The 126,676-nt window shown below is 37.0% G+C and overlaps 2 protein-coding genes across 5 annotated transcripts; one reads left to right on the forward strand and one right to left on the reverse strand.

Moving 5' to 3' along the window:
- Positions 1 to 10,152: 10,152 nt before the first annotated feature.
- rtkna (rhotekin a) lies at positions 10,153 to 85,143 on the forward strand. Of its 4 annotated transcripts, XM_051893989.1 has the most exons (13): positions 10,153 to 10,538; positions 68,119 to 68,318; positions 69,506 to 69,567; positions 72,229 to 72,282; positions 72,962 to 73,079; positions 74,635 to 74,859; positions 75,223 to 75,317; positions 76,053 to 76,159; positions 76,244 to 76,372; positions 77,171 to 77,336; positions 78,829 to 78,933; positions 79,530 to 79,620; positions 81,460 to 81,608. In XM_051893989.1, exons 1-13 carry the CDS (start codon positions 10,428 to 10,430, stop codon positions 81,464 to 81,466), a joined length of 1,470 nt encoding a protein of 489 aa, XP_051749949.1. In that variant the 5' UTR covers positions 10,153 to 10,427; the 3' UTR covers positions 81,467 to 81,608. The 4 variants fall into 4 exon arrangements, with proteins under 4 accessions (XP_051749949.1, XP_051749945.1, XP_051749946.1 ...); XM_051893985.1 differs by lacking the exon at positions 79,530 to 79,620 and having other exon boundaries at positions 10,154 to 10,538; positions 81,460 to 85,143; XM_051893986.1 differs by lacking the exons at positions 10,153 to 10,538; positions 79,530 to 79,620 and adding an exon at positions 31,392 to 32,039 and having other exon boundaries at positions 81,460 to 85,143.
- Positions 85,144 to 85,239: 96 nt separating this feature from the next.
- si:dkey-40c11.2 (drebrin-like protein B) lies at positions 85,240 to 120,273 on the reverse strand. Its single transcript, XM_051893984.1, has 16 exons — positions 119,969 to 120,273; positions 99,319 to 99,374; positions 97,883 to 97,995; positions 96,847 to 96,921; positions 92,148 to 92,285; positions 91,881 to 91,958; positions 91,386 to 91,537; positions 91,239 to 91,293; positions 91,012 to 91,086; positions 89,782 to 89,887; positions 89,212 to 89,673; positions 88,739 to 89,137; positions 88,551 to 88,649; positions 87,535 to 87,650; positions 87,389 to 87,440; positions 85,240 to 87,307 (listed from the first exon to the last, which is right to left on the reverse strand). Exons 1-16 carry the CDS (start codon positions 120,052 to 120,054, stop codon positions 87,171 to 87,173), a joined length of 2,199 nt encoding a protein of 732 aa, XP_051749944.1. The 5' UTR covers positions 120,055 to 120,273; the 3' UTR covers positions 85,240 to 87,170.
- Positions 120,274 to 126,676: the final 6,403 nt, after the last annotated feature.

Consider the following 126,676-nt stretch of genomic DNA (forward strand, 5'->3'; position numbering starts at 1 on the left):
TGAATGAGGTCCATTGTGTAACAAATTTAAAGTATACAGGCCCTATGCTTGACCTCTTAAATGTGTAATGGCACCATAGAATTAAACCAGATTGTTTGTATTTTATGCATTCAGCATCATGACAAATTCAGATCATATGAACAAAGACCACAAGGTTAGTGAAAATGTAATTTTCAAGGATCAGAAATACAAAAATGTATGGGACGAAAACTGACAGTCTTCTTGCTGCTGCATTTTTCTATAAAATCATGTGATTAGGCAAGCTTATCTTGTTTACAGGCAGGAATAGCATTCTTGGTAGATGGCACTAGATGATTATACAACTAATGGCAGGGTTTGGGCTACCAATGGATAATTGCAACTGATATGTTATGAAACATGATGGCAAAGAGATAAAAAATTTAACTCTGCATACAAACTATTTTACAGTCTAAATATTGTATAAAATAAAATGTATATAATTGATGCATGAAATGCTTTTGCTTCTAATAATAATCCTGCATCATAATGAAGTACCTCATTATGAGTAATATCCTACTTCCTTATTATTGCTGAACCATTTCTACCTGGTATGTTGTTAAATAATAATCAAACTGCGCATGTCACACTATATTTTCACAGTGGGGGAATTCCTGTTTTTGCACATTGAAGCTTCTGAAAACAACATATATTTTTCCTTTCCTCTCTTTTTACGAGAATAATCTCCTGGTGTCAGGATTAACACATTAGGAACTGAGGAACAATGAGTTTTAACTAAAATAATAAAAGTATAAATGATAAATGTCTTTTTACTTTATATTATTCACAAGAATGTTGAAGTGGTCATTTAATTGTTTTCATTCTAAGTAAAGCCTCACTGTTTCATCTCTATGATATTAGCTTGCCTGTTAAACTCTTTTCAGATATTTTTCATACAACCTGTACACCTGTACTCATTTTGTCCACTCTTAAGAAAAACGGTTCTAAACTCTTCAGCTTGTAACAATAGCAGAACCCTTTTGGTGCTAAATAACCCTTTTAATCAGGTTCCATAAAGAACCATGCTTTGAAAGTGATAGAAACTTAATGGTGTTATATAGAACCTTTTTAATAGGATTATTAGTTTAATTTCATTAATATTTGTTTTTATTAATAATAATAATAATAATAATTGGAGCTTTAATTTTTTGTTTGTTTGTTTTGTTTTTGTGTGTGTGTATGTACAGGTTTGTACAAGTTTATATTACATTAGTAAAACCTGCGATCACCTACATTGTGGGGACCAGCCAGCAGTCCCCATGGGGGAAATGGATTAATAAACATACTAAATTGTGATTTTTTGAAAATGTAAAAATGCTGAAAGTTTTCTGTGATGGGTAGGTTTAGGGGAAGGGTTAGTGTAAGGGGATAGAATATACAGTTTGTACAGTATAAAAACCATTACGTCTATGGAGAGTCCCTACAAGGATAGTGAACCAGACGTGTGTGTGTGTATGAGAGAGAGAGAGAGAGTAATTAGTATTAATAATTGAAAACTCTGTCACTTTCTTGCTTAGTGGAAAAGAGAGAAGTATCCTCAACTGAACAGAGCTTCTCACAATTACATTATCTATTAAAAAACTGAAGAAAAAAAAGACATGATTGGTTACAATTTGAAAAGTTAAAATTTATAGACATTTTAAGAATGGTATCACGTACCTGTTGAGTGCGTTGACAGTCTGTGTAGTTGGAAGGTTGAGCTCCAGATAATCAGTAAAGAGGTGGCTTTGAAAGAATGTTTTGACAGGTACAGATTTAAAAAGCAAAAAGGCAGGTATAAAGAGCCCTAAACTCCAACACAAAAAACATTTTAGCATAAAACAGTTCTTGAGGGTGATATGGTTGTAAATAAACTGTTACAAAGAGTAAAGAACCTTTAAAGAACCATCTCTTTTAGTGTACAATATCAGTTTATAGAGTTAAAATTGTGACGTTTTACACTCCCTTTCCCTCCAAAAAAAAGTGGATTGTATTCATAGACACAATTAATATTTCAATCTTTTATCCTGAATTCATCATTACCTGATTGCTAATATTCCATCTTAATAAGTCTGATAAGTTGATAGTAGAGTATATCAGCCACTATGTGGCAACATTATATGTAGAGATATTTAACAAAGGTTGAAATAAAGCATACATACATTTGTAAAAAACAAAAAAAAACAAAAAAAAAAAAAACAAATGTAAAAAAAATTGGTCACAGATTTAATTTTTGCACATCTTAATGCAAACTACTGGAGCCTGAACAGTCGGCAGGCAAAGCAAGTAGAACTTGTTAATGCTTTAAAGTTCAAACCAGTCGATGGCCTAGTTACTAACAAGGAAATCACAAACCAGAACTTGTTTATTTTCCACCTTCTAGTAAAATATAAAAGAGAAAATGAATGCTATGATTGAATAATAGAACCAAAACATCAGCATTCCTTCATCATGTGTCAACACAATGTCTGTTACATAAAAGTATCAGTTTGATTTTAGGGTTTCAGCACTTAAGGCTGTTGTGCCAGTACTTGCCAAACTGAATCCTTTAGCTATAACCACATAACTAAATAAAGATTGTGAACACATGGTGTGAGGTGAGAATACAGAAATACATAGGCTACAGGTCGATATGTAAGCAAGATTAATCATTAAAATATCTTATATTTACATTGTGTATACAGTGCAGCGCTTCCAGGTTGTATGTCAGAACGACGACTCATTATTGGCTGGCTCTTGTGTCAGCATCACATGCATGCATCATGGTGTTTATGTGAGCAGCGTCGGCCAATACTGAGCCCTGCACTGTGATGTAGAACCTGGAAGCCTGCAATTTCTATACCAGTGGTTCCCAACCACGTTCCTGGAGGCCCCCCCAACACTGCATATTTTGTATCTCTCCTTGTCTGACGCACCCATTTCAGGTCTTGGAGTCTCTTCTAATGAGCTGATGATCAGAATCAGGTGTGTTTGATAAAGGAGACATGGAAAACATGCAGTGTTTGGGGGCCTCCAGGAATGTGGTTGGGAACCACTGTTCTATACAACGTAAACAGCGTAGGAGAATAACAGGGTAGAGAAGAAATTGATGAATAAAGTCATTATTTTTTGTTTGTTTTTGAGCACAAATAGTATTCTCGCCACTTCCTAATATTAAGGTTGAACCACTGTAGTCACATGGACTATATTAACAATGTCTTTACTACTTTTCAGGACCTTGAATGTGTTATTTTCATTGCTTTCTAAGGGGGATGAAAAAAACCTCTTGGATTTCATCAAAAATATCTTAATTTGTGTTCTGAAGATGAACGAAGGTCTTACAGGTGTAGAACGACATGAGGGTGAGTAATTAATGACAGAAATTTCATTTTTGGGTGAACTAACCCTTTAAACCTACTTTCGCGCTGCCGCTGAAATAGATTCACAAACAGTGTTTTCAGCTTACAGTATTGCTATTCCTTTGTTGCAAACATATGAAAATATTGGGCTAAACGTTGGATAAAAACTCAGATGTTGCGGCAACCGCAATCAAAATGAATAAATGACCTTTGAAAACTAATGTTACGCTTGATAAAGATTGTATATATCACACTGTTAAGCCTGTAGGTGGCGACCAGTGACTGTTAAAATGTACTCTGAACGAAATGAGTCTTCATTCATAAATTTCAAATGTTTTTTTTACATAACGAATTCGTTTAAATTAGTAAATATTTTTTAATAGACTCATAACATTTAGACATTTATAAATTGACTCATTTATATCATTAAATAGAACAGTTTGTCAGTAAATTACATATTATTTTGTTTGGTTGTCAAATGTTTTGTTTTCAGAATCACCGTGATCTCTATACTGTATTTGTCTCTAAAAAAATACAGATTATCCTGAGTCATAAATTAAGCTGAAAAGAAAATATATTATATCTGCCATCTAATTTATAGGCTATTAGCACTAATATTAAAATGTAGGCCTACAGTCTACAATTAATATTTCAATCTTTCAGGCTAAGATGAAGTCTTTATGTAGCCTACATTAACAAGGATTTGGGGCAATTATAATGAATTATAATTAATGGAGGATTCTGAAATGTTTTCCTGTTTATAACGTGGCGCTTCGGTATATATTCTGCGATCCATGCTTTGTATTACAGTTTTAAGGTCTTCCAAATTTGTGGATAATAAAGAAATGTACTTAATTATTGGCATCTGCTCTTTAATTTTCTCTTTAGTGGTGTTCATCTTTGCCATTGAACTTCCTTCTCTTTTCACAATGACTCTCCTGATGATCTGAATCACCTGATGATTCATCTCTCTTGGTTCCTTTCTGTTGTAATATATCACCTATTCACCTAAAAATAAACAGTAACATTAGGTAAAGGTAACATTTTTTTTTTTTTTTGTCATGAGGTCTATTATTTGTTAAACTACAAGAGAACACCAGCTGAAATTTTCACAGTAGCCAATATATTTCATAAATCATAACATTTTGAAACTGGATATATTTCCTTAAAAAACAAATTACAGACATTGGCTTCAGTTGATTCATCACATTCTCAAATTTCTTCATGTTCAGAATCGGAATTCAGAAGAATTGTCAGTTCAGAGCAGATCGCGATGCAGAATCAGCAGGGAAATCGTGAGGCAGTGGGACATGTTTCTACATCAATGAAAGGTGGTGTACAGATGTAACAGTGTTGGGGAAGATGTGCTGTCCCAATCTAGAAGCACTCTTCGTCAACTGTAAGGCTTTCTACTCGCCGCAGGAGTTTTCCTTGTTCATTCTCGTAAGTGTACATTCTTCCGCAAGCATGTGTGAACACAGTGCTACAACAGCTGGCTGATCAGATCACAGTAGAGCAACAACACACAACACCCGGCCTCTGTTATAATCATTTTTTGGGGACTTAAATAAAGCAAATCTCTCCCATGAACAGCCAAAATACAGACAGCACATCATGTCCTACCAGAGACATATACTGGACCACTGCTACACTACAATAAAGGATGCATATCACTCTGTTCCACATGCAGCTTTGGGGCTCTCTGATCACTGTAACATCATATATCAGTTTCTGTCATTATATGTGCAATCCTAACAGAACTCTTTTAACATACAACAATGACAAACCACAGCAAAACCCAGCTTTGTCAAGCCAAAGAAGATGCCTACAGAGCTAGAGACAGAGTCCGGTATAATCAGGCAAAAAACACACAGATCAGAGTAGCTAAGAGAAACTACTCCAAAAAGCTGAAAAGGCTTTCCCTTGCAAGCCAACGACCCTGCATCAGTGTGGAAAGGCCTGAAAGACATAACCAATTACAAGACACCATCCCCCAGCACTGTTGAATCAACAACTGGCTGATGACCTGAATGAGTTTTATTGCAGGTTTGAAAAATCCGGTGTCATATCCCACACCCCTTCTGACCTTCTCTCCATGCATTCATTAACACCTCCAGCAACTCCCCTCTCCCTCCCTCCTGCACTTCCACCATCTGTAAAGAGGATGTGTCTGGAAACAGAAGACAAGGAAAGCACCAGGCCCAGACGGCGTTTCACCAGCCTGTCTGAAATCCTGTATTGACCAACTGGCCCCTATCTTCACAAAGATCTTCAACAGATCACTGGCGCTATGCAAAGTCCCTTCCTGTTTCAAACGCTCCACCATCGTCTCCATCCCAAAGAAACCCCAAATCACAGTAGACTGAATGACTACAGACCTGTCGCTTTTTCGTTTGTGGTCATGAAGTGATTTTAAAGACTGGTGTTGGCCCACTTGAGAGACAACACTGTACCCTTGCTGAACCCCCTGCAGTTTGATTATCGGGCAAACAGGTCTGGACCTGGGACTAATTTGAGGATCATGCTGATTCATAACACTCCGAAGCTTCATGAAGCAGTGTTTTGAAATCGGCCATCATAAGTCCTTATTTTGTTTTTTTGGCGCACCAAAAGTATTCTAGTCGCTTTATAATATTAATATTGAGCCACTGTACTCACATGAACTGATTTAAATATGTTTTTAGTACATTAATGGATCTTGAGAGAGGAAATGTCATTGCTGGCTATGGAGGCCTCACTGAGCCATCGGATTTCAACCAAAATATCTTAATTAGCGTTCCGAAGATAATTAATGACAGAATTTTCATTTTTGGGTGAACTAACCCTTTAAAGAGCTGGCTGTCTGGTGCAGTCACAACAACCTGGAGCTGAACATGCTCAAAACAGCGAGATGATTGTGGACTTTAGGAGAAACCCCAGTCACCATAATGAATAGCACTGTGGCAACAGTGGAGTTATTCAGGTTCCTGGGCACTACCATCCCTCAGGACTTGAAATAGGACACTCGCATAGGCTCTATTGTGAAAAAAAGACTAAGCAGAGGTTGTATTTCCTTTGCCAGCTAAAGAAGTTCAACCTGCCACAGGAGCTGCTTCTGCAGTTCTACTCTGCAGTCAGAGTCTGTCCTCTGCACTTCTGTCTAGTTTTGGCTACCAAATCAGACCTCAGAAGATTATAGCGGATAGTCCGGACTGCTGGGGGAATCATCAGTACACACCTACACTCTCCAAGAACTGTACTCATCCAGAGTGAGAAAAAGGGCTGGCAAAATTACCCTGGACCCCTCACATCCAGGCCACTTCCTCTTTGAACTGTTGCCGTCTGGTCAGTGATACAGAACACTAAGCACCAGAACAGCCCGGTACAATAAACATGTTTCTTTTCTCAGGCCATCTACCTCATGAACAGTTAAATGCCCCCACTAGGTAATAAGCATGTGCAATACACAACACTATTCATATTTATTTATTTAGCATTATTCACAATCCTATTGCATTGTATATAACATACCTGTACATATATATTGTCTATTTTGTATATTGTGTAATTTTTATATATTTATTTTTATTCACTTATTTTATTTGTATTATCTGTCTTGTCGCTGTGATTCTGTCTGTGCATTGGAAGCTTCTGTCACCAAGACAAAATCCTTGTATAAGTAGGCCTATACTTGGCAATAATGCTCATTCTGATTCTGATTTCTCCATGTTAAACACCAGGTGGCAGTGTTGCATAAATTGGCGTAATATTGACTGTTCTCACCTCGCCTTTCTGTTTAAAATGGTCTTCCTTTTAATACAGTTTCATAATACACCTTACCAAATCAACAATGAGTCTGACTAACTGAAATGGAACCGGGGCCCGTTCTTTTCTGGATTTTACTGCTGACGATTTGACATGATCCAGGTTTGTTAGATACTTAGAAGCTCATCCCGGAGTTGCTGTCATAGCAACAGGTCCAGCTCAACCTGCTCGGGAGAAGGCTTATTTCATGCAAACAAGATTCAGTTGCATCTTTTTAAGCGGAGGTGATAGGCCTATTTAAAGTCTGTCCCAGCCACTGCTACTTTATTGAACTTTTAGCCACTGTAAGCTACCCTATTGAACCAGGGACAATAATCAAATTTTGAGAGATGTAGCACAAAATAACCACTGAGTTACCGATGCTCAAACAAAAGTTGTTACTTTCACCCCCGGTGTCCCCTACATGTTATTTAAGGAAAATAATTATATTTTCTGAATCACATAATTTTTTCAAACCTAGTCTGTGGTGAAAACGCGTCCCATAATTACTGTAGTTTGAACATAACATCCTTTTTTCCCATCAAATGTAATCTAACTAGGTGCTACCTCAAATTAGCATTAGCTAGCCAGTTAGCATCAGCTGGCAATATTTTTCAAATAGGCTGGTATTCAGCATGGTTCATTAATAAATATCTACTGTTATTTTGGCTTGTCTTTTTTATTTTAAGCTAAAACTGCTTGTACTCTGATTTTGCTGAAACTGTAAAGCAAATTGCGTTGTCAGAATGTGGACATTTTACCCCACCTGTGGGGCAAATGGTACAAATTTAATTTTTGTTAAAATTCTAATAACATGAAAAGTATTTTCATACGCTGTTTATATGTATGTCACTAAAAACTAGGATAACTATTCTAGACACATTTAACTTTTGTTTCACAGAAAAAATTACACAGACCTTAAGAGGGGCGTTTTCCCCCACTCTACCCTACAACATTGAAATAAAAATGTAAAGCCTGTATAAATATTCGAAATGGTGAAATAATGGAAATATTTGGGAATTATGTAGCCTAACAAAGAGCACACATTTCATTTATCTATTATAACTTTAGATAAGTTTGAGAAATTAAGTCAGAATTGAGAGATATAAACTTGCAATTGTGAGATAAAAAGTTTATAGAAGAGTTTATATCTCACAGTTCTAACATTATCTGACAAACATGGACTAGGCTTAAGCCTTGTCTGTGAAACTGGGGGCATAAATCACAATTGCGAGTTTATATCTTGCAATTGTGAGAAAAGTCAGAATTGTGAGATAAAAAGTCAAAATTATCTTTTAAATTGTTCTTCCATAAGAATGTACAGTAATCTCAGACAATTTCATCTAGATTTTAATCAAATCCTCAAATTTGTTTGAAGAACCAAATTAGCCAGAGACAACTTATCACGATTAGAAGATCTGGCATCTGTCAAATCATCTCAGATGTAGCCTAGGCTATTAAGCGAGGTACGAAGAATGGACTCCAGGCCTCCAGTTTCACATACAGGGCTTAGATTAAGCCAGCAGACCTTAGTTAAATTAGGACATTCAAGAATCTTTTATAAACGTGACTTAGGAAAAGCATTAGGTATAGGATTAGGATCAGTGCAAGTTGCTTTCAGTTAAAGGGTTAGTTCACCCAAAAATGAAAATTCTGCCATTAATTACTCACCCTCATATTCTCAAAAAATATCTAGTGCACTCTAAAAATGCTGGGTAAAAAACAACCCAAGTTGGGTTGGAAATGGATAAACCCAGCGGCTGGGTTAAAAGTTTGCCCAACATGCTGGGTAGTTTTATTTAACTCAACTATTGTTTAAAAATTACTAAATGACTGGCTTAAAATTAACCCAAAATATGTTGGAAAATCAGGCACATAATTACTGGAGGCAACAATAATAATCAAAAGGTGAACATTTATTAATAAGCACAATTTAATAAATGTTAATTGTTTAATTATTATTCATTAAACTTATTAATTCAGTTAATTTATTAAACATATTAATAAATGCTAATTTTCAACATATTTTGGGTTCATTTTAAGCAAGCAATACAGTAATTTTTTAACAATAGTTGAATTAACTAAAACAACCCAGTAGGCTGGGCAAACATTTAACCCAACCGCTGGGTTTGTCCATGTTAAACCCAACTTGGGTTGTTTTTAACCCAGCATTTTTTAGAGTGTGATGGGCGATTTCAAAACACTGCTTCATGAAGCTTCGAAGCTTTATGAATATTTTGTTTTGAATCAGTGATTCGGAGCTTGTATCAAACTGCCAAAGTCACAGGAACCATAGAAATTTCGAAACACTTATGATGTAACGAAGCCTCGTTTAATGAAATCATGTGACTTTGGCAGTTTTATACACGCTCCGAACCACTGATTCAAAACAAAAGATTCGTAAAGCTTCGAAGCTTCATGAAGCAGTGTTTTGAAATTGCCCATCACTAGATATTGTTGAATAAAAGTCGTTTTTTTTTTTTTTTTTTGGTGCACAACATTAAGGTTGAACCACTGTAGTCACATGAACTGTTTTAAATATGTCTTTAGTAGCTTTCTGGGCATCTGAAAGTGTTAATAATATTGCTAGCAATGGAGGCCTCACTGAGCCATCGGATTTCATCAAAAATATCTTAATTTGTGTTCCGAAGATGAATGAAGGTCTTACGGGTGTGGAACAACATGAGGGTAAGTATGACAGAATTTTCATTTTTGGGTGAACTAACCCTTTAAGACAGCTCAAACATGCATGCCTGGAATAGGCTTAAGCCTTGAGTGAAACCGGCGTGTGTTCCAATCCCCATTTTAGCATGTGACTTTTCTGACACTGAATCGTGTTTACGTGATTCCCATTTTCTTATGTATGCTCCATTTTGTCGAGTCAAGCAGGTATCAACGTATTACGTTTCATATCCCCATAAACCTTTCAGGAAGAGCATCAGTGTTGTTTTGTTAATATACCGCTTATTCGCCGACAGAGGACGCTGTTTTACCTGGCTCACAATCTCGGAAAGTAACTCAGATCCCATCAGCTCTGGGAATTCTATCACACGCTTTCTAGATGCAAGATTACAGTACTGTAGTAAGAGCAGCAGAGTTGTGTGCTGCTTGCGATCGTCCGTTTTCCTTTTGTAGTTTTTTTTTTTAACAGAAAATAGAGAGAGGGACGCCATCTGATTTACATGAACGTGACTGTGACAGTTATCCGCTGCAACGTGGAGCGTCTCCAAACCAAACTGCGGCTTGGTCTCAGGTCTGTGAGAATAAACTGCGTTGTTTGGGAGTGAAGGATCAACTTAAAAGTCGGGAATGTTTTGCCGAAATCAGACAGTGAGAGCGACTATCGCTCGCGGCTCCGCGCTGGAGATGGAGATCCGCCGTGGAAAGTTCAGGCAAAGTGTTTTCATGGAGACCCCGCAGGTAAATGAAGCTCCGGTGATCACTGTCCAGAGGCTCAGCTGGACTCTAGTAAACGTGTTGGGAGTATAGTCTGCTGTGTAACGTTACTCTTCGTAAATATTAACATTTACGAACACCAATAAATAAAGGTGCCTTATAAAGGAGTAGTTTATAAGTAACGGTATTTACAAGCAGAATAAATGACGTAGTGGCTGAGTGATACTCTGTATTGTCCGGGTTAAGGGCTTATTGTGGGGCTTGAAGTCAAAAGTGTTTAGGTGGTGTAACTGTCCTGTCACTGTAAAAAAAAGTTCCATTAGGCTGAAATTCTTTTGCCATAAGTAGTTTGGCATAGTAGTCTCTAGTTATTAAAACAACAACAACAACAACAACAAAAACAGTGAAGAGATTTAGTTTTAAATTATTATTAATATTTAAAGACATTTTTCATATCAAGTCAGTGTGGCATAACCAACACAGGAGGCTATTTTATACATTTTAAACTCCTATAGACCCTCATGACAGAATATTAAGAACATTACATTCAAGTCATTAATAAAAAATTTTACTTTTTTTTTTTTTTTTAAATAGAGGAAATAAATTATTTTAGTACTTGATAGTTACATTTTCTAGAGCCATTAAAGTCACCAAGTAATCAAAATTGACTATTCTTATTTATTCATTTATTTATTTATTTTCTTTTTGGATTATTGCAGTATTTATTACAAATATTTTAACTGTGCACATTATTATTTTTTTTTTTTAATTTATGTTCCCTCATAATTTGTGATCAAAATAATTTACTTTTTCAACAACATCTCTTCTCTGATGACATGTTCAGTGGCGTGAGGGCGGGATCAACCTGTCACTCACATGAGATCACAGCAATAGCAAACCACAATGATCCAGCAATCCAATGAATTCCTAAAGGAAAAAATCAAGTCCAGCCCTAAATTTTTTCTTGTTCGAAAAGCTGTTTCACTTAGATAGACGTAACAATAGGGAAGAAAAGACGATCGCAACTTCCGTTTCATGCCGACTTTAAACTTTTTCTTTAAAATGCACTTTTTTTTCTTTCAAGAATGTGTGAAACAAACATGAATACAGATTGCATTTCCAAAAGCTTGACACACATGTTTTATTCTAGATATTTCTCCTCTTATAATTTCTGACGTGCTCATTTGTCATTGACCGCCGGTACACATGATCTTATCAAACGCTGCAGTAGATCCTTTGCATTCTTCTAAGGGGAAAGGGCTGCATGGCATCTGTATATGATTATCCCAGAGTAGGTTGAGTTAAAAGAGAACTCTGTCTAACCCCTAATTATTTTTATACGTAGCCTGCTGTGGTGAGATGGAAAGAAGCATGGTTGGTTCAGAATGTGGCTGTTGGATGTGTAGAGTCCCAGTGGCAGCTCTGGGCTGCTGTGCTTGAATTCCTTGTTTGGCTTGGGAGTTGGGACCTTAGTCTTCATTCTGCTGCGGTGACTATATGTTTACATTTTAGTTGTGCGGGAGGATTTAAATCCAAGTTGATATGACATTAAGAGATCTTAAATCATAGGCGAATCTTGTCCTGATTGAACAGGAAAAGTCACATGGACTGTCACAGCTTTTGGTTCATTGGTTGTTTATAGCAATGATTCTCAACCAGGGGACCTCAGCAAACTTCAAGGGGGCTTCAAGATGACTTAAAATGTTTTAAAATAATCAAAAACAACTAAAAATGAAGATATTCCTTATTTTAATTTACCCCCTCGACACCTGTTTGTTTCCTTTGAAGAACCAGGATCCCCACTGTCTTGGAAAACCTGGATATAAGAGGTAAATGAGTGTGATACCTGGAAAATTAGGTAAATTAATAAATTCTAAAAATGCTAAGGACATTTTTATAAAAAAAAAAATATACATTCTGTTTATGCCCAACTCTACATTTTTTTATAGTGTAAAAATTGATTGAAAACTTTTTTAAAAAATCCTTATGCAGTAAATTACAAATTAATTGAAGAGTCATGTAAATACATTAAAAAGAGTGGGAAACCTGAAGAACATTCAGCTCCTAAAAAATTGTGGAATCTTGAAATTTAATTTAATTTTGATTACTTTTTCATTTAAAGAAACTATTTGTGCCTGAAGATTAGAATTGAAAAAAAATAAAAAAATAAAAAAATTAGCCCTATGGCTAGGGGGCCTTCGAATATTGTTGTGGACGATGGGGGGCCTTAGAGTTAAAGGGGACCTATAATGCTCCTTTCACAAGATGTAATATTAGTCTCTGGTGTCCCCAGAATGTGTCTGTGAAGTTTCAGCTCAAACTAATCCCACAGAAAACTTATTTATAGCAGGTCAAATTTGTTTTTGTTTTTGTGTGTGTCCCTTTAAATGCAAATGAGCTGCTGTTCCCAGCCCCCTTTCCAGTAGAGGGCGGAGCTTTAACAGCTTCGATTGCTCAACAACAACAAAGCTGGAGAATCTCACACAGCCAAAATGATGATTGTCAGTAACAATTGACCCTCGTTTGTGAAACAGTCTGGCGTAAAATGACGGTATGACAACAACACTTTACTACAACAGCACTTCCTTATCTCTAAAACAGCCCAACATGGCCTCACCCCCTTTGTTGCGTGCTCTCGGGGGCAGGGCTTATGTAAATTTTGGGGTTTGTGATGTCACCAACCCAGGAAGAAGCTTGTTGTAGTCTCTACCAGCCGTTTGTTCTGAATTCTGTAAAAGAAAATATCTTCCTTTGCATTGAACTTTGAGTGTCATAACTTTGCAGATGTTGTTATGCTCAAACAGCAACATTACACACTAACTAAAGTTAAAAAGTGAAAACATAATAAACCACCCCTTTAAAAAGGTTGAGAACCACTGGTTCTCAGTCCATTTTCAAGATTTTTTCCTCATTCAAGTTCATTCAAGTATTAGGCCTATAAAATTACTGTCAGACTTAGAAGCTCAGTTAATAACAGTTAAAGGCATGGTTCACAGAAAAATGAAAATTCTGTCATTTACTCTCACTCGTGTGTGTTAAATAGTTCTTATTTTTTAATCACTAAAGTGGAGGTTCTGTTTGATTCTTTAACTGCTGTAATCAGAGTTTGCATATCTTCTCCATTGATAAGACTTGCCTACTAGCCCCTATTTAGGCACTAAATGCATGTTACTAATCGAGTCCTTCATTCAAGATGCATGTGATTTCACTCAAGTCATTGTGTGCTTTGTTGAAAAGCTTTTAAAACGTCCCAGGTCCCGACTGACATCACATTACCCCCTCTAGATGAGTTACATTCTACTGTTTGATGTCTTCACCGTGGCTGCTGATTGGAAATCAATATGGCCTAATGAAAATCTTTTTAATGAGATCTTTTTACCTTTGCATACACACACAGAGATGCCTGACCTGATAGAACTTTACAATATCGTGCCCCAGTTTGCATTAATACTATAGTACTGCAGCAGACTGTGAGTGAAAGCTCAGGTGAAGCAATTATACTGAGCGGTAGAGGGAAGGAAGAGTGCTGGATCAGTTAAGTGACTTAAAGCAGTAATGGAAAAATTGGCTCACAGATCTTGTGTAATGCCTTTGATTACTGGCAAGTCAGCAACAAACATTAAACCTTTGCAGTGCACTTTTTTTAATTGAAAACTGCAACAGCTGATGGAAAAATGCATTTGTTTGGAGGTTATGTTGTGTCATGCCTGTTCTCAGTTAAATCTTACTGTCATTTTTATATTTGTCTAGTTAGCATACATTTTTTTGGTTTGCTTACAACACAGTTCATTAAAACCACAGTGTTTGCCCGCTGAGGGACTCTGCCACATATAGATTTCCCTGAAGGAAGTTAAAAGTGATGTAGGCTACATACCACCAGACCAGACACACCCTTCCACCCACACCATTGCTCCTTTCCTGACGGAATTCTGCTTAATTCACTCTGTACTGGATTGACCAAGATGATTGCTGACGATTATTGATGCTGACAAGAAAACATGTACCTACACTGGTTTCCTTATGTATTATGTTTGTTTCTCTCATCAGGCAAAGTTGCTTGTTTTACACAGTCCGAGTTGCTGTTTTTTCCAGACTGTATGTATTTTTTTATGGTGATGTTTTCTCCATTTCTCCATTGGCTCTCTTGTGTATTTGCTTTGAGCACTTGACCATATACTCTGTACTTCCTTAGGGAAGGGAAGATATGCATAGACACACTACAGTTTGGAGTCAGTACAATTATATAATGGGAATATATAGTAGTGTAGTGTACCAGCTATCTTAAAATATTTCTTGCTGTGGTTCATCTTAGATGTGTAATATAATATAGATGAATGCACACTTGTATCTTTAGCTGAAGATTTTAATAGTAATTCCACTCATATATTTGGCTTTCTTGGACTTGTAAGGTCACACGTTGCACTTAAGCGGCGCCTTTCGTCATGTTCAGAATAAGGCAGTACCTGCGATAAACTAAGCAGGAGTTGATATCTTAAAAGAAATGCAAAAACTTCCCCTTCAGCATGTTAGCAGAGCTGCCAGGCCCCAAAGAACAATGAGGAATCTTTCAGCACTGGGGCCCAAACAGGAGCACATGCTTTTGGATTTAAACGAAGGTCCATGGCAGAAAGCCCTGTTAAGAGGAACCGGAGAGGAGGATAATCGTCCACGCTCTGATGTCATAGAAGCCTCGCTCTTTTTAGTTAGTATGCCAGGCACTCTTGAACCGTGAGAGCTGAGAACAGGCATTTTGAGCGTTGTTTGTTGAACTCTGTATATAAAAGAGAGGGAATGTTTGAGTGTCAGTGACAACAGCTTTTTTCAATTGCATTTTTTTTTTTTAAATCTTTGTTTTGCTTTGCTTAGAATTGTTTTTTGAACCAAACCCAGAACCCAAGAAGCATATTGCCAAAAACCTCTATTTATGAGAACAACATCCTGTGATTGTGTAGTGGAAGAAAAAATGGTAGAGACCATGAAGGGGGAGTGTTAGAACCATTGCATACAAGACATTCCAATGAATAATTATTGACAAAAAGATGACAATCCCATTCCATAGTTTTGTTTTGGTGCATTCACATTTCTATAAACCATACAGGAGTTTATATCACTGTATTAAACACTTTTTAATTGTATTTCCTATATTTTATAGTTAAAGCAGCTTGACACATCTTACCCCAGTCTCCCGCATACAAGAATATTTCTATTTAATAGTATTTATAGTGACATAAGATATGAACAGGTGACAGAATACAGTGTGTAGCAGTTCATTATAAATGCCATAGACCAGGGCTGGGTTGAAAATATATATTATGATTCTCATTTTGTTGAACTGATAGAAGCAGGATTTGATTTTTTTTTTTTTTTTTCTTCAGAAACATTGATCAGTATACTGTGCCTTATATATCCAAATGAATTGATGTCGAATCAAATTGAATCGAGATCGGAATAGCGTTGAATCACTTGATTTGTGACACAAAAATTTGTGTCAATGGCCAGCCCTACCATGTACAGTAGCAGTGTTGTAGTAAGTTACTTTAAAAAAGTTATTAATTACTACTTATTAACTACATCTTAATTAGATTACTGTTCTAATTACTCTGTCTAAAAAGTATTGGATTACTTATTAATTACTTTCTAAATCCCATATCAACCATGACTAGGTGAACAATACAAGGACAGACACGAAACTGCTCTTTTAATTCTTTCATATAAAATACACAATTACTTTAATTACTCTTGAACTGTGTAACAGGAGAAGGTTACATTAAAAACATACATTTTAACATTAAAATTTGATGTTAAATCCACTATTGTTTTATATAGAATTGTTGTAGTCTATACAGTATTTAATGTAATTACATCAGAAGTAACTGTAATTAAATTACAAAAAACTTAAGAGTAATCCCTTACTTTACTTTTACAAGGGAAAAGTAATTAAATTATAGTAATTAGATTACACCAAATAAATGACTAATCAAGTAATTGCATACAAAATATTAAGAGCTGCTATAAAACGCTCTCAACTACACATTGTGGATATTGGAAACAGGCTCAGTATTTAGTTGACATTGACTTTGCTGACAGCACCCTTCAGTATTGGCATGTTTTTGTCCTAAAAATGAATGGAGGCTCAGATGTTCACAACAGCAGGATGTCAAAATGGTTCAGGCCTCAACCCAGGATCTTGTGCTCAAGGACATCAAGATCAAGTCCAGTCCAGTCTTATCTTGTTTGTGCAGAGCTGACATGGGCATTATTCATACAATTGGGCATGTCATATGATGTTTTTCCTTGTTAAGCAGATGAAGACAGGTTACTAGTATCTCCAAACTTGCATCATGTCCACAATAATCAATGTTTCATTTCATTTCAGAAATAATTCATTTCTGTTGGATGAATGCTCTTCTGTCAGTGGGATCTGTTTGTCTCTTGCTGTGGCATGTCTTTAGTTCAGTTTAATTTGTATAGTGCTTCCCAGAATGCATATTGTTCCAAAGCAAAGAGAACAATGGTATGAAAAAATGTTGGTTCTTTAGCTGTAATCATGCTGTAACATTCTAGAATAATCAAACTCTATCAATAAAGCGATTGGCTTTTTTTTTTTTAACCCAAATGTGGGACTTCCAGTCTTACGGCCGGCATAGTGAGAATTATTATTTCTCCTATTCACTTTTATAGAAGTGGTTCATCCTCTCACACATACTGACTCTCTGTGTTTAATGTTTCAAGACATTTGTAACTACTTGAATGTGCACTCATAAATGGTCTGATAATTTATAATGTTTGTTAATGTTAATAATAAAACATGTGTGTCATTTGTTAGCAAGACACATTTAATTCAGTTCTGTCATCATTTCCAAACATGCAATAACACCCAGACAGTTAAACTTGTATGCTGACTAATGCTGAAATCATTGCCATGTGTTGGTTTTTACTCTGCCTCCAGCAGCTTCTTGCCACCACAGTCAAAATACAAAAAACAAAACCTAATTCAGATATCTTGAATTCAGACATTCAGATAAATAATATAGATATCTTGGATTTGATTTTTTTAAAGTTTAAATTAAAATGTTATCTTTCCTTGCTTAAAGCCATGGTTTCATTATCTAAATGACTCTGGCATTCTAGAATCCTTAACCTTGTTCTTTTCAGAAGGCTGAGTGTTTGTCTTGTAGCTTGAAGGAACGTCTTCCAGACAGAGAGGGATGAGACAAAGTAGAGGCCTGGACTTTTGTTAACATCATTAACTGTTTCTAAATCAACTGGATTCAGCTTAAGGAGATTCATTTCATTCATGCGTACCTGTCTGCCTAGAAAAAAGGACGTGAGTCACACACTCTTTGGCAATGACATGCCCACACACAGTCCTGAAGTGATCACTGTTATAACAACAACCACTGTGATTATACAAGTTCTAGTTGCTTGTGTTTGTGTCATAAGAGAGTTAATCCTGTGGATGCTTTTTCAGAAACATCATCCTCTTAAACGTTTGAGTGTGTGAGAGTGTCAGCTGGGTTTTAAACTGTATAAAGCAGTTCAACTGCAGTGATGCTATGCTAACCTTTTGAAAAGGTTTTAGTTTGGCACTTACTACATCTAACTACATTGAAACTATATAAGGAGGCAGTATGTTTTAAATATAAATCAGATGATATGGTTCATTTATTTTTGCAATCAAAGCAGCGTTTATTTCAAGTCTGTAACAATGTCTTGAACATTGGGGGGACCTTTTTTGAAGGGGGGGGAGATATTTTTATTTAAAGAAATTAAATAATAAAAGGATTAAAAGGGATTTAAGGGAATAAAGAAGAAATAAGAATGGTAGTTGTGAAGTAGTCCATTTAAGCTCTTTGCAAATAATATTTTACTTAAAAATATGCACACATTCACTCTTGTTTCTATGTCTGATACGTTAAAAAATGTGAAAAAAATCTTCTCTTGTCTCGTCACATTTAGTTATGAATGACATCATTTAAATGATAGCATATTTTCAGTTCGAAATTGAGAAGTTTCATAAAAACGTTGAGTAGTTTGCATCACTGTATATTACTATGGGTTGTTAAACATATCCATTGTAAAACAGTTGTCAAATATTAAATGTTTAGCTACTTTATCTTACCATGCACGCACTCTTTCAATGTAAAAACTAAAAGCGTCGCATTGAAATTCACATTCGTCTTCAGTGAATAGTAAGCCCCGCCTTCTTTGATCAGATTGGACCTCATTTTGACATTGATAAGCTCTGTTAGACCGCTGAGGCAGACCAGCCTAAAAATTTTAACTTTTTAAACTGTCTGACATCCTAACAACAAACAGAGTGGTGCGTAATGGAGAGCAGCATTAAGAAATATCAAATATTGGTGATATATCAAATATGAAATGGCCCTGTTTTTTTGGCACAAAAATCCTAAAAAAAAGAAAGAAGAAAAAACGTATCACGGTTTTCACAGAAATATTAAGCAGCACAACTGTTGTCAACATTGATAATAATTAGAGATGTGTCTTAAACAACAAGTCAGCATATTAGGTTGATTTCTGAAGGATCATGTGACACTTAAGACTGGAGTAGCCTAATGATGCTGAAAATTCAGCTTTGCCATCACAGGAATAAATTACATTTTAAAATATTAAGCAGTTATTTTAAATTGCAATTATATATAAATATATATATAATATATATATATATATATATATATATATATATAGATATGGACAAAATTGTTGGTACCCTTGATAAATATGATCAAAGATGACTGTAAAAATAAATCTGCATTGTTTATCCTTTTGATCTTTAATTCATAAAATTAGTAAAAATCTAACCTTTCATTGAAGGAAAAGAATTGAAAGTGGAGGGAAAATCACATTATGAAATAAATGTTTTTCTCAAACACATTGGCCACAATTATTGGCACCCTTTTATTCAATACTTTTTGCAACCTCCTTTTGCCAAGATAACAGCTTTGAGTCTTCACCTATAATGCCTGATGAGTTTGGAGAACAACTGACAAGAGATCAGAGACCATTCCTTCATGCAGAATCTCTCCAGATCCTTCAGATTCCCAGCCTCATGTTGGTGCTTCTTCTTTTCAGTTCACTCCACTCATTTTCTTTAGGGTTCAGGTCAGGGGACTGGGATGGCCAAGGCAGAAGCTTCATTTTGTGCTCAGTGACACATTTTTGTGTTGGTTTTGATGTTTGTTTTGGATCATTGTCCTGATGGAAGATCCAACCACGGCCCATTATTGGATTTCTAGCAGAAGCGGTCAGGTTTAGATTTTTTATCTGTTGGTATTTGATAGAATCCATGATACCATGTATCTGAACAAGATGTCCAGGACCTCCAGCAGAAAAATAGGCCCACAACATTAAAGATCCAGCAGTATATTTAACCGTGGGCATGGGGTACTTTTTATCCATGTGTGCACCAAACCCATCTGGTGGGTTTGCTGCCAAAAAGCTCTTTTTTTAGTTTCATCTGACCATAGAAGCCGGTCCCGTTTGAAGTTCCAGACTTGTCTGACAGCTGAATATGCTGAAGATTGTTTCTGGATGAGAGCAGAGGATTTTTCTTGAAAGCCTCCTGAACAACTTGTGGGGATGTAGGTGCTGTTTGATCATTTTTTTTAGGCTTTCTGAGACTCAAGACTCAACTAATCTCTGCAATTCTCCAGCTGTGATCCTTGGAGAGTCTTTGGCCACTCAAACTTTCCTCCTCGCTGTGCATTAGGATGATTTAGACACAGGTCCTCTTCCAGGCAGATTTGTAACATCTTTAGTTGATTGGAACTTCTTAATTATTGCCCTGATAGTGGAAATGGGGATTTTCAGTGCTTTAGCTATTTTCTTATAGCCACTTTCTATTTTGTGAAGCTCAACAATCTTTTGCTGCACATCAGAACTATATTCTTTGGTTTTACTCATTTTGATGAATGATTAAGGGAATTTGGCCTTTGTGTTTCCTCATGTTTATACTCCTGTGGAACAGGAAGTCATGGCTGGACAATTTCATGTTCATGATCACCCTGGTGTGCTAAAAAAAATGTAAATATGAATGGGAATATACTTCAGAGATATTTTACATAATAAATTCTAGGGGTGCCAATAATTATGGCCAATGTGTTTTGGAGAAAAACATTTATTTCATAATGTGAATCTCCCCCCACTTTCAATTCTTTTCCTTCAATGAAAGTTTAGATTTTTGCTAATTTTATGAATTAAAGATCAAAAGGATAAACAATGCAGATTTATTTTTACAGTCATCTTTGATCATATATTTATCAAGGGTATCAACAATTTTGTCCACGTCTGTATATGTGTGTGTGTATTTACACACATAAGTTTAATTTAGTGATTTGATTTTGTTTGGATAGATCACACTGAAAAATGATTCACAAAGATTTTGTATGAGAGAGAGGACGGACAGCGAGGTTTTTTTTTTTTTAATTCCCTGACACAAAAACAGCTACTTGTTACTGAAAAAACAACAGCTGAACTACCGTCACTCTTCTGAAAATAAAGTTAAGTGTCACTACTTTTAGTTGTTAGTATTTAGTTTTACTCCCCATCATTGGTGAGTGTTCATGGGTCTGTGAATCTAGGAAATGATCCAAGTAAACAGTGAAATTGTAAACAGTTTGAGGTTCTCATTGTGTTTTACCCTGTGGACTTGATGGAATCTGCCCTTTCGCCCTTCTTTCTATTCGTCCATGAAACTCAGTCCGACTATGTGCGGGGTGAACACAGCATTGTTCACACACAGGGTCGTGCTCTAAAAGCGATGACGAGCACAGCTGTCTCACACAGACACTGTACGTCACTGCTGGATGTGGTCCAAGCCATTACATACCTGTATGTGTAATAGTGTTCACATCACAGAGCTGGCACACTAAAACAACACAATACATGAACATCTGTGCAAAACACTCTTGTGGGATTGACTCAGGCTGCTAGAGTGTGTAACACACTGATGTCATATGAGCAAAGACCTCATGCCAATAAAGTGCTAACATGCTCAGTGTGACTTTAGACACCAAGCTGGCACCCATGAACTTCTGACGTTTCTCTCACAATGCCCTCAGCAGCTAAAAATAGCATTAATCCTCATATTCCCTACCCTGATCTGTTGAGCTTTAATGCTGTCTGTACTCCTAAGCCAGTATTTGAGTATTTTTATTCCACAATGACAAGATTAAAATGTCTCTTTTCTAGAACTTGCTTAGGTAATCTGCCTTCAGTCAACTGTAGCTGTTGACCAGGGTCATTCCTAGTCTGGACTGTGATAGTGAGAGTTCAATCTTAATTTATTTCTGGCCTAATCACTTTAAAGCAGAGTCAGTGGGGGGTTGGTTTGTGTGTCCACACACTTTGAGAATGTCTGGTATTTGTTAACATTTATTAACTAGTGTTGTTCATCGGCGCTGTGTCTGTAGGCCACTGTCACATCTCTGTGAGGACAGCACTCTGGGGCACATGCAAATACTTTGTTAAAGTAAAAGTTACTTTGTAGTTTCCTCATTACTGATAAGTGCCACAAAAATGGCTGTTGTATTATCAACACACTCTTTTGTTCTGTGCATATAGTTTTAAACACTATTTTACTTTTTTTTTTTTTTTTGATAAATGTAAAATGTACCTAGTCAGAAGATTTTAATTGGATTTTTTAAATATATATATTTGCTAATCATTTACTTTGTTTTCTGAAACAAGTGTCTTATGTTCACCAAAGCTGCATAAAATCATTTTAATATGCTGATTTGGTGCTCAAACATTTTTTTATTATTATTATTATCAAAGTTGAAAACAGTTGTGATGCTTAATATGTTTGTGGAAACCATGATACTTTTTTTCAGGATTCTTTGATAAAGAATTCAAAAGAACAGTATTTATTTAAAATATTGAAAGGAATTTGAAAAATGTTTGGTAACACTTTATTTTTTTGCTGAATTATTTACACATTACTACATGTACTTACTATAGTAATAACAGTACATTCTGCATAATTACGTAACTAGCCCTAAACCAAACCCTAACCCTGACCGTAACACTATAGTGAGTACATGTAGTTAATTAATATTGCTCAGTACTTATTTGAGTACTACGTCACCTTAAAATAAAGTGTTACCAAATGTTTTGTAACATTATAATTCTTTACTGTCACTTTTGATCAATTTAATGTGTCCTTTTTGACTAAAAGTAATTTCTTTAAAAAAAAAAATTACCTCAAATTTTTGAACATTATAGTTTAAAGGATTAGTCCACTTTCAAATAAAAATTTCCTGATAATTTACTCACCCCCATGTTATCCAAGATGTCCATGTCCTTCTTTCTTCAGTCGAAAAGAAATTAAGGTTTTTGATGAAAACATTCCAGGATTATTCTCCTTATAGTGGACTTCAGTGGACTCCAAATGATTGAAGGTCAAAATTACAGTTTACAATACCAGACGAGGAATAAGGGTCTTATCTAGCGAAACTATCGGTCATTTTCTAAAAAAAATAAAAAAATAAATTATATACGTTTTAACCATAGACGCTCGTCTTGAACTAGCTCTCTTCTTCTTCTATTCTATTAGAATTCCGGCAGTGTAGACACTGCTAAGTGTACTACTTCCCTCCACAGGTCGAAGTTTGAACTAAATTGTCATATACAATATGCTAGTGCAAGTAACAATTAGTTCAAACTTTGACCTGTGGAGGGCATTAATACACTTAGCAGCGTCTAATAGAGAAGAAAAAGAAGAAGAGAGCTAGTTCAAGACGAGCGTCTATGGTTAAAATGTATATAATTTTAAATTTTTTTTTTAGAAAGTGACTGATCGTTTCGCTAGATAAGACCCTTATTCCTCGTCTGGTATCGTTTAAAGCCCTTTGAAGCTGCACTGAAACTGTAATTTTGACCTTCAACCGTTTGGGGCCAATTGAAGTCCACTATAAGGAGAATAATACTAGAATGTTTTCATCAAAAACCTTAATTTCTTTTCGACTGAAGAAAGAAGGACATGGACATCTTGGATGACATGGGGGTGAGTAAATTATCAGGAAATTTTTATTTGAAAGTGGACTAATCCTTTAACCTTGTCCATATTGCACTTTACCTATTGTGACCAAAAAAATAATAAATAAATAAATAAATAAAAAAAAATGTTATTTTATATTATTTGAGTCAATTTAAATGTATTTAATTCTGGTATAGCAAGCAATTGGTATAGCAGCTGTTATTTTTAGAGCCCAGAACCCAGCAATACAACATAAAAAAGCATGGCGCGAGAAACTATTCCTCTTCTGGTACATCCTGTGAATGTGGCTTGGGTAAAATAAATAAATAAATCGATTCAACCCAATCCCGTTGTCATCATGAGAGTATTTTCATCTAAGTCATTAACACACTTCTTGGTGTATTTTGAGAACTCCCACTCATGGGCTTCTAAATGATTCTAAGAGCACTAAATTTACTCTGATAATAAGGTGATGGTGTGCCAGGACGATTGCATCACACTGCTGTTAGCCTAACATAACTCATTATTAGATTACTCATATCTTGTTTTCCATAAGAAAGAGAAGATTTTGCCTTCTTATTTACACCATTTGAATGGTAGTCTTTCTCAGGATGTCAGAGGAAGTTGAATTACATAATGTACAGTCCAAAGAGTGAGAAATGAGTGTGACTTTATATTTCTCATCCAGTTGACTCATCTTGGGTGAGCCTTTTCAGTCTGTTTTTTGTTAGAGAAGTGACTAGACCATTAACCCATGGTAATGTATATCTAACCCTCTGGGGCTTTATGGTTGATGATTGAGAAACTGATATACCTGGAGATTGCTTTACCTGGAGGTGTTCAGATTGTAACTATGTTAACACTACTTGCAGACCTGATCTTTTACATTAGGATGATGTTTTCATATGAAGTTACAATACAATTTATTGAATTATAGATATCCCGAAGTCTTCACTTCCCTTTCTTTTTAGGTAATAATTTTAGCTCTACTATTATATAATGTTATATAACAAATAGTACAGCATGCCAAGTTGTAGGCTAATGTCAAAGGATCTAAACAGATAACACAAATAAATATGCTGCTTCAATCCCAAGGCAGCCCTTGAAAATCCCCCAGGATGCTCAAACAGGATTGTACAGTTAGTGTACTTTTTTTCTTTTTTAAATGGAATGCATCTTCTAGATGACAACTGTGTGATTAAAAATAACCTTTACTCTTCTAGTAAATAATAGCAGCTATAACGTTTGGGCTGTCAGGTGTGGCAATAGTTTGCTGTTCCATATGCGACTATCGTGTGTCTGTGACTTTTCTCTCTCCTGGACAGCTGCTTTTTCCCTCACTGGAAAGAAAACCTCACTAAGCACAAACATAAAAACACTGGCGCCCTGTTCGGCGCTGCTGTGGCTCAGCCTTACTGCTTTATTAGACCTTTTATTGCTGTAAAATGTGGTTTGTTGCTGATTTGGTTAGCTCATGCATTAGGCAATGAATCTAAGACATATTACTTCGTTCTGTATTTACTTTTAATGTTCAACCAGTGCGTTAAATAATGTTTTTAGAATTGTCCATTAGGGGGAGACGTTGCTCTTTTTTGAAGACATTACAAGTCAATGGCTTAACCAGCTTTAAGCATCCACACATCGATTCTTCTTTCTGACATGCTGTACTTCAATCATATTATTAATGGGCACTAATGAACAGTGTTACAGGCACTCTTGATTTTTTTTCGGCTGATGTTAATGTGTGTGGTCTAATTGAAAATCTCTCAGTGCATTAAGTAAACATCAATTTCCCATGAAATTGCTGTTTAAATTAAAATCATGAATCAAATGATTTTTTAAAATGTATTTAATGAGCTTTCTGTGTAGTTTGTGGAATATTTTTATTGATTTATTTGTATGTGTTCATATGAGAGAGAGACGAGAGAGAGAGAGTTGATTTGTAGGCAACGGAGGGGTCCTGGGACGGGGGCCAGATCACACGGGCTGCAGCTGACTTTAGAAATGAAACGTCTCCAGGGAGCTGATGAGCCTAGAGAAACTCACTGCCAGTGGACATGTGGAGCATGTTAGCACAGTGACATTGGCAGCAGACTCAGAGCAGACAGGAAGTTCTGGAGACCCCAAAGGACCGAAACTTTAAGGATAGAAAGCTGGGCTCAAAAATCATCTTTTTGGAGAAAAGACTCAACCAGGCACAAATGTGGTTTTGTTTTGTGTTGGGTTGTTATAACCATTTTAAGACTTTAACTGCTTGTTGTAATACTGATGAGTAGCGTTGTATAAATTTAAGCAATAATGTAAGAGAGATTGTGGTATGTTGTGCATTGTCATTGATAACAGACATTTTTAAGCATGATACTCTGTGAAATTCACAATATAGCACAACTTGAATCAGCATGCAGGATCAAATCTATTCATTTATGGAACTAATTTTTATAACAAGTCCCCCTGTGGTGAAAATCAAGTTTTTAATGTTGTTTATATGTCTATGTGGTGTTTTTAATATGCTTTAAGACAAACCATGTGCAAATTCATAAGTCAACACCATTGCTGAGCATATTCTCCTTAAAACTTCAGTTTACCAAATATGGTCTCAAAAGCGCGGTTTGAAATCCCCGCCCATGTTCCCTACGTCACAAACATGTTGTAACCAATCCAGTCAATGTGCGGGGCAGGCTTTAGCATATTCTGCAAAGCAGGGAGTCTTAAGAGAAGCCAGCTTATCCCGGTATATTTTTCTGTTGATATGAAAAATCGGGTACATTTAGCAATAGTTATTATGTATTATGATGAAGATTGCTGATTTTTAGAAGGCAGCTGTCTGGCTCCGATATTGCGAATGGGACATGGTTTGTATAACATTAGCAACACATTGTTAGCTGTTAGATAATGTAGTCAAGCCAAAGGCTAATCATATCAATTACCGTTAAGTGTCTGATGTAGAGAGGAATACATAACTCATTACCTTTCTGATACATCGACTTGTAGATGAGCCTGCATAATTCGCTCTTCCTCTTTTTCTTCCAAATCAGTGTCTGGTTCAAATATGGCAAATATGGAATTAAACCAGTATTTCCACTTGCAATTGTGTATCATTTACTACAGTAGAGTTGAGCAAGTGGATCAGGTATTCTGAGCTTGTGAGAATGAATGTAGGCGGGACTCGTAGATTGATTTGCATAGTCATGGATTTGTGTATAGGCCTGCTAAATGAAGCAAGGGTGTAGAGTAACATTCAAGCTATTTTAAGGCATATAGAAACTTTTTCTACAGGAAAAAATGTTTAGGTATGTTATTTTGGTGATTTTTGAATTGGTGTTTATTTCTGAACTAGTCAGTTTAGTTGGTTTCATAGTATCTGATTAAATACACCATTATTCTCCTGAAATCTTTGTGTGTGTGTGTGTTTACAGCTCTTTCTGTTTCTTGTGGGTTGTACTCAGTGTTTGAGATGGGACTGGGTAGCAGCTGAGGCTCTTTGTAGTGGTTAGCAGCCCTTCAGAGGCCTTGCCCTTCCCTCTGTTTGTTTCACAGATGTGCCCTGCCTGAACTTCAACCCATATGAATTAAAAACACAACGTGAGCTACACTTTGAAATAGCTGGCGTCTTTATTCACCTATCTTTTAAAGGGTGTAAAATCTCTTGAATCAGCCACAGAGCTTAGAGAAATATTGCAGAAAAATGAGTCCATACAACTAAAACATAAATTTAGCTGAGTGTTGTTTTAAAACAAGAGCCGTTTCCCCCTGTCACAATACTTCCTTTCCCTATAGATTTAAGTGTACAGCAAACCTGAAGTGTTGTGCTAACTTCAGTATGGCATTTCCTTACTCCACCCAGTCGAATTCCTTCTGCTTGCCACCTAAGCAGCGCCAGCTTTATCACACTGGCCACCCAAACAAGAAGCCGTTTCTATTCCCTTACTCTTGATTGGCAAAGGGAAACCTCCCTATATTTGCTTCAGGACATCCGCTGAGGAACAAAGGCCTGTCAGAGGTTCCTTTTCACTTCACACCCTATTTGTAAAGATGTTACTAAAACAGTAATATCATTTGCAGGTGCATCAACCTATCCTGATTTAAAGTGCCCCTATAATGGTTTTTTAAAAGTTCCTAATTTTGTTTTGGAGGTCTCCTACATTTTTTTTTTTACATGCATCCAAAGTCAAAAAACAATTTATATTTCTCAATATACATTGCAGCATTACCTATTTTCTCCACAGTCTCTAAAACGGTTTGATAAAGGATTCAGTCTCTCTAAACCCCTCCTTTTCGTGAGCCTACTCTGCTCTGATTGGTCAGATGGCCCAGTCTGATTGTTCTACTGCTTACAGCCTGTTTTAGAAAGATTTGCTTTCGCAGCACACTGAGCACAGAGAACATTGTCTTCCAGGCCTCAGCTACAACTAGTATTTGAGGGCGGGTCAAAGTAGACATTGTTTGTGGGCAGCCAATAAAGACATAGGCTGACCATAGGCGTTATGCAAATATGTTACAAACCTATGTAGGTTCCTGCATGAAGTAAGACTGGAATTACTGACGAGTTTCAGGCAGCTCAGAATCGGCTTTTTCTTTTGGGAGACAATACATTTATCATGCCCTTTGAAACTTTGCAGACCTTTTACATTCACAAACAGCTACATTACACACTACATGTAAGGTAATACCCGAAAAAGCATAATAGGGGCACTTCAAAACATGCGCATGTCCTGTTATGTAACTCAGCAAAGTACAATTCTGAGGATTAGCAGCATTACTGGAGGAAAAACAGGGATTGTCAACCACTTGTCAAATGTCCAGAGCGCACATTCACACATCAAATACATTTTGTACGTGCTTGCTTTTCACGGCTACATCTTCTGGACAATTTTCTGTGGTGACGGTTTTTTTTTTTTTCCCCCATTGTAACTGTATAATATCTTATTTTCTCATTCAGTACAGGGATGCAATATAAGTGTGAGCGAGTGCTTTGAGTGAAGAGAGCACCTTACACACTTTAATTTGTGTAATCGCTGTTTTGAATAGTTGTCTGCCCTTAAGGGTTGACATCCAGTTTTGTTTGGTTTTAAAGCCTTGTTGTTGTGATAACTGTGTTTAGATGTGTGCCCTTGTTAGTTAGAAATAATGCTTTATTCTTATTGACTGTTGACTCGGGGCTGATCGTATGTCCTCTAATGGCTTTACTGTTGTTTTGCGTCAGGGACTGTTTGCTCACATGTTACACTGGTTTGTAACATGCAAGTCTTTCTCTTTAAGGAAATAAAATTTCCATTGTTTACCTTTATAACTGAGGAAGAACACCACCAGAAGAAGCCAAATATGATACAGATTATGTAGACTAGATCTTGACTGACTACACACGTTTAGTTTAATATGTGCATGATTTAGTCCTTAACTTTCTTGCACATATGGTAGATAGTTTTACAGAGTCAAGACCCCTTTGTCCACTTTGTTTTCACAAACACTGAGTACCACTCCCTTGGAGCCCACATTTTGCAGTCTGTTGTTTTTCTATCTCCCAAGACTTAAGGAAAATAATGAATCACATCTCTTTGTTTTCCATTGCGTGTTCTTGTTTCAGCTGAAAGAGACTCTGGAGTGTGAAGACTTGTGAGTTTGTTATAGTGCATAATATTTAATCTGCATTTACATTGCCACTTATTGTATAATTTTTTTTGTGAATTGAATGGTCTGACTTCTTTTCCAGTATAGTGACCCATCAGATTTGCACAGAGTCATGGAGATTTGCAAGTGTAGTTTTTAGCATAGCCTATATTTTGACAGGCATGTTCTGCTTTAGTCGTGTTGCCACTCCATCACAAACCACTTCTGTCTATATTAGGTTCGGCGTCCATGGGAGAAACTGATTATGAATGTAATATTTATATGACCCTGAATAGGGTCATTTAAAGAAACTGAATGGGCTGGTTACACAAATTCAATAGGATACTGTTTGCTTTTCTAGTAACTTAGACTGAAAGGCTCTTAATAGTTATTATAGTTGAAACATCATTAAATAATGTGTACTTATTTTCCCTTTAAAGGTTGCCAATATCTAAACAGATAAACAAATAAAAGGAAAGAATCAAGAATGTGATTGAAAATGTATCTAAAGACCATAAAAATGTATGTCCTGTTTGTGCTGATGCATTGATTTTTACTACTCACTGCAATGAGAGGGTTCTTTTGAGCCTGAAATTGAACCGTGGCATTAAATTATTGAGCATATATTAAAAATTGATAACTTGGAATTACATATTAGCCACTGTACAAAATATATATTTCAGTAGTATGTCTTTCAATAGATGTATTACTTGACAGGTGAAAGGGTCGATAAACCACTGCTTGACAATCATGACTAATTGTGTTGGATTTATGAAGCTGGGTGTCATCATTATGTGGAAAGTATTAGGCAGACTGCAGTTACAAAGCACTGTTCTCATTGAGCGGACAGATGGACCCTTTGTTTCCTAGTTAATGTTCGTATATATTCCAGCTAAGGCAGCATGCAGACACATGTTCCTGAAGCAGTAAAGAGGCTTCATTTGAGGAACTTTACATGAATAAGGTACAAATTAGGGCATGAAACACTTATTTATTTATTTATTTATTTTTTAATAATTATATTGATTGAGTTTTTCAAAATCTTACTACAAAGAAAACAAAAGAGAACCAACAAGAATAACAACAACTTAAAAAGAGAAAAGAAACTTGGCTCATGCAAACATTCCAATTAAATAAATAGTATTAAAAATAACAACTTCAAAACAATTAGGGGAAAAAACGACATAAAAACAAGGGGATTATACTTGTTGCAGTATAATAGGACCAAGATTACATAAGGGTTTAAAACCTTGTAGAATTTATCAAAAACACTTAAAAATTAAATTAAAAAAAAAAAATAGATTACCATTTTTTTTTTCCACAAATGGTCAGTGAAAATGCTTAAAGGGATAGTTCACCCAAAAATGAAAATTCTGTCATTATTTACTCACTCTCAAGTTGTTCCAAACCTGTATGAATTTCTTTGTTCTGCTGAACAGAAAGGAAGATATTTGGAAGAATGTTTGTAACCAAACAGATCATTGACTACCATAGTATTTTTTTTCATAGTATTTTTTTATGGTAGTCAATGGGGGGCGAGATCTGTTTGGTTACTGACATTCTTCCAAATATCTTCCTTTGTGTTCAGCAGAACCAAGAAATTTATACAGGTTTAGAACAACTTGAGGGTGAGTAAATGATGACAATTTTATTTTTGGGTAAACTATCCCTTTAAGCTTCAGAAAATCTTGATTGTCAAAGCTGTTTTATATTTTATTCTTTTTATATGGTATTTGCAAAGTGTATACAGTCTGATTTGTGTGATTTTTGCAATTTTAACAGTAAATAATATACATAAAAATAATAAATAAACAAACGTAATAATTAACCAGATGCCAGAATTAACCAATTTTGCCTAAATTAAGCGGTCGCTTAATAGGGGCAAGCTAGTTTAGGACCAAAAGATGTTGTTTGTGTAAGTCCATTTCATTTTTTAATTAATATATTTATTTTATCATATTGTTTTAAAATATATATATATATAATTTTTTTTTTTTTTTTTTTTTTTTCCTTACAGTAACTGGGTTAACAGCGTTGAATCACCAATAACTCGACCTCTTCTTTTGCCATTTAAAGCCGGATTTCTTGGCCATATATTTTATGGGGTCTTTTAGTTCCTTTTCATATCCCCTTTCTGAATGATGTGAAGGCTTTCGCGATTGAGATAAATGATATTCGGCTGTTTGTTTATGAAGGGCGTGTAGTTTCTCTCGCGCCGGTAGTTGTGCTGTAGTGTTGTGAGCTGAATGAGGCGGTACAGTCAGTCCACGCGCGCTGATGCCCTTTTGTGGGAAAGTCCTGCTAGAGCACACAGACACACTCACATCAGCACTGAGGGACGCAAAGAAAGAAACTGCATGTAAATGACACATTATACTGACGGGGAGAATGTGATTTGTGGGTGTTAAGAAAGTCGTTTTTTTAATGCAGCAGAGAGCGTCTCTTCACTGTATCCACTCGCTATTGTTGTGAAGCATATAGACGTGCGGACGCTTGGAGGTCGTGTACAGCAGCTGGAGGAGTTTGCGGAGAGATATTTTTACTCATCTGTCTTTCTTTTTCGTTACATTCATTTATATTTCCTATTATTCGTATCTCATGAACTGTTGTTTCCGAACACATCTGGTCTGTGATGTGAAAACTGTTTTCTTGGATAGGATACGCTCTTGGATTTGGATGCGTTTGGAAGTCTGGGTCGTGTGATTCATATACTAGTCAACTTCTTCCCCTCTTCCGATGTTTCTCAACTCTCAAGATAGATTGATGGTTTGAAGAGCAGTGAGAGACTGAACTTTATATCAGGAGCTTGTATTCCTCTTTGAATGATGCCCATAAACAGACTCGCAGACATGGAGGAGAAACTTCGTATTTTGGAGGATCTCAATATGATATACATCCGTCAGATTGCCCTGAGTTTAAAGGTAAAGGTTTTCTCATAACCTGACTTGATCTTTATGCCTCCTTTGAATTACTTAAAAATGCTTATGGACATCTGAATTAGGTCTGAATGTTGTTATTAGTCTATTAAATAAATCAGATGATATTGAAATGCAATAAACAAATCATACAAACTATTAGCACATTTAAAAGAAGTGCTTTCCAAATAAAGAGAATAAGAATAAATGCCATTGCTGTGCTATAAAATGAAATATCTTAGTTTGGTCTAAAGTCAAGATTTAAAAGTCTGTAGGTGAAGATCTAATTACATACATTTTGTAATAAGGTGTGAGAGATCACTTATGTGGTCTTGCTCTGCTAGTTTTCCAGTGTTTTGAGAGTTCTGTAGCCTATACATGTCATTGTACAGCCGCTCTTACAATGATGTTGATGTACAATGTCTTTGATTGTCCGTGTCCGTTTGGTGTGTTTAGTCAGTAATGCTTAAAACGGAGAAGCAGCAGCAGTATTTCTCCAATGGTCCTGCTGCAGCCGCAATCACACAAGACAGAGTCTCATGGGATGAAAGTGTGTGTTGTTGAACCTTTGTGCCTGGTTTTGTGAATTTTTTGGTCTTCTGTGCTTGAAATCATAAATAGCCTACCATGAAAAACGTACAAATTAATGTAAGCGCTTTTGCAAGTGCCTCCACAGAGACTTCATTTGACTGGCCTTATCTTTGGAAACATTTGCACACTTGGTGATGATATCTGTGTGAACATACTGATACCTTATTTTAAAGTGAAGCTTTGAGTGGAAAAAAAGCCCCCTTTCTTCCTTTAAGACTTCAGTGTTATGTGGCAGATACCCCTTATATTGATTTACTAAGCAAGCAGTGGTTAATGGTGTAAATTTACTACTTAGAAAGCAGGAGGCACATGATAAACAATATGATAAATATCAAATACCATACTTTGGTTTGCTGTCTTTTTGTCCTGCAGCTGTTGTGTGTTAGGAATGCCTAATATCTCACTGAATGACATGCTGAACACTGCCTCAGCCCCCGTCACTGCACTGAGCTCTATGGGGTTTTGTGTGGGTGACCAAACTGGGCTTCAGCCTCTTCTCATAGCTCATGCTGAGATCACACCTCACTCCTCCAGGGTGCCTGTTCTCCTCACCGAGCAGACAGATTATGTACTCACTATTCCTGCAATGCGACCCTAAATTTGAAGCCTGAGATAGTGAAAGGACATGGCGGCGCCTCCTTTGAGCTGAAGGACATCTTCATAGATTCCTGGTGCTTTTAAATATTTCATGGTCATGCATCTCAATGTTGGCAGTCTTGAGTTCTCAGAAGTCAATTAGCTTCAAGCCTGTGTCCGTTTGAAAGGGCCTCTGTGTATAAATTTAATCACCCATGTGATCTTCATGTAAAAAATGGACTCTTTGTATGATCTAGCAAAATGCTGCCCACTGTAGGCATGTTGGATTCCTTCTAAATTAGGGTTGGACATGAGAACTTGATGTGACGGTATAATGATTGATCATGAAAACACAAATATACAAATAAATGTTTTATTTATTTTATATTAATTATTTTTATTCAGCAAGGATACATTATTGATTAGAAGTGACACTACAGTTATAATGTTAAAATATTTCAAATAATGAACTTTCTATTAATCAAAAATCCTAAAAAATGTATCACAGTTTCCACAAAAGTATTAAACAGCACAACTGGTTTTAACATTGAAAATAATAAAAATATATTTTTGTTGTATTTTGGTCTTTCACCTATAATCTTCAAAACCTCTAAACAGTGTTTTTTGGATGGCAGTCAGAGGTTGTGGACCCCATTGTTGTTGTAAAGATTAATTTAAAGAGGAAAATCTTTCTGGGCTGTCTGACAACATAAAATGGTAAATGATTTTGCTTAGCCAGAGTTTGCACAAGGGGGTGATATATTCTCCAGTGCTGCGGAGGCAGGAACCTGTGGTTTTCTGAATGATTGGGGACCACTGTTGGCGCTAGCAGTTGCAGTCAGGCTTTTCAAGTTTTAACAAGTCCATTTCAGAATCGAGGCAGCCACATTCTTGGCACTACATGAACATTCCTCTCGTGTCCTTTCTTTACGATGTCTCTGTCTCCTGAAAACCAGGAGAACACTTTCCCGGTGTCGTCACAACCTTTTGTTGCTGCAAAGCTGTGATTCATAGCCTGCTTGTTGTGATGGGTGATGGGAACAGGAAATAGCTGAGCTTAATGAGAGTGATTGGCTGGTATGATGTCATCTCTGCTTGACCGCACATATAATAGCATGCTGTAGATATGGAAATGCCTTTGTGAGGAGTGATTTCTCTCTCTCAGGTAGTGCTTAATATTGTGAGTTGCTTTTACTCACCAGTCCCTGCCTGAGGCGTGATGGGTCACTTTCTCTATATTTAGCTTGCTGATGGTACACCTACTGCTGAAGAAAGTATTTTTTCAATGTTAATACTTTCTCCATAATATGCAGAGACATTTGTAGGTTGAGTTCCCTGAAAAGTGTAACATTCTGCCTCTATCGCAAAAACATTGTTCTGTTTGTTTGAGCATCCAGTCTAGATAGTTATAAAGTAAAATATCTAGCCTCTGCCAGACCGCCTTCCAGATTCAACTTAGGAAGAAAGCGTAACTGACGTCGTGTTACACTTTCTTTGTAAGTTGAATACGGAATGGCTGAAAGAAGAAAGTCACATATACATAGGATGGCTTGAGGGTGAGTAAAGCTTGGGGTAATTTTCATTTTAAAGTGAACTAATCCTTAGGCAGCTCAGCTTCAACATTGATAATAATAAGAAATATTTCTTGAGCACCAAATTAGCATATCAGAATGATTTCTGAGGGATCGTGTGACATTGAAGACTGGAGTAATAATGCTGAAAATTCAGCTTTGCATCACAGAAATTACATTTCAAAAATATTATATGTATTATATTTCACAATAACTGTTACTTCAAACAGTTTCAACTTATTACTGTTACTTCAAAAACAACAAAAAAAATTACTGACCCCAAAATTTTGAACGGTAGTGTTTGATTATATGATAAAATTGAGTTGATTGATTATAAACATGAGGTCATGCTTCATCCATTATTTGCCATTTAGCAAAGCAGTTCACTGTGCTTTAATTCTAAGGGACAGTCTCACGAATGTGCTCAAGGTCATAATGATAATCAAGCAACAATGTGATCTTTGTATCTCCTCAGTTCCGTGACGCCTTTTCTGTGGAATGAGTCAATAACATGAACTGAACAAGTTGCAAGGATTTAGTGATTTCTCTTTTACATTCACACAGCTTGTTTACATGGATCTGCAGCAGATACAGAGCCCTCTCTATACTCTCTCAGCAGTGTGTTTACCAGGGTTCCTCCCCTCAGGTGGATCAGTGTGGCCTTTGTGTGTCCAGCCCAGCAGGAATGATGCCTGCTGCTCGCATTAATTTCTTATGGTATGTTGTGCAACTAAAATTACCCTAGAAGAACCTTATTGTGCTAGCACAAGAAAAAAGGACCTCATAACTCTGGCCTCCACCCATGATGTCCTGTGGGTCTTTGAACTCCAGCCAGAGCATGATGAAATGCTTGGGAAAGGGCAGACCTCTCACCTCACCTAGAACCCCAGTGTGACCTGAATCCACCTCAGATAATCGCCACACTTCAGACAGGTACAGGTGTCACGTTTGGCCCAATAATAGACAACTCTTGATATTTGTTTTTATCTCCCAACAAGTTCTTAACTGCATAATGTGGGATATGAAATGTCACTGCACCACCCATTTCTTTGTTTGAACATCCACGAGAAATGTCAAACATAACTTTGGAATGCTTAGTTTAAGCTTACTTTAGCATTTTGTTGAGATGAATGAACTTCAGTGGTGAGCCCGAGCCAAACGTGACTCTCTTCAGGGTGCATAAGGTTAGAGGTCATCAATGTGCGCATGCCAGAGCCATTTACTGTGTCGTTTACCCAATCATCCATAGTAAAACAAGGTCTTCTTTTCATTCTATTAGTTCAGCTGGAGAGGTGTTTAACTAGCTTTGTTATGGATTGTGAGGTTTAAAGGCCCTTATATACTTAGAACGAAGTTCTTTTTTGTTCTTCGCTTAGGCGTAGATGTTCGAAATAGCTGAGCATGCGGGTTTACTGTTATAGAGAACATCGTGACACCACCCACACTACTGGGAGCAGAGTTTAGATGAATATGTGCTGTGCACTTTCCTCTCAATAACAAAATTACCTTAAATATTAAAAGCGATCAAAGTGCTCCCTTTACAATCGCTGGAGCTGTCAATCAAACAGCATGAGTTTATCAGTGACGGTGAGTTCTGGACTCTCGCCAAAACTCCCATTATATTCAACAAATCTTCTATTTACATTGTGTTTGCACTGTTAGTTATGTTGAAAACATTTGTTAGTGTGAAGAGATCACTGCATTCATGAGCTCAACATGTCTGTGATCGGCTACAATGTACTACATTCACTGCAACCTTTCATGCCACAATCCAAATGCAATGCCATAGATCTCAATGTAAAGCTATAATCAACACTTTTCAAGATTAGTTAACCTTGAGAGCTGTAATATTAAAAATGTGCTGAAAGTTTTCGAGAGAGTTCCACATAGAGAGTAATACTTAGCTATTTCATATGCAAAGATGTTAGTCAATCACAGCAGTAAGTGTTTACACTGAAGTCTCACATGCCCCTAAAACAGAGCGTTCAAATCAGAGGGTTAAAATTAGGGTAGGAAAAATGCCTTTTATTTCTAAATTATGACAATTTTTGAAGTTCACCCCATGAAACATTATAAAACAATAAAAAAAAATGCAGTTCAAGACCCCTTTAAAGAAAGCAGTCAACTTCAATACTTTAAAGCAATTCTCTAGTTTGCTTTTACTCGCATCTGACCTTGACGGACTGAACAGAAGAAATGAACAGAGAAGATTTCCATGTCAGAGAAGGCAGCACTGCAGAGCCAGACCTACCTTTTACGTAATTGCCACAAACCAATGGACCAAGCTATTTCGAACACCAAACGAACTGCGTAATGACATCACACTAGTTCGTTCTTCGATTTAGCTCAAAGTATATCTGGGCTATAAAATTTAGTGTTATTCACCAACAGATGTCTTTATTGATTTAAGAAGGAAATGGAGCAAGAGTACATATTTGTACATAAAGTACATATTTGACCACTACTGTATGCTTTGCTTCTTTTCAAGTAACCCAATTCTCAACATACAAACTGGGTTTCAAGGAGCCTTAGTGTTTCTGCTTTTTCGTGACTAGGCCCTGGCTGGGTGGAGTATTAGTAGGAGGGCATAGGCTGGTAGTGAAAGAGGGCATTGTAGTTGGTCACCCACGCCTCAGCGCAGCCTCTATCGTTCCTGGCCTGGGTCTTGGTGTAGTCAGGAACAGGACTGAATGGACACTCTGTGTGCAGGAACCAGCCAAATGCCTCGACTCGAGCCAGCTTCCTTTGGAAAACACCTCCTAGCATTCAGTGTGTTAGAGGAGACTGCCGTCTCTCACCCAGTCCACTTACTTTATTACCTATCCTGTCTTTCCTGCCCTGCTCAGGCATTCTATATGTTATGCTTTTAGAAAATGAGCCTCATTTCTCTTAGACAAGACCTGCTGTTGAATCTGTTGAGTCTGCACCGTCGGAGTTCAGTTAATAGGCATATATGTTTCATGCAGAATGGAAGATTTTGTCCAGTTTCACTGACAAAGCCTTTCCATATCAATACATATAGCACAACACGTACAGGTCTATACGTGTTGCCTCACACAGAGGACTGTGGAAAATGGCCTGTTCATACAACAACCAATGTTGTGTGAAAAAATTTTGTTTGATAAACATTTTAATTTCCAAACCAACATGTACATTTTCTTGCTGTCAATGCAGCAGTTTTTTTTTAATGAAGAGGTATTCTTATCTTTTGCTTCGCACTATGAGGGAAAACTAGTCAACCAATAACATTTGTGCTTTTGGTCACATGCCCAGCAACAGAGCCATGTAAATACTGTTTGACTTCCTTTCTTCTCCGTTACAAATGGGTGTCAGAAACATAAATTTGTGCTGTGCTGTTCTGTGTAAATAGGATTTTGTGTAACTGGGAAATTTCTGCTTCTCTGTAAGTGCCACCTACTGTCAGTGAGTGAATATGTATTTTCATTCAGCCTGTCTGCCTTTTTTTCCCACATTGGGCTCAACGGACATATCTCATGCAAAAACTGGACTTTTTTTTTTTTTTTTTTGTGCCGACATCTGTGTTGGTGTGAAAAGGCCTAGAGGTGAAACCTGATAGATATTTGTATTAAATATTTGTATTAATATAATAAAATATTTGTATTATTATTTTGATTATTATTGTATAAATATTATACATTATTATTATATAGCCCTAATATTATTTATTATAATTTATTATAATAATATTATACTGTATGTATGTCTCATATTTCACCGATATTCTAGATTTGTTTGCTTTTAGTTTTGTGTATGCTAGCAGAACTAGTTAACTTAGCCTGAACTGAATCTGGTTGCTGTTTCTGGACTTATATGACTTGCTTCATGGTATCAGGATTCAGGAGGAACTGAATTTGGACGGGAAAGCAGTGTTCTTAATTCATAGAGCAGCTTGACTGTTCTGGCAGTGCCTAGTCAGCTGATCTCTGCGTTGAAAGAAACCCAAGATAAACAAAACCTCTTCATATTAAGGACAAACCACTCACTGTAATTTACCCCTAATCCCCCCCTCAAAGTTTTATGTTTTGATAGAATGAGTGACTTTTTTCCCCCAAGTCTTTCAGCTGGACGAGTTCTTGCTTGGTCTATAATGTAGGTGTTTATGCGGTGACCTATCCCTCTCACCACCTGCAGATAAAGCGAATGGAGTCTGCTTGGCCGTGTAATTGAATCAAGTCTCACGTTGGTAGTTTAGGACAGAGGAGTGAAAGGAACAACAGGAGGGTCATTTTAGCATCAGTATAACAAACCGGCACACCTCCACCCTCTAGAGAATAGCTCGCAATTTACGGCTGTTGCTTCTCAAAAGCTTCAATCAACACAGTTGAGATAATGTACTTTATGCTGTTTGTTCATGCTTAGTGCAGTTTGATGGGAACCATCTGGCCAGGCTCCAGGGATAGAACTGATGAAGTGTGGGACGCTTAGCTTATCAGATACAGCTGAAAAGGAGCCATTGTCCTCCTGGTACTCTTTGCTCTGGGGCTCTGAAGATGATGTGCGGCTTGTCTGGATGTTCATGTTGGATTTATTGCTCATTTTCAGCTCAACACCACTTTTTCAGAGGTGTCAGAGCATTTTAATGTTGGAGATAAAATTGATTTAGTAAACTTTTATTAGCACTTTATTTTATGGGTGCTTTTTAGGTTTATTTTTAGCCTTTACAACCAGAAAAGTGACTAAGAGAGTTTGGAGGAATGGGATCGGGACTAGTGATGAACCATCATTGGTTTTTTGATGTCCAGTGCTGATATCTTAGAGAGCTGGGTGGCCGATTAAAAAGTTGATAAATATATCACATCACACAATTTAATTTAAAATAAACACAATCATAACAATTGCTGCAATTAAATGTATATTTACATAATACTAATTTAAATAATTAGAAATGAATAATTAGAAAATGAATGAGTTTGAAAAAAGCTACATACAGTACACAGAGAATATGACATAATTATGACCAAAGTCCCTTTCAAGAAAAGTCTGTTCACTTGGCGGCCATATTTGCAATGCCTCCGGGTAATTATTTCGGGCATCCAAGACCAAGTCCTATCTATTTCAATGGGGGAAATCCTGAAATCTCTAAAACTGCAATTAAATAACACATTTCAAATCAGCAACAAAATCTGACATGAACTGTCCCATAAATGTCATTTCTTATGCTCAAATAGCGTTAAAAAAGCTTATTTTCCAGTCTAGACCAGCCATTGTGCATGTGCAGTCCTAAGCGCAAATCTCAGGTTTCTATAGGAAATGGCACTTCTAACGGCAACTGCAGTGACGCGATGACTTTAGCAATTGTTGATTGGCTATTTTAATGAGAAGATGGAACTTATTCTGCCATAGTTTCTCCCATTCATAATAGGAGTGCACAGTCTTATTTTGTATATCTATAGTCTTTGCTATGACATAGCGGCAAACTGGCATCATAGTTTGAAGGTACTCACTCGTATGTGTCCAAAGACAGCTTTCTTGTCCGCATCCAATTTGCATGTGTGAATGACAGTAAACGAAGACAGAGAATGAGCATTCCTGTACATCTGCGCTCAAGCGCTAGGTTCTCAAAATAAAAGTCCTGCTTATGACACTTAATGGCTAAACAGAAAAAAACGTATCAGCCAATGCTGATAATTTAAAAATGCCAAGTATCGGCCTACACTAGTCAGGAAATGACACAGTCCGGATCCAAACTACAGCTCTCATGAAATTCTGTAAAATATTTGATTCTGTACTCTAAAAAGCAGTATAATTGAGTTAGTTAATTGTTAATAAGTTGTCAAATCCTAGACTTTATAACTGAATACTTGTAGTGTGAACTGTAGAATCACATTCATAAACTTTGCAAATAATAAAAAAGGCACACAAAACTATGCTTGACCTCAGCAGATCATTATGTTCCCTCAGAGAAATACAGAATTGCGTTATATGGTGCTGTTGCCCAGGTATGTGCCGACATTTATATTACTCATTTATTTTTTATTAAAACATGATTTATGTCCATATTGCAAAACTTTGACCTGTTCTCCAATTTCGCAAACCATTCATTTCAGATCTCTCCTCCTTTAACCTCCCCTCAGTGAAGTGGCACCTCTTCATGATCTAGCGCTCAGGCATCTGTCAGTACCTATGAAATAGATGAGCTACAGTTCTCTGCTTGCACCATCACCAAACCTTTCCTTTAGATTTATTGCTCCACCGGTAGAAATAGATTTTCCCTGTGTGAACAGTTAAGCAGCGTCAGCCTCCAGCTCCATCGATCCGACTCATGCTATCCATGTAGCGGCAGTTGCTGACGTCCACGTGGGGCGATAAAGGTGTTGAGAAGCACAGACCGTCTGTTTCTGTTTCTGTCTGTTGATGTCATTGGTACAAATGTCATCCAACTTTGTAGTTCAGTTAAACAAGTCAGGCAAGAGGGCTTCCTTTGTAAAATGATGTATATGGATGAAGTATATGGAGCTGCTTTGTTTGGATCCTTTTGTAAAGCCTTGTTGTTGAGGGTGACAGTTTTTGGGTTTAGAAAGGGTCTTCGATAAAATAACCATTATCTCCATTAGATTTTAATTGGAGTGCATTTAAAGTAGGATCTTTACTATACACTTGAGTCCAGTTATGGGTCTTGGTTCACCACCAGTCAGCTCTAAAAGGTTACAGTATTTTTAGCTACTATAAATACCAGTAGATCTGCTAGGTGTTAAATCACTTTCATATTAAATCTGCTTTAAATGAGCTGAGTACGGCTCATTTAAAGGGATAGTTCACCCAAAAATGAAAAATCTGCCATAATTTTTCCTCATGTTGTTCCAAACCAGTATGGTTTTTTGTTGTTGTTGTTGTTGTTGTTGTTCTGTGGAACACAAAAGAAGATATTTTAAAGAATGCTGGGAACCAAAAAATTTTGTTTCCCACTTACTTCCATTGTAATTTTTGTCCATATCTCTTTCTGTTTCACAGAAGAAAGAAAGTCTTTACAGGTTTGGAATGACGTTAGGGTTAGTAAATGTTGACAGAATTTTCATTTCTGGGTGGACTATCCCTTTAAGACTCTGCAGAGGTGTGGACAACCCTTATTTACTTAACAGGATGCTCTGGATAGGTTTTTAACCTTTTTATCCTCAACCTTAACCTTTTTTTGGAAACTGATCTCTGGTCAGCTGCTCAGTACCTAATGTGCCTCTGTCAATAAACAGATAAAATGGGCTGCGCCGTCATGAAGACTAGACGCATGTGTATGTAATCTTGACGTGATCAAAATCCTTTAGGTTAATCCAGTTTACTGTGCTGCTGTGTAGATTCTGCAGGAGCCGTGCACTGTCTCCCATTGGCTAAGGAATGGGGATGAGCTGGCACCTACTCTATAGATTAACCCTTTGTTTGACAAACCAATTCTCTATCTGTCTATCTGTCTGACTTCAAGGCTTTTTTCAAAACTATTGTATTGACAAAATGTGATTGTCAAGTTTTTTACATTTATTTGAATTTCTGTCACACTGTAAACCCTAATGCTCAAAATAATTAATTGGTTTGAGAAGGGCAAACTCAAATTAAACAAATTAGTTCAATCAAATTAACTTTTATGAGTATTTAGAACTTCACCAACTTCACTTTAGAGTTCACCAAACTAACATATTTGAAGTGATCTGATTAGATTAATTGTTTTGAGTTTTATGAACTTGTTTCTTTTAATTAAGATAAACTTAAATTTTCCTGCTGGAATTTCTGTTTCCCAGCATGCGTTGCCATGACACTCGAAAAGGAGAATAAATGCTAAAATTAAGTGTAATATAATGTTGTTTTGTGCAAAATTAATGTTAAGTGGGGGATTTAGTACTTTTTAATGCTTTGTTATCCCAATTTAAAAGAGTTTCTGGTATGTAGGGTTACCATCATGGTGACGAGTGGAACATGAGCTTAGTTTGAGAACAGGTATGTGTTAAATGTTCTATATTGCCATACTCTTTCAGCAATTGCTATGCTATGCTAATGTTATCAAAACATTGTGTTACCAATTAGCATTTGTTGAATTAGCTGGTTATAGCTAGCTAAATTTCCACTACTAAAAATATAAGTTGAAATTACATGATAGTTTAAAGTTAAATGTATGAATTAATTTACTTAAAAAATTCAAGTTAAGAGCAATTCAAATGTATGAGTACAAAATTTAAATCTGCCAGTTTTGCTTACTTAAAGGAATAGTCCACTTTCAAATAAAAATTTCCTGATAATTTACTCACCCCCCATGTCATCCAAAATGTCCATGTCCTTCTTTCTTCAGTCGAAAAGAAATGAAGGTTTTTGATGAAAACATTCCAGGATTATTCTCCTTATAGTGGACTTCAATGGTCTCCAAATGGTTGAAGGTCAAAATTACAGTTTCAGTGCAGCTTCAAAGGGCTTTAAACGATACCAGCGAAGGAATAAGGGTCTTATCTAGTGAAACGATCGGTCATTTTCTTTAAAAGAAATGAAAATGTATGTGCTTTATAGACACAAATGATCGCATCACAAGTGCCAGAACGCGATTCCGTATTCTTCAAAAAGCTTACGCTAAATGTCCTACGCCTTCCCTATTCAACTTACGGAACGAACGCGGCGCCAGTTCCGTTTTTTCTGTAAGTTTAATAGGGTGGTGTAAATTATCAGGAAATTTTTATTTGAAAGTGGACTAATCTTTTAAACTTGGAATTTCGTAACTTAAAAAAATTGATGTAACTGATTACCTCAATTTTTTTGAGTTTTGCCAACTATACAGTGTATGAATGGAATGAAATGTAATTAGTTATATACAGGTGCTGGTCATATAATTAGAATATCATCAAAAAGTTGATTTATTTCACTAATTCTATTCAAAAAGTGAAACTTGTATATTATATTCATTCATTACACACAGACTGATATATTTCAAATGTTTATTTCTTTTAATTTTGATGATTATAACTGACAACTAAGGAAAATCCCAAATTCAGTATCTCAGAAAATTAGAATATTACTTAAGACCAATACAAAGAAAGGATTTTTAGAAATCTTGGCCAACTGAAAAATATGAACATGAAAAGTATGAGCATGTACAGCACTCAATACTTAGTTGGGGCTCCTTTTGCCTGAATTACTGCAGCAATGCGGCGTGGCATGGAGTCGATCAGTCTGTGGCACTGCTCAGGTGTTATAAGAGCCCAGGTTGCTCTGATAGTGGCCTTCAGCTCTTCTGCATTGTTGGGTCTGGCATATCGCATCTTCCTCTTCACAATACCCCATAGATTTTCTATGGGGTTAAGGTCAGGCGAGTTTGCTGGCCAATTAAGAACAGGGATACCATGGTCCTTAAACCAGGTACTGGTAGCATTGGCACTGTGTGCAGGTGCCAATTCCTGTTGGAAAATGAAATCTGCATCTCCATAAAGTTGGTCAGCAGCAGGAAGCATGAAGTGCTCTAAAACTCCCTGGTATATGGCTGCGTTGACCTTGGACCTCAGAAAACACAGTGGACCAACACCAGCAGATGACATGGCACCCCAAACCATCACTGACTGTGGAAACTTTACACTGGACCTCAAGCAACGTGGATTGTGTGCCTCTCCTCTCTTCCTCCAGACTCTGGGACCCTGATTTCCAAAGGAAATGCAAAATTTACTTTCATCAGAGAACATAACTTTGGACCACTCAGCAGCAGTCCAGTCCTTTTTGTCTTTAGCCCAGGCGAGACGCTTCTGACACTGTCTGTTGTTCAAGAGTGGCTTGACACAAGGAATGCGACAGCTGAAACCCATGTCTTGCATACGTCTGTGCGTAGTGGTTCTTGAAGCATTGACTCCAGCTGCAGTCCACTCTTTGTGAATCTCCCCCACATTTTTGAATGGGTTTTGTTTCACAATCCTCTCCAGGGTGCGGTTATCCCTATTGCTTGTACACTTTTTTCTACCACATCTTTTCCTTCCCTTCGCCTCTCTATTAACGCGCTTGGACACAGAGCTCTGTGAACAGCCAGCCTCTTTTGCAATGACCTTTTGTGTCTTGCCCTCCTTGTGCAAGGTGTCAATGGTTGTCTTTTGGACAACTGTCAAGTCAGCAGTCTTCCCCATGATTGTGTAGCCTACAGAACTAGACTGAGAGACCATTTAAAGGCCTTTGCAGGTGTTTTGAGTTAATTAGCTGATTAGAGTGTGGCACCAGGTGTCTTCAATATTGAACCTTTTCACAATATTCTAATTTTCTGAGATACTGAATTTGGGATTTTCCTTAGTTGTCAGTTATAATCATCAAAATTAAAAGAAATAAACATTTGAAATATATCAGTCTGTGTGTAATGAATGAATATAATATACAAGTTTCACTTTTTGAATGGAATTAGTGAAATAAATCAACTTTTTGATGATATTCTAATTATATGACCAGCACCTGTATATTTGAATTTCATTTTATTTGAATTCTACTTCCATTAATTTAAATTTGAGTTATTATTTTGCATCCTTTTTGCTACCTCAGTTCAAATGTAGGAACTGAATTGAAATTTAAAAGCCATTCTTAATTCAGTTCTGAATTGTGCACAACATTGCAGGATACAATAATGAAAGTTCTTGCATGGCTTTTTTTTATTTTTATTTTTATTTTTTTTTTGCTTCACTATGAATTAGGGGTTCAAGCATGAAGCGCTGAAACCCTATTGTAATTGTTTCTTTTGTTGTTTCTGTTGTTTTTTCAGGACGCTGCCAGTAGACTTTCTGATTTTAATCAATATTGGGCTTTCAATCATAGTAGAGTTGTTGCTATAGGCTTGTTGCAATAATGCCAAAATCAATACTTCCAAAAGCCTTTTAGTAAATCCACTGATTGAACACCACCATTATCAATTTGTGTTTTCAGGTCTACATTATATGCTGCTTAAATATGTTTTTCAGAGATGTCAGTGATTCATAACTGCTCATTTTAAAGTGTTTACTGTTGTAAATTTGTGAGTAAGGGTAACATTTAACAAATGTCAGCAAAGGGCTTTTTTTTTTACATAAAAGGACATAAAATGCAATGGGTTGTATAAATTTATACATAAAATAGGGATTTGTATGCTTGGATATGCCATGGTTTACAAGAATATACTGCCATTGGGGATTTGTTTCCTTTCCTTCTGTTATGAAATAGGGAAGATTTTAAATATCTCATGTTGTGCTGCTCTTGTTGTGGTATGCGGTCTACTTCCAAACCACACTGCTCATTTCCTGCCTCGATGCACAGCCCCTCCTGAGGCGGAATTGCTAGCTATATATTTTTATGAGAATTTATTGGTATTACAACAATACTGCAATATGACATGCAGTACAATGCATCTGCGACATCAGGACCAGTAAGAACTTAACGAGATGGATGAAGAGGCACTGTTTTAGATATGCTGTATATGGTGAGGAAGGAAACAAACTTCAGAGACAAGGTCAACACGCCTCAGATAGGAAACAAGATTTAGTTTGCTTGGGAAAAAAAAAACATTCCTTCCAATGAGAAAGTAAATACGGTAGAAATCGGAAATCACAAGCCAATAAGGGAGAGTTTAGGAAGATTATAAAGGCTAAACACCAACTTTATGTACTCTCTCAGACTTAATTCAAAGGCAAGTGAGATAATTTCAAATCTGTTTATTTTGTTCTGCTTTAAGTGACTTGAACCATCAGATTGAAGCATTTAATCAGATTTTTGCACTAAATCTCATCATTGTTGCCTTTAAAATCTGTTGTTGTGTTTTCTATATTCCAGCAGGCCACTCAGTGACCCTCTGCCCTTGTGCAGTGACGTCTGGCTTTTCAGTCTGGATGTTTACTTTATGCTCACAAATACATAATGCACTCACATTCCACAACACTTGGCTTCCTGTCTTAGTTTGTCTCCCACCCCCTCTCCTTCTCTTTTTGTCTTTCTTGTATTAGCACAAGGCTAATTTTACTCCATGATGGGTAGTCTGTGGCCTTGACACATTCTCTTGCTCCTTGTGACCAATAATACTGTCCGTCGCAGTTAGTGCAGCTGTTGTTGAACGGATCTTATTACTGCACCGATGATTCTTATGAAACCATTCCTTAACTGCTGGATATGTGTTTACACATGGGTGTTGAGATGTATGTAACAGCCTGTGGGCACATACAGTACAGAACATCCTGAGGATGTGTGTGAAATGGTGTCAGGTCAAAAATCCTTTTCCCTCTATAAAGCTTTCTTTCATCTCTGCTTGTTTCTCACCATGTTCATCGATTTTTGGAGGACAATTCCCTACTGTACCTCACTTCCTTTTCTTTCTCTGTTTCCCTCTCTCGCTTCTACTTGCTCTTCCGCTAACTCAATCCATTCATCCTATCGCCTCATATCCTGCATTTATTCAGAATGGCATTTTTTTCTCCTTTTGCCATAGTTATATTTCTTTTAATCACCACAAAATGAACCAAAAATGTTGTTATATAACATGTATTTGTTATATAATGCAATGTCACTATGCAATGCTATTACTGTGTGCTTTTGATTGTGTTATTCAATTACACAGACAGTGAATCCTACAAAATGGAGCCAACCAGCGGCACACAGGGCTTCTTGGCATTCATCTTCATTTTGCTGGCTCACTCCTCACCTATTTTCCACCTGAGTGAATACGACCTGCTGTGCCCCCTGTAACTGCCATCTGAAGTGGCTTAATGAATCTAAGAGCCTGTCTGTCATAGCCCTGGCTTCAGTCCACTCTGAGCAGGCAGTAGGACTGCATGTGGTTCAACAAAATCAGACTGGGCGCAACAAAACAGGATTGATGAACATGCTATTGACTTGGGTTACCAGGTTACACAAGCATGGGGCAGTAATCATTATTATTATCATTATTACAGGGTTGTTTACTTTTGAGAAAGCCACCAGATAATGAAGACTATCAGCATCTAATATGCAGCAAATTGCATCAAGTGCAGCTAAATTTGTATTAATAGACAGAAAATTATTGTTTTTCTGGTTGTCTGTTTGCCAAACAAATTCATCCCCATGTTTTTTTAGCCATTTGTAAAACTGTTTAACCATATATGCTCCTGAATTCTTAAAGTAAGCATGAAACGGAAGTTGCATTAGTCTTTTCTTCCCCATTGTAACATATATTTGAGTAAAACGGCTTCTAGAACAAGATCATTGTGGTTGGGTATTGCTGTGATCTCATGTGAGAGACAGGTTGATCCTGCCCTCAGGCCAGTAATCGTGTCATCAGAGAAGGATTATGAGGGTTATGAATTTAAAATAAAATAATGATGTACATGGATAAATCGTTTATAATAAAAACTGCAATATTCCATCAAATTTTGATTTCATGGTGACTTTAATGCAATGTACCATGAAGTTATGCATATAAGTAATTAGCCTGTTCAATGTTAGTTAACCCTTACAAAGTAGTACTATAGTGATGGTGGGGTGTTATCAAATGGTAATCAAAGATTACTATAGCCATATTGATGTAATATAGTTATATTTATTTGAAATATATTAAAATTGTTAAAAAAAAAAACTAATTTTTTAATTATGATGGGTCTTCAAACTGGGTTTTGGGGGCTAGCAAAATGGTGATAGGGGTCTGTGTAACATTTCAGAGAATAAAAAATACTGGATTCAGATTTTTTTAATGTCAGAAATCATGAGATTAGTTGATTTGCTAATCCACTAACAGCTAATAAATTTTATTTGTGTATCCACAGTAAGAAATAATTGTTGTCATTGTCACCTTTAGCTTCCTCACTTTGGAGTTTTTCTTTCCAGGTTTATACATTTAACAATACTCTAATTCAATAGCAATAGGAAGTTTATAATAAGGGTGGTATCAAAAAGTTTAAAAACCCCTGAGCGAACATAAACAGAAGCTCAACCGAACATAAATGACATGTGTAAACAAACCCCTTGCAGAAGCTGCGTAACACGAGAATGAACCTCATTGGTTACGCAGCGCATTTGTTCTCGCGCATCATTCAGGTTTGGTTTAGCTTCTGTTTATGTTTGCTGATCAATGTTTATATGTGAATAAAAGCCTGAATTAAATCTGTTCATCATAAGCGATCGAGTCTCTTCAGAAAATTTGGAATAAACAAAAGTTTATATGGATTAGTTTTCTGATCTCTATGGACTTTTTGAAGCATCAAAGTTGCAATTGCGTAGGCTGTCAATAGAGGGACAGAAAGCTCTCGGATTTCATCACGAAAGTCTTATGGGTTTGGAACGACATGAGGGTGAGGGAGTAAATAATGACAGAATTTTCATTTTTGGGTGAACTATCCCTTTAATCATGAAGCTCTTTGGCAACTTTGTCGCTTTGGACTCTCGCTGCTTTATAAAGATTTAATTGGTTTAACCCACGTGCTGATCTGAACCATATTCTCCACCTGCTCCACTGAGGCGCGTTATTCCGAGCACTCAGTGCTATTGTTAGAGGGGTGATGTAATTCAACGTGGATTTGAAGCGGACGAGGACGGAAGATGGAGAAAGACAGAGAGATTACTGTGGTCCAGCAGCGCCTAAACTGACAGCTTTGTTTTAATCGCGCGACTTCTTTATAAAATTCTACGAAGGCACGCGAGATATATTTGTATCTTTGTTTGCATGCTATCTAGGAAAACCTGATGTTTTTTTAATAAACCTACACCGGACCGCGACTGTAAACCTACAGAAGTCAGCAGCACCGACGCCCCCTCTCCAGCCTCACTGGTTGGCTCTCACTCACCGCAGCTCGTGTTGACCCCCTCTGGACTAGAGAGAGAGACAGGGACAGGGAGAGAGAGAGCGCGCGCGGCTTGTGATGACAGCTGAGAGATGAGCGCGGCCAGATGACCGTGTCAAACACCGACGGTCCCTGGCAAGCATTCTCTCTACCGTTGTGATATAGCCACGTACTGTTTATTGCGGAGAAAAGGACATTTGATCACTTGATCACTTCAGAGTTGCAGTGAATGGACTGGATTGCGTAAGACCGCGCTGTGATTTCGGAGTTCGAGCTTCTTCGAACGACTCTTCAAACATGAATAATACGAAGAATCAGCGAGTAAGTGATGCCTTTTCGCGCTGTGCACTTACAGATTTGATTTTTCGTTCTAATCAAGATGGAACATTTTGCTCGTACTGTCAGTGTTTGTTTTATAAACGCAGTTTATGGCGAAAATATACCCCTAGTTTGATGATAATGCATCTGTGGATGTTATTATAATGCTCAGGTAGCGCTGCGCGGTTGTGTGCAGGTGCGCGTGCGGCAGCAAGGTCACTGCCCACGCGCACTCAATACCTGCATACATGAGATGATGCTCGGAGGAGGCCTGTCTCTATTCAGCCTGTATTAAACTATATTTAATTTTGGTATGATAATGTTTTTGAGAAATTTGCCCTATTCTTGTTTTTAAAAAGTTGATAAACTTTTAATCCAAATATCTTTTTTAATTTAGATATTTATATCGGCCATAAAGAGGGCTGTAAGTTTGTCAAAATGACAAGATGCAGCAACATGCGTTGCCAAACCAGAATAATGGCAATAAAATAGTGAAATAACATTCCTATTAAATTGTAATGTTTGCACAGGATGGTTTGTGTTAGGAATTCATTATTCTTGAAACAATGCTTCTACTGTACTGCAGTAACAGAACTCTAATGGGAGGGGATTTTTTTTTTCAGGAAAAAAAAAAAATCAAAGTCAGGATGGGGCTTTGTGGGCCCATTGCAAAATTTCCTCTAGCTTTCTTTTCTTAAAAGGTTTGTAATGGAAACAGAGAGCAAGTGTTGTAATCTACCATGTTAGGATATACTGTATGTTCTGGTTGAGACCCTTTAAGTCTTCTTACACGGTTCATGGCTGAGAGAGCATTAGTTGTTAAATCTCTGTGAGTCTAGTGTTGACGTACATGCGTTTATGTGGTCTGTTTACTTAAACAGCGCTGCAGATTATTGATGTCCAATTTGTAAACAAATCACTCTTTTGAACCTATTTTCAGTGAGTTAGTTGAACTGGTTCACAAGATGGATCTGAATAATTCTTTTACAAATCAATATTTCTTTCTGGAACCGGGCTGAGCTGTTCTCGAGTCAACAAGACTGAAGAATGATCTCGTTCAGACATTTTTGATGTTTGATCTCTTATTTGGAATTTAATAAGGATTTGAGTGATGAGATAAAAAGGAAGTTTAATAGCAAAATAGCAGAATTGTATTATTATTTAATGTAAAAGCAAATTATATTTAGGTTCTAAATTACTTTATTGAAACATTTTAGGTCATGTAATATGTCACGCTGGATGTCAGGGAGCATGTGATGATGTAAAATAACCACTGAATCACTTTTTGGAACTGGTTATTTGAAACTCACTGAACCGATTCCCGGAAATGAGTCAGACTTCCCACTTCTCACTTCAGTTGGTGGGACTGCTTATTGTGTTACATCTACAGTCCTGTGAAATAGTTACCCTATCTTGCATATGTCTCAAAATGACCCCATGATCTTATCCACACTATGTAAGAAACTTCTGGTGTGTTCACATTTGTAGTTCAGTTCTCTTGGTTCTTTTGGTCTGGACCAAAAAAGAAAATAATACATTTAGTCCTGGTTCACTTAGCATTCACACGGTCATCTTTAAGACACAGCCTAAAGATAAAAAAAAAAAAAGTATTTTGCGACGGAACTTACCGAACATCTGGGCTAAATGCGCTCATTATATGTGTATACAAATGGTGGCACTTTGACCAGCTGAGAACTCATGAAGAGTTTATAAAATGTATAAAGGAGTCAAAACAGCACCAGGAATTCCTCCATTGCACACAAACGAAGATCTGCTGCAAGGAGACGGCATTTCTGATGCCTGTACAGAACTATAATGGGCAACGTAGCTCCTATGACAAGAAAAAACAGGTATGCTTCAGCATTCTGTACTTTTTAGGGTCGCATCTGGTGACATCATGTCCTTTTCATTGGTTCATTTAGATGTCTTTGGTCCGTGTTGCGTTCATGTTTCTGTCGAACTGCACCAGAGTTCATTTGGAAGCGGATCAAGACCCTCCTTTTCTGGGGTCTCGGTTTGCTTGTTTGGTGCGTACCAGGGTTTGGAAAGCAGCGTTCACACTTAATCAATTACGCACACTAACAGAGCTCATTTAAATTGAACCACTCCTGCCAAGTGTGAACACACCCTTAAATTTTGATAAAGCACTCCCTTATGAAACCATTCAGATGCTTTCTTCTTTCTGTTTTGAGTTCACTTTTATTTATCTTTTCTTTGAGTCAATGTGCTGTGAGGGTTCAGTGTCAGAACCATGTTAAACCACTGGCGGTCTGATGCAGAAAAGGTCAGGTTTGAAGAGACGATTAGATGCAGAGACAGCTTGCTCTTTTCGCTTTGAGGATTTCTTGGATTGTTTTGAGACCTTTTGGTCGTGACTCTAGACGTGGTGTTTTCTCTCAGGAATTGAATCAATAAAGATCAATGTGGGAATGTTTGGTGGCTTGTCATGATGTGCAGGATGTTAGATGCTGCTGCTGCAGTTGAATCATTACCGTCTAGTCTGACTGCATTTAGAGAATCAATATTTGCTGGAGAGATGCTGTTCCTTCTTCCTGATTGTCTACAGAAATGCAGCTACAACGTATGAGAATTGCAGCTTGAGAAACTATAGCTTCAGACTGTAGATTTCAGGTTACAGTTTCCCTTTGATTTTGAGATATAATATGATATATCTTCACACATGAAATGATTAAATGAAGATGGTTGTGTGAGTAACAGCCATAATTCTAATTGATTAAGCATTTATTTCAAATAAGTGCCTCTTAGACCATCATTCTGTTCAGATTTTTCTGTGTGTTTTGTGAGAGTTGCTCAGCACAGCTCCAGCCATTTACTGTCAAGCAGAGCTGTATAGTTTCATTTTGACTGTGCCATTTATCTGCACGGACCAGAGAGTGGCAAGATATGTAGCCGGACAGAATCAGAGATGAAGAGGTGGAGAAGAGGATTTTCAAGCAGCTCTCTCACTGCGTTTTACGTGGCTGCCAGTCTGAGAGGTTGAAATGCCAGTGTGTGTTCATCACACTAGAGCATTGCTGAATTCTCAGCTTCACTCATACTCACATTGCCCATATGGAAGTGTGTATTCATGAGTGCTTGCTCATGTGTTTTTATGTGTGTGCGGCGGAATCAGTTTGTTGCTCTAACAGTTTTAAGGTCTATTCACACCAAAAGCTAAACAAAAAGAGTGAATCAAGCCATAGAAAAAAAAGCAAACTGTAAGCTCATTCACTTTCAATACTGCAAGATACAATCAATCTAAAATAAATGCTCTTTATGTGTATATGTCAAGGTGGCACATTCTCAGAAAGGGCAGAGATTTATTGTGTTGGAGAGTGTGTTTGTGCGAGGTGTAATTATATAAGAGTTTTTAAATATGGATGTGTCAAAGCTGTGTTTTTATACTTGAGTATGAAAGCAGCATTAGTGGGAGAGAGGGCAGCGTGTGGGCTTCATGTGTGTTAGTGTGTGTGTAGGTTATTAATGTGCACTGCTGTTTGTGTGTGTTTATCTGGAGGTGGTTGCTTTGTGCACATGGGGGTCCACATTAAAAACACCAAAATCCCACACAAGCAGCCTATTTTATGTGTTTATATAAAGCGTGTCTTTTCAGACCTCAGGGGTCTTTTGCCTTATAGCTCAGTGACCTGTTTTTGCAAAGAGAAAATGCAGGCTAAACTTAGTTTGCCACTTGAAGTAAGTGACCACGAGAGCGTAGACACACTTATTAAGCTTACTTGTTAGAGATTTACAACAAGTGTAAACAAGTTCATTTCTAAAGAACATTAAGTTCCTAGAGAATGTGACTTCGGTGTAGGCTAAAATGTAAATTATCTTGGGTTTATTAGTGCCGTTTGCTAATATTTATGGTAGTAACAGCAGTTGTTTAGGTGCTGCGTTTGTCAGCTTTTTTGATGATTGATACCATGCACAGAGATTGTTTATGAGAAGTGTGCTGTTACTTTTCTAAGTAAATGGACAATTTTTACTTTGCAGGAGAATTTGAGCTATATCTGCAGACCAGAATATCGTAGAGACTTGGGCTTAGTCTGTTTTGACCTGGGACAATAAGTAACCACTTAGCAACAACCTAGTAACCAACCAGAACACACTAGCAACCGCATAGCAGCACTCTTAGCAACTGCCTTATTCACAAAAAATAGTGTTATTGGTTAATGCTTGGGTACATTTTTCTTTTCACATGATAATGGCAGGAGTTGTTGATCAAATGATAATTAGATGGAGAAGAGAATTGTCCAGACAAGCACTTTTTCTGCATTTTAAAGAGCATAAAATCATTCAGGTGCCAGGATGCAGTCCCAGCAATATATGCAAGGTCATGATTGTCCACAATCTCTGAGAACCAGCCTGCATAATGGAGATTTTTGCCATGCAAATTGCTTTCAGCACAATTTTTTAGGGAGTTTTTGTGCCTCTGTCTGATTTGCATAATTCCTTTGGCGAATCGAGTGCTAAAACAATGCAGACAGTGCAAGCAAATAAGCGTTATCAGCAGGTGCTCTTCACTGTAAGTCAATGGTTCTCAAACTTTTATTGGAGAAGGAGAACATAGACCATACTGAGACCAGCATTTGTGCTATATTTTTCATGCTGCTTTCTGTGTATGCCTGGATGTGTTTGACCTACTAAAAGTATATGTGTGTTACTAACACATCTTAACTGGTGCAGATGCCCTATATGTCTTAAAATATCTCTACTTCTACTTCCCTCATTTTCCCCCTCAAGTCACAAATATACTGTTTTTTTTTTTCAACTTGATGAATTAAGTATCCCTTCAAGGGTCTTAAAGGGATAGTCGTTATTCATTCACCCTCAAGTTGTTCCAAACCTGTATTAATTTCTTTCTTGTGTTGAACACAAAAGAAGATTTTTTTGAAGAATGTTGATGACCAAACAGTTTCTGGTCCCAATTGACTTACATACTATTTTTTTTTTCTAAACTATGGAAGTCAGTGGGGACCAGCAACTGTTTGGTTACCGATATTTTTCAAAATATCTTCCTTTATGTTCAACAGAAGAAATAACTGGATGCAGATTTAGAACAACTTGAGTAAATAATGACAGAATTTTCATTTTTGGGTAAACTATCCCTTTAATGGCATTTTCTGTTTTCATAACTCCCATTTTTCAGTTTGTTTGTTTTGCTTCTTCCTCTGTTTTCTCTGTTTTGTCCCAGTTTTATTCTTTCCTCTTTTTTTCCTGTTTTCAATCTTTCCCGGTCCTGCTGTGAGTTGCTCTCGGCGTGCGTGAGAAAGATCTCAGAGAAATGCAAGTCTGTCTGTTTATGTATTTTCATGTGTAAGAAATCTGTTGCCTGCCTCCATCCAATTGAGTAATTTCCAGATTGTGTGTGAACAGAATTTCAATAAATCTATATTTGCTATTGCTAAGATTGTTAAATGTGCATTTGCAGTTCCCTCATTAGAAAAGTTTTAAATGTAAATAAATAGTATTTTTAAAAAATATTTAAAATGCGCTGCAATAGGCTCCAGCATCCCACGACCCTATAAGACAAGTGGTTTGAATATGGATGGATGGATGTTTACTCGCATTATTTTACATGGGGGCTGCCATTTTGAGATCACATGACCTGAATACTACTTTTGGTCTTCGATAACTGGAAAGTGTTATTGGACATTTTTTTTATCACTGAAATATTTAATCAGGACTGAGAGCGTCAATGATAAGAGAAACCATTAGGTGTGGATACAAGTGTGAGACTGCTACCATTTTGGCTTGCGTAATAAAGTTGACCCTCAAAGGTATGTAGGACTGTAAAGGATTTTACATTTAATGTCTTTACTCATTCAAGGTGCATTAAAAAAGCACTAGAATGACGTTCCTGCAAACAGCACACAAGCTGCACACAGAATCTTTATTGATTACATGTATTGGTAGTTTACTAGCAGTGACTGCTCATCCATACTTACAGGAAGATTATAAACAGACGGAGAAGACAAGGGAAAGACAACAGATGGGAGGGAGGGAGCAAGTGAGCAATACTGAAACAGGCAAAAGGCTTAATATTCCTGCACACTAGCCCTCAGAATGATAAAATGATGCTGTGCTTGAATTTTAATTCAGCTCTGAGCTTGTTGACTAATGGCCTCTCTCTTTCTCTCACTCCCTGATAATTGCTTATGCATACACTCCTCTTTGCAATCATCTTTCAAGTAAAGCTAAAGATTAGAGGAGGGAACAAAAAACAAAATGTGCAGATTTCATCTCATGGTCTATCTTTCCTGCCCAGTTCAGTTTGAGCAGGGCCTGCCATAATTATACAGGAAGTGAATGACAGGACAATGCTTTGTGTGCTAAAGAGGATTTAGTGCATGTTGTTGAGGATTTAAATGAATGAGCGTTAGTGAAATGACGTGAGATGGATTTTGAATGACTCATGCTTGCGTTTGATGTTCATAACATTCATAAAAGTTTGTATGAAGGAGTTGGTCTTTGGTTGGTTGTTAAATGTTTCGGTGTATACCGTTCAGAAGTTTGGGCTCAGTAAAATTGTTTTCTTAGAAAATAAATTAATACTAGTATTGTTTCTTGAGCATATTAGAATGATTTCTGAAGGATCATGTGACACTGAAGACTGAAATAATGATGCTGAAAATTCAGCTGTACCTTCACAGGAATAAATATATAATATTTCACAATATTACTGTTTTACTGTAATTTTGATCAAATAAATGTAGCCTTGGTGAGCATGAAGAACCTGACACACCAAGCTTTTTGAATAGCTGAGTATATTGAATCGGCATCTTCAGCGTCGGCACCTTCGGTGAGAGAGAGATCTCTGATTGGCTGTTCAGTTTAGGGAATGAATCAGTGCACAAGAATAAAAAGCAAAAGTGATGAAAGAGAGCAAAGAAGTTAAGGCGGGACAGACAGAAGGCTGTTCTAATTTTAAGTCATCTTACCTGAGCATTCCATTGTGCAAATATTTTTTTCGCAAAAAAAAAAAAGTGATAAGCATGATTGATATTCAAAATGGTAAGCAAGCGCTGCTTTGTTTACGCTTTGTAAATCTGCAGTCCTAAAAAATTGATTCCCGCATATGCACGTTGACAGTCGCCTGTAGTCCTTTTGGTGTGTTTAAGCGCAGCTTTTTTTTTCTTAAGACACTTCTTTTAAAATAAAAAAGGTCTTATTGACCCCACACATTTGAACATGTGTATAGATGCTTAAGACAAGTAATGTTTCTCAGTTTAGCCACCATTAACAGGAGTGTGAACCCTGTATCCACTTCTTGAAAAGTCTTTTTCTGTATTTCCCTCTTTCTCTGGTCAGGTGGGCTCATGGCAGCTGAGTTTGTGTGCTCAGCAGGGCAGTTAATCCTGCCTGCAGACCTGCACTTTAATAGACATGCTAATGAAGAGCTTCTTCACTAGTACACCAGTCACACAGCTGCGTTTGTGCATTAATTAAGTCAATAGTGTATTAGGAAATCCATAACAAAGGGCTTCACGGCTTTGTTACAACACTTTCTTTTAGCATCAAATGCAAAACTGCGAAAATACAAGGTCTGTTTCTTTGTTCCTGTAAATTATCTCAGTGAATGTCTGGAAGCTTGAACTTCTCATTTAGCTGCAATGAGCAGCAACTGTGAGTGTACAAAGCAGACTGATGTTGATTCTGCAGGGGGTCTTTCTGCTGTTCAAGCTCTCAATGTGCACACACACTCTCAGCCTTGATCTTAATGAGGCACAACAGCTCAGTTACACACAGTCTGAGAGAGTGTTTGACAAAACAGCGCACAGAGCATGATGTGGTGCTAGAGAGAGAGAGAGATGTTTACTGTGATTAAAGTAATAAACATTCTCTGCTGGTGCTGCTGATTTGTGGAGCCATAACTTTTGAAGTTTGTTGGTCATTTTAGAGGTCCAAAGATGTCTATAATACTGGAAAAATGTATCCATTTGCATTTGCTTTTATTTCAACAGCAGCTTCTCAGCTGGCGCAGGACTACTTTGGAAGTATGCGATTTGAAATCTGCCGTCTTTGCTCATGGGCTTTCAGATCTGGAAGTATTTGTTTTTGAGCCAATCAGCTGAGCCGTAAATGTCATGTGACTATCCCTTACTGTCAATGAAGAAAAATACCCGTAGAGTGTGCAGTCTTAAAGCAGGGGTGAAAAGGGTCATGCTAACCAGCCAAAATGTGACCTCTTGGTGGGGTCAGTAAATTGGATCATCTTAGTGCACCGACTGTAGTTAATCTGTTTGTCAGTTAATGTTGATCTGAATTGCCTTCTACATCTATGATGTAAACACTATGATCTCCATAGCTGCACACGTACCTTTATTTACCAAAAGCTGCTACATGCTACAGAAATTGAGGTCAAGTCATACAGAATCATACATCTGCAATCATGCATTCCAGGCATTCATCAAAGTCAAAACAGTGTGAAGGAGAACTAAAGCTGTGCTCTGTTGCATTTTAATGCAGTCCATTCATGGCAAGAGTTGACATTTAAAAGGAACATGTCATGGAAAACAAGATTTTCCTTGCTCTTTTGAAATAAAAGAGTTCAATGTATGTTGATGTAGTCATTCACAACACAAAGAACTCTTTCTAGTCCACAAAGTTCACATTGATGGAAAAATTATGGTTTATGGAAAATTATATCATCATGGTATTAATTTTAGGACCATGACAGTACCTTAAACACCTATTTAGTATTCAGTTAGTTAACTGTGTAAACCTTACAGCCATAACAGATGTGGTTTACATAAAGAAGTCCTAAAGGTACAGTAGCTGAAATAGACTGTTTAAGGGTCAGAGAGAGGGTGACATTTATATATATATATATATATATATATATATACATATATTTAAATGTGTGTGTGTGTGTGTGTGTATATATATAAATGTGTGTGTGTGTGTGTGTGTGTGTATATATATAAATGTGTGTGTGTGTGTGTGTATATATATATATATATATATATATATATAAATTGTATACATGGTATACATCTTGTATACATGGTTTTTGAGGACACAAATGTGTATAGTGACATGGGTATTACAACGTAAACATGGTTTATGAGGACACTTCAGCGTTTTCAGCACTCTTACTACTGTTGCCCTGGTCCTTATTGTTGAACCCTAAAAAATGCATAAGTGTAGAATATAGTACATATAATAAAAGTTTGAATCCACAGAGTGTGTATACTCCTGTAGTTTAACAGATCTACACTAGTGTTTAACTGGTATAAACCTGATGTACACTGGTCCTCCAAGGTCATTGCTTCCACTTTTCATCACGGCTCTATACTTAGAGCAGCCAGAGGTGCTTAACTGCCAATTAGCCCGCTTGAGCTGATTAGAGACCAGTCCCACACTCGGCCTTGGACAGCATCAAAGTCTGAGATTAACAGCCATAAGGGAATATAGATCAGCCCAAGTGTGTCACTGAAGCAAGCAGACCCCCCACACCCCTCTTACCCCCACTAGCCCAGAAACAGAGCCTGTAAGGGGTTTAGCAGGGATCTCCAGAGCTGGGACGTTACCTGGCTGAAGAAGGGCAGCGAGTGTCAGGCCTGAGGTGAACATGCTGTGTTTGGGTGTGGAGAGAGGATCAGTGGCTGTTGGAAATAGAGGAACCCCGGAGAGAATCGGTGTGCCTGTGGATGGTTTGCCTGTGTTTTTGTACAATATACAGAGTGAATACCGAGCAAATCCTTATGATTCATGTCAGTTAAACCAAGGCTATAATGATTTAAGGTTATGTTTTATCTACTAGAATTAATGTGTTATAATTAGAACAGGGCTCTCAGATATACTAGAAATATTAGGGAGTTATAGTTATTCCCAAGCCTAGAAAAGTCTTAGAAATTACTACAATTTTAATTATTGTGAAAATATCTGTTGTGAATAAAATTTTTTATCTAGTTATCTAAAATATCACTCTAGTGATGTTACTCTTGTGTAGAGCTTTAGAGAGTAAAACTTGCTTGAAATGTATGTTTATGTTCAATATGTGATGAAATTGTTACTGTTGGTTTTTGAATCGGTTCACAAAATAATTTGAATAATTTTTAGTGAAACAGGCTGAATCAAAATTATTTTTGAACATCAGTATCCAGTTATCACAAATAACTGAAAAGGTGAAAAGTCATGGGAATTTATTGGTCAAAATAAGTGGGAACCTTATTAGAATTAAAAAAAAATCTGTGGTAATGGATTATCAGTCTATTGCTTGCAAATTGCCATTGTTCCATATTGCTGTTTTAGTGCCAAGATGAAAGTTTTCCTAATTCAACTTCATTCAGTTCATAAAGATCAAACTCATTTTAATGATTCTCTGATTACATAAAGCAGTTCATTTCATTTAGACAATTACAGACATTACAAATTACATAACATTACTGATTCTGGTCCAGGCAAAATCTACAGTATAAGTCAATTTGTGATTCTTAATTCTATAGGCTTTGCATAAGCAGGTTAAGTGAGGTTATACTATAGGCTCAAACACACACAGACATCGTTGCTTGCACTGATTCCACCTACACAATTTTAAAAAATACTTATTTTCCATCACAGATGTAGGCTGTGTATTGTCAAAGTTCACAGCTCAAGCATGCACATATATGCCCACACCCCTTTCTTTTTTCTGTCTCAGTCTGCGCAACTCTCTACAGCACACACAGACACCTCTTTTTCCCGAACACACATTTACACACACACTTTTTCAGTTGTCCAAAACCAGCTGTGCTGGAAGGCTTCACGCCTTTGTGTGGGAACAGCTGGCTGGGGAGCCATAGTCACACACTGTGCATTTTAGACGGCCCTCACACACACATACACAACAACATTTCAAATGGCCCATTGTGTGCTATTAATGAGACTTGTGTATTGCCGTGCAGCTTAAATAGGATTCCATTTTGGCCTACACAGTGCTAACAGGGTGAAATCTCTGTGTCTGGAATACAACTGGCCTGTTGAAGCTGTTATTTCCTTAGAGACATTGCAAATGATGGAGCTTCCACTGCCAGTGTTTCTTCAGTATTTAGGTAGCGTTCTGAATGGGATGACAGGGTTAACGCAGGTCAGCTGAACCCTGCACAGCAGCTTTCCCTGAAATCAAATTCAGTGCCAAAAGACTTCTACCGTTTCCTCTCAAACAATGCTTGTGCCTGTCCTGGTTGTCATAAAAATTTTACTCTTCAAACTCCAGAGAGGATTATTTGTGTCAGTGGTCACTAGGTGTTTATTTGCAGATTTTTAGAGCTTGTTTTCCTGCTGTAAATGAATAAAATGAGGGCGTATACTACAGACACATTTTATATTTTATATACTGTACACTACTGTTGCAAAATTGAGGGTCTGTAAGATTTTTTTAATGTTTTGAAAACTTTGCTCATTAAGACAGCATTTAATCAAATATAAAGTAAAATCAGTAATATTGTGTATCATTATCACAATTTAAAACTGTTTTCTATTCTGAATAGAAATATAGCATTTATTTGAAATACCGTTTTCAAAGTCTTGACTGTCACTTTTCACTAATTTAATGTGTACTTGCTGAATAAAGGTTTCTTTAAAAAAATTACTGACCCTAAACTTTTAAATGGTGGTGTTGTTGGTTATATATTAGGAATTACATAATGACATAAAATGTAAAAAAAATAATAAAATGTTTATATATTTTTAAAAACAAAACTGTCTATTTTTCCACTGCAGTGGACAAAAATGAATTGGCAAAGAGGATATAATAAAGTGTATTATATTTTTAATAATTTTAATAATATAAATAGTTTTATGAATTACACAATAACATATATAAAATGTATTTATAATAACAAAACAGATCTATTATAAATGGACTGTATAGATAATACTGGTTTGGAATGCTAGCTAGATAGCTGGCTATGCTTACTCATCTATTCTTGTAAGCTTATGTCTTGACTTGTTGTTAGTATGACTTATCTTTTATGTAACTGGATTTCTTAGCTGACGAGAAGCATTTGCCTTTTGCCCTGCAGAAAACTGAATCACCAAAACTTTACTCAGCCATCAATGTCCCTTTTTGTCCCTTCCAACCCCACATAGCTCCTTTCAAAGCTCGTTTCTTTAAATCTACATCCGTATCAGTGGGAAAGTCCTATACTGTTCTCAACGCCGACTTGAACCACAAGAACAAAAAGAGGAGCGCTGGGATTGGGTGGAACAGATGGGGAAGGCGGGTGCATATTTGTGGTTGACTAATTGGAGGTTGACTGGCCTCGGTCAGTGAAATCCAGTGTGTCTGTGGGTGTGGTCAGTGATTTGGCCTTTTCAATTGGTGTTTTGCCTTTGGGTGTCACCATATTTTCTCTCTTCTGTGTGAGAAAGTCAGGGTTGGGTAATGCAGAAAAGCACATTAATTAGTGTGGTGCGAACTTTTGACTTTTAGTGAAAAGCAAATTGTTAAAGTCGCTGAAGAATATAATACCAGTCTTTTCACTTATTCTATAATCTCCCTTAGTGCTAAAGGTGATGATAATTTCCTGTGTGTTTTTTCAGGCCTGTGGTTAACATAGTTGGCCATTTTCCAGTGCTTCTTATGTTCACACCCATTTAAGCAGCCATAAGCAAAAGCAATCCATGTCATACCGTGTTTTTTAAGTTGGTTGGCATAGCCCAGAAGATTTCATTCTCTTTAGCTTTGCAGTTTAAGAGTTACAGCTGCTGCTGTCAGTCAGGAGAGCTTCACACAGATGACTGCAGCCCAGTTTTCATGACAGGAAATGAATTCACAGCATTTGAATTCTCTGAGAAGAGCAAAATATCCTCTTAGATGTAAACTTTGACCCATTAAAGACATTTAAAGGCAAACAAAAGCTACAGCTCTCTGCGTTGCTTGTCACCAGCGTATGTTGCGCTCTGGATGTTATAATGCTGTTATAATGTCTTAACTAACAAGACTTCATCGGTCAACCGGCTTCAACAGAAAGTTCATATGCTGGTCTACTCTAAAGTGATCTAAAAAGTTAGTTTACCACAGGAAACTTGCAATGATATGAGAAATTACTGTTTGCAAAGAGTTCCTCTTGACAAATGACACATCAGTGCAGCTAATTGCTAACATACATTAGCAAGGTGAATTTCCTATCATGTTGCAACAGTGAAAGCTCTGACTATCTGAGACTTGAGGCTTTGTTTTCTGATGTCATTGCTGGTAATAGCATAGGAGAGAGGTCAAAGTTTAAGATTTAGCCTCAGCGTGAGAAACAGAGCAGGCAAAACTAGACAAAACAAACAAGCGGTAAGAACATTATCCCAGAGAGAAATGTCCTGCAGGATGTCACTTTATGCAACGATAACCCAAGAGGGCCTGTTAACTTGTTATTTGGTAGGCTGGATTAGGTCACAATGGCTAATGACAAAATGGTAGCAAAATTGCCTTTAAAAGCAATGTGGTAATTGCCACGTGTGTCAGCTTTTCATAACACTAATGGGCTTTTCACACTATGCTTAACACTGTCTTAACGTGCAGATTATGGCCACTTTTAACCCAGGCTTTAGCAACATTTCACACTTGTAATGTTAAAAGAGGGTTAGCACCGTTTTTAACCCTGGCTCTAATTGGAGAATTTATTGAACATTAGGTATGCTTACACTGATTTTCATCAATTGAAATGAATCCCATCCTCTGTCAGATTCTGAAAGATCTGTTTAAACGTTCCAATTCAATTCACATATTCATTTAAATGTGCATTACATCTGTTCCGAACACAACTTCAGAGCATGCCCGGTGCCTAGAACTTGAGAAAACCACTGAGGGAATGGAGCTATCGTAAGTTTTTGCCTTGATGACATATTTAAAAAGAAAGTTGGCTTACATCAGAAGAGCTTTTTATCAAATATTTAGTAAACATTCAGTTCTTAAGACAAATTTACAAGATGTAAATAAACATATGCATGCTTGTAAGACATAAAATGCAATGGCACTGCGCAAAGTAGTTTTGAATCCGATTGAAAAATAGTCTGATACAAGAATTTATGTGCTTAATTTTTTTTACTATTGATCGGATTATTTCAGCTCTGGACTATTTTGGTGCATGTAAATGTAGCTACTACAATGTGAAATGCTAACCTAAAACCCAAAAAAATTAAAATGATAAAAAGTTGTTCAAAACCTGCATGACTCACTTTCTTCTGTGGATCACAAAAGAATATATTTGGATTTTATACATTTACGTTTTTGGATTAACTGTTCCTTTATAAAATACTATCATGGATCTAAATAACTTAGCTTGATGTTAACAAAGGGTTAAAAATCTTTAAATGAGTTCACTTTCAAGTGTGAAAAGTCTTTGTAAACATTTGGGCTGAAATGAATCAAGCTGCAATCATCGACCGGTGTATCAATGTGCTTTAGATCAAATCAGCATCTCATTATCTGGCTCCATGTGGCTGGTTCCTCTGTTTACATTCTTTCATTTGTCATTACAAAGCCATTAGTTCACATTCATTATTTAAGGTATTTTCAGGGGAAAGACTTCAAATTTGTAGCCTATTCTCTGAAGACCGTAGTCATTTCCCATGACTCACGTCCCCTGCCACTGAAAAAATGTGCTTCCGATATTCCTCCTGCGGTCGTATTATACATGTCTCACATCCACCGAGTGCTTTGAGAACAAGACCAGCTTCATTGTGTAATTATTAGCAAGTCCAAGTAGTTTGCACATCTCAAAGCAATAAGCCAATCATTTTCCTGGCGGTCCTGTAGCTGTAGGGTTCTGGGGTTTCTGAAGTGTGGCAGAAATTAACATGCAAGGCATTTGTCACTGTAATTACAGACTCATTAGTTTTTTCATACTCTTTCTTGTGTCCTCTATCTTTCTGACGACTTGGGGAAGATTCCATCTCCCTCAATTATTCCCATCTGGGTTCATTTTCAACACTCACGCTTCATTACCGGGGAACAAAGTGCTCGCTGTACTCTCCTCCCTCCTCTTCCTTTTCGCTCCTCCCTTGCTCCCTTGCTCTTTCACACCTTCTGCTGCCAGCCCGCCACAATCACTCACACTTACACTGATGACTGGCACACACACACACACACCGCCTGCCGTGCTGCTCTGCCCTGGCACTTGTCACAGGGGAGGCGGTGCTTGGCAACCCTGCAAATGTGTTTGAAGGGTCTTTGTGTCATGTGGTTGTATATTTACTACATGCTAATTCCTGCAGTGCGAACTTAAGAGTTTATTTTTGAAGTCCTTACCTCACCTAGACTGCATTAATTTGATAAAAAAAAAAAAACACTAATATTGTGAAATATTATTACAGTATTACCACAATTTTCTAATGTATTTTAAAATGGAATTTATTCAAAGATGAATTTTCAGCAACATTACTGCTGTCGTCAGTGTCACATGATCCTTCTGAAATCATTCTAATATGCTGATTTGCTGCTCAAGAAACTTTATTATCAACAATGTTGAAAACGGTTGTGCTGCTTAATGTTTTTGAGGAAACTGTGAAACATTTTTCCAAGATTTTTTGATTAATAGAGAGTTAAGAAAACATTTATTTGAAAAAGAAATCTTTTGTAACATATATTTTGAGCAATTTAATGCTTCCTTGTTTGTGTGTGATTGAACAATGGCATGAAAGTGAGCAAATAAAACAAGTCAAGTCAAGTTCTAACACTTTACACCATGCAGATTGTTTTAATGCAGCTTTACAATACTAAACAGGAAAGTAACGGATTTAATGATGCAAACTTCATCAAATATAATGACAATAATGTTGTTATTCAGCTCGAGGTGAATCAATGTTGATTCAGTTCAATAGTGGTGTCGACGTTGCAAACTTCAGTTTTGGAAAAAAAAAAAAAAAAATGAATTCAGCTGTAAAGCAGAAGACAGTGTCTGCTCAGTTCAGCTCAAGTTTTTTCCTCATCTGATAGTCAGTGCAGTTAAATCAGCAATATATAATAATATATAATAGTGTGTCAATAAAAAATACACGTATTACAACGGTGCCCATCATTTATGCACCAACTAATCGTGCTGTGGCACAAACTCAAATTTCATTATGCAATCTGAAGTGGAGCAGTTGTTTCCTGCGGCCAGTTACATAAACTGCTTAGACTAGTCTTAGTTGTCTATATTTTTTAAGACTGGTCATAACTTTTCTAAGTCGGTTAAATAAAAGGTTATTTTGGTATCATTTGAATTGGAAAAGCAAGACTAATTACCCCTTGGTTAACTGCTGGTTGGTCAAACTAGTTTTTAAGGCCCAGTCTTAACACAGTGGCTAAGTTTATGCAACTGGCCCCTGGTCTAATTCATAAATGAGTTAAAAATGTACATAGCCACTTAGCTTACGTTTAGCTCGGCGCAAACTTTTTTCCTACCATTTTTGGTTTTTGATACTACTACTACTACTACTACTACTACTGTTAAACTATAAGAAGTCAATATTGGGTCAAACAGTTTAACACTGTCCTAACCAGTTGAGCTATTAAGTATAAGTATATTAAATAAGCTATTTTCACACTGAAAGCAAAACTGGTGCGATACCACACTATCACATGAAAAGTTTTAAAGCATTTTTTTTATTCTTAAAATTTCTTAAACATATTCGTCATATCAATAGATCATCTCTCTCTTATTTCTCCAGCTCTGCTTTTTCTCACACTGACAGTGTTTTGATGGCTCAGCTCTGTTCTATATGTACTTGTCTCTGTTTACAAACAGGATGGTGGCTGTAATTCCCTGAGCTCTTATCTTGAGTCTCATAAGAATCTTAAGTGGTCACGGTTGGTTTGTTGTGTTCTGCCTTCCACAGGGGTTCATGCTTTTGATGCTCATCTAGCCCATCTTTTGACTGTGACTGTATGACCCAATGCAGCAAATCCTGTTTTCACTTGAAAGGAGAAACAAAAGGAGGAGCTGTCTTAATTGATACCTGGTTAGACCTTAATGAGCTTCTGACAAACGAGGGTCCTTGCACACAAACGAGGGTCCTGTTGTCATGGCAACAGGAGCCCCAGTGGAAGGCAGAAGCGTAAAGCATAAGAAAGTCTGGATTATGTCACTTGAAACTGTAAAGACAGAACAGTGACCAATAAAGCATTTTCATCGGTTATTATCTTTTGTCAGATTAGACAGAATCTTTAGATTTACACAAAAAAATAAGCCTTGATGGATGGTAGTACAGTCGGTGTTACCAGTTATCGATCATTTAGGCAACAAAACACTGGAAAGAAATACGTCTGTCCCTCACAGCCTCATTTTCACTTTCAAGGTACAGTGTATAGTCGATATGAGTTAAAATGGACTTGTTTTAGCTCTCTCAAGATTTGTTCTCAATTGCTCTTTTTCATAATTTTCTCTGCCTCATTCATTTCCATGTAGACTTAATGCTAAATCCCACTCCAGAGTTAATTTAAATGACAGTAGGTTATATTCACCCTTTAGAAATCCTCAGTCACACCTATCTCTCTTTTCTTTCTCCTTTTCTCCTCAAGCACCCTCTTTTGTTTCCCTCTTCATCCCTATTATTTCTTTTATTCCTGTCCTGGATAATCCTGCCTCGGTTCACTCACATCTTCCCCAGGGAATCTGGGACCCTTAAAAGATGCTCTTCCCCATCTCAGATGCTATGGCACCACATCCGGACAGTTTGCCACTCTCTGTTCATGTGTAAATTATTTAGCGTCCTGGTATCTGCTTGTTTGAGGGTAAACAGAAGTCAAGAGGCCAGAGCATCTCTTTCAGCTTGTTAACCCCCATATTCAATTTCATACTTCACTGCATTGAGACACACAGCAAGCTGGAGCAGCCCATTACAGAGGTCATGTGACTGGAGTGTGACCTCTGTGCAGTGCCTTTGGATATTTTGGATTAATAGAGATCATTTATGGCCTGAGAGTGTATGATATGGTATTTTATGTATTTATCAGTTAAGTGAAGCAGATAAAAAAAAAAAAAAGTCAATGACATGTTTGTTTTTGTGTTGAGTTTGTGTCTTTCCTTTTAAAGAGTCTTGTTTGACTCCTCATAAATCATCTCAAGGCCCTGGAGACATGGCAGTCAACCTAAAATTGTTCAAAATTGAACTTTAGGTTACACTGATAAAAGTCATTTCTAATGGTCAGATCATGAAATTGCTTGACAAAGTACCAATTGCACATGTTCACTTTTCGTAGAGTGTATGGCCAATATGTCTCAGTTTGTTGTATGAGATTAACTGCCATCGTCCATTTGAGTAAACCATTTAATACTACTTAAATGTGTACAACTAGACAGCAGTAAACCTGACATTAGCCTCTGTTTTTTCCAGGACAGTGACATCCAGAAGAAGATCGACTATGAGATTCGAATGCGTGAGGGTGCGTGTAAGCTGCTGGCCGCATGTTCCCAGAGGGACCAAGCGCTGGAGGCCTCCAAGAGCCTCCTCACCTGCAACGCCCGCATCATGGCCTACATGTCAGAGCTGCAGCGCATGAAGGAGGCGCAGGTCATGCAGCGGATCGCACGCAGGTCAGAGCTCCATGTTAACCTTTCTCGCTCATTGTGACAACTAACCTATGCCACTCACATATGCGTTAAAGTAGCCAGAGCAACTTTTCTTTATTTACGAATAGACACGCACGGACGAGTGACGTATGTACGCAATTTCGCGAGACAAGCATCCCGCTCTGTCTAAAATAAAAACACTTATAATAGACTTACCATAGTGAATCAGGGTAGGACAAAAACACGTTTTGGAAGAAAGATTGATGGTGTATTGACTCATTTTTTGTTTTTTATGTATTTATTTATTTATTTTTGAACAAAAAAAATGACATGGTGCACCTTTAACAAAGTTTGGTTAAACTAAATTAGATGTGAAATTGATCTTTGATGTTTGTGGTTATTTTTTTAAAAGGTAAACCAGATAATAGGCCAGTTTCTTGGGGTCAGGCATTTCTAATTGTACTGTCAGCAGCAGTAAATATGAAGTTTAATCAAAATATGCATAGCTGATAACTACACTTTGACCAAGTACTTCAACATACATGAATCACATGCTTATATGCTGTCTTACTAAAAATAGATGAATGTATTCACTTAAATTAGAGAAAAATGGACAGACACAAAGCACATGACTGCAGAGTATAGGTCAGAAAGAGTTTAATGTGGTGAGTGTTGTTCATTTTAGAGGTTTAACCTCAGCCGCTTCATCAGGATCGTCACTTTAAAGCTAGTTTCAAAGTGTTAAATGTCAATTTAAGGCAATTACAACAAGGTTTTCTTTTTAGTCACATCGTTGGCACCAGACACATAACAGATAAACAAAAATAAAGCTTTGTTTAGAAAATGTTTTAAAGCTAAAGTGTGTAATGCTTCGTATCCCAATTTATGTATGTAACTGTAGTTAGAGCATTTGTAGGTTAACAAACTCGTTGTGCTGGCCAATATGGCTGTCATCTTGAACTTATGTATGGATGTCTTTATTTATTTGATAAAGACATTGCTTTATTTATTTGAGCATATCAACCAATCTGACACAACAGCATTGGCTCAATCAAAAGTATGAGCTGACCAATGGTAGACAGGGGAAGTGCTCAGGAAATAGTCAGTATTTTTACAATTCCATATGGTGACACACACTTCAGCTTTAATTATAACAGACTTGAAGCATTTTACACATTGTGGTTTGTGTCTTATTGAGTGTTTTTGTTCAGGTCTTCTGATGCAGGTCCAATGGATGACCGATCCCCATGTAAAGGCAAAGTAGCCATTTCAGGTACGTTTGCAAAAAAGAATTCAGGCTGCCGTGATTACTTTAATTTGCATAATGAAAAAATATACACTGCTGTTCAAAATTTGGGGTAGTGTAAGATTTTTTTTTTTTTTTTTAAAGAAATAAATAGTTTTATTCAGCAAGGACACATCAAAAGTGCCACAGTAAATCAAAATTTACAGTAAAGTCATTTATAATGTTACAAAATTTTATTTCAAATAAATGCTTTTTTTTTTTTTTTTACTTTCTATTCATCAATGAATCCTGAAAAAAATTGATAATTGATCACACTCAATTGGCATGTTTGGTTCGATTAAAACGATCCCTGGTGCGATTGCTCTGTTAGTGCGGTTCATTTGAGCATGTGTGAACGCTGCCATCCGAACCCTGGTGCGCACCAAACAAGCGGACCGAGACCGCTGAAAAGATGGGTCTCGGTCCGCTTCCAAATGAACTCTGGTGCAGTTCGAATGATATATGAACGCAACACGGACCAAAGACATGTAAACGAACCAAAAACAGGAAGATGAGACCCTAAAAAGGACAGAATCCTGACGCATATCGTTTTTTTCTCGTCATAGTCCTGAGTTTGCCCATTACAGGCATCAGACGCTAGTCTCCGTGCAGCAGATCGTTTGTGTGTGTGACGGATGGATTCCCGCCGCTGTTTTGACTCCTTTACACATTTTATAATCTCTTCACAAGTTTCTAGCTGGCCAAAATACCATCACATGCAGGCTACGCACACAACGAGCGCATATACCTCAGTACACAGCATTGTTTTGGATGTTCGGTAAGTTCCGTCTCAAAATAGGCAATGCGTCTTAAAATCCGACCAATCAGGTTGTGAATGTATCCCTATGCCTTTAGGTTCGGTGATAAAATTGCCAATCGGAATGCTAATTGGACCAGGACTAAATGTTTTTTCTTTTTTCTTTTTTGGTCCGGACCAAATGAACTAAATGAACCGAACTACAAGTGTGAACGCACCCTTAAGATTTGGTAACACTTTAGTTTAGGGTCCAGTTCTCACTATTAACTAGTTGCTTATTAGCATGCATATTACTTGGATAATGGCTGTTTATTAGTACATATAAAGCATCTTAATAACTATTAATAAGCAGTAATTAGGAGTTTATTGAGGCAAAAGTCATAGTTAATAGTTAGTTAATAGTGAGAATTGGACCCTAATCTAAAGTGTGACCTTAGATTTTTTTTTTTTTTCTTAAGCAGCAAATCAGCATATTAGAATGATTTCTGAAGAATCATGTGACACTGAAAGTGACGTGACGTGTAGCCAAGTATGGTGTCCCATACTCGGAATTTGTGCTCTGCATTTCACTCATCCAAGTGCACACACACACACACACACACACACACACACCGTGAACACACACCAGGAGCTCTGGAGTAATGATGCTGAAAATTCAGCTTTGTCATCACTGGAAAAAATTACGTTTTAAAATATTTTCAAATAGAAAACAGTTATTTTAAATTGTAATAATACTTCACAATAGTACAGTTTTAGTGTATGTTTCATCAAATAAATGCAGCTGTGGTCAGCATAAGAGGCTTCTTTCTTCTTATCGACCCCAAACTGAACGGTAGTGTATATAATATTCACTGGTTTTTAATTTGTGTATTGTGTGTAAATCATGCAAACCAGTCTGTTTATACGGGTGTCTGAGCATTAAATCACACCCCTGCTGTTTTATATATCAGCGCCTGTGTCTCACAGTCTGCTGTGGGGCTTCTTTTACGAGTCATCCTCCCCTCCTCACTGTCTGGATCTTTTAGAGGGACCAACCCCCCTCTTAACACCCAGTGCTTTTAACTCCCAGTTCAAACTCCTTGACTGCACCCATGGCAATTTGTGTTTGAGATCTACAGTGAGAGGCCTGTAGGGGTGATACTCAGTAAATGCTGTAATGACGTCATTATGAAGAGGGTAATAGAGGACCTTATACCCTCACTTCACAGTCACATGCACACTAATGTAAACCACACTCATATGTACTCACAGACAGAATGGAGAAAAATTCGGTGCAATGATTTTATTGATTGCTAAACGCATTATCAAATTAGACTAAATATTTAATAAACAAACACACTTGCAGAATTTGATCAATGACGAGCATTTCTGTTCTGCAGAAATGTGCTTTACTTTCTGCAGCTGCAGATTCTGTGTGGGATTCTTGTTCATGTGCTGTTATTCCATCACACGAATGCATAAAGACTGTTATTTAGTTCATCCCACGCACATACAATCTAATATTCCTACATGAAGCCTACGTTTTGTCTTTTCTGCTGTCCATCATCTGCAGTCAGTATCCTATTAATTGTTCCCTAATAGCCTCTTCCTATTAATTTAATGAAATTCTGCTGTTATTATCAAGCTTGATTGCACAGATCTTGATAGAGAGGCAATTCCAGGTGGGCTGGAGTGATGAATTTGGTCTTCATGTGGTGGGTGGGCCAGTATGATAATGGCAGCATGGCATAAAGTACCAGATGTGTGTTTCAAATGTATTTTTTTCTGTTGATTGACATGGAGTGACAGTCAGCAATGGTTGCTCGCAGCTGTGAGTGACACTGAGTGTGTGTGTGTGTGTGTGTTATAACCTTGTGTGTTTCTCTCTGACCTCCGACTCCTCTGTGTTGCAGATCTCCGGATACCTCTAATGTGGAAAGACACAGAGTATTTTAAGAATAAAGGAGGTAACATCTGTTTTTCCTTTTCATTTTGATATGAAGGTTAAATAACACTGTATGTTGTTTAATAACCCACTGAATATCACACACACAAACAATGGGGAATACAGCTCTGGTACATTGTGCATTCAGTATATGCATTACATGATAACGAAAAACACATTTATTTATGAAGCGTTCAGGCCCAGCAAAGCCCTCTGGGTAAGCAGAATATTATTACTGGCATTGGAAACCTTTTCCAGACAACAGTGACTAATGTATTTTCGCCTAAGGTGCTTAGAACAGCTGACAGAGGTGACATTATGTTGATGAATGTGACACAGGAACCCACATGCGTGTGTTATTCTCTCATGGGAAAGCTTTTATATGTGCTTTATCCTGTTAATAGGAACATATATTTTAATAGCCATCAAAATGATTAGGGCAAGAACGTTTAGGACTGGTTGCGCCACAATTTTTCATGTTCTACAATTTGTTCAGGGGAAAAAAATGACACTGATACTAATGTTGGTCTGAGAAGGAAAAAGCAGGACAGCACACACACAGGTGCAGGAGTAAATGTTTCCTGAATGAATAGAGCTGCTTTGGGGGATTTTACAGGCACTGTGCCAAACCTGCAGCTACACTGGGGAAGACTTCTAAGTAGAAATCATGTACAGTAAATGGCTTTGTTTTATTTCTTCAGAGCTGCATCGGTGTGCTGTGTTCTGTCTGCTGCAGTTGGGTGGGGAGATCTTTGACACAGACATGGTGATGGTGGACCGGACGTTGACAGACATCTGCTTTGAAAACACAATTGTCTTGTGAGTTTACATGTTGTGTACAGTGTACCTATTATGTTCTTGTATTATTGCAAAACACTTGTGCTGCTATTTAGGTGGGATACGGGTAAGGTTAGGGACGGGTTTTGTGGTATGGGTAGGTTTAAGGGTCGGTTAAGGTAAGGCTCAGCATTGTACGATGTAATTACAGAAATTAATTACATCTATAATTACATGCAGGCATTTTTAAATACAAGTTCAGAAGTTTTAAGTGCACACTACTGTTCAGAAGTTTGGGTATGGTAAATTTTTTAAAAATCTTTTCAAAAGAAGTCTGTTATGATCAAAAAGGCTACAATTATTTGTTTAAAAAATACAGTAAAATTGTGAAATATTATTAGTAAAAAAAATGTATTAGTAAAAAATACTTTATTTTTTATTTTTGATCATTTATTCCTGTGGTGGCAAAGCTAAAAGTACTCTTCAGTCTTCAGTGTCACATGATCCTTCAGAAATCAGTCTAATATAATGATTTGGTGCTGAAGGAAAATTTCTTATTATTATCAGTGTTGACAATAGTTATGCTGCTTAATATTTGTTTGGATACATAGGCGTAATTTGCGGGTGGGACGGGTGGGACATGTCCCCACCACTTTTCGCTAGGGTCGATATTGTCCCCACCACTGTTTGAAACATCTCGTGGCACGAATGTATCTAATAAAAAAGAAGCCGCTAGTTGATTAGCAATTCGTTCGTGTTCAATAATAGGCGATCTGGCGCTGGGATGTTGTTTTTGAAATCATGCTGAGTGCTCGATTGCCGCTGTTATTAGTGGCGCAACAGTGTTCTCTTGGTGCTCATGCACACTGCGCAGTCTTCACACGAACGAGCGCTTCAATCTATCAGTGTTGTGGAGACTCTCTATTCCAGTGGTCTCAAACTCAATTTCTGGAGGGCCACAGCTCTGCACAGTTTTGCTCCAACCCTAATCAAACACACCTGATCCAGCTAATCAAGGTCTTCATGATTACTAGAAACTTCCAAGCAGGTGTGAGTTGGTGCTGGTTGGAGCTAAACTGTGCAGAGCTGTGGCCCTCCGGGAATTGAGTTTGAGACCACTGCTCTATTCGTTCCAGTGGAATCACAAAACAAAATGTGCATAAATGTGTCCCTGCTCTTGATATACAATCACTGATGAACATCTTTGATTTTAATGAGAAAAAAATTTAAATAAATGATACGAGGGCGGATTAGAATCTAGAACCTCTGGCACGCTGAACCCCCCCCCTCCCCACTGTTTGGATATATTTTTTCAGGCTTTTTTGATAAATCGGTTTAAAAGAATACATATTAATTTAAATAGAAATCTTTGTTAAATATAAATTAACATTATAAATGTCTTTACTGTCACTTTTGATCAATTTGATGCATCCTTGCTAAATAAAAGTATTCATTTCTTTAAAAAAAATCTTACTGAACCCGAACTTTTTTGAACGGTAGTGTATACTACTGTATATGTAAATGTATATTTGCTCTCTATTGATATCAGATGTGTGACAGACATGTGCTTCATTAATGCTGTGTTTCCTGTGTGCAGTAATGAGGCCGGCCCAGGGTTCGAGCTGCGTGTGGAGCTGTATAGCTGCTGTTCAGAGGAGGACTACTCAGCAGGCAGCACACCGCGGAAGCTGGCCAGCAAGCTGAGCTCGTCTTTGGGCAGGTCAGCGGGAAAGAAAATTAGGGCGGGTTTGGAGCCTGGAGCCTGCAGTCCCACCAGCAATGGAGGAGGAGCGACAATCCTGCTGCCTGTGCCCTCTGTACCGTAAGTGTGTAGAAACACAAACACACACACACACACAAACACACACACACACACAAACACACACACAAACACACACACACACACACACACACACACACACACACACACACACACATTTTTTAATGTCTCTAATGCTCTCCAAGGCTGCATTTTTCTGAACAAAAGTACAGTAAAAACAATAATATTGTGAAATATTATTAAAAATGTGAAAATAACTGTTTAATATTTTAATATCTTTTAAAATTTAATTTATTAATTAATTTGATTAATTCACCAGCCTATCATGTAAGTAATTCAATTACATTTGTATTTGACAAACCCTAGTTTAAATATGTTTGCATATTCCCTGTTTTATGTTTACAGGGGGCCCAAATATCATCTTTTGGCTCACACGACCCTCAATCTCTCACACGTTCAGGACAGCTTCCGCACACATGACCTCACCATCACAGGAAATGGTAAGAAGCCATCTCTTTCTACCACTGCCTTTCTAAAACTCTGTATTTAATTAGGAACATCTTTATTTGGGGTGTATATATAATAAAATATATATATATATATATAATATGTGTGTGTGTGTGTGTGTGTATACTGTATATATCAGGCACAAAATTACAGTATTTTATCTGTATTTTTTACTTTTGATAATATAATGATATGTAGTATTTTTGATAATAGTGATTAAAATAAGATGCTTTATCTGATAAAGAGGTTGTAACGTCTAAGTTCTGTCATCAAGTGCTTCTGGGATTTTATTTAAAGCACGTTTGTTTTATGACATGATAGTTTTCTTCACATCGCAGGTAATCAATTACAGACAGGCCTGCAAAGCACATTTGTGTCTTGTCGACATCTGTCAGATTTATTGTGTTAGGGTCACGCTCATAAACTTCTTTAGATGGCCAGTCGTGGTGTGTGAAGGGCCAATAAGAGGCGCTTATGGCCGTCTTTATGTCTGAGGAGTTACTGCAGACAGTCTTACAACCTGAGTGTGGGCCGCTCGCTCTCACAGATGATAGTTTAGTTTGCTGTAAAATATGTACTAAAACTATAGGGTGCAAAACATGACGTCATTTGAATAGCTTGTTTACTGGGTTTTAAAAATACAGTTTCTAACTTTGTAAGATCACACATTCCTTTATCATTCTCTCAGTAGGAGTGTCATTACCGTCTCATTTTGTCTCTCTCTGTAGAGGAGTGTTCGTACTGGCTGCCTCTGTATGGCAGTGTATGTTGTCGTCTGGCCGCTCAACCTCACTGTATGACACAGCAGATGATGAGTGGCTGTCTAAGGGTAAAGGTGTGTAGGAAATATATTCACTCACTTCAATATCATATGTCCCCCATTTTTCTTTGGCTAATGTTCTCCTTCCTTTCTCTCAAGCTTGGAGGTGAGCCACAAGGCTGGACAAATGTCTATGGTGTTTTAAAAGGAACAAATCTCTTCTGTTATCATCAAAAAGAGGACATGGAGGCCAGTGTGGAGCCTGTTTTAACTATTGGTATTAACAAAGTAAGCCACATTCAGTCACTCTGGGAATTTTAAGCAGGCTCATTTATGCACGTTATCCGGGTCATTAATCTTCTTTTGGAAATATCATGAGATTTTTTCTATTATGATTTTCATAAAAGAATTCTTCATATAGATTCTCTGTTTTTAGAAAGATGTTTCTGTTCGAAGATTTTTCATTATGTCAGTAGTTATGAAAAGACTTTTTGTTTGGTGTGCACTGGATCTGTATCTTTCAGTGCCCCTAGAGACTTGTGTGTCATGAGCACAAAGAGCTTGTTTTAACATCTGAGAGCTGCACTGTGAATCTGCACATTCCTCAGCTCTCAGGTGACTGCTGCGCAAGGCAGAAGCTTTACTTGTGCTCTGCTGCCACCTACTCGTTTTAATTGAAATTACTTCTAAATACTACACATGAGCTTTTTCTCTACAGGTCAGCTATTAATTGATTATATAATCTGACTTCAAACTAAAACTTTATGCATAGTTCATAATGTTTTAAAAGAAAAATTTTGAAAGTGAAAAATATCCTTTAGAGAAATGTAATGTAAGCTTTAATGTAGTCAACCAGTCATTATTGCAAAATACAATACATTATTTTGATTAAAAAAAGACACTGTATTATTATATGTAGTTGATATTATTAGTATTATTGTTTTCAAGTACACATAAACAAATATGTGAGCAGTCAACCATTTTTTCTTCTTTTTTTTTTACTCCCACAACTATCATATATTGGCTTACCGTTATGTACTATATATATAGTAAATAAAATGTTGTTTTCGTGTGTTTCTATTTCAGGAGACAAGAATAAGAGCTGCAGAGAAGGACCCTCATAGCAAGGCACAGAATATCTGTATCACTAACCAGTATGGAGGAGAGGAGGTGACGCACACACTAGCAGCAGACAGCAGAGAGGACACACAGCACTGGATGGAGGCATTCTGGCAACAGTTTTATGATATGAGTGAGTACATGAACTGTCAACTTATTAAAATAAACCATATCTTGCATTAAGTGACCAATTTATTCTAGAACCATAAGCCAAAAGAGATGAACATTACTGTGCAAAAATCCCTTAAAGGTGCAGTAAGCAATTTCTAAAAGAAACGCTGATGAAAGTGGGTCGGACTGAGCAGCACAACACCCTTGTTAGCCAATCAGCGGAAGGGGGCGTGTATGAGCAAGAGGGAGATTTGAAGAAAGACTGTAGAAAGAGAGATGGCTGAGAGACATTACAAAAGAGAAAATATCAGAGGAATATCACAGGAAAAAAAAGGGGTTATGATCAGGCATGAGATTTAGGACGCACAGTAATATTAGAAAAGCTTTCCAATGCTGGAGAGACCTACACTATATTGCCAAAAGTTTTGGGACGCCTGCCTTTACATGCACATGAACTTTAATGACATCACATTCTTAATCCGTAGGGTTTAATATGGATTTGGCCCACTCTTTGCAGCTATAACAGCCTCGACTCTTCTGGGAAGGCTTTCCACAAGGTTTAAGAGTGTGTTTATGGGAATTTTTGACCATTCTTCTAGAAGCGCATTTGTGAGGTCAGGCAGTGATGTTGGCGAGAAGGCCTGGCTTGTAGTCTCCGCTCTAATTCATCCCATCTATCGGGTTGAGGTCAGGACTCTGTGCAGGCCAGTCAAGTTCCTCCACACCAAACTCACTCATCCATGTCTTTATGGACCTTGCTTTGTTATGATACCACAACAGTTGACCGTGGAATATTTAGTAGTGAGGAAATTTCACGAATGGACTTATTGCACAGGTGGCAACCTATCACGGTACCACGCTTGAATTCACTGAGCTCCTGAGAGCGACCCATTCTTTCACAAATGTTTGTAGTAGCAGTCTGCATGCCTAGGTGCTTGATTTTATACACCTGTGGCCATGGAAGTGACTGGGTTTCCAATACTTTTGGCAATATAGTGTATGTGGGAAGGCCTGACTGTATGTTAATTTTTTTGTCATTTTTTTTTTCTTTGTCATTTGTTCGTCATCTTCGCTTTAAGCATTATTTTGCTTTGCATCAGCTGTGATAAAGAGACTTCCACTCTTGCATTGCATGTTTGTGCATTTTAGCAGTGGAGCAATGAAGAGGGGGCCGTGTTTGTTTGGGTTGATTTCAAATATCAACAGTGTTTCTCAGAAATTGCTTACTGCAACCTTTAATTATGGTAAAATCATGTTTATGTCAGCCTTTGAGTGTCTTTTTGCTGTTATGAAACAATAACGACAGCAATATGCTAAAATACACAATGTTTAAATACATATTATTTAATATTAATAAATAATTTGTAATAATATTAACATATTTATGAATAATAATTTCATAATTATAATGGCAATAAATAATTCTTCTGCCAAGTAATATAGTTTATTAGCCTGATTGCAGGCTCAAAACGTTTGCCAAAGACGTTTAACTAAGCCACTTGCGCCCTCTACAGGCCAGTGGAGGCAGTGCTGTGATGACCTGATGAAGATCGAGCTGCCTTCACCACGCAAGCCTGCCATAGTCACGCCGAAGCAGGGCTCCCTGTACCATGAGATGGGTGAGTGCATTCAGACACCTTTTAAACACATTTAGAGGAGTTTTAAGCCCTAGTTTGTCACAAAATAAAGACCAGAACTGCAGCACTACAGAGCCATAACACTAGACAGATGATGACGACAGAAATAATGCACAAACAGGATTTCCTGTCATGAATAACACAGATGTGAGTCTAAAGATGATGTGTGGATTAAACTGCATGTCCTGGTCCTCTTTCAGATCTAAAACTTTCTCTTTATCAATTTATCTCCTTTTAACTGCTAAATGAGAAAGCTGCTGTTTCTGACAAACTGACAGTCTTTTCTCTCTCTCTTTCTCCGTCTTATTTTCTCTGTGGTTTTTATGTCCATCTCTTCGCTGATGTTTTCCTGTCTGTTTTTTCCCTCCACTTTCCCTTTGTTCCTCACTATTGATTTTTCATAACTTTTGTATGAAATCATGTACATTCCTGGTTTCATGCCTTAAATTTGTAATCCAAACATCCATCCCATACATTCCCCAACCACTTTACTATTATTTGGTTGTTATATAAACACTCATTCCCCGTGCCCTCCCCACAATCCTGGTGCACTTTGCTGCCCTCCCCCTCCTCCTCAGTGGCCCCTGCATCCGGTGAGGGGCTTTTGCTGCAGGATAACGCTGTCTCTGCTGAGATCCGAGCTCTGCTCTCCTCCTATTACAATGACAGGTGAAGTAACTGTAATGAGAAGTTACATGACCTCACCTACTACCCACATAAGATGCTACTGTCCCATGTCATCCCAACCTTTTTTGTCAACCCGTGACCAAAAACTTTTACTTTATGTAGATGTCAAATATGGCTCTAACTTTTTATAAATTCATCAAATAATTTACTTTATTATTATTATTATTATTATTATTATTAGATAACACCATAGTAGATTGATGTATTTAAATTGCTTTTAATTTGACTTGTTTTAGTTTAAAGCTGCAGTCTGTAACTTTTTGTGGTTAAAAATGATCCGAAATCAATCAACCAGCCAGTGTTCAAAACTATCTCCTTTCCTTAGTTCGATTCACAACGGTAAGATTGTAATAATGTTTTCTAGTAAGAGCGGTACTGGTGGGTTTCCGCGGGAAATTCGAGCATGCAGCCGTTCGTCTTTGTGTCATTACGTCACGTCTGTATACATAAAGGAGGAGTCCTAGCTAGTAGCTATATCATGTGAGGATGCTGCTTGTAGCGGATCATTTATCGCCTTTTGTCACAGCAGCTGAAATAATTAAACTTATCATTTTGATGGCGGATTGTAATCCAGAAAGATCCAAATGACAATCATCAGTGACAACTGGAGATTCACCCGTAGTCAAAAGCAAAAGACGTCGGACTGCGGAGTGGCTACAGAAATTGAAATATATAGGTTACGCTAATACACACTAAATAGACATAGTCACAATTAGATTAGATTTAATCACCATTGGCAGCGCGATTTATTGTAATGCTTTTCTTCTCAGTTGGTCAGAACGAAAGTGGCAGACATGTTACTCGTTCAGATGACATTTTCCAGTGAAAAATCTTATTTTGATCATACTTCCAAGATGTAGAATCTGTGATTCTGAAGTACAGTATCCACACTGATGTGGTGTCTGACACCAAACATTAGATTCATCCAAACAGGGTCGTGCCGATGCACAACGCACATGACGATAATAATTCCACATATAACTGCAATTGCAGGATTGAAACAGAGATGGCGACAAAGAGGCAAAACTTCCGGACTGCAGCTTTAATACAATTTCTAATTTTATTTAATTTTTACTCTCATTATTTTTAATATATTAATTTTAATTATGTTATTTCAACAATTTATTTTTATTCTAAAAGTAAAAATATAATAATAAAAATATAAAATGTTAAAATGAGTAAAAATAAAAGTGCAAATTGCTGTTTTATGTTAACAAAATTATTTTATTTAATCTTATTTTATTTTAATGAATTTTATTTTTACTTTATTTTAATTTTACTTATTTTATTTAAATAATTTATTTTATTCTAGAAAGTGAAAATCTAATGTTAAAATAAATTTATAAAGAATAAAAAATTTAAGTGATATGGTTTTATTTTTACCAGTTTATTTTAAAATTTTTATTTTATTGTATTTTCACTTTTTGTACACATTATATAACAAAATAAACAATTTTATTTTGTATTTTTATTGCTTTAATTTTTACTATTTTTAAAATTATTATATTATATTATATTATATTATATTATATATTATATTATATTATATTATAAACTCAGATTACATCAGATTCCAACATTTAATTCCAACCGATTCCAGCTTGTCAATATTTTAGTGTGAGAAGAAGCTCAGTGGTCAAAAGTTACAAAAACCCCTCCCACGAACTGAGAGCAATAACATAAAGTGTTGGATGTTGAGGATGTTCTCAAACGACTATAAACTGTAAATAGACTGCTCTTCCAGGAGTCAGACAACTTAAATTTCTGCATCTTTTTTAGAAACAGATTTTCATTGTGGCTCCCGTTTCTCTTCCGTCACAGTTATTGACACCTCTGACGACATTGGAACGGTCACTGACATCCTGGCACGTCGTATTGAAGAGTTTGAGCTGAGGACCCACCTCGGATCTCCACCTCACTGGATGTCCTTGTTTGAAGATCCCCCGAGAACCCCCCTCAACCATCAGCACCTGCCGCCCCACTCACCCAGCCCTCGCCTGCACAGCCGCCAGCCCCGCAGCCCACGCTGTCACCGCACACCCGGCCTTCTCTCCTCCAACGCCAGCCTGACCTCAGACAGCGACAGTCCCGCCAGCGTCAGCCCCTGCTTCCGCCAGGCATGGTCCCCCGACACCTCTTCCTCCTCCGGTCACTTCCGCCCACGTACCCTCTCCCTGGACGCCAAGCTCTCCACTCTGCGCGGTCGGGGCTACGGTGGCTTCCGGTGCACCTGCCAGCCGCCCACCGCCGGCTCTGTGTCTCCTCGCCCCGCTCAGACTGCTCTGTCCTGCTCCAGCTCCACCTCCAGCAGCAGCTCCAGTGAGGGCAGCAACAGTCAGGAGTCAGACCTGGGCTTCTCTAGACCGTCCAGCGCTCGCCGCAGCCTGAGGAACCTGAGAGCCAAGCTAGACCCCAGGAACTGGCTGCAGAGTCAGGTGTAGCTGTCACACTTCCTCTGGTTACTGTCAGAGCCATCACAACTTCCTGTGTACCCCTGGAAAAAACTGGAATACCTGAGGTCATGTTTGCTCAACAGCTGTCATTGCATCCTTTTTACATAATAACAGGGAGAGCAACATTAACTTTTTCTTCTGCCTTTTAAAGGAGCTTCACAATGGGAACTGAATATTATTAGATATATAATACACTATTAATATATATATATATATATATATATAGCATTACACATTGTCTCTTCATGAAATGCCCATTATTTTGGATCTTTGGAGAGTGTGCTGTTTTCATGTGAGAGAGATTCCTGGTACAGTGGTTTTAGACTGAACTGAAGCAGTTGTCCTGGTGTTGTAGGATCTGAAAATGTAACTTTTTGACCAGTCATTGTTTCGTTTTAGATATATGATTTAGAAGGAACTGTCAGGATCAAGTCTGTCTCAAGTACTCATCATCAAACATTAAGGCTGGTCATACACTACCATTCAAAAGTTTGGTGTCGTGAGATATTTTCTCATTCTTATTTGTATTTGAAAAAAATCTCTTATGCTCACCAAGGCCATATTTATTTTAATCAAAAATATGTATCAGAAAATTAAATTTATCCCTGTGATGGCAAAGCTGAACAGCATTTATTTGAAATAGAAATATTTTGTAACATTATAAATGTCTTTACTGTCCCTTTTTATCAATTTAATGCTGAATAAAAGTTTTTTTTTTTTTTTTCCCCAAGAGAAATCTTACTGACCCCAAACTTTTGAATGGAAGTGTATTTCAGGATCAATGAGTTTCATGGAAACACAGTATTAATAAACCTAACATGTGCAAATGAGCTTTAAAGGATAGTTTACCATGAAAATTACAATTCTGTCATCATTTACTCATTTACTCTCATGTCATTCCAAACCTGCATTAAGCCCAAAGTATACTTCACTTTTTACGCGTACGCAAGGGTCAGCGTACAGTGCGCGTGACGGGAATTTCGTCATCAATTTCATACTGTATGCGCACCGCCGGATTTTTGCTTTTTTTTTTTTTTTTTGCAGTATTTACATGGGTTGGAACTCGTGGTGAGAGATTGCTCAAAACTGCGCATGTGTTGAACGCCTGTGTACGTGTACTTGTACGAGTCAAAAGAAGTGGGCTTCACTTTGTTTCCTCTGTAAAACATATTTTGAGAAATGTCTCATTGTTTTCTTCCATACAGTGGAAGTCAGTAGTAACCAAAACTGTTTGGTCACCAACATTCTTCAAAATATGTTCTTTTGTGTTTTACGTAAGAAAGTCATACAGGTAAATAATATAAATACATGCGAGTAAATGATGAGTTTTTGGGTGAACTATCCTTTTAACACTGATGAATTTCACTTTATAAATAAGTGCCACTGCATCTTAAACACCAACCTGCAAGTTACTTTCTTTCAAGGCGCACTCAAGTCGTTTTTGTTGATGTTGTGTTAAATGGTCGCTTTGGACATATACTGACATCTTGTGGTATGGAGACAGTTTCACAAATCAACATTTTTCATTAGGAGAAATGCTAACAGTCAGCTACGAGATATTTCTTCTTTGGCAAATGCATCTAATAACAGGAGGGTTACTGAGTTAAAGCGAGCATAGTAATATTGCAGGTCATGTGATCTTAACATGGCTGCCCCCATAATGTGACCTGCTCCATATAAAATAAATCAGCTTTTGTTAGGTGAATATTAACAAGACTGGAGTCTTCATCTCATGTGTGTATACGTGATTTGATGCATTTTTTCAATAGTACTATCATTTCTTTTTATGACATCTGAGTGCATCTTTAACCTACAGTATGTGTATAATATCTGCTACTATCTGTCTGTTAGTTCATAAAATTTTCCTTGCGTGGCTTCAATATATATGCAAAGGTCCAGACATCTCAAGTCTCTGTATTCAGGTTTATAATGATGGGATATAATGTGACTCCGTTTACTACCTGTGACTGTGATGACCTCAGGATTACTGTACATACCTTATCACGCTCTGCAAATGTGAACCCCCACAAGTCATAAAAAGTAAAAAAAAATCAGAATGCACATTAACCAGTATTCAGCACAAGCAATGAAATATGGCTGATAGTTGAACGTTTTGGGTGTTTTGTTTTGAGCCATTCTGATTGAGAACGGTTGCAAAGGCTCTACTATGCAAAGCTACAACAGCTTAAAGTTAATTGTGTATTCTAGATTTCGTTTACATAAGCGGTACATGCATTATGTTTTCCTTTTCCTTGTTGGCTTGCAGGTCAGTTTTGTCAAGCTTCTAACTGCTGAATTTGAGTGTTTCAGGTCATAGCGTATCTTCCAGATCAGACAAACTGTGTATTTGCCTGAAGACTATTATATTAGCAATATTTACAAAAATTAAAGACTAGTTCGATAACTATTATTGTGATTTAAAACCTCAGGAGTGAAGTTACAGTCCATCTTGCCATAAAAATATTAAACAGACAAGTTAATAGCTTTTCTGTATTGCGGAAAACATATCTGCACACTATATTAGGTATCCAAACGTGTATTATATTTTGATCTTTCATTTGAGATAAAAAAAGAAAAAGAAAAAAATCAGATGGAGGCATGTTTTCTTTATACCGATTACATGTATACTGTGTAACAAATATCAGAAACTAACTTTTCCTCTTAAATTCAGAAGTAGTAGAGAAAAGTTTTGTCCTAGTAACTATGACACTACAAAACTAACAGTTCTCAAGCCGTCAAAGGGCCACTGACATGTATTTAAAAACTGTAAATTCATTCAAACACTATTTGTTATTGTAAAGTTTTGTAATTTTCATTTTGTGCTTTTATTAAAGTTGTATTTTACCATATTAATTTTTGTTATAAATAAAATTATATTGACATTCTATCAGATGAGTAAAGCTCTAACTATCCTTGTAGAGAACACTGATTGTTAACTCGGAGGTAAGTTTCATTTCAGCCGGTTGTCTGCATGTCTTTGGACAAATCACTAATAGATTCATGTACAACCATTTATTGTAAAAAAAATTACCTAAATTAAAAGTAAACAGCAGTTGTGTGTGTGTGATTCTCTTTAATTCTTGCAGTGCTTTATTCAAATGATTTTACTAGACTAAATGTTCAAGAGAGTAAACTCATTATAACCCAGTAAAGTGAATCCCTTTAATTTGATCTTGTGCATTACATGTGTTGAATATGGTTTCTTGATGATTATGATACTCAAAACAGTATGAAGGCAGTGTACTGGTTGTGCAATAAATCAAAAACATGAAAGCATTATTGTAGAATGTGGAAAACAAAAACAAAAAACAATCATTTATTACAAAGAAATGACTAACAGAGAGCATAGAGTAAATAAATGTGTTGGTGAAATTCTGGTATTGTTTGATCTTTCGCATTAATACAGAAGAACTTTGTTAGTTGAAAATGTACCTATTACTGAAATGTGGTTACACAAGTTAAATGGATTAGACAGACCCTCTCTGGGAGGAAATATATCTATGTTCATGGTCAGAGATAAATAAATTATATAGAAAAACAATGTGTATTTGATAGTATTTACACAGTGAACATTGTCTTATTGTACACTACTGTTCAAAAGTTTAGGGTCAGTAAGATTTTAAGGACATTAATACTTTTATTCAGCAAGGATGCATTAAATTGATCCAAAGTGACAGTAAAGACATTTATAATGTTATAAACTATTTCTATTTCAAATAAATTCTGTTCTTTTAAACTTTCTATTCATTAAAGAATCCTGGGGGTTATAAATATCGCCGTTTCCACAAAAATATTAAGCGGCACAACTGTTTTTAACATTGATTAGTATTACAATAAGAAAAGTTTCTTGAGCACCAAATCTGCATATTAGAATGATTTCTGAAGGATCATGTGACACTGAAGACTGCAGTCACTGCAGACTTGCCATCACTTGAATAAATTATATTTTAAAATATATTTAATTAGAATATAGTGATTTAAAATTGTAATATTTCATATTTTTTGTATCAAATGTATTTTTGATCAAATAAATGCAGCCTTGGTAAACATGAGACTTTCAAAAACATTTTTAAAAAATCTTACCGACCTCAAAGTTTTTAACCGTAATGTGTATGGAAGAATTTAATTTTGACATAAGATTCAGAGCATTTAAAAACATGCAATGACTTGCCAATATTTGATTTTTTTTAAAACCATTTCATTTGCATTGGCTTTCATAATAGCAAGGGGTTTAAAACATACTAAAACTACTGCATTTATTTCAGAAGTACCTTTCTCTAAAGGCAAAATGTTGGGAGAGCGGGTTATGGTGGGTTGGGAGACCCACCAGTTGTGGTTCATTCTCTCTGTTAGGCTAGTTTGTATCTTTGAACACCAATTTCTCAGGTGTCTCCTATGATTGAATCATTTGATCTTGGCAATGACAACTTTTGTATTGTCTGCACACCTTTGCAGGTATGACACTACTCAGAATGCTGTAAACACATCTCTGCTTTAAAAAAACATGGCATGTTACAACTATATAACCTACATTATCAACATGTCTCATACTGGTACTATGACAGTACTAGTTCTGAAGAAAGTTTCTATACTCAGGGCCAACTGTTATGTGACTGTAAGCTGGATTTATGTGTAAAGGCCAAAAGAAAAAAACTGAAATCTGTTCTCAGTTGACACCTCCACCACCTTTGGTATCATTTAGTAATGATAACAGTAACAACAGTATGTAAAATAATAAATGATGTAATGTGTAAATAATAAAATGATGATAATTTGTGTACAATTGTAACAGGAATTGTACTGATCAGTATCTCAGCTCACATCATGTGAGAATCCTCTTCAGTCATGCAGCTGATGATTATTAAAACCTCAATTTTCGACTTTAGCTGCTTGTTTTGGAATGCAAGGAATCGCTGGCCGAGTTCTGCCTGTGAACGCTTCACTTCCAAACCCTTTTCCTGTAACTCTTAATCTCAGAGTACATGGTGCATCCTCATAGACTGGGTTTTGCGGTTCTTAGTCCCTGAGAATTGGTAAAAAGAAAAGGGGGAAGAGGAACCGTCTTTGAAGGACAAGTCTTTAGATGGTTTCTACAAAGTTGGCAGGAAAGAGACCCTGGCGTCCATCTTTGCTGGAGCCCCTCCACCACGCTTTGTCGATTGTTTCCACATCACTGATGATGTCACCAGGTTCAAAAGAGAGCTCAGTGTCATCCTCTGTGAAGAACAGAGAAGTTTTTAAAGGACATCTCAAACGACAAATTGCACAACACTGCTGCTGAAGCAAGCGACACTAACCTGCTTGGTAGTCATATAATGCTCTCACACGCAGAAGTCTTTCCGGTGATGTCTAGAGTAAGAAGGAAGAACGTGTTTTAGTACTGCTGAATTCTTTTATCACATTAAGATTCATTATTAGTCATGATGTATGGCGTAGTACATACTTCGCCATTCTCAGTCACCAACTCTGTTTGGAATTCATCGTCATCTTCCTCCTCACGATTAACCTTGTAACAGAACCGCTCAGGTGTACTGTGCTCAGATACATCAACATCCTCAACTTAAAAACAAAACAAGGTGTAAAACACATCGTGTATATATTCATCACACAAGAGACAACAAAACTAGATAACTTAAAGGGATAGTTCACTCAAAAATTAAAATTATTCCAAGATTTACTCACCCTCAAGCCATCCTAGGTGTATCTTCTTTTAGACAAACACAATCGGAGATATATTTAAATATCCTTATTTAAAACACAATGCCATGACGTTCTACACAATTCCATGACGTTCTACACTACGCCATGACGTACTATGCTATGTCCTATGCTATAATGCGTAGTACGTCATGTCATTGTGTACTACATCGCGGAAGTTTTGGATGTACGTCGAATGTATATAGCTGTCGCGCCGGAAGCTCGTTATTTTACTATATAAAGTTTTAAATAAGGATATTTGTCTTACACAAACGCATTGATTTGCTTCAGAAGACTCCCTGGAGTCGTATGGATTCATTTTTTTATGGATGGATGCATTTTTTTTCAAAATCTGGGCAGCCATTCACAACCATTATAAACTTTGGAGTACTAAAGATATTTTTTAATATATCTCTGATTGTGTTCATCTGAAAGACGATAGTCATATACATTTACGATGGCTTGAGGGTGAGTAAATCATGGGATAATTTTCATTTTTGGGTGAACTATCCCTTTAAGTCTGGAATACACTACACAGCTTTTGCCCTGATCTCCAGTCTGGAGGAGTCAACCTTACTTCCTGAAAGTCAGCTCCAGTCTGCATAATTTGGGCAGTCAGAGTTGACAGATTTCACAGAATATTGCATAGCGTATGATGAATTTTTTTAGCTTTAGATTCTGATACCATCCAGTCAGAGCAAACATGTTTGATATTTTGAGTCGATTTTAGAACACCTTTGGAACAACTTGTAAGTCTGTTACCTCCAATTAGCTCATGACCTGTACCATTCAGTGGTCTGCCACATTCAGATTCATCTTCTTCAATCATCCGATCATACTCTGATGCACTCACACATGACTCTGAACACACAGCACAAAAAACATGTCAATGACATCCCAACCTTAAAAACATTCTGCATTTCTTCACATTACATCTGTGTTCCCATCACCTTGGTTATTTGGTAGGTCTTCCTCAACTTCATCATCTGAGATCGGTACCACATTTCTGGGCACCTGGTTGACATTAGGGTGGAATTCCTCAGATTCTGCAGCAGGTTGCTCCTCAGAGTCTGATTCATCCTCAGACTCTGACTCTGGTTCCTGCTCTTGCTCCTCAACCTCCACCAGGGGGCTGATGGCACTCTTCTCATCCTCAGGCTTGAATTGTTCCTCTACTGCTTTCACTGCTTCTTCATAGTTTGTGGTGATCATAGCATGTGAAGGTGGAGCTGACATGGCTGAAGTTTCCTCTGGTTCCTCTTCCTCTTCTTCATCTTCTTCGATCAGCACAGCCTTGGCCGTAAAGTCCACTTCTGGTTCACACAGCATTTGAGAGCCAGTTACAAGCTCTGGAGGGAAGATAATGTCAAGATAAGTCAATCTACAAGACTATTTTATACCATTTAAACCTAAGTTAACTTACCCATAGTGTGCAGTGGGTTATCAGAGAGTGAAGCTGGAAGGTGTTCTGTTGTGACAGCGAGTTCCTCCCTGCTAAAGTCATAGATGCAAGACTCTGGCTTTGGAGACGGAGGGGAAGCTGAATCGTTTACCGGGGCTTGAGGAGGTGGCCGGCTGGGAGGTGATGACTGGGGTGGAGGGGGTCTGGTGACAGGCAGACCGGGTGGAGGCGACACCAGTGGGACAGAGCGTGGGGAAGGTGATGTGGGAGGAGATGTTTCAGGGCGCTGTGGTGAGGGGATTGTTCGGTAGGATGGACTAAGTGGGGACGTTGGACGTTTGAAGGATGCGGATGGGGTGCGTGAGAATGGAGACCTTGCAGAGGGACTGAGAGGGGATGTGGGACCAGAATTAGAATTGGACCTCTCAAAGATGAAGGCTGTGTCTGTCAAACTGCGTTGGTAGCGACGGAATGGAGATTTGCCTGAGGACCAGAACATAAACATAAGTCAAACAAACCTCAAATGAATACAATGAACACTGTAAGCTGAAAAAAGTTTAGGCATTTTGGGTTTCTAAAGGCCTTGTTTACCTGATCGTGGTGATCCAGGGCTTGAAGAATTTTGTGAGGATGCAGATAACTGCCTAAAAAACTCTCTGGGATTGATGGTGCGCTGGGAAACAAGTGCTGCTGCCTCCTACAGGATAAAAGAAGAAGCACTGTTCAATCCAGCATTGAACCAGCGTGCATATGAATGGGCCTTAAAGGGTTGGTTTCTCAAAAATAACATTTCTGTCATTAATTACTCACCATTATGTCGTTTCAAACCCGTAAGACCTTCGTTTATCTTCGGAACACAAATTAAGATATTTTTGATGAAATCCGAGAAGTTTTTTATCTCCCATAGAAACCAATGCGATTATTATCACATTCAACGTCCAGAAAAGTAGTAAAGACATCGTTAAAATAATCAACGTGACTACAGTGGTTCAACCTTAATGTTATGAAGCTTTTTGTGTGCAAAAAAACATAAAAAACCTCTTGGATTTCATCAAAAATATCTTAATTTGTGTTCCGAAGATGAACAAAGGTCTTGCAGGTTTGGAACGACATGAGGGTGAGTACTTAATGACAGAAATTTCATTTTTAGGTGAACTAACCCTTTACAACAGAGGTTCTCAACTGGTTTTGCTTAAGGACATTTTACAATGGACATAAAGTGGTGACACGACCAAAATTCCTTAGGATACAAAAGTAAACAAAAATGTTATGATAAAACACTGAAAATTAAGAAAAAAAGTTTCTGAATGTCTTTTCAATTGGTTTCATGCTTTCAGCAGTTTTACCACACAAAACACTTTGTGTTCGGCGTAAACCATATTTGTTCTTGTTGCAAGTTGCATTGCATTGCATTGTAGCTTGTGTAATACTGTCTTTTACACTTCTTTTATCTTGCACAAAATACCAAGTTTGATTAGACTTTTACGTCAGCAGCAAGATAAGGACGAGCTTCTCTCCTCCTTTAGTTTTCTATTCATTTTTTATTACAATGAAACACAATTATATGATGAATCGTATGGTTATTTTTTGCATTTAATATTCTTATTCCTCTAAGAACAACTGCATTACAGTACATTATTGCAGGAATAAACAAAAAAAACAAAAGCAAAGCCAACAAAACAGTTTTTGAAACTTGTGATCTAATTGATTGTAATAATAAAGCTTAATTTTACTGTAGTTAAGTGTAAGAACTACACTAGACTTACTTCAGGTTGTACATTATGAATCTGGATGATTCACAAAAAAGGGGAAAAAACTCACTGCTGCTTTCTCAATGGACTCGCTGCGTCTGAGTCGGGCCCTCATGTCCTCCTCATGCTCTTTCTGCTGCTGCTCCTAGCAATTACATGGAGAACCCAACATCATTACAGGATATGACTACATATGATCATTTATTTACCCATATGCAGATTCACTACCATGTTTAAAAGATTACACATTTTTAAAATCTCAGTAAAAAAACTGAACCCGCTCATTAACGCACTCACCCATCTCACTTTTTCCTTCTTTCTAGCCTCTTCCTCACGCTGAGCCTGGATTCTTCTGAGAAAAAAAAACAAAACAGGAAGGTAAAGCTGAAGGAATTAATTCTCCTTCAGACAGAAGTGGGTTTTGATAAGGTGGATGGCGCAAACCTTTGTTCCTCAATCATCTGTAGCTTTTCGTTCATCTTTCGGTCTCTCTCTTCAGCCTCTTTTTTTTCCTGCAGAACTCGTTCTCTCTCCCAGCGCCGTCTGTCTTCTATAGCCCTCCGACGTTCTTCCTCCTTTCTCTCCTCCTCCTCACGCTAAAACACACAGATTTATGATACATTACATCTGAATAGAACTTTTAACAATAGGAGTCTGTACAAGAGGTTTGTAATAAACAAACTGATTATACTATAAATTATTACACAGCTCTCTTGATTCTGGTCAATTACAAATATTAAACATTAAATTAAATAATTTGACTGTACACTATTCCTTACTGACATGGCTGAGACGTTTCTATTAATAGTATTAATTTAAATTATTTTTGAGGAATGTTGCTTGATACATTTTAATTATACCCTGTCTTTTGTTAAATATTGGCAACATCTGCAGCATTCTCTGTCAAACACAGGCTATTAAGGGAAAGTTTAGCTGTACCTCTGCACGTGCCCAGAAGGAGTCTCTGTTAATCCGTCTCATCTCCATGGCAGCATTTGTCTTCTTGTAGTTTGTACCCTGTGGGTGTGGAACAGAAATACAACAAACGACCCAAAACATCAATGAGAGATAATTAGACCACGTCCCCTAAGTGTAACAATAAATTATACTGAGAAACAGACTTCTTCTATTTTAATGAAGGAAGCCCTTGTACATAGCCAAGTCTCTCTTTTTTTCTCCTTTTTTTTCCCCCCTGTGGTAACTTACGACAGTCTCCTCCTTATCCATTGCCCTTGAGGGTCTCCTCAGTTTCTCCATTGGTGGTCGAATCTTTGCAATAGCAGCCATAATCTGCTCCTCCGTCACCTCATCTTGCTGTGAGGCTGTAATAAATATTTGAGCCTCCTGTGATGACACAAACATCAAGAGATAAAAAAAAAAAATACTGACCACATTGTTGAAGCTGCTCCAAATGAACACATTTAGCTATGTTAGATAAGTTTGCTTCTCAATGTGCCTGCTGTTTTATTGCATTTAGAATAAGAACTGACTATTATTCCCAGAAAATCCTGCAAAACAATTTGAATTTTTTGGTGTCTATGTAGACAACAAATACAAAGCTACATGTAATAGTATATAAGAAAACAGACTATGGGTCTAAATTATTTTTAGTTATCAAAGGCAGGATGTAAGAATGAATAGGCCCAACACTAACATGTCTGTATACTACATTTTCCCTTATAAGGCATTTTCCTGTCATCAGCATCAATCTACAGCTCCGAGGTCACTGAGATGAAGATCCATTTAGGATTTGTATGACAGAACACCATGGTTAATCACTGCTCAACAAAACACCTTAGATCACTAAGAGAATCTAGTGTACTAAGAGTAGGAGAAGAGAAGGAAGGGAGTAGAAAAGCAATGAAACAGACATTGTGCCAGAGGGCCTCGTGAGTGCCGGATTGGGCTCCAACCCAACAAAACCCACAGCTTTACAATGGATTACCACACTGATACATTCAACCCTCTTTCCAAATTTCTCTGAAACGCATAAGAACTTGAACGTGTCAGGACTAATTTGTTTACTCATCGCTTTTTCTGTGACTGAAATGACTTTATCTATAGAACATTAGGTTGAATTTGGGCTAATTCTCTTCTCCCTTCTTTTATCTCTTCTTTTTCTGCTTGGGAGGAGTTAAATGACTTAATTCTCTGTTATTACTTGCTTTAGATGAGCCCCTTGACATGCAGTTAGCCCCGGGGCTTTAGCGGTGATGACAGTATGAACAGCACTGAGGATAGATGCTCTCTCATTTACACCTCACGCCTGCAGCTGACAGCAAAACAATACCAGCACTTCCGACCTTAATATCTGATCTCAGATCACACTCAATCAACCAAAAAATAAAAAAAAATAAAACACACTATAGTTCAAAGGGTCAGTAAAATTTTATTTTTTAGAAATAATTTTTTTTTTTTGTGCAAGGATGCATTAAATTGATCAAAAGTGACATTTATAATGTTACAAAATATTTATATGCCAAGTAAATGCTGTTCTTTTGAACTCCATTTGAGAAATTCTGAAAAAAATGTTTCCAGAAAAATACTAAGCAGCACAACTGTTTTCAAGAAATGTTTTTAAGCATTAAAACAGCATATTAAAATGATTTCTAAAGGATCATGTGACACTGAAGCCTGGAGTAATGATGCTAAAAATTCAGCTTTGCCATCACAGGAATATTTCACATCACAATATTACTGTTTTTACTGTATTTTTGATCAAATGAATGCAGCCTTGGTGAGCATAAGAGACTTCTTTCAAAAACATCAAAACAACGCCCAAAATTTTGATCTGATTATAGATAATTTATTTACAATTTATTTTTATTAAAGCAAAATAAAAATCTGATGAAGTTTACAATGAATCCCTAGTTGGAAATTGCTAGTAACACGTCTTATATTCTTGATGCGTGTGTTATTCATAAGCCGTTGTGAAACATTTGTGATTAATTGTCATTACTGATGACTAGTGAAGTTCTTAACGGAATTTTGGGAGGAATACGCCCATCTAATCTTCTAATTAACAACAAGGTATAAAATCAGCCTCTCTTACCACTTCCCGTTGATAGTTTTCGGCATCCTCTCCTTCTCCTTTTTGTATATTTTTTGCCTATGTAATATGGGGGCAATCGGAGCTCGAGTAGAATATCCTCTCTGAGCCTCTCTATAGCAGACAGCAAGCCAAATCTGTTTACCACTTACGCTAAGATTATATGGGCACACAAACTCGTTAAATGTATATTATCCATCCACCTAGATGGCTCATTTTCAATATTTTACAAAAAGTAGTTGTAGGTTTGTTTGTTTTCTGAAGCACTAAAAAGCTGACTAGTCATTCTGCACACATGACAACTCTTACTAGCACAGACTCGTCATGAAGAGACAATAAAAAAGTGAGTGATAAATGGAGAAAGCAGGGAGGAGTAACTGGAGGGATTTAGACTATAGTGTGGCTCATCTTATTACTGATACTCTAAAGGCACATCTCACAAGCAAACACGTACACCATGATGAATGAGTTTGGATTTTACATTTCATTCAGTTCCCCATGACTGAATGTCTTTGGAGACTAGGCCTGGACTAGAGGCCAGGGGAAGAAAATTAGTGTTGTTGATCTTAAAGGGATAGCTCACCCAAAAATGTAAATTCTGTCATCATTTACTCATCATTCCAAACATGCGTGACTTTCGTTCTTCTGTGAAACAGAAGAAGTCTTCATATTTCAGATTTTCAATGTTTTTGTCCATAAAAAGAGAAAGTCATACAGGTTTGGAAAGACATGAAGGTGAGCAAATGATGACAGAACTTTCATTTTTGTGTGAACTATCCCTTTAAGTATTTATTAAAAATATCTGCCAGCATAATTGAAAGAAACATGAGGACAAGCACCCGTGGAGTGTCTGTGAATCACAAGGGTTTTCAAATTCGTCGTCGTCGACTATGGCTTTGTCACATGCTGTGTCTTAACTAAAGACTTCGCAGAACCCTCAATTCAAATTTAGAAAGTGTTATCATTAATTTAGAAGAATGCCGACACAGAACACTGTAAATGCCTCTGACAGCTTGTCTCCGGCTGTCTGATTTTATCCCATACAGTATGTACTCTAGTTGGTTTGGGGGCTCAGTCTCTCCCACGCTATAAAACTTAATTGCTGACCTTACATAACCTAACAAAGTTCATCTGCTTGAACAAGCATCAATCAACACAGAAATAACCCAACAAGATCTAAATCCGAATGGAAATATAATAAAAGACACTTTTGTAACCCACTCATGCTGACATTTATCACACACAAACACACATTGTGGATGAACAACACAATACGAGGTCATAAAGGTTGTCGATCTCAAAAGAGAGGGAGAAACACTGAGATTTGAATAAACAGCATTCTTGGCATGCCTGTGGAGCTGACTGGGCAATGTCTTTATAAGGCATTAAAAACGTCCCAGACATTAAGTATGTTTGACGATCTCATACAACCTTCCCAAAAATATGGAAATGTTAAAGAAACATCGCCCGGGTGGTGGAGTAAATAAATCCACAGACAGCTTCAGGAGACACGCACATGTATCACAAGACACATAAAACATCCTAAAAGCTAACACCACTGCTGAAAATAAAAGCCCATTTTATATAACAAACATTTTTAACATTTTCCTTTCCTTAGGAATTTCTCTCTCTGTTAAATTTCCGCTCTTATTGGTCAGTCTGTGTGGTGCCTGTCAGTGGCACTGCTCGGCTGTTCAGGAGAACAATAGGGCATGACACCAGAGGAAGAGTTTACTACAATAAGAGTTGGCATCAAGATGCTAGCCATCACTTCACAGATACTAGCAAAGGAAGGAAACCATTTACAAGAGGGAAATCTCAGAATAAAACAGAGGAGTGCATTTGTACACATAGAGAGTTTGGCGTTCTAGAATTGTGCGCGAGAGCCTTTTTTACATCTTCCACCCGTTCATTCAAATAGGCGCAAAACATGAGTTTGTCTTAACCCTTTAATGGCCTCTCACCATTCGGCATAGCATGATGAGTGAAGAAAATCCTGTTGAGTTAATAAAAACACTGCACTCAACCTGACTGATCACTCAAGTTCTGTATGTACATAATAGAGGTCAATGCACAATGAAATGTGGAATTAATAAATCTAAATAACAAAAAATTGGGGTCTGTAAAAAATTACAACATGCAAATCATTTTTTGGGGGGGTGGGGGGTTAAGCTAAATCTTTTTGTTCAAGCAAAGCAGCAATGTAAGGTAAGAAAGATAAAATCAATATAAACCATATAAAGCAGAAAAAGGAGGACTGTGATATCTGATCAGAGGCTATGACTAGATAAGTTAAAAATCTTAATATGTAATTCCTATGGCATGTTTCTCAATCGTAAACACCTAAAGATGGGAAACTATAATTGCTGTACAATTGATGCATATGTTAATGATGGCTTCCGATAACATTCACTCTCTGTGTTTTCTATACAGGTTTAAGTGAAGTTCCTTCACAGAGAGATGAAGAGATAGAGCAGACGCCCTACAAAATGGATGCATAACATTGTACAGCCATACAAACACAGGATGTATATAAGAATGAGACAAATGCATGTATGAGGGAAAGAAACACATTTTTTTTACTCGCTCCATATCTGAATGCTTCCAAATGTAGCTACGACAGTATATATACTACATGATTAATGAAGGTTTAAACCGGCACACTATTATAATACGTTGTATTCTGCAATACAGTGCAGTATTGAAACTCAAGTTTAATTTAAAGAGTCTGATCAATGAAGGATGTCAGAAACAAGTAAAGTAACCAGCTGAATATAGTGATGTGATTATATGAAATTTTATGTAAAGCAGAGGAAACATAGATGCCTAGTCGTGGGCAACTTTTTTTTTTTTTACCTTGAAGAAGGCCTTGATGGCAGGCAGATGGCTGGCACATTCAGTTCTGCGGAGCTCATCCACACTATCACCAACCTGTTTGATGTAGACAGAAGAGACTGTGATTTATAAGATACCTACAAGTGACAGTACCATGATAATTAACAGACTTAAGCTTTCAAATAATCAAAATATAAATCATAGTGTGAGACATATAATGTAGACACATTTAAATATCTTTAAATCTTTAATATTTAAACATCTTTGCTGAATAAACCTATTTCTTTCAAAAAGAATGATATACAAGTAATTAAAATCTATTTTAAACCAAAACTACTCTTCCGGTGCATCTAGACCTTCTATAGCATCAGATATGTGTACTGTATGCATGTGTGTGTATGTGTGTATGTTTGAGTACTAGTCTGGTTCACAAGAATGTCTCTTCTGCAGTTAACAGGTCACAGAGACCACTCCCCCCTCCTCTATACAATGCCTGACTGGCTACAGATGGCACCTCTGACCCCAACCACAACATTCCCACTTCTCGCCTTAGCAACTAGATCACGGTGGATATTAGAAAGGTTCCCAGAGTGCTTCTTTACGTCTGTGTTTGAGCTCCTTCAGTTACAAGTCTGAAGGTCAAAGCCCTTTTGTTAAGTGAAGCCATTGACACGTCTCATCAACAGGAGCCTCACATCCATCGCTTAAATACAGGCTGTTTAAAGATGTGGCAGCTCCAACCAATGAGGAACAACTTCAGGCTCACACCCCATGGCAACATCCAATAGGAGCTAGGTATAATGTTCTAACATCCAATCAGAACAAGACAAAATGACCTCATCCAGAAGTATTTGTTATAAGAGCAAAAAACGATGAAGCACCCTTATAGTAGGGGAAATGCAGACTTTCCATCTAAAATTTAAGATATTATCAATTTGCAGTTTATGTAAGGAGCTGAGAAAACTCAGATGCTACATTTCAGTGTAATATGTCTGCATATTTTTATTATGGCTGTTATAAACTGATATAAACATACAGATTCTGCATGTGAACTTACCCAGCAGACCATGACAATCTGTGGTTGTCCTGTTTCTGTCAGTCCCACCCTGCAGAGGCCATACATGGGCCTGCTGTTGTGAAATTTCCCAACCAATTCTGTCAAACCTCCAGCTGGCAGATGAGAGAGAGAGAGAGAGAGAGAAATAAAGGGGGAACGGAAAGACAAAATTAAAGAGGTCCAAAGTGTCTTCATGAAATATTGACCACGTGAAAGGAAATGTCTCAGCCACCATGAAACACTTGCATTCTTTTTCCAGATTATTATGATAATCTACAAAGAACAGGATTGGTCTGATGTACTGTAATAAGCAGAGCCGATATATTTTCCTGCACTCAAGTGAGATTTTTCTGCTTCATCTGATATTAAGAGGAACAGTGTTGGCAGTCTCAGCCTTAATTAGTAGTCCTCTGATTTAGAAGCATTTCACACACAAATGTTGCATGATTGCCCTCAGACTGAGCTTTTAGAGCGGCTCAAATAGAATGCAACACGTTTTCTGGAAGTATTTTTTCCATTCATTTTCTCCATATAATTTTCACAAACTCAGTGGACAGTGCACATGCTTAGGACATATTTAGGAGCAGTTAGCCCATGGGGTTCTGGGTATAAGTCTGGTCTCTCACCCCTACTTCCCTGTCTATACTCCTGTCCTACAAATAAAGGCAAATAATCCCAAAAATTATATAGGAAAAAAAGACAAATGTCCAAACACGTTTAATGTGTTTTATGAATGAACTGCGCATTCTCATCCCAGACATAATACAATCCAGACCTTTTGACCAATGACTTTTCTTGTTTATTTGTAATTACTGGAAAAGTATTTTTAAAGGGCTGTCAAATTAAAATTAGAATTTTTTAATATTCGTCGAATTTAAAATAAATATCCACATTCGAATGCAAAAAAAACGGTGCATTCAAATTTTAGGCGTGTGTTAGGCAGCCCTATAAGTGCCGCAACAAGATGATGATGGTTTTAATTATTTTGTTAGCCTATCCAGTTTAACCCACTAGAAGTGGCGCTGCTGCGTTGTTCATTCAAAACATTGCAGAAATAGAGACTCTCAATGCAGAGAAGATCTTGGTTTAGTCAAAACCACAACCAAGCTGTTCACACATAATGCATTTTCTGTGCTCCTTTCCATTATTTTCTATGTAAACACGCGCTATACGTACACCTTTGACCATTGCACTCGACTTGATTATGTCACTTGCAGTGCTTTATAGGAGTGGATGGCCACTATTGAGCTCTTTTTCTGTTGTTCCTGTTTCCATGGAACTCTCTCCAATTAGTAAAATTCTATTTAGAATTACGTAGTGTAGTTCTTTATGAAAAAAATATGCAAATAAAACAGTTTTTTTTTTAAACCACACTGACTTAATGAGAAAAATGTAAAAACACAAAAAGAAAGTTGAGTCATGGTTAGGAGTCTTACCTCCTGAATCTGTGAGTTTAAGATTGTTGGTCACTCCCTCATATGTAAATAAAGCCCTGAAAAAGACAGAGAGAGAAATACATCAGTATATTACACTGGAGGAAAAACAGCAGACCACTTTTCAGAAACTGGTGATAGACTCAAGTTACAAGATTTGTTGAAACCAGATTTTAACAATGTCCTGAAACAGACCATATCAAGGTCGTGCTGATAGCAATTCAAGATGAGGCGAGTGAAAAGTCAATATATCAATAGTAGAGACCCCCGACCTTTCACAGTCTGAAACAGATCACGGGCCCTCCTTGCATTCCTCAGCCAAACATAATCAACACCACATCCTCACTTACGTCATCTTAAAATGCAGTAAGTGGGCTTAGGCATGAGGACCATGTGTGCATTGTCCATGTGTTTATCCTACACGTTCACACCATCCCAGAATGCTCCACATATTGGACATGTATCGTGCATACCCAGCACTGACCCCGGTAAACCTACCAGGCCCTGTGGAGTAATGCATATACCAAATGTTCTCACAGAAGAGGCGACATGAGTCATCTCTATCCCTCTTCCGTTACTACTGCTCTTGCTGTTTAGTTTTTCTGATTTGCAGCAAAAGTCCCTCAGGATCTACTTCAATCAGAGTAGATGCCCGCTGTCGTTGCCTATGATTTTTTCACATTGTTAGTGAAGCTCTAATTTTGACAGGCACAAGTCAGGACCTGTAACCCAATGTTCTTTGGGTCTGCTAGTTCTAATAACAAGTGTAATTGCAGTGTTAGAATGAACTCCGGTCACAGCTGTCTGTGGTTATGTATCATTCATAGGCTTGCACTGGGACTATTACATGGAACTGAGGCTGAGAGAAAATAATGGATTTTGTATCAGGGCCACACCAAAGCAAACAGTGAAATGCAGGTGGGGCACTCGGTTTGTGAGATTAGTAAGATTTGAGGTTCAGTGCAATTGAAGTGCAACACTGCATTTGTTGGGATGGTCCATACCCAGAGTCCCTGCTTAAGGGTAACTATTAGTGAAACTTCTGAAGGGCTCGGGGAATGGGGATCATAGCCTGTAATGCTTTTAGAAGGGTTCCCTTCTGTGACAGTCATTTTGGTGGGACCCACAAATTGAGCTGTTGTGAGACTTCTTTAAAATGTCAGCTGATAAAACTGCCAGTCGTAGACACATCTATATGGTGTTCAAATCCCATTCAAAACACAATAAATTTGGGCATATTTTGTGAGCAAAACTTCATGACTTCTATTATGAAGACTTTTTCATCGTTTTAGCCACACCCCGAAGAAAAAAAAAAAAATCAAGTGTCAGATAAGCCATTTTCTCTCAACATGAGCTCCCAAGAATATACAGTTTCAAAATCACAAAACTAAAACGCCCTGGTTTACTGTTTTGTACTTGTTTCTTTAGACGTCAGGTGAAATGCATGGGCTTGCGTCTGTAAATCTATCAGTTGATATTCTGTCAAACTTGCTGTGGCAGGTACATCACAGATGTGTGACATCATTAACAGCTTAATCTCTGGGAAAACTTTTGACCATTTCTAGGAGTTAGTCAAATGTAAAATGTCAACTAAATCCTGTAATTGTATATAATAACAGCCTGGTTCATGGATCAAACTGGTCCAGTAAGAGCTGGGCAGATTTATTTGTTTCTCATGCCTCCCTTACTTCCATAATACACTTATTACTGTATGTCAGGGCCTGAAGTTCATTTCTGAAAACAACTCCCTTGGATGCCTCATATGGGGAGATTATTTATTCACTTATTTATAATTTAAATGGTATGAATACATATTATATATATATTAATTGCTTGTAATATATTTTTTCTATTAATCCTATAGACAAAATGTAACATTTTTGATACTAATTTAAAATTATTAATATAAACATTAACCATTTATTTTTAAAACAATGATGTTTACAGGGATGCAAACAGGAAAGAGGGGAAAAAGATGAGAACATTGCGCGGGGCAGGGGCATGCTGTGCGCAGAATTGTTTTTAATATTTGCTTTACATGCAATCTATAACATTACTCATTATAGACATTTATTTACCCTTGAAAGACCTTTTAAACTTTAAAGTAAATAAACTTTTAAAGTAAGTAAACTTTAAAAATAACTGCATGATTATTAAATAATGCATTATTTAAAGGGTTAGTTCACCCAAAAATTAAAATTCTGTCATTAATTACTCACCCTCATGTCGTTTCACATCCGTAAGACCTTCGATCATCTTCAGAACACAAATCAAGATATTTTTGATAAAATCCGATGGCTCAGTGAGGCCTGCATTGCCAGCAAGATAATTAACACTTTCAGATGTCCAAAAAGGTATATTGGTATATTTAAAACAGTTCATGTGAGTACAGTGGTTCAACCTTAATTTTATGAAGCAACGAGAATACTTTTTCTGCGCTAAAAAACAAAATAACGACTTTTCAACAATATCTAGTGATGGGCGATTTCAAAACACTGCTTCATGAAGCTTCGAAGCTTTATGAATCTTTTGTTTCGAATCAGTGGTTCGGAGCGCCAAAGTAACATGATTTCAGTAAACGAGGCTTCGTTATGTCATAATTGTTTCGAAATTGCAATGGTTCACGTAACTTTGCCAGTTTTATACGTTTTATACGATCCGAACCACTGATTCGAAACAAAAGATTTGTAAAGCTTCATGAAGCAGTGTTTTGAAATCGGCCATCACTAGATATTGTTGAAAAGTCGTTATTTTGTTTTTTTTGGCACACAAAAAGTATTCTCATCGCTTTATAATATTAAGGTTGAACCACAGTAGTCACATGAACTGTTTTAAATATGTTTTGAGTACCTTTCTGGACATCTGAAAGTTAATTATCTTGCTGTCAATGGAGGCCTCACTGAGTCATCGGATTTTATCAAAAATATCTTAATTTGTGTTCTGAACGACATGAGGGTGAGTAATAAATGACAGAAATTTCATTTTTGGGTGAACTAACCCTTTAATACTGATTCTAAATTAAAATTAAATATTAATATTAAAATAACATATTACAAGATAACTGTTTGTGTATCAAAAAAATGACCATAAAAAGCCACTTTTTTTTTTAAATAGATGGAAATAGATGAGTATCTTTATCAGAAGTTAAGCAAATATGCAAAAATGTGCTTCTTTATGAACAGCAACATGCAGCAAACTGCATATTCACACTAAACTCATCATGAATCCATTGAGTTGCATGAACGACTACAATTGTGCTCAATAACTACAATCTTGTGCCAAAATTCAGGTTGAATGAAGTTCATCTGGCTATACACTGTGTAATGTGTCTGTTCAAAGTTTTAAATAAAACAAAGATTATTGGATAAAAATACTATTTCGCAAAATACACTATTTCATCAAAATGTCACATTTAATTCAATGTGTTACTTGCAGTTTTTTTTTTTTTTTTTTTTCATTATTTGTGAAACGTATTAGCAATTTCTGAGTGAAAATTGCTTCAACGTGAAATCTACACCATTTTTTTTTTTTTTTTTTTTCAGTGTAGTTCATTTAAACACCTCTTATTGAGAATCCCCTCACTCTGTCCCCTGGAATTTACACTGAATGAGGATAATCTACACCAGCCTGTCGTCATCATGTCCCTATTGTCCTCAAAGCTTCTGATCTCTGGAAGCCTCCCAGATTGTGACCTCTGGGCTTTTGACTCAGAGCTCAGACATAAGCTACAACAACAGCCTGTTTCCCCTCATCAGAGTCTGTGTTCAACCAAACCAACCTACCAATCAGTCTGTAATTAGCATGTTGTGACACCATTGTTCCTGATCCTTCCGCCAGCATGGGAATATAAAGGCCGAGAGAGTGAGAGTAATGGGGGATCAGTGGTGTGCTTGTAACAGCTGTCTGTTAGGGTAACATGACACAAGTATATCATGAAGGGGAGCTTGCCAACACAGATGCTAATAAAAGGTTTTCCTCCTAAATCTTCTGCTATGTACTGGAGTTAACAGACATTTCTTGTCCTGAGTGGGTGTGGCCTTGCCAAAGACTTAAAATGAGGGGATATTTTTAGGCTAATAAAGCCTGTTTTGCATTGAATCCAACTAGAATCAATCCCAATTAAGCAAACAAATGAGTTTACTCATAATGACAGCTAGTACTAACATCAAACAATGCTACAAAATTATGCTTCAGTGCATTACGATACACAAATGTGCATTTCATTTAGCAGCACATAAAAGTCCTTTGTGTATCTGCTTTCAACGCATGTTGTCCTATGGCTAATTGGTTCATCTAAGGGTCAAATCACATCATGCTGCAATCAATGTGTTTTAAACATGCAGCTCCGATGAAAGTACTGTTTTTATCTATGCAGTAAGGACCACACACGTTCTCATTGACATAGTAAATGAGCACAAACAGTCAGCACTTCACTCATTGTCTTTCAGGCATGCATTGCATCTCCATGGCATCTATGACGTACCCTGGTGAGCTAAAGTACACATGCAGCTACAGTCGTTTTGCATGAACTGAAAGGACGGCTTTTGTTCTTGTCATTTACTCTCAGTCTTTCACTTTTCATATGAGCCGTCTCAAAAATCCCACGTACTTGCATGAAACAGTAATCATCGGTTGACAATGGGGAGAATTCACTAAACTAAGCCACTTTTTGTAGACAGTATTTCAAGGCGAAACATCTTTTTCACTAACCATCAGCAATCCAGTTAAAGTCATCATGAAATGGAAGCTGTGATCGTCTTTTCTTCCTTACAAATACAATCTTTAAAAAAATAAATAAATAAAGGTTCTTTATTGGCATTAATGATTTCCATTGCACAAAAGTTCTTCAGATTATTTAAATAAATAGGGCCAGATTTACTAACAGCTTTCACCAGTGTAAACCCTCTGTTGGCGTTAAAAAACTACTGTCGGGATTTACTAAAGACGCAGTGCAAAATTAGTGCAGAAAAGGCATGGACTGAGTTGTTTTTTTGCGGCTGACCTTACTGCATATGCATTTGTAGGAGTTTCCCTTTCAGACGCAAAATTTATGGGAGGAGAGGATTTCAATGAATCACGCAATGCGATTTACTAATGTTTGCGCTAGTAAATTTACTGGTATTTGCGCCATTATTTAACGCCCCAAAATGTATGTACGTGTTTGTCAGATTACATGTAACAAGTTGCGCCTGTGTCGACCCGCACCTGATGAGAGCATCGGCTCTGCTTATTTGCGACCCATTGCTAATTTGCACTGCTCTATTTAGATTGCGTTGGTCATTATGTAAATGATTTGACTGCGTCTGTGTTCTTTAATTTGCGCGTCAGCAGATCACGCGCAAAACTTGCCACTCCCATTGGCGCATTTGTGGAATTGCGCTATCACGCTAATTTTCCCTAGTTTAGTAAATCTGGCCCATAGTTTTCACATCAAGAAAAAATGGTTATTTTAAGAACTGTTCACAGAAAAGTTCTTTGGGGAACCCAAAATTGTTCTTCTAAAATCCTTCTGGACTAGACTGAGTTGGTCTGGAATTTATTTAAAAGATCTTGTCCATAAAATGCTAAAAACAAAGCTGAGAAATCCAGTGGGAACAACATGCAGCTGAGGGCAAGAACTGACAGCAAGAATAATGCGTAAATAGTGTGACATGACTGTATATTAAGAAACTAACTAATGCTTAAAAAACATTTCACCACGTCCCTTAATACATTTCTTGAAATCAAATCTAATGCTGCACTAGACATTTCCTGCCGTCTGTAGTTAGTGGAGAGAGGTGTTGTCTGGACTGGAAGTCGTCTGGACCGTCCTCACCTCACACATACACACTTCCTGTGTCAAGAGTCTGATGAGAAAAACACAAGCAGCCCTGTTCTGCAGTCCAGCCAGCTATGAGCTCAAGAACAGAGAATGAGGAATGGAGGGAGAAAGAGAGGCCATAAACAAATGAGGGTGGATGAAGTTTGGACAGGCAGCACAAAAGAGAAAGGAAAGAGAGAGGAAACATGGGAAGGCCATTTTAAGATGGACTGAGGTGGTTGTGTCACAATTATAAAAAATGCAATGTCACATCTGTAGGGGAAATGATAAAAAACAGTATTGTTTAATAAATGTAAATGTACACTCCTGTTTAAAATTTTGGGGTCAGTAAGATTTTTTCTAAATAAATTAATACTTTTCTTCAGAGATGCATTAAACTGTCCAAAAGTGACAGTAAAGACATTTATAATGTTGCAAAATATTTTATTTCGAATAAATGCTATTCTTTTGAACTTTCTAATCATCAAATAATCATGAAAAAATAATTGTTTTTTACAATTTAAAATATATTAAAATAGAATATATTTTTGTAATAATATTGCACCAATATTTCACAATATTACTGTTTTTACTGTATGTTTGATCAAATAAATGCAGCCTTGATGAGCATTAGAGACAAAAAAAAAAAAAAAACTTCTGAATGACATGTATCTAGTGATATGTATACAAGAGTTCAAGTCAAGATATGTCTGAGATTCCTGTTAGTTTGCGATCTTATTAAGAGGTCAACAACATTTATGTGCTCTGATCCTCAAAATGAGCGATGGGATGGCAGTTAAAGATATTAATCTTTATTGATTACTCATTCGCCCATGAGTCTACATGCACAGACATGACCACTGGTATTTGTATAGTTCCTGTAAAGAAAGTAGTGATTTGTGACATCTCACTAGAACATGAACAACCACATGAAATGAAGTCATTCCATCATTCCAGCATTTGGCATTCAAGACTTTCCAAGAGCACAGAAATATGAACTGAATACTACTTATCACCACTTCAAATTAGGCAAAAAATGGCATCTTTGCATTCTTTTTACACAATATCCAAGTGTTAAGCAAAATGTTGTCTCTAACATCCTGACTACATCTGTTCTCTGAAAGCGATGTTGATAAACTTGCAATAAACTCTCACACCAAATCTACTTGGATGTCCACCTTGCCTAAGATGGCCACATTCCATCTGCAGTGCGTAAAGCTGGAAAACAGCTGTGCAGAGGAGCATTCAGCAAAATCAATGGCTCAAGAGAGAAGAGTGGCCAGAGGAGATTTACCTACCTGGTTGTGAAACAAACTGGCACAGAGGAAACCGTTTTCTCCTAAAAATGGTATGAAAAGTGTCAAGTGTCGTCTGTGGCATATTTTACAGTTCCAGAAAACCCCTCAGCCCCCTTAGTCCGAACTTACTAAATGACTAATAGTTCCTTGCTAGTTCAGCTTTAGTGTCTACAAATCTGCCTTTTTGGCTGTACTATTTGGCCTACTAATATTCCTGGGCCTGTTTAAAAACTATCATAAATTCAAAGCAGACACGTAAAACCAATGGGTCTAAACATCACTACACTGAAATCACTGGTAGAAATGGCAGCTGGTATTATTTACTTATGTACGAAAGCTTTACTGCTCATTATGAGCTGATAGGACCAGGTTTTTACTCAGTCCAGGTGTCCTAAAAACTGGCTATAGAAATCTAAGCAGACAAAACAACCCCACTCATAACAGCAATATGGAGAAAAGGTTTGCCCAAGCTTGCAGATAGCTGGCCTGAGGCACTCATTGTGCAACAATACGATGTGCATTTGCTTGTGTGCTGAACCACAGATTATAGTTTAATATATCCGAATTTGATGAAAATGGATATTTTGTACCAAATATAGCATGCAAAAGTCAATAACAAGTAGGAAGAATGGAAACACAGCAAAAGAAAAGCCCTGCTTCTGAGAAAATGGCTCAGGATCATTACGGCCATTGAAGGATCAGACAGAGGCCTGGCAGACGTATACCAGTCTGGATGGTGGGCTCTCTAACAAACTTTGCAGAAAGTACTAAACAACTTGAGCACATTGCCATCTGGCACAGCAACCGTGTCATACTGAATACAGTGTGCCAAGTGCTATTTATTTGAGTGTATGTTGGTCTGGAACAGGCACAGGCAAATAGCTCGGCATACTAAAATGAGTTCAACAGCCAAGAGACCTGAAATGTAGACTTAAACTCAGGGACACAAGTCTAATGAAGATGTATAATAATAATAGTAGCTATTAAATTAAATTTACTGCTTTGTATGGAGTTGTCTAAGCTTTATAAGGCATCCAAGTGAGAGTGTAACAAATGCTGCTTCTCCTTGTACAGAGGATCAGTCCCCTGGGTGCCAATTTTGAGCTAATGGCAACTATTTCAAGAGTAAAATAGGAATGAACACGTCTGGATTTCCTGAGAGAGAGACACTGGCAGAATACAAAAGGATGGAGTGGAAGAGTTGACAATAAATAGCGGAGGAGAGAGGAGGGAGGATGGGAAAATGAAAAGAAGTATGGGGGACTGAATTTAAGAGGATGGGGGATGGTAAAAGAAAACAGACCGAGGAGGTTGGCATGCAAATGTGATATATGGTTGCAAAATTAAGTGTTGTGTAAGTATGAGAGAGAGGGTATGAAAGAAAGTCTGGGAGTTTCTGTTCTGCCAAACAGCTAAACAAATATGACACACTGAAATAAAATAACTGCATTTACATGCACAACCAAATTAAGGCTGCGCGATATTGGAACTTAAAGGGTTTAAAATTGCTTGAATGTTTAAACTGACAGGACCTAAATCATGTGCAACTGATAAACTTTACCTCTAATTATTCTGCAAATCACATGCGTTTCAAACCGTGGGTTCTGGTCGGGACGGATCATGGATCAACTTTTTCAATTTCTACCTTTGCCAGTAATAATAGACTGTTTAAAGCATTTACATGACTTTACATGTCTGATTAAGCATACTCTGTATAAGTTTGTGCATGTAAATGGGCTGTACACACTAATACGTGTACTTATCAAATGTGGCAATATGAAGTATTTCAACAACCTGTTAGGTGGAAAGTATCTACCGTAGGCTCAAAGACTTTACACACTAGCTGTTGCAGTCAGGATTTTAGCCATGGACTGTTTTGCAATTAAGACAGTGACTAACAAGCAAAACTGGTCAGCAAAAACTTGATTATGTACATTATTCACAGTTGTGAGTCAACAGGTGTGTCCAGGTCTGTGCTTCCAACTAGCATGATAAAGCCTGAACAAACAGAAACAGGAACAATACGTCTAGTGTTTCAGCCTTGATTAAAGCTTCATTTACTCAAGTAACTATAATGTGTAATATGAACCCTACTATGTAACCCCAATCTACAAATGGGAACTGTAGCAGCCATTCATAGGTAACCTTATAGGCTAGCTGCGATATAAATAGCTATCCACTGAAAGCAAGCTTGGTAATCCTGACTCATACATCCAGTCTGTTTAAGTGAGACTGGAAGTTTCATTCTATTCTTCTCTTAAATGGGTTCTATTATTTCTACACAACCTTCATCTGTGCAGGAAGTCCATTTGAGATGATGGATCTTTTCATCAAGGCCAAAAAGGTTACTACGACTCTTATCAGAATCACAGGAACTGACTCCCTGTTTTCCATCAACAATGCCGCTATTACCCTTTAAAGGAAATCTTCTGCTGACCTCCAACGTCTAAAGCTCCGTAACCTTTCCAAGCTGTTGTTATTTATTGTAGAGCAGCTTTAAGCCCAATTCATTGGTCATAATTTGATGGCCATAATCATTTATGTAATAACTGCTGAAGCTGATCTGGGAGAAACTACTATAATTATATAATTATATATAATGTTTCATTATTTCAAATGCTTTTCTCAGACAATTACATTGGAACCATTTAAATCCTCCCATTTTTTTTTCCTTCCCCTTCTCAGTAAGTAACGAGGACTATGGCTCAAGGCCTCCAGCTCTAGCGAAACATCATGGACATCATCACAAACATTTACATTTATGCATTTGGCAGACTCTTTTATCTAAAGCAACGAAAGCAAGGTACAGTTTACTTCATGCATTCCCTGGGATTTGAATTCATGCTAACGCCATTTTCTACTGCTTGAGCTACAAGAATACAACAGAAGTAGCAGTATTTAAATTGTAGTGCAAGAGGGTAGACTTGTGAACATATTTTCTGCAAGGTGTCTGCACTGTTTTGAAAATTTAAAGCCAAAGTAAACTCATCACAACTATGTAGCTTTCTTCAAAACTCCAAGGTCTCCAACCTTCAGTTCTGAAGTCACTAACCGGAGAGGGTGAGTTTAGCCACTGGCCTCTACAACAAAACACTCCTCTGGGACAACTCTGGCATTTCCTGCGTCTGTCCCACACAGCTACTGGAACACAGACCCTCGCTCATGTACACACAGTCTGGTATCCTTCACACAATCAACAACGCATAAGCATTCTTCATTTTGCTTTGTTTTTTTGTTTTGTTTTCCTCACTCTAACTCCGTATAGTTTCTTGTAAGAGAGGTGTCAGCAACTTTAGTCTACTGACACATGAGGAGGTTATCATTGGCACATGAGTGATAACAGTGACATAACATACACTGTCCATATTTTCAGTGCAACGTATGATTCTTAAAGATTCACAAACTTTCCATAAATTTTCATCTTATCTAAGATCTACCTTTTTTCAGAACTGTATCTCTTTCTCTAGAAGTTTATCATTTAATCTCCACCTCCTCCTACTCTTCTTTCACACCTTTCCCACCATTACTTTTCAATACAATTTTCCTGATTCATTAGTTAATCATACAGTATGTCATGAAAAACATGCAGGGAGATTTTCAGGGAAACTCTCATGACATTATAATGTAATTAGGACCATAATACCTTCTTCCCAAATAGATAAAGGAAAAGTTTCATTGCAGGTAGCTGACAGTTCAAAACAGTTTGAAAAGCAGTAAACAATGCAAAACGAAACCTGGGTTGATTGACTTGCTATATTGAGCAGCTGTTGAAACCATTTAAAAAACATTCCACATTTGAAATTAGAATCACGTTTGATACACAGTCTGGTGATTCGAGCTAACAGACACCTGCTAACCGCAAAGACTTGAATCAAAACACCAGCTTTATTGGAATTGTACCTACCTGCAATGGAGATGTGCCAGGATACCCAGTCACCTGTGTCTTAGCTTAAAAACAACCACTGACAATGTTGTAATGCTTGTAGATTAAGCCCTGTCTTTTGTATTTCGTCTTAGTATAATCTCCAATAATACACTGGCAAAACCTCATGCTCTTTCAGGTTATGTGAGGTGAAGGATGAGGTAACATCAGATTCAGCTGAATCTATGGCTGTGTTAGAGCTGTTCTCATTACTCTGTGGGAGTCTTTAGGTATGCAGGCTGTTTGTTGATTTATTCTGCCCATGTGTAAGTTTCCAATCTGAGGTGATTAAAGGCCTCAGGCAGAGCCAATTTTGTGTTGTGTAAACCCAACACAAACACTAAACACCACAAACGTTCCTATTTTCACCTCATATTACGCCACCAGCACAAGAGGAATGTTTATTCTCGATCAATCTCAAGATAAAATGAAAGTCTTAATTTTGTCAACACAAATAACATTAAAAACAAGAAGAAAAAATATAATTTATTAGACTAGACTAAAGCCACATAAAAAGGCTCAAATGTGTCTCAACTGGTATTAGGTATGTCTTAGCTGCAACGGACTCCTTGTCTCCATTTGTTTTGAGCTAGTCAAAGCCAGAACTTCAAAGCAGCGGAGAGGAAACCTGCAAACAGCATGAGGTCCACTTACAATACGTTGAGCATAGATATAACAGGCTCAGTTGTTAAAAGCACACATGAGCTGCAAACAACATGACCTCCTTAGGTAAAAGGCTACTGTGAGTCATTATGGGGCGTGATAAAGACCTCCTTGTAAATGCACACCTCAATCTGCACCATGTCATTCACCACCTTAGAGGAGCGTGTGTAGAATTTGGCACACAAACTGAAGGCAGCATTATTGAAGAATGCAAATGTTTCCACAATAGAACATCAGTGCTCAAATCTTTGAACTACCGTTCAAAAGAACCATTCTATTCGTTAAAGAATTTTAAGCAGCAGCACAACTGTTTTCAACATTGATCATAAGAAATGTTTCTTGAGCACTAGATCAGCATATTAGAATGATTTCTGAAGGATCATGTGATACTGAAAACTGAAGTAATGATGCTTGTTATCACATAAATGCAGTCTTGCTGAGCATAAGAGACTTCTTTCAAAAACATAAAACTTTTGAACAGTAGTGTCTCTCTATTTTCAAAAGTTTTTTATATATACTTCCTGTATTGGACAAAGATAGGAATGAAATATGAGAACATCATAAATGTTTGAAATGATATAGTGCTCTAAGACTTGCTCAGAGTCTCGGCTCCATGGTCAAAGCAAATGCATTTAACATGATTTAGGAAAAGAAATGGAAAAATCTTTCAACTAGACAAGATTGGCCAAAAAAACTACATGAAAGCACAATGAAAAGAGGCATATGTGCCATGCTCATTTGCCAAAACTTTTGGCAAGCACAAAACTTGAAAGTTGAGTATGGAAAGGCTTGCACATGATTCTATTATTGATCTTCAAGGTTCAAGAAAGAACCAAAAAAATCTCAACTGGAAGTCATTTCAACGTCTTCGAAAGAAAGCAGATATTTGGAGACTTCTGAGAGTATCCAGATATCCAACTGCAACAAATGTTAATTTTACTGGACAAGTTAATGGCTCACAGCTCCTCCAGCAACCACAAGCCATCTGTGTGGGACTAAAACTTAACATACAACAAACAGCCTTGTTTGAGGCTTTTGACCCAGCCTTGCAGCTTAGAGGAACTCCATTAACATTTTCCCATTGAGTTCAACATTGGAGGAGCCAGAGAGAGTAGCCACCTACACAACGTCCAGGCATTTCCCAACAAACAACACAGATTGTCAACATGATGTGAGGTTTAGTTAATGATCCATGAGGTGACTGAATTGAGCGTGAAATCATCTACATATACTTCTCGATCTGAAATCCATATTTATTTCATATAAGCAGTACTGAAGTGCAAGGTGGTACCTTCAAAATGTGTAGTAGAACGACTAGATCCTAAGTCACAGTTTGAGCGGACTTGTGTATGGCAGCCATTGCTGACAGAGACATATGGAGCGTTTGAACATTGCTGTCAAGAGTGCTATGAGAGTGAAGAACACAAAGTAATATGCCATATGTTCAATTTCAAGACATGCTTGTGAATAAACATCCATTCAGGCTTTCCAAAGACGCTCATTCAGCATCTCTGCATTACAGGAGTGTAATGTAAACAACAATTTGTACATTAAAAGGTGGTAGTTTAAGGATTAGGAAACATTTACAAAACATATCGGCACTCCTGCAAGACTGATAATTGATATGAGGAACATCAGCATGTCCAACAACCTGGAGCTTCCAAGATCAACTTTCTTCCTCAGCATACTTGGGAAAGTCCCCTGGGTCTTTAAAATAAATCAATGAAGCACTTACTTGGGACACAGTCAACACTAAAATATCTCTTCATTCACTGCTCAATAGCTTAATTGCTCATTTGCCACTATAAAACATTCCTGTGGTAACCCAACCACCATAAAAACTAAATAACCCCACTAAGGTGATGCTATAAAAGTACTTAGATAAAGAAGTCACATTGATCTTCCTTTTGTGTTTAAGGATGGTTGAGATGACATGCTTTTTTTCACCTGACTGAAAATATCTTTATCTGTCTGTTTGCCTTATATTGTCATTTTTGAATGAATTTGGACACCCTTGTGATAAAATGGACTTTGCTCAAACAGGAACAGATAGTTGCTGGTACATTAAACCTTTGTTACCAGTGGATAAAAGTATACAAGCAGCATAATATCTGATTCCAAGTATGTCAGATTGGCCTAGTTGCATGAAACCCAATTGAAATTGAAACAAATGGTGATGCAGATCAAATCACATCAAAGTATGCAGATGGTATTAGATACATATAAAACTACAAAGGAAACTACTCTTTTAATAACTAAGCTGTCAAACATAATTGTTACTTTATTAATTCACCAATTCCTTTTGTACATTTAAGGCATTTCTGCAGAGAAATGTCTCTCAACCACTCCAACAGCAACGCTTATTCTCAAAATTTAATCTCTTTCTTTCACAGTACAAGTACTGTAAACATTTCAAGTGCACAGAGAACAGGAATGTACTGCGAAAGTACAGAAATAACACTTGCCAGGCAAGGAGTTAAGAAGTTCGCCAGAAAAAGAAAAAAAAATGTTTTTAATTTCTGTTTTTTTTGTTCCAGAAAAGACCTGTACCAAAAATAATAAAACTTGACATTTTGAAGTAGAAAAAAAAAAAAAAAAAAAAAAGTATTTTCTTCTTGTTCTTTTAGTTACAATATTCTTTACGGTTCTCCAGAAAACTAAATTGATGTGACTTTCAAAAATGTGTTTGACAGGGGAAATCTTGAAAATCTTATTAATGTCATAAGATAAAATGATTGCATGTATTTTTTACTTTCCCAATTGTTTTGTGCATAATTATCGATTATTCTTATCAGGGGTGGGCAGTATACCGTTAGACACTATTAACCGGTAAATTTGTCAACCGGTAGAACAGTTGAAATTCAATCCATCAAGGTAATTTAACAAATGACATTCAACATTGAGTCAGAGCAAGTGATTTTGTGTGAAAGACGGAGTATTAGCAACGTAAACAGATAAATTAATAAATGAATTAAAATGAAAAAAAAAAAAATAAAAGTAAAAAAAAAAAATATATATATATATATATATATATATGTTTTACCTTTTGTTTTGAATCATGTTGGGGGGATAGAAAATCTCATCTAAACATTGTATCTACTGGTATAGATTTTGGACTTACGGCTTATGCTCATGTGACATTGCTGTGATGCACGGTCATGAAAGCTTATCATTTGCATGCGCTTTTAAGCATTGCGATTTAAAAAAAAAAAAAAAAAGTGATTTTAAATTGTTGAAGCAGTAGCCAGAGAAAGAGAACTTATTTCGCTATATGCGCGCTGTCACAAAGCTGCTGCTCATAGAGCGCCAGTACTGAAGTCTTTTCTTTTTGCCGCCTAATTGGGCTTAAACGGTTAAATGCACATACATACCATGTCAAAATGTCCATCTTTGCAAGTATCCTTGTAAACACAGTCATTTATGTCTTAAGTGAATGTAAACAGCTGAGAAAGAAAACGCACAAGTGTATTAGATTAGTGCATTCAGTCCTAAAGTGACAGCAGCCTATTAAACCTGCTGCGGTCTGTCACTAATGTTAATCAAACAACAAAAGAGAGAAAATCTCTCACTGCTCTCGACTGAATCAATTTTGTAACTTTAATAAGAATAAATGTGTTTAATTTACACATTGAAGAGTATGCAGTGTTTTTTATAGGCTACATTTCATTACTTTATATCCGACAATTTGTGTAGTATTTCTGTGCTCAAAGTTTTTCAGGTCTATTTCATTTGTGTCTTTGTTCTATTGTAGTTTGTTTTCCTATATGCTTGTAGTTAGTTTCTTTGATCTTTTTTATCACTGTTTACTTGTTTTCAGTAACCTTAAGAGTTTTTTTTAATACTTAAGCTAGTAGTTTTTTGTGATATTGAAAATGGTGACAAGAATTATGAAATTTCAATGGTACCAAAAATGTTGATATCATAAAAAACTGATTTAAAGCAAAAATAACTATCACAATATATATCGTTACTCGATATAAGATTTTGGTCATATTACCCACCCCTAATTCTTATACTTCTTTATCAAAACTACCAGCAGAGGTCAATTAAGGTTACCATTGTACATTATTAGTACTGAATAATGTTCTTAAGGTGATAACTCACCATGCTCAGCAGATGTTTTATTAGTGGTAACATGAGAACACTGCACCTTGAGGCTCTTAAATCATGCATAAACCTGTGCTCCAACAGCATGGAGATGTAAGCACCTGAGCTCTGTTCCTTCTTTACAAGCAGGCCAGTTCCTTAAAAACATCATGGATTAAATTTATCACCATCAAAAGACATGTGTGCATTTTCAAACCATGCAACTTATTATAACACGTTAACAGTTGCATCTTTGCTCTGTGAAAATGTTAAAGGACAGTGATTGAATCCCTCTTTGTCTGAAGGGGGGTGAAACCACCTTCAAGATTCAAATGTCACAACTGTGGCTTTTTATCATAACCTCCTACAATGTTCATTGGAAAGAATTCTGCCACGCCTTCACAGTTTCAGTCACATCCCTCAGGAGTTGTCTTTGCCTGCATAAGGCTTAGGATGATAAATTCACAATGAGCGTAATTCATCCCTGCCAATATAAAAACAATATGTTATGGCTTACAACCAAAACAACAAGTTATGAAATGTATGCTTCTTACAAAAGCATATAATCATATTGTCTTTTATCTCGTATCATTTCTTGTACTGCAGGGCACTTTACAAATTATGAGAACAACAATAAAAACATGTTGCACAGAATCAGTTCTTACTGCATTAGTTTTGAATACAATGACTGAATATGACTCATGTACCGTAAAATCTTGGGAATCTCTACACACCCATCCACAGCAAACACTACAGCTGCTAAATGCTACAAGGAAATAAATGACCATTTGCAGACATTTATTTCTCAAGAACTTCTGAGTGACATGTGAAAAGACTGTCAGGTATAACTCTAATCCTAAGACCCACAAGACTGATGAATCAAGAACGAAGAATCAGTCATGGTTAGTACCTCTATACTAGGAGATATTTCTGAGAATTGCAATTTTCCAAGTGGAACCTTCCACCAGACCAAGTTAGTTTGGCTGCATTTTAGAATAGAGTCAGTAGATTTGGATTTTTCCCATAAGCAGCTTTATGCAATATTTTGTCCTCATTCACGTCTGCAGAACACAAAAGAAGATATTCTGTAGAACAGTTTTGACTCATACAATGAAATTCAATGGGGTCCAAAAGAACACTGGACCCCACTTTTTTTCTTGTTATGAAATTTTTCTTTTTGAAAAAGGAAGTCGGGATATACCATTCAAAAGTCTGGAGTCAGTAAGATTTTAAATGTTTTTGAAAAAAGTCTCATGCTCACCAATTTTACTTGATTAAAAATACAGTAAAAACAGTAAAATTGTGAAATATTATTACAATTTAAAATAACAGTTTTCTGTTTTTATATATATATTTAAAATGTAATTTATTCCTGTGATGGCAAAACTGAATTTTCATCATTACTCCAGTCTTCAGTGTCACATGATCCTTCAGAAATCATTCTAATATGCTGATTTGGTGCTCAAGAAACATTTATAATTATTATTAATGTTGAAAATTGTTTTGATGTATTGATGAAGTATTTTTGTGGAAGCGGTGATACATTTTCAGAATTATTTTATGACTAGAACAGCATTTATATATTTCGAAAAACAGCATTTATTTGAAATCAAAAACTTTTGTAGCATTATTGAACGTAATAATGGCTTTGAACGTAACATATATGAACTAACAATTCCCAAACCCCCAAACTCCAATTTTGATTTCATTTGGGAATTACTTCATTTTTTATTTCAATAGGCAAAGTTTTGTAAATAAGCAAAACCCCATATCAAGCAAAATCTGCCGATGGCAGAAGATATTTCTCATTCTAGTGTGCTCAAAGTGCATCTGAACAGCTCAATAAGTCAATAACACCAATTGTTCAGAGCACAAAAGTACAGAGTTAAGAGATAACTGTGGTGCAGAAGTGTGAGTTTCCCATTTTGATAAAAATTCACAGGTCTTGTTTCACTGCTAATGTTCAGCATCTGCTTTTATGGGCCATTTTATTCTTACTTGAGTGACTTGACATGTCAAAGTGACAGTGTGAAATACAAAGTCGACAAACCATTGCCATTCCGGCTGTCAGCAGACAGAACCAGGCAGTACATGAATGGGCCTGATAGGCTTGTAAAGCCTAAAGAGTCAGCGACTGTTTCTGAGCATGTTTCCACGGTAATTAAGCATGTGGAAAAACAGAATGGGTGCTGCCTGGATCGTTTAGGCAGCCACTGCCAGGGAATTTGCAGGAATTAGCCTGAGCTTGCTGAAATATAGGAGAGACAATGACACTGCTGATATAACAAGCGTTGCCAAGATCTGACACAGAGGAAAGACACTGCAGGACTTTTGAACTGTCAGATCAGGCATTGATAAAGTTTAAACAAATGTATATCCAAGCTGATACATGCAGATTATATTGAAATACTTGTAATTACTGTCACTTTTTCAATGTGTTCAGTATATTAGAAGCCAACAAATGATGAGATCATAGTTGAGTGAGTGGCGAGTGGGAACAGGCTATTAACTTCTTCTCTAAATGAATGAGCGCATGTGTATTCAGTTTCAAAAAAAGGTGTCTCTAATCATGTGGGTGTCCACTTAAGTTCAAACCACCCTGCTAACTACTACTCTACCCAGAGGCCAGAAGCTGAGGCAGAATATAACTTTATGACATCATGGTAGAAAGTCACAGATGAAAGGGGCTGGTTTGGTTCTTACATCATTCAACCCAAAATGCACACACGCACATGCATGCACAAAATGAGGAACCAGGAAAAACCTTTGAATCATTTTACAGGCCAATTAATGGCTCCATTTTATAGAATACCGCAGCTAGCGGATTTTTTTTAATTAGAAATCCAAAAACAAAATGCTGGGAACCCTACTGTTTTCATTAGGATTACTATACTTTTTATGGCTTAAAAATAAATATACAGAATAACCCATAAATAGTAGAAACATGAAATTTAGAGAACTACAGGAAGAGCTATAGAGCAATATATATATATATTTATTTCTGCCAAGTAAATGTTTCCACCATATTGGATTTTTCAAAAGAAAATTACTTTTGCAAACTAGTTTCTTTTTTCTTTTTCTTTTTTTTAATAGTTGTACCTGTAATTTGTCTGTACCAAATTTTGCATTTGTGTATACATGAGTGCCAATGTCAATATAATCATCAAAATATGTTAAACTTAAAATTTTACATAATCAAGAATGTAGGGCACGGCCTATTTCAATAAAACAGCCATGATAAAGTGCTGCAGGGATGACTTATTTTTGTAGGCCAAAACCCGGAAACGAGTTAGCATTTTAACACTTCCGGTTCCATTGTCCTTAAGTCAATAGGATTTTTAAATGGGTTTTTGGTTAAATGCCTGAAATAAGGTTTGTGGTGAACACACGCTGAAGATATTTTCAAGTTCTATTACATAAAATACATTAGTACCCTCTTATGATTTAAAGCATTTACTTGTCTTAAAAAAGGCAGTTGCTAACGAGTGGCTAAATGGGACTAGAGAGGTAACGGGAACATTAAACGTCATCAGCTGAACAGGTGAACTCATTTACCAACTAGTCTGCTTTCACAACCTCACTGTGTTAATAATCATACTCTTGTAAACTATTATAACATTCAGGGAAAATGTTTTTAAAATAAATACTGATACCGTTGTCGGATGCTATGGCGACATTAGTCATGTGACCATAGTGTAGTTCATTTCAGAATTCATAAAATTTATGTAGATTATCATGATGAACAAAACGTAAAATCATAAACTTTTGTTAGTCACTGAGCTTTTTTTCTGCAATAAATCAAAATACAATAGAAAACCTATTGGGTTTTTGTAGAGGGAACCAGGGTGATGCTAACTTCTGGGTTGGCCTACAAAATATGTCATTACTGCAGCACTCTTCCTGAACCAAATAAGTATCTTAAATGAACTTTAGTAAGTGTATATAGAAACTTGGTTGGGCTGGGCCAGTTGGTGGTGCTATAAAAATTACAAACTTTGATATGTTAATGTGAACTTGAAGTTTTATATGCCTTTGCTTTGACCAACATAAACCGTGCGACTGTCATTATACATAATGTAAGTATTACATAAGTATTTCAATACTATTTTAAAAGCATGCGAGCTTTCAGCCTTTTTGGACAGAAGGTGGCGCTATAACAGTGGAAAAACATGAAAATGCGTGCAGCTTTTACATACAACTGATGTAAATTGTGTATTATTGGTCTTAACATGTGCGTCAAATACAAATGTTAACATTTTGTAAGCTTGTTGTTTAAAGGGTATGTTTCTACCCTATTTAATTTGTACTTGCAGCTATATAGGGTACAGAAGCCTATATATCGCAACTGAGCTGATTTGCATAACGTTACAGGTAAACACTAAGGGAGAAATTGCAGTGAGAAGTATTATATCAAGCTCTTCCAGAGGAACAAAACCAGGGTATTTGCTCATAACTTTCCGTTCAAATTCGTGTAAAAAACACCTTCAATGACCAAATCTTCAGCAATGGGGCTTGAGGGAAGTGGCCTGGTATATTTTACTTGTCACAAAAAGTACTCAGTAAACAAGTAGCCTACTTCCTTTTTTCTTCTTTCCAGAACATGTTTTAACTTTTTTGCACAGTGCAAAACTCAAGAGCATTCAAATGTACATTATTATAAACGTAGGCTAATTCTGAAAACATTAAAAAGCAACTACGCAATATTAATTCCAAAGCATCAGCGCACGTCTTCTGTTGTGTCTCAAAACCAAAGCTGCCTACCTAGACAACATTCAGTTCATATGATATATAAAAATGCTGCACGCGTTTATAACGCCAAAAAATGCAGTCTAGACAGGCAGCTCGCTAAGATTTGCCACAACTAATAAGTAATGTTTACTGTACCAGTTGGTGGATGCTCGCGGGTTGAGGATGTCTTCTTTAGCGGTCAGCAGAGACAGGCTGTAAGTGTCCAAGTTAATCGCTCTCATCCTGATGCTGGAGTGTTTCTATGTACTCCACAAAACCAGTGCACTTCAACACTCGCTCTATGTCCCTAGTAAACAAGCAGTTCCCTTATCCAAAGTTGCATTCAGTGACGTGAGTTCTGCAGGCGATGTGTAACTTCTGTAAATGAAGAGCTGTTTGAGGTGGAGGCGAACACTGCTGATGTGCTGCTGCATCAGTCCTGCTGGAAAACTTCATGAAGAGGAATCTCTCCAAAAGCTCCACCTCCTGCTCCGAGAGGAAAAAACACCAAAGCTGTTGCTCAATTTCAGTTTATCTTGGTTGTTCCTAGCATGAATCAGGCCTACACACCGTGGTATGCACGGTCACATTAAAATAATTTGGAGATAACATGATGTAGGAGAATCCAGTTTTCGTATTCTAGACTGTTTAAACACGAGGACGAATTTGAAATGGGTTTATGGACATTCTTGTTGAGTTAGGTCATGAGATGTCCAGATGCCTTTGCAAGTTTTATGCTAGTGTGGATCTTAATGAATCATTTTTTTCAGCGGTTTTCGAACTTTTTGAGGCCAGTGACCTCAAATATTATCCTTTTCCTTTTTTTTACAGTCACATTTATACTGTTAGTAAGTAGCCTATGATGTTATGTTAGACATGTTGTTTACAAATTAAATAATTGGCCTTTATATCCTACACTGAACCTAAATCAAAACAATTTAAATATGATCTGAAAATTATTATTTTTAAATGTTTCTTATGATCATTTTTAAACACATTTACTGTATTTGACATTATTACTGTTACATTCTGCTTTTTTATTTTATTGACAGCCATAAAAACAGAAAGAAATTAAACAAGTTTGACTGCAAAGTGATGTGTAAGTGTACTCTGGCAGTAGCCTACGCTGTCAACTTAATTAATACCAACATAATTTAACAAATAACCAGTGTTGGGGAGTTAGTTTTAAAAGTAATGCATTACAATATTGTGTTACTCCCTAAAAAAGTAACATTGCATTACTAAGTTCCTTTTTATAAAAAGTAATGCGTTAGACTGCAAAGTGCGTTACTTTTTCTCACTTGGGCTGGGCTTGCTGCTTTGTTGTTTAATAACAACAAAAAAGTTCTATTTTTTGGCAAATATAAGGGCCCTTTCACAACAAAAGTGAAATAAATAAGCCTCAGCCTAAAGAAAATGCATATTTATGCCTGTACAGTAGAGGGCGCAGCTCAAACAAACCTTTCAGCTGTGCTGCCATTCTAGATTGAAGAAGAATAGAATACATGGGAAGGAAGTTCAACACTTCTACTTCTATTTCAAAATCTAAAGTAATTTTTGCTTGTTTGTATGGTTGGATTGGATCGTTGAAGGTCAGCAGCAAAGACACTGGTTAATAAAGTGAGATTAAATACATAAAGTATATTTGTGTAATTTAATATGGTTAATTATTACAGGAGATTGCATTTGACTGTTTTTATTCATTTTGAGGAATGAATATTTGTGCAATTGAGATGAGTAAATGCATGTTTACATTTAGTCTAGAACTACAATAACCATCATGTTCACACAGCGCACACAACACCTCTGCACTTTATTTCTCTCAACTTGGGAACAGGAGAGCTGTCAGTCAATAAATGTGATAAAGTAACTTGTGTTACTTCTTTGAAAAAAGTAACTTGGGTATTTTGTTGTAAATTGAAAAGGTAATGCATTACTTGTTACTTGAAAAAGTAATCTGATTATGTAACTCAAGTTACTTGTAATGCATTACCCCCAATACTGCAAATAACATTGAATTTTTTTCTCAACGTTTTTTTATGGATCCATGCAGCCGAGGGTTGGCAAAATTAAGTTTGAAAACCCCTGTTAGTTTAATGCTTTAGTACTTAATTTGTGTTTTTGTTCTCTAGGATTCACAAAGACAGAGAATAATGCGCACACAAAGAAAATCTATAAGACTGCAAAATCATTCAAAATTTTTAGACCTTTTTCCTCCTATTTTGTGCTTAATGTTTGAAGCGTGGCCATGAATGAGTGTGAGTTTGGTTGGAAGTCCACTGGTCCTGCATTGACACGCTATTGAGCTGCCAGTCTCTTTTTGTAGAGGCTTCCTGTGAGCAGTCTTTGGGACGCTCGGCAGCCAGCTGAGAAGCCGTTTACAGTGCATTGATCTCTGGAGGGACCCTTGCCCCAGCAGGGCTGATTTCATGGGAACTGAACTTGATGTAGGCTCCATTTAATTTGGCTTTGTTGCTGCAATGCCCAGTATAATACTATATTCTCTCTCTACATACCAGTGTTATTTTAGTATCACTGAGATACTAAAGTATTCCACATAATGATAAAAGATGCTTAAAACTAGGTTAAAATATCCTCACTGAGACACTGACCAACATGAGAAGAAAGTTTAGTCTTCTACTTGCTGATGTCATTTCAGTATTACTCTTTAGGAATACCATTCTCATTCTCTCTTACACACCCACACACGCAGAGCCATGAACGTGAACTGAACCCACATTTTCCTCCGTCTGACTCTTTAAACATTACATCATATATCTTTATGGTTTAATTAGTTCATGTTGTAGAGCTCTGCAAGTGAAGGGCCCCCACTGCCTGTGTAAAACTCTGTGTTTAACCCTTTCACATGTGAGATTAAAATATTCTAGCTGAGGCACATGGTCTAAAAGGAACGGGTGCCAAAAATGTCAGAATTCCTTCATGATCTTAGTAGCTTCCTGTCTCACGTTGCCTTCCCTGTTGACAGATTTGAACCGTTATGGTGTTGTTCTTGACACGACAGCATGTTTGGTATTTCCTTTGAGTGACATGAACGATTAAGATAATAAAGTGCTGTAATGTTTGAGAGGAATACACTTAGCACTGGAATAATGGAATAATCAGTGTACACAACATGGAGGATGAAGCTCTCATTTGGTTCCTCTGTGTTTTGACTGCCTGATGAAGCCAACCACCAACTGTCATCTACAAGTCAACAAATATGTTTTCTATATCATGGCCTTTCTAGGATTTTTTTTTTTTTAAACTGGAAGTGAGAGAAAGGGTATATCTATATATCTATATCTATATATATCTATCTATATATATATATATATATATATATATAAGTGAAGAAAAAAAAAGATTTTACAAATTGCATTTCTAGGGATGTCAAAATTACCATGTTGACCTAAGAATTAATCAAATATATTTAATGAATTTTCACACATTTTTTGACTTTATAAACATTTTATTGACAACCTTAGTTTTAAAAGAAAGAACTCTGCATATAATTTTGTTAGAAAAAAATTAAATTAATAAAAATGAATCACAAATAATGAATAAAAACTTTTCTAGGTTTAAACATGTAAAAGTACTTTAAATGTGCAGTTACATTTACTGATGCTCAACAAAAGTCATTTATATAGGGATCTGTGTGTTCAGGATAAAAGGTCAAAAATGCAAAAAAATGCAAAAAAAAAAAAAAAAAAAAAAGGGCCAAAATTTCCCCACACAAATTTTACTCATTTTCAAGTTGGTCATGTGAATTCACCCTGCTGGCCAGCAGAAAACTGCTTGGTTTGAAAGTGACTTCTGCATGATGTGTGAAACCAGTGTAGGTCAACTCTTAGATGTTTAAACCTGAAATAAAAGTTTTTTTCTTTCCAATATTATCACATTCTTCCAAGAATTTCGATCTGTGAAATTTCACAGAGCAATGGTAAATGTGACCCCACCTTATTAGTGGGTAAAAAAAGATATTGTCGTTATAATACGCATAATATTTTCCTTATACAGTCTACAGAAAATGATTTTTTTTTTTTTAATGCCAAAAATGTCTTTGTTATTTAACTACTTTTGTTCCTGGCCAGCAGGTTATCATATTTAAGGGGACCTTGGCATCGAAAACCTTGCTCAGCTCTACTACACTTTTTTCATTAAAAGTAAAATGCATCGCAGACATTCAAGATCAGTCCTGTCTGTTACAGCATTGCCATGTTGGTCAGCCTTTACATCTTGAACACATGCAATGCACACACACAGTCATGCTTCAATGTGTTTAGACCTGAAAGAGAGGTCAAAGTTCAACACACCAAAGATATATGCCTTGAGTCCAGGCTTATAGCTTGACCTCTGCCCTCTCATAGTCATTACTCTTTTTCATCATATGTTTTCTGTTAGCCTTGCTTCTCTCCATCCCTTTCAAGCATCCAGCATTTCATCAACCTTTCCTGGACTTTTGATACTGTGTTTTCTTGCCTGAATGCTTTATCTTAACTAAATGCTAGCATTATCAGGACTGACTTCCTGGGAATTCATTACCTTTTAAAATGCCTACATGTTCAAGACATACAGCATATTTCCCGTATCATATGTAGCTGTACATTGTCAGATTGTCAGCATGATTTTCATATATTTTCATACCTATTTTTAAAGTTGACCACAAAGTCACAGGGTAAGTTATGACTATCTTTAGCTCAATAACTTTAAAGTCATTTACTTGCCAAGCGCCAAATGCAAGTAAAAATCGGTGTTGGCGAGTAAATGAAACGGTGTCGCTCACAAGTTGGCCAGTTACATTTTTATGAATTCTAACAATGCATGAACATAAACAAATGTGAACGACGCTTGTGACAGTTGACGGGCCAGCACTGCATCGTCACAAAAGTTTAAGCCATGCCAATTTAAACATTCAAGCAATAGAAGATGTGAAAGAGAGCTTATTTTGTGACTCGTACACTGTATGGAAAGTTTAATGTGCGCAAACCTACGAAGCACACATCCAGAAAGCCGCATCTCAGACAGCGTGCAAATACTAAACTGAGCTCTCTTTTATGTCTTCTTGCACTTGAGCGAACAAATTCACACAGAATTATGTCAAATATAACGAGTATCCCAGTAAACATAGTTGGCTATGTCTTTGGTTATGTCTTAAGTGAACGTAAACAGTTTTTAAGTGTACAGTATCAGTATATTGGATCCGTGCATTATGTCTTAAAGTGACAGCAGCCTAATATTCCTGCTGCTGTCTATTTTTAATGTTAATCAAACAACAAAGGACAAAGAAAAAAATCACTCACTGCTCTTGAATGAATAATGTTTGTAACTTTAATAAGGATGTTTAATTTATACAGTGAAGACTATATGCAGTGTTATTTTATTTGCTTTATTAAATTCCTGTACCTGAAAAGTACAGTCAGATCTACCTGACAAACCTGAAAAACAGTGTTTATTTAATTTGTATATTTGTTATATGGTATTTATTTGTGCTTCGGTATATATTGTATCTTATTTTATTACTGACTATTTACTTGTCTTTAATGTTTAAAATTTATATTAGTTAGGCTAGTAGTTTTAGCTTTGGTATTGAAATTGGAATAGAGAATTGTGAATTTTCACAAAATTTTGGTGTCATTACAGCCTGTTTTTGCAAGAACACTTTCATGGCCATTAAAAAATATTTATGAGTGGTACATTTTCTTAAGTCACCGGCCATTGGCAGATGTGGTAAAAAAAAAGTTAGGCCCTGAATTTGGGCAAGGATTTGCAGTTGGGGGAGGAAAACATGTTTACTTCAAAGGTTTGGATTTCAGTGTTCATGTTTCTCATGACATAAGGACATTAAGAAGTCAAATAATGCTTGCTACTCTTTCCAATATTATCACATTCTTGTGAGGAGGCTTCAGGGAACATCCTCCACTGGGTTCCAGCTTGTTTACATAGCCTTTATTTAGTGCTGCCTTCATTACACCAGAAGATGAAGATCTCATGCTTTAGTTGTCACAGTCTGCACTCCCACATTTGGCATGCTCGTGCGTGTTAATTACATTTTCCATTAATATACATCACAGCAATTGAGGCCAAAGCAGGATGTTTTTTTTCCTTCCTTTTTGACAGGAGAAGTTAGTTGTTACATGTAAATTGCTCACAGCAGGTGGGGTGTCTGTGTGGATGAGTAAGGCCAGAAAACATATTTTACGTACACATATGACCGCAGACACAAGCTGCTAACGTGCAGTCAGGTTGAACATGTATTGGACATAAAGAAAGCCAAGATGACCTCTTGTAACATTACCTAATAATAAAAGCAGTCCAACATAAACTTTATTACATAAGACATTACCAACACAGAAGGCGACAAATAGTACAATAGATTTGTAGAATTCCTCATATTACAAAGGCACATTGTTTAGTTCATATTTACTGGTTAAGAGACTGTGACCTTTGCAAGAGTTTTCCATGCAACACAATGTAACATCTGTGAAAAACTGGAAAAAGTTTCAGCGTCTCTGTAGCTCAACGGACAACAGTTTGTACATAGAGTATACATATAGGCTATTATTTAACTTTATTACAATTGATTGTCTCACTGGTTTGATTTACAGTGACTTCCCAGAAATAGTTAATTTATCTATAACAGATATAGCTGAATAATTGCGTGCAAAGAAAGACTAAATGTACCCAGCTATTATACCAGTAATTAGATTCTTTTGCTTTCAGAACAATTGCCATTCACCCTGTATTTAGACATAAGGACATCAGAGGAATTTGTCATAAGATGAGGGGGTGAGTGAGTTTAGACATGAAGGTCCTGTCAGGAATGTCTGTGTCTTTGCTTTGCTGATTTCAGGTTTTGAACTTTAA

Source organism: Ctenopharyngodon idella, chromosome 5, assembly GCF_019924925.1.
Source record: "Ctenopharyngodon idella isolate HZGC_01 chromosome 5, HZGC01, whole genome shotgun sequence".
Taxonomy (NCBI): domain Eukaryota; kingdom Metazoa; phylum Chordata; class Actinopteri; order Cypriniformes; family Xenocyprididae; genus Ctenopharyngodon; species Ctenopharyngodon idella.

What these genes read in the sequence shown, in the direction of transcription:
- si:dkey-40c11.2 (XM_051893984.1), bottom strand. Translation starts at nt 120,054, where the DNA reads ATGAGAGCGATTAACTTGGACACTTACAGCCTGTCTCTGCTGACCGCT. An exon ending in CCGCGAGCATCCACCAACTG is followed by an intron (nt 99,375 to 119,968) that starts GTACAGTAAACA and finishes TGTCTTTTTCAG; the next exon opens with GGCTTTATTTACATATGAGG. An exon ending in CCCTGGATCACCACGATCAG is followed by an intron (nt 89,674 to 89,781) that starts GTAAACAAGGCC and finishes TCTGGTCCTCAG; the next exon opens with GCAAATCTCCATTCCGTCGC.
- rtkna (XM_051893985.1), top strand. Translation starts at nt 10,428, where the DNA reads ATGTTTTGCCGAAATCAGACAGTGAGAGCGACTATCGCTCGCGGCTCC. An exon ending in GTGGCTGTCTAAGGGTAAAG is followed by an intron (nt 76,160 to 76,243) that starts GTGTGTAGGAAA and finishes CTTTCTCTCAAG; the next exon opens with CTTGGAGGTGAGCCACAAGG. An exon ending in CTCCCTGTACCATGAGATGG is followed by an intron (nt 78,934 to 81,459) that starts GTGAGTGCATTC and finishes CTTCCGTCACAG; the next exon opens with TTATTGACACCTCTGACGAC.